The 117,399-nt window shown below is 39.5% G+C and overlaps 2 protein-coding genes across 3 annotated transcripts; both read left to right on the top strand.

The window, feature by feature from the left end:
* Positions 1-2,324: 2,324 nt before the first annotated feature.
* On the top strand, positions 2,325-59,119 carry VWA3B (von Willebrand factor A domain containing 3B; the record flags this gene model as incomplete). Its single annotated transcript, XM_084200993.1, is given in 28 exon segments — positions 2,325-2,364; positions 3,997-4,215; positions 5,784-5,878; positions 8,203-8,453; positions 10,699-10,858; positions 16,475-16,644; positions 18,494-18,618; positions 25,216-25,332; positions 27,073-27,269; positions 27,892-28,046; positions 29,774-29,912; positions 31,455-31,586; positions 34,622-34,720; positions 35,727-35,909; positions 37,277-37,404; positions 38,403-38,455; positions 38,458-38,604; positions 39,270-39,453; positions 40,398-40,554; positions 44,766-44,884; positions 47,675-47,725; positions 48,922-49,141; positions 51,980-52,069; positions 52,841-52,961; positions 53,724-53,848; positions 55,032-55,169; positions 55,710-55,807; positions 58,930-59,119. Coding segments are annotated over 28 exon segments (3,903 nt in total).
* A 29,927-nt stretch (positions 59,120-89,046) lies between these two features.
* Positions 89,047-107,704, top strand: CNGA3 (cyclic nucleotide gated channel subunit alpha 3; the record flags this gene model as incomplete). 2 transcript variants are annotated; one of them, XM_084225348.1, is made up of 8 exons in its annotated part: positions 89,047-89,147; positions 92,751-92,867; positions 94,318-94,497; positions 96,076-96,129; positions 99,814-99,933; positions 102,010-102,117; positions 102,994-103,100; positions 106,302-107,704. In XM_084225348.1, the coding sequence occupies 8 exons, from the start codon at positions 89,047-89,049 to the stop codon at positions 107,702-107,704; spliced, it is 2,190 nt and encodes a 729-aa protein (XP_084081474.1). The 2 variants fall into 2 exon arrangements, with proteins under 2 accessions (XP_084081474.1, XP_084081475.1); XM_084225349.1 differs by lacking the exons at positions 96,076-96,129; positions 99,814-99,933.
* Positions 107,705-117,399: the final 9,695 nt, after the last annotated feature.

Genomic DNA, 117,399 nt, shown 5'->3' on the forward strand with positions numbered 1-117,399 from the left:
GCTGGCTCAGGGCTGGCGCCGAGCCGCGGTCCTTCACCCCGGAGGCCCCGGCTTCCCTTCCCCGTTGCCATGCGGCGTATACAGGGACGCGGCCGGTGGCCTCAGGTGGCCTCTGCGAGGCTGCAGCGCCGGTGAGCGAAGTGGCCGGGGCTCACCTTGGCCCTTGTCTCGCTCTTCCCCTCTTCCTCAGGCCCCGCTGTGGTTTGGCTATGACACCTCTGCCCTGTTTGAAAAGGGACCCCATCAGTGTATAAATATCTAAAGGGAGGGGGCGGGCGGGGGGATGTGTGCCAAGAGGAGGGAGCCGGGCTCTTCTCAGTGGCGCCAGCCACTAGGACAGGAGGCAAAGGGCAGAAACTGATGCATGAGAAGTTACACCTGAATAAGAGGAAGAACTTCACTGTGGGGGGTGTCTGAGCACGGAACAAATTGTCCGGAAAGGTTGTGGAGTCTCCTTCCCTGGAGATATTCAAGAACATCTTGGACACAATCCTGTGCCATGTGTTCTGGCAGAAAGCTCATCCTGCTTGAGCAAAAATTGGACCAGATGACCCTCTGTGGTCCCTTCTGACCTGACCCATTTGTGATTCCATGGTTCCATTTCCTCAGTGGGCAGCCACCAGCCTCAGCTGCCTGCACTCCCTTTATCTGGGTTTTGGCACTTCAAGAGGTGTGGAGCAGCTTCTTGGGCTGTAAGGTGTGTGGGCTTTCCCAAGGCATTCCCACCTGTCCGGGGCAGCCCAGTGGAATGGCCTCAGCAAACATTGCCACCCGCACAGGCTACGTGCTCCGAGCCAGTGGTGGGTTACGGCTTTAGCTGTTTGTTTGCGCTGGCCAGAGCGGAAAGGGTAGAGGTGCCCAGATGAACTCTGGTTCACCTTTTGAAAATAACCTCTTTGGATTCAGATCTTGGGCTGAAGGTTATCCCAGCTACCATTGGTTTTGAGCTCACTGTTTCCAAGACTTCAGGTAAAACTCAGTGTTTCCATTGGAAGTTGCTTCATCTGTTTTCAAATGCTTCTTTTCATTCAGAGCTAACATTTCATGTCCACATGTTGTTCACAAGCAACTGGGAGTGGTGCTGGAGGCAAAAGGGGAAAATCTGTTACATACCTCTGGGCATCTGGAAAATGAGATAGCACCTGGGATTCATTCTTGGATGCAGGCTAGAATGTGTCTTAGCTATTACCATGAGAGTACTATGATACTTTTTCTGTAGAGAGAAAAATGGCACAAGCCTTGTAGCTTGCTGTGGCCTTTCACTATAGGCATTGTATGCCACAGCTCCCCTGTGGCAAGGGCTTCCTTTTAATGCCCTGATGCCAAGGCGACTCAAGGGTTGTGCTGCACAGCACCTGGGGTGTTAGGGTGCAGAGTTCTGCTTTTTTTAAGTCCTCCCTGCCCTTCACACTGTTCATCTCTTTCTTCATGAGCAGGACAAAGACTGGAATGGGTTATTTGTTTCCATGTGGGTATTTAAACCCATATAAAAGGAATAAATAGCATGTTCCATTCTGCAATGAAGAAAGAGGGAGAAGGCTAAGTCTTTGGGTTAAATATTTATCCTGTTTTTGCTTTACTGTGGGAAAAACTGCTTGATGACAATGGCTAACAGCTGGCCTGCTAGTGATTCATAAATATCTCTCATTCATTCATCTTACTTACTAAAGAAAAACCAAAGCATTGATGTCTCAAAGCAATGCATTCAGCTATTGTATGCTACCTTGCTTTGCCTAGCATTTTGTCTCCTGTTCCTCTGCTGTGTCTTATTCACACTTGGGCCTTATACCAAGTTCACACACATAATTTTTTTTCTTTGTGACTCATCTTGTAGTCTTATATGTAAAGTTATTAATCTCTGCACAAAACTGCATCTCAGGTACTCCCAGATTTAGTGATAGATTGGATCATAGCAAAGTTAAGGCGTACTGCAAAGCAGTAATAGAATATTGTACACTGGCTGACAGCATGCCTAAGCATCATAATCATTTTTCTAGCATATTGGCTCTTTTTAATGATGATTTGGGGTGAAGGAAGGAAAACAATATTATCAATTTCCTGATTTCCCGCTTTTGAGCTTGTGGATCCCTGTCAGATCTGACTTCAGCCTTTCTTGAGATGGGGAATAACTATCATTTTTCTGTTATTTTTTTGCTTGTGGAAAACCCTGATCTCATCCTTCTGTGGTTTATTATTGGCTGGGCATGTGGAACTGGTCTCCCGTTCATATTGACCTGTGCATGGCAATATTTTAATTTTTTAAAACAGTGATTCTCAAGGTTTCAGAATAAAGCAAAGAGGAGCTGCTAGTCAAGAGATCTATCATGACTGCTAATCCATCTAAGAGACTTGCCTGGAGTGACTGTGAGTATTTCATTACTATTTTTGCATAGATTCCTTGTTCTCCTAGATAACTTCCAGTTTCCTTTGGAGCACTGTGGTGTGCATGCTGGCTGTATACAAGCCATTCTGAAGCTGTGCCACACTTACCTGGGCTGTGTATGACCTTTATGTATTTTTGGGGAAGGAAACTGGGAATGACTGTTCAAGTCACTATAAACAATGCTTGACTGTATTCAAAGCTCGAGCAGCTGCAAACCTACACCTGCCTCTCTCTAGAGTTAACATCTGTCACTGCTGCTTCTGCACAGAGCTAAGGAGGGCTGGTAAAATGCCAGCCTCTACAGGCATGCCAGCCCAGCATCCTGCTCATAGGACTGATGGCTGTGAAAGAACTCATGCTGGTCTAAACTTTATAGAAGCTCTCTGTCGCTGAAAGATGATGTTTGAAGATAGGAGTCTCATTTCCTTTACGTAGTGTTGGAAATGTGGAGCTGTCTATCTAATGAACCTTTGGAACCAGGTTGGTTGTTATAATACTTGAATTTAGCAGGAGTTCTGATCATATTCCATACTAGGCTGCAGGTTATTTTGGAGGCATTAGAGACAGAAGTGACCTTTCTTTGTTTTTAGGCCGGTTCCATATATGCAGTACATTTACAGGCATTTTAAGGTATATGGGCAATGGAGGACTGGGACACACCAGATGATGTTGGTACTGGGGAAAATGTACAGAAATTTCCAAAGTCCACAGAAAGTAAACTTAGATACAGCAAGGGCATTTAATCAACTAGAGACAGCTTAGCTCATGCAGAGTATTTTGGGAATGAACAGGAAATACCGAAGTCCTCCTAGAACCTCTGTGCTGAAGAACAGAGGCATTATTGTTTGTCATTGCTCCCATTTCTGCCTCAGCACTCTGGGGTCTGAGCTGCTGCTGCTGCCAAATGCAAGTAGAGCTAGCCTAGCAAACCATACTGTCCTGCTCAGGTGTGTTCCATGTCCTGTAGAAGTTAAAAGGAAGCTGGACCTTCATATCCATGATTTCTTGTGCATGCACGTGATCCATCATAGCCCAGAGCAGAAACTGACAGAACCATCATTTAAACTTGAGGCAAGTGATTTGACTGGGGGGCATTTCACCAGCCTTGCAATAAAATCAGGTTCTTCTGGGGACAATGCTACTGCTTATGGGAGGAGTTCAACATAAAATTTTTAGGAAATACTTGTTTATTTCATAATGCTTCTAATGTGTATGTAGTGATGGTCTGACAATCTTTGAATGCCTATTATGTGTTCTGATTTCCAAGACTTAAAAGAGATGTCTTAGGAGTTGGAAGAAGTGCCATTTGGCAAACTGGACTTATATTTCAGGGCTTGAATTTCAACATACAAGAGACATTTACTTTAATAAATTGAAAGTGAATGTATATGGATGAATAGAAAGATGTAACGGCAAGTGGATGTGTAGGACTGAGAGCAGCTTTACAGATAAAGGACATTATCAGTATAAAAAAAAGAAAACAAGAGGTAAGCTATACATATATACAGTACCATGGAATACAGGTAAAGAAAGGAGAAATTAATCTCATTAGGTTTTGAAATTGTTTGGTTAAAATATAAATGTAATATTTCCCTCATTTCTCTTTACAGCAGTTGCCTTTGATTCAAAGCACAGACAAGATCCTGAAGATTCCCACGAAGTCCACAAGAAGAAATCAAAAGAGAAGAAAAGGAGACTGGCAGTTGGTCAGTGGAGAACAGATGTACAGTCCCTTGTTTCTTCTTCTAAATGGCTTCAGCGTTATGGTCTCAAAAGAAACAAATTGTCCCTGTCCCAGATTTTGTCCCAGATTGGATTCCAGCACAGGAAAGGTATAAGACAAATCAATAATAGGATAATAACTCCCCCAACTTTGAACAGTCTAGAGAGTCACACTCATTCTGCACCCCAATGTATGCAGTGGAGATTTGCACATTGTCTCTTATGATAATGGCAGAAATGGAAGTTGTATCCACATTGCTGACATTGCCAGTTCAAAGAACTGAGAAGCTCCTTCTCATTTTAATATGAGAAGGACTTAGGATCTGAGAATGTCTTTCCTTACCCAGCTGTACTGTTTCTTTACCCTAGGCTGCAGTTTACATCCTCACCAATATAGCTGTCACTCAGAAATAGCTGGTGCTGCTGAGACTGTTAATCTTTTTCTTGCAAGTAACACACAATAAGATCTCTATCTCCTTTCAGATTGCAAACATAATATATGCCATGCCATAATCTGTGATCTACTATTGATCATCAGGGTTAGTAAACGTGCTTGGGAATAGGATATTATTTCTGGGTATCCAGCTTTAAGGAAAAAGTTAAATTTAATTAGAATTCAGTCTGCTTTTCATGCAAAGTCAGACTATAGAAAAATGTTCCTTTGCAGTTGTCTGACAGCTGGAGGGGAAGAGTTTGCTAATAATTATTAACCACTGCCATAATGGTGCTTTGCAGAGCATGGTAATATATTCTTTTCTTTGAACAGCTTGCTGCCTGAGAAGTAGGAATCTATTGCCATAGTTCAAGTTTGCATAATTTAAGGTTTTGGCTGGCTTGTGTCCATGGGGCATTCAAAGATCACCTGTGCAATTCCTGATATCTTGTATACTGCAGATGAAGAAGAAGCTGTTAAGCAGGGTTAAAGTTGTTACAGTGTTAGGAGCAGAATGTACTAGCTTGGCAGGGCAGCATGGTGTACAGATAACTGCTTTATGACGTTAACTATTCCCACCCCTAATGTTTTCCTATCAGTGGAGATCCTGGAGAAGATTTCTAGCTACTGAAAGTGCAGAGTGCACCCTTTTCCTTAGATGCACTCACTTCTGCACCCATTAAATTGTGTAAGAGAACAGCATTATCTGTACCAGATTTTGTATTTGGTTTGACAGACAAATATTTGCAAATCCTGTTGTGAGATTGCCCAAACCTCACAACAATTAAAGTCCTGTGTAGCTTTTTGGCCTATAAGTAATTAGAGGTGGGTTTTTTCCTCATTTCTGACTAAACTGGAAGGAAGCAGCAAAAGCAGGGCTGCTCTATGGGAGCAAGATGAACCAGGAGTCAAAAGGGACTGCAGCCCAGGCAGTGCCCTCCTTGAACAGGATACAGTCCAGCAGCTGGGCGAGGTAATTAACCAAGTCTAGGGTCCAGCCAGGGAATGCAGCCAAGGACAGCAGAAGATGCAGCCAGAGGTTGAAAGCCTCAGGGCCCCATCACAGATATAATCAGAAAATAAAACAAAAACAGAATTAGAATTTCTCCCAAGTTTCTTAACGTCAAGAGCTCAATACTGATGCAAGTGTCTCACAGATGGATGACATACACATCAGCCTGAAAAATACCTGTTTGAAGTAGTCCTGAAGATTAGCAACTTGATATTTTGTAAATTTTACTGTAGATTATGTGACCACCTTGGGGAAACCTGTGGCTTCTCGATATGCAGATGGTCTGTTTCCTCAGTACAAGAGAGCACAAGACGGCAGCGTGTATAATGTAAGTGTGGCTGACTTGTGGTACCTTCCCTATGCACTTAGAAGTTATCACTGTAGCAGACTGATGAGACTAAAATGTTTTCCTATGACAAAAAAAAAAACTTTTATTCCTTGTGAGATCTTTATCTTTTGATAATTTTTTCTTCTGTTTTGTCAAACTGTTAGTGATAACTATCAGTGGTAGAAAATATACCTTTTTTCCTTTCTAAGTCTTAGTCTCTTGCCTTGGTGCAGCATTGCAGTAAATCTTCTCCAGACATGATTGCAGTTTCTAAGCAACATCTACCCTGTCTTGACAGAGGGAACCCTTAAAGAGAAGATGTCAGAACCAGTTAAAAAAAAAAAAAATTGTAATCAATAAAACAAATGGGGACCCTGAAATAAGAAGACATAATGCACTATCATTGCCAATGCAAAGCAGTGCTTTGCTTAGTGCCAGCAGGTCACAAAAGGCTCAGCCTTTTCTACAGAGACAGCTAGCTGGATCTCTGCCCAGGCTCATGTTCTAAGGAATGTCTTAGCAACAGCTGCTGGCAACCCCATTGTTAAGAGGATGGATTCTGATTGAAGAGATGTGCCTGTGAGTGTGGAAGGGAGAGAGTTAATTTATAAAAGATTTTACAAAAGCAAATGGCTTGTCGTTTTTTCTGATGACTAGAGTAACTTCTGATGTCACAATGCTTAAAAATGGGTAAAGAACCATTTCAGGGATCCTTTCCCCCTCATTTTTTTCCCATTAATTCAGTATGAAATATCTACATAATGTCTTTTAATCTTAGGACATGTTGTGAGCAGCAGAAAAGGCATTTTGCTACTATATAATATCCTAAGGATCTCCTTTAGGATATTGAGTACGATACTGTATACAGTTACTACAAGCTTAGAGGAAGCCATTCAAAACAGAGTAGGTTCTGAGAAGAGCTGGTAGGATGAACTGCAGTGGAGTGATGATCTTATAAGAGGACTTGGTTGGTGCTGAAATGTAAGCCTGAAAAAAGACAGAGGAAGGGTGGTATTATTGCCCTTGAATGCTACAGAAAGGCAAATTACAGGGATAGGGAGAAGCTGTAGTTTTCTCTGCTAAAAGGCATGCTAGTCCAAAAATAAATGGGTATGAACTGAATGAATAAAATTAGGCTGGACAGTCAGAAGTTTCCTGGCCCTCAGAGAAATGGAAATCTGCACTTGCTTACTACACGTGAGGCAGTATTCTAAAAAAACTGCTTTATTTTAAGATGGAGTTTGGTCGGTGTAGTGCAATAAACTTCTTTGTATGAATCTGACTGTCATAGGAGGAAACTGGATTTCTAAGTGCTCCTTCCCAGGCTGACATTCCTTTGGCAGTCTGCCTGAGACTCTGTATCTGGGGGGCACATTACAGGGCCTGAACTGATATTAAAGAACACAGAAAAATACAAATGAGAGGGAGAAGAGTGCAGACTGACACACAAAGTATCTTCTCCCTGAGAAATGTTCTTGTTTAAAAACATTTGCATTTCCAAGGTTTTGTACTTAGTCCTGGAAAGGAAGTTAGAAGGCAACAAGTAAATCAGCTCACATGGGCCAGAGATATTGGGGAAATCTGTGGTGCCTTTTTAGACTCACAGGCTATGGTGAATGTGTATACACTTGATCATAGGGAGGATGTGCTGGTTTTAATATTAATACTGAATCTAGACTTGACTTTACTGAAAAGATATGGGAAGTTTTAGTTGTTGATTGCAGTTAGTTGAACTAAATTTGCCTGAGCACCTACCCACAAATAGTTAATCTGTAATTCTGGGCATTGTTAGTTGAATAATAGTACAAATAAGAAACATTTTACATTTTCCTTTCAAATGCTAAAGACAAGGTGGAGATTGAAGTGCCCTAGAACCAAACCGTATGCTGCCTTGTATTGCTGTAAATTTTTTTTAAAAGCCAGTCAAAGTTCTAGTCTGAGAAGGTACAAAGTTTCTGTGTTCTTGTTTGTTCACCCATCTGCTCTGCAGCCCTTTCTACATCCTAGCCTGTGTTCAGCTTATTCTAATTGCTCCAGTTTTGAGACAGACAAGACAGACAACCCACTGGCACTGTCCCATGCTCACATAAAAAGATTATGAAAAGCAATTAGGACAAAATGCAGTGCCTTTTCTTTATAGCTTAGATGCATTTGTCAAGTATTTACTCTTGAAACAGTGGAGGGAAAATGGGTTGTTTTCACTGCTACCTTAGCTGGCATATCTGACACTTACAAACTAGCTATGCAGCTGTGCTAAGCTTGGGGCTGCATTTGTATTATTTGTTTTGATGTTCAATTTCCTTCTCTCCCTTATTTGAATAAAGCTGACAGCCAAAAAAGAACTGATTCTTCATTTTGTGGATTGTCTAATGGGAGCTATTGAGCTATATAAGCAGCGAATGGAATGGTTAACCAGTGAGAGCCGGCAGATATTTGGAGTGATTCAAGAACAGTGCATTGTCATTGTGTTGGATTTTGGCACTGCAGCTCCAACTGAATTTGATCTATGTCGGGATGCACTTTCTATGGTGCTTGTGGAACAGGTGATACAAATTTCCAGATTCAACCTCATTCGGTAAGCAGAAAGAATCAGAAGCAAGAATGGTTTGGGTTGGAAGGCAATTTTAAAGGTCATCTCATCCAACGCCCCTGCAAATGGGCAGGGACACCTTCCACTACACCAAATTGCTCAAAGCCACATCCAACCTGACCTTGAATGTTTCCGAGGATAAGGCATCTCCCACCTCTCTGGGCAACCTGCTCATGTGTTTGAGTACCCTCATTGTAAAAACATTCTTCATTTTGTCTAGTCTGAATATAGGTTCTTTTAGTTTAAAAACATCACCCCTTGTCATATTGCTACAGGCCCTACTAAATAGACTCTCCCCATTTTTCTCCTGAGTCCCTTCAAGTACTGAAAGGTCAAAATCAGATCTCCCCAGGCTGGACAAAAAGTCCATATCGGCCCATTGTTGGAGAGTAAAAAGGAGTTGCATGTTATATATGTTTGGATAAGGTACTTTCTGTACTGGAAATTGTTGTGGTTCATGCCATGCTAATATCTGTAGATTTCCCACCAATTTTCACCCATAGCCATGCTGAACTTGCCACTTCTGCGTAACAGAAGGCTGCTGTTACCCTGAAGAACATAGAAAGTGCAACAGAACACAAATACTGATGCATCTACAAAATCAGAAGGATTTGCAACAGCAGTAATGCCCTTCACATGTGGCAGTATTAGTGAAACAGTGAGGTTCTGTCTGACCACCTATTGCATTCTTGTGTCTTTAGACATTACAGGTTTCTGCCTTGCAGCTAAATGTGTACTCCCCGAAGTGCCATAGGCACAGGCATAGCCATTTGTATTTCTGTAGATTTCCATGGTCACAGAAATCAGTAGCAGCACTAGGAAACAATAGTAGATTTCCATAACAAAAGATTTCCAAGCGCTTGTTCCCTAAGAGGAATAAATTAATTTGCATTTAGTTAGAAGAATAGAAGCAGCAATTCAAATTTTACCTAGCTGCAAAAATTCTCATACATGCATGAGAGTTTGAATGTGTAAGCTTGGGTTTGGATAGATGAGTGGAAAAAATGATGCACGAATTAGGTAATATAATTTTAAAATTGGCTCCACAATGTTAACTTGCAATTATATGGTGATTCTTAATGTTATTTTACCCAGGCATTGTCCTACAGGTTTGATTCAGGTGCCCTATCTTAATTCTCTAGATTGTGAACTACAGAGACTTGGAAAGAAGAATAATAAAATCACAGAAAGGTTTGGGTTGGAAGGGACATTATAGACCATCTAGTTCCAAGACCCCTGCCATTGGCAGGGACATCTTCCACTAGACCAGGTTGCTCAAAGCCCCATCCAGCCTGGCTTTGAACACTTCCAGGGATGGGGAATTCACAGCTTCTCAGGGCAACCTGTTGAAAAAGTAGCTATTTTCTAAAAAATATATTTTCCAAAGCAGATAGCTTCCATAGTTTTTGAGAACAGAGAACTTTTTTTTAAAAATGAACTGCAAAGCCAAGTCAAAATTGAAGCAATAATTATGTTCATCAATTTGTTTGTTTTTGCAGGAGGGAAACAAAAGACAATATAGCATATAAATTACTACTTTAAAAGAATCTTGGGTAGTATATTTGTCTTTTAGATTTGCAGAAAACCCTTCAAAATAGTTCTTGATGGAATGTCTGGAACCAGTTGGTTTTATAGTTCCTTTCTGCCTTTTTATGTACAAGTGCACAGGCAAAAGTGCTGATTGGCTCTGTACTTCTGTTCTTCCATTAAGACTACAGTGTTTTTGTCAATTAAAATACCAAAAAGCCTATTTTAAAATACCAAAATTTTATTTTTGGTGGCTAGATAAAGGTCAGCTGTACTACCAAAAAAAGTGTCAGTTAAACTGCTCTGAAAACTGCTCTGACACCAATATCATGGAGCAAGTTGTGGAACAAGACCTGTGGAATACACTTGTCTTTTTCATGCCCATATTTTAAAAACCTGATTGAGGTTTTTATGATAAGAAGAGTTATGAATCAGGAACTCTTTTAAAAAATACTTTATCTCCTGTGATCCTACTTTGGAAACAGTTGGGGCAAAAAAAAACCTCTTGTAAAATTACGGTGTTTTTCTAATGGTTTCATTTTTTTCTCTGCTTCCTTTATTGCAAGTCTCGATTTAGTATCTGTGGTATACTGGAATTCTTATTTCAGAATATAAAAGAATTGTAACAATAGCAGAACTCCACTCTCTTTTTCTGCCAGCGTAATTCTCACTGTTTCTGATTTATAGTTAATCTCATTTTCAGGGCTGCTCAGGATCTTATGAAGTGGCAGCAGAAATGCACTCCTGTGTCTGAGCGTACTGTAAAGTCTGCAGTTAGATGGCTCTGGAAGCTGGAGCATATGACAGCTGTCAGCCACACCAGCTCTGCTGAAGCTCTGCTGGAAGCCATGGCTGATGAAGCGGTAAGCTCATGCATCTTTTCAGAAGCCCAAGTAAATCCAAGAGTGTTCAGTGCTAGGCTGAGGGCTGTGATTCGCCCTGATCAATGCTGCAAAGATAAATATTCATGACAGCATTTGGAAAGGATTTTTTTTCCCCTCAAGTGTAGCTCCATATATGCTTAATGATTGTCTCTTTATGTAAATATACTGTATTTTGAATGCAGAAACTTGTTTCTGTATTTTGAATGCAGAAACTTGTTTATTTTCTTTTCGAGAGTACACAGAATAAATAACATTCAGTCATTAGGGGAAAGAGAAAACATCTTCACTTCCACTTTTTTTGCCATATAAGTTTTTCATGGCTTCAGGTTTATGAGAAAATTTCTAGTATCAACATTACTGAAGGCAGGGAAACCATTTTTATTTTGTTGTGTATCCAACTTGCTCATGAAAAGTTATATTTAAAATTCAAAATAGTGAGTACAGAGATTTATGGAAGTATTAGCTTATGATAGGGCTACACAAATCCTTTTTCATCAGCCATGTGATAGCTAGACTTTCTCCCAGGACACAGACAAAGTATGCACAGTTAGTCCGGCAATTAAATGCTGTTCATTTTTAAAAGTACCCTATTACTTTATTTATTAAAATAGTCTCAAGAAATGAAACATATATGCCATCATTTGTGTTTTAAAGAGATATTTTATGACTTTTCCTTAAAATACATATTATTTCAGTTCTCTAACACCTGAATTTAATGGAAAATTTGGCCTACCGTCTGTGGGGTAGAGTCTTTGGTTTTCACTGCTATTAACATCCATCCCTGTGCACAGATCCAATCCTACCTCATGTAAATCTCTTTCTGGAACATTGTTTGAGGGAGAAGGTAAATTTTGCTTCAGTTACCTTCTGGTTCCCTCTGCTGCTGGATTCTCATCCAGATAAGCATTGATGTTTGGAAACTAGTATTAAAAAGGAACTGAGTAAGGAACAAATTGTTCACCAGTGAGATTTTTTTTAATGAATGCTTTTTAAAATGCTTCCTTCATAAATTTTATTAGCATTTTCAATTTGCAGTATTAATACTGAATTTCTCGATGAGTAACTAAAAAATTGTACTTAGATTTCAGCATTGTCTGGATGAAAAAAGTCTTGTTGGACCTGGTGGGTCTCTGTTTGAATAAACAGAAATTAAAATCTGTCAGGCAATAAAGCATGTATTATTATTTTTCCAGATATTGGTGGGCCAGTAGACAATCTGAGGGAGTCAGTTGTGGCAGGTGCTCAACACAAAACAAATTTAATTACTCCTAAACAGAGTAATTGTCATTCATAACTGACAGTTCACTTAAGATCAATGTTCACTGTAGTGCAGATGGGGGATACTCCATTCAGTCCTAGAGGAAACTTGTCTCCTTACTGAGCAGTCATGAGTAACTCTTTCCTAAGAACTGGCTTTATCCACAGAAAAGTTGCTCTGAAACAACAGGTTTTTTTGTTTTGTTTTGTTTTGTTTTGTTTTGTTTTTTTGGTGGTTTTTTTTTTTTTGTGGTTTTTTTTGGTGGGGTTTTTTTTTTTTAATTTTTTTTGGGTTTTTTTTTTGGGGGGGGGGTTTTTTGGGTTTTTTTGGTTTTTTGTTTGTTTGTTTTTTCCCTAGACATGGCTCTTCTTGTCATTCCTTCAGCTGGTCTTTTCTTTCCATATGTGATGATTCCTTAGATTTCCTTTCCTTATGACCTGTAAATCCCAAGCTCAAGATCAGTCTGCTGTAATGTTGCAGTCCTTTGAGCTCTACCTGCCACAACTGCCTCCAGTTCTGTGCAGGTGCCACTGCATGAAGTGTGGATAACTCATCTAAAACACCTCCCTACCAAGATCAAGACTGCAAAGAACTGTTCATGTTTTTCTCCTTTCTGTTCTTACATGAAGTTTGCTTGCTTGTTTAAATGTATAAATTACAACTTTCAAAATATGAAGGACTCACTTGAAAGACTTTAACCTTTCCCCACTATGAGGAATATTTTCTTTGTGGCATGTTGTTGCTGGGTTTGTAGTTAAGTAGAGTGAATTATCTGTGGTTCATAATTTTAAAAAATTTTCTTGTGGGGGGTTGATTCTTTTTCAGCTATACCCAATAAATGTCATCATTTTGAAAGTTGCAGAGGCAGGCAGTGAATCCCTTGAAGAAAGTGAGAAAATTTCTATTCTTGTTGAATATCAAGTTTATGAATTAATGGCAGTCTTAGAGGGGAGGGAGAGAAGATGTGAATCTGAAGGAACACAGGGAAAAATGGTTGTGCAAATATGCATGCATACCTCTGGGCCAGGAGCCTCTTCAACAAAAACAGTAGGAACATGGTGTTGTCTAAGGACTGAGCCTCATCTGGGAGACCTGTGTAAAACTGAACTAAAACACAGATAGGTGCAAGACTTCATTCTTTTTCTAAAGCTAATAAGTATTTTGTTAATCTTGTATTTTAATAAAATACATTCATTGTCTCTTTATCTTTAGTATTTGTCTAGAATTATCAGTGATGCTAGGACACCTGGTCCTGCTTGCTCCCAAATAAGTGGAATTTGTAACTATGGCTCCTGCCTTCTGCATGGAGCGTCTGGCTCCTCTGCAAGATCCAAGAGAAGTTCAAGATGGTCCTGCTTCATTAATTTGCCTGATCCAGCCTGAAATCAGGTTGCTGTTTGGGAGAGACATCTTCCAGTGTTGAGGAAGGTGCCAAAAGGTCCATGAGGGAGGACACTTGAAATGCAGAAATTATTCAGGGACCTGGAATACAAATCAATATCCAAGGCAATAGTGGAAATGTATGAGCACACTTGTAGGTGATATTAAATTTGCATACTACATTGCTTTACTACATAAAATTATGTGAATGCAGATATATTTCCTCACTGCCATCCCAGTTTTTTGTGGTGCACATCCTAGGATTCATATTTACAGAATATAGAATATTCATATTCATAGAATCATAGAGTCACAGAATGGTTTGGGTTAGAAGGGACCTTAAACACTGTTTAGTTCCAACACCCCTGCCATGGGCGTGGACACCTTTCACTAGACCAGGCAGCTGAAAGCCCCATTTAATCTGGCCTTGAACATTTCCTGGGATGGGGCACTCCTAACTTCTCTGGACAATTGTTCCCAGTGCCTTACAGCCTCATAGTGAAGAACTTCTCCCTTGCATCTAATCTAAATCTACCGTCCTTCAGTTTAAGGCCATTCTTCCTTGTCCTTGTGAAAAGTCCCTCTCCAACTTTCATGGAGGCCCCTTTAGGTCCTGGAAGGTGCTATAAGGTCTCCCCAGAGCCTTCTTTTCTTTGGCTGAACAGCCCAAACTCTCTCAGTCTGTCTTCATAGGAAAGGTACTCCAGTCTTGTGATCATCTTTGTGGCTCTCCTCTGGACTTGCTCCAGCAAATCCCTGCCATCTTATGCTGGGGGTCCGAGAGCTGGACACAGTGCTCCAGGAAATGCTTCATGGGTGTAGAGTAGAGGGACAGACACTGCTCCCTTGCCTTGCTGGCCATACTGATTTTGATGCAGCCTTGGGTACAGTTAGATTTCTGGGATGCAAGAGCACATTGCTGGGTCATATTGAAATTCTCAGCAACCAATACCCCCAGGTCCTTCTCTGTACAGCTGCTCTCAATCCATTCTCCACCCAACCTGTGCTTGAACTTGGGATTGCCCTTACCCAGGAGCACAACCTTGCACTTGGCCTTGTACTTCATGAGGTTCCCTTGGTTCCATGTCTCAAGGCTGTCCAGGTCCCTTTGGATGGCATCTCTTCTCTCCAGGGTATCAGACACCACACAGCTTGATGGTGTTGGCAAACTTGCTGAAGGTACAGTCAGTCCCACTGCCCTTGTCACCAAGAGAGATGTTAAAAAGTGCCAGTCCCCATGGTGACCCCTCAGAGCACCATGGACATTCCACTTGGACGTCAAGCTGTTCGCCCCGACTCTTGGAGTGCAACGTCCAGTCAGTTCCTTATCCTCAGAGTAGTCCATCCACCAAATCCACATTTCTTCAATTTAGAGACAAGGGTCTTGTGCAGAGCAGCGTAAAAAGCTTGAAAGAAGTCCAGGTAGATGAGATCAGTAGCCCCATTGTAGAAGGTTACCAAATTGTCAGGCATGGTTTGCCTGTAGTGAAGCCATGTTGGCTTCTTATTGTCCCTGTGCCTTAGCATAGTTTCAAGGATGATCTGGTCCATACTGGGCTCAGAGGTGAGTGTATTCAAATGTATTTTTTCAGTTAAACAATGATTTATCAGGTATTTATCAGCTGGTAGGTACCATGATATATATGTGATATACTGCACAATATTGTCTTGAAAGTCATCATGGGATAGCTGTTTGTTACATTGATTTTTAATGATAGTAAAAATTCAAGAAGCATACTCACCATGAGGATCATTACATGGGTAAGGTGCAGCAACATGAAATCCCTCATAATGTAATATTCAAGCAATAACTAAAGGACATTTTTTCAGCTTCTCTCACTTCTTGTAATAACATTTTCAGAATATAAGTGTGTGTGGTTATAGTAAACCTGCCAAGTTCTTTCTGCCTTGGGAAGTATAAAAAATACAAATCATCTGTAAATACCAGCAATACCATTCAAATAAACGCAGAATCACAGAATATGTTAGGTTGGAAAGCACCCACAGGATCATTGAACCCAACTCCTGGCCCTGCACAGGACCGTTCCCAAGAATCATACCATGTGCTGAGAGTGCTGTCCAAATGCTTCTTGAACTCTGTCAGGCTTGGTGCTGTGACCACTGTTCCAATGCCCAACCACCATCTGTGTAAAAAATTGTTCTAATATCCAACCTAAACCTTCCCTCAAACAGCTTTATGCCATTCTCTCACTGGTCACCATGGAGAAGGAATCAATGCCTACCCCTCCTCTTCCCCTCATAAGGAAGTTGTAGATTGCCATGAGGTCTCCCCTCAGTCTCCTCTTCTCCAGGATAAATACACCAGGTGACCTCAGACACTCCTCATACAGCTTTCTGTGGAGACCCATCTTTTTTGCTCTCTCTTGGATGCTTTCCAACAGTTTAGTGTCTTTCTTATATTGTGGTGACCAAAACTGCACACAATATTCAAGATGAGGTTGCACTAGTGCAGAGGAGAATGGGAAAATCACCTCCCTTGATTGCCATCTTTTCTAACCTCAGAATACATGCTGTCAGTAAAACTATGGTATAAAGTTCCTACTTTTCAGCTCTGGCAAGGCACCAACATAGCATGTCTCTTGATAAAAGTGGCATATGGCACAGAGCCTTTTTCTGACTAATGATGCAGTTGTCCTTCCTTACTCTTCTCTTTGGCTTCAGTTAATGTCTGTGGAAAGAGGCTTGCATTGGGCAGAATCAGAGCCAGGGACTGTGGGATAGGTACTTGTCTCACTTGAGGAAATTTTGTGTGGCCTTCCTTTGAATTACTAGCATAAATGAGAGGAAGAACCAAAAGTCTGAAAATCTTATAGCCCAAGTAATGCATCAGTTTTGCCAAATTTTCCTCCTAAGGATGGGACAGTGCTTAAATAAGTATCAGACATTTATGTAAAACAATGTCTTCCAATTACCTTTTTTTTTCTGTTTAATGACAGGTTGAAGCTGTTTATTACTTTGCTGTGGGGGATATTCCAGTGGACACAAAGCAGCTACTCCTCAAGAAAGTTTCAGATGTCTCCTGTCCAGTCAACATGGTGTCTTTCAATGCTAGGGAAGATGAAACTATTATTTTTCTGAAGGAGTTGAGCCACTTGGCCTCTGGCAGGTATGACAAAGAAGGACAGTAAAGATGACAGTATTCACGAAGTTCTTTGCTGTTAGAAATTATATTGGGGCATACCTGAGTATAATTCATGAAGAAAATGAGACAAAGCCATTTAGTAAGTGATCTGGGGATATGGAAGTAGTCTTAAGATATATGACTAGAATGCAGGCCCTACTTAAAAAGTCCAGCTTTTTTTCTGCATGTGTTCTCACTGGCTTGCAGAAAGGCTATTCCCTTTTTATGCCCAAAATCATCTGCCATCTGCCTCTCTCTTGACGTCTGAAAAAACTGTTTAGGGGAAATGGTCATAACATAAACTGAAATAAGTTTTTGTTGTGTTGCTTTGTACATTAATACAAAGCATTATGTTACTATCCACAAGCACCAGAAAAAGATCTAGAGTTTTGTTAGGTCAAATACTTGTCCTAAATGAGCAGCTCATGGAATAACAGAAAAATGATGGGGTGTTATTCTTCAAGCCTGGTTGTGTGGAAAAGCAATTCTGTAACATGCTCTCTAGCATCCTTTTGGTATGGTTGCTGGAAATTAATATATTCCACATGGCTTTTTGTCTGCTTTATCCTGGGAATCAGCCATGTGGTGAGAATCAGCCTTTAGTAGAAATGGATAAGACGACTTAAATCTTGATTCTGTTATCAAAATAAGGAAAACAAATGAACAAATACAAAACCCACAAGACCAAACTCATGCTCAACAGCAAGAAGGCAGTAGGAGTCAGTAGGTGTTTCTCTGCTTAACAGAAGTCACCATACAGTTTCAGACTTGTGAAATTGCTGCTAGCTTTTTCTGTTTCACTGTTGTTTGTGCAAGAGTGGGAAGCCCTCCAACAGTAGAAATCTCCCAAATGACAGCAGAGCAATTGGTAAGATGGCAGCTGCTTAGCTCTTTTATAGCCATCTGTGTTTAGAAATAGCTTTTAGGAGATGGGAGTGTCTGCCAAAAACAAGACTGGGAAAGTGTTATGTTTGCTCTGGTCTGATGTGTGTTTAAAATTATTGTGGTCATTTAGAAACATGGTTCCTCTATGGTGTCAGGTACATTGCCAGTCACTATCTCTCATTTTCTTTTGGCAGTGTTTATACCTTCATTATTAAAGGAACGTGAGGGTTTCTTGTATGGTATAGACAGAGGCAAAAAGGATTGTGGCAGGGAGCTGAGAGGAATTTTTTTGTTTTATACTATTCTCACTGTGGTTTTTTTGCATGAATCTAGCTTTTGTGCAAAGACTTACAGGGCCTGTTAATAACTTGCTGGTGGATAGTTGCCCAACAACTCTATATGGGTTTAAGTCAGCTTTCCCACAGGAACAGTCAAGTTCATGGGATTTTCATGCCTTGAACCTGTTTCTAGTGTACTTCTGTTTTAGAAATGCATCTTTTTCCTGCTTCTCTGTTATGACAATGAGAATAAATGAAGTCTGCTTGTCATCCTGATTTGTATGTCCATAATGAAATAAATGTTCCTGCTAGGCTTTCAACTGGGAGGATAATCTGATAAAAAGGTGTTAGTGTCATCTCAGACATCTCAAATTACATGCCTGCTCAGCCTCTTAAAAGCATTAATTAAAAATAGATTTCCAGGAAATTGAAGAGTAAGGTGCTTTGCAGTTAGTAATATCAAAAAGAAAGAACATTCTACATGAGAAGACTTCAGAAAGTACGTAAATATATAAAAAAAGCTTGAAAATATTTTTCTGAATTAATATAATGTTATGGTAGTTGAAACCTCAGAAATAATTCTGTAGTTGTGTGTGTGAAAAACATCTCTTAAAAATTAGAGAAATATTTATGCATTTTGTGTACTGGTTGAAACTCATTTTGTATTACAGATTCCATGCTTTTGCTGAGAAGCATAACTGTAGAGATGCTACTGGACCTGCACTAAAATATGAAGAGGATGGAAAAGGATTAATTGCCCCGAAGTCTGGAAAACTGAAAGGGAGAATGCCACTAGGTAGACAATATAAACCCCAAGATTACATTGATTTTATCAGCAAGATGTCAGAATAGAAATGTAGTTTAGGAACTTGATGAGTGTAAAATCAAAAGAAACCTGTAGGTGTGGGTGGGGTGAGGACAGGACTGCTCTGGAAATGGAAATTCTCTGTGTGGGAAGGAGAGGGCAAGGAAAAGAGAAAAATGAAGAGGGTAGAGGATGTACATGAGAGAATGAAAGAAAAGAAGAAAAGTGAAAAAAAAGGGAGAAGATAATTTATTTAGGAATATGAAGAATGGTACTTGTGTGCTTATGCCAGTGACCTTGTGGAAATGTATGGAGAAATGGTTAAAAGGAAGAGGAAGAGTGTGGCAGACCATATGATACAAAAGCCAACATCAATATAGGCCTAGTTCAGCAGTAATATAAGGGAATTAAATCAACATGAGGTTGACTTGCTTGTCCCAAGAATTTGTCACAAAGACAGGCAAAAAGCACGGTAAAGTGACCGTAGGAAGGCAGTGCAAAGTGGTGATGGGAGGACTGATAGAAAAAAATTCCAGGAGGAAACAACTAAAATAAACAGTTTCACTGGTGGGTGGAGCTGGGCAGAAAGCTCAATGTGTTTCACATTAGTCACAGTGCTACTTCCTCTGGGTAAGTGTTCAGTGGGGGACTGGGCTGTTGTTTCAGCCAGGGTGGGAGGAGAGGGGCTTGTGATGTGAAGTGAGACTTTGTGTGTCAAATCTGATGAAGACAGGAGAGTAAAAAAAAAAATATTTCTTTTAGGCATCAGGAATCATAAGATGTCTAGTCTAGTGGCTCAACACACCTACCACCTACTCTCCCTTTGTGCTGGGGGCATTAGTGTTGCCCCAAAGGTAGAACAATGTTATCCTCTTCTCACTGTTAGGGAATGTATGGCATAAAGTGGATTTGATGTCTCATGTTAGGCTGTTTGTCAGTCTTGCACTGACTGGCCATATTTGGGTTGTAATCAAGTTTCTTGCATACTAACCTATCCTTCACTAGGACCATGATTATAACAGCACAAGAGAAAGAACCATTGTGGGGGCCAGAAATAAAGGAGTGAGGTATCACCTGCTTTTTTGAGTTGTGAAAGGACACTCATGGCTCACCCATGCAGAGTTTAGAAATCAACAGCAGAGTCTGCTTCAAAATGCTGTTGTTTCATAGTAATGCAGAGCACTATAATGATTGCCTTCAGGCCGCTGTGAGTGCTTTCTTGCTGTACCACATTTGGGGGTGTGCATGGGGGGAGCTGCCTCCCTCTTCCCCTGGGGCAGTCAGCCTGTTTCAATAGATGAGCCCAGAGCTCCTATATGACTGAAATTACTTCCTCACCACTGTTTCTAAAGCTGAAAGCTGAATAGCTTTAATCGCTCAAAAGGGCAGTAATCCCCTTGAAGTGCATTGTCAGTTGTGTCTTATTGCTATTATGGAGTAGAATTTACACATTAAAAAGGAACACAATTAGCTTTCTGCATTTACTGGGTATTACAAGCGCAGCCGTGACATCACTGGCAGCCAATTGGAGTGTTTCAGTCATATGCAGAATCTTAAGTCCTTTCAGAAAAGAAAACACATTGAAGACATTATTCTGGTCTGTGTCGGATTTCTCTTGTTTCAGAGACTCCTTCAAGGGTGTAGTAATAAGGCAATAAAAATAAAAGTGTTGATTACCCACTAATGGGCTCTGAAACTGGTTCTTGGATATGCGGCATAAACTATGCAAGGAAATAAATAGAGAATGAACCAGAGATTTAATCCTCCAAATGCGGTGTTTCTAAAAACTAAAAGGAGGCACAGGAATATTTTGATTATGTTCCTTTTTGCACCACAAATGCAACAGCTGGAGGGTGAAACTCATAACCATGTTATATGGACTGGAAAAGCTGTTTTAACGACATCTGATCGTTTCTGGCTATCCACTGAATATCAGCATTATGCACATACTGGATATCTTTATGTTGATTCCTTTTCATCTGCTTAACAAAACAAGTCAGAACTATTTAAAATTTTAAATAAGAGCTCAATTCTACCCTCTTTTGCGTCTTGAGTAGACATTTAGAAAGCAAGTGTGATAAACTGACAATTTTTGACACTCATTTTGAGTGGGTGCTCAAGATCAAAACAGGTGTAACTCATTAAAGAATTAGGGTCCTTTTACTGGCAGCCTCAGATTTACTTCTGGCAGAAAAATGCTTTAACATAAAGCCTTATTTCACCAATGTGATTATATCTCCTCATCCAGCACTAATTTTCCTGTTATCACTTCTGCCTACATTCTTTGTGCAGTTTATTCCTCTGCAAAAAGCTGTAGAATTAAGCAATCTTGTTATGTAGTTAAAATTATAAGTGGAAAGGAGGTGACATTTAAGTTGGAAGTTAAAGACATAGAGGGTAAGGAATAGTGGAAGCTGTGGAGAAAAGAGGTCTTTCTGAAAAAGGGCACATTTGTGTCATCTGCTTGGAGTAACATGGTGGTAAGTGCTACATAGTGCTTGAAAAGCAACAGTGCTTTGAACTAGATCCTAAAATGAATAGAGGGTGCTTGGTGGCTGACATTGAAACAGTAAATTTCTGTGTAGTGGTTTCTGTGTGGTGGAATAGATGAGCTGGCAAGTGTAGAGAAAATGCAAATGGACTGAAATCAGGATTTTACTGATGTGATAAATCCAAAGTGTCTGACCTTCTTGTGAACAATATAAGGCTCTGTTCTTAGGTGCGCTTGATTTTTCACATTTAGGGAAATTTGATAGGGAATATATCAGGTTGTTGTGTGTAAAAAAGGAAAGCGTAAGAGCGTCATTTGTCTGTATGACATTGAAGTCAATGAACTCTGCACTGTTTATGTACACTGACATGGGAAAGATTGAACCCTCCCTTTGGAGAGCCAGAGTAATAACTGAAGAGTAGCTTCTTTTCCTAGAAGCTGTAGCAAAGATCATTGCCTCTGCTTTTTTCTTGCATGTGCTTTGTCTAGTTTTAGCAGCTTAACCTTGGCCTGGCAAATCTCTTTGCTAATGTGTAGAGAATGATGCAGATAGCTGTTCTGTAATACCACATGGGATACAAAGTTCATTTGCTTTGTCCATTTGCCCAGTGGAAAAGGGGCAGGATTGGGCTGCAGTGAGTTTCAGTGTTGTTTGACCTGGCAGGTATGCAGGTAAAAGCTGTGGACTACCCTTTTACGCTTCTTTGTGCCTTCATTCATCCCCCCTCTAAGTGGAGATTTTAAAAATCAATGCATAAAGGTATATTGCTGTGTTCTGCTGCCACGTGGAGGCTGAGAAAGGGACTGGCAGTGAAGAAAATCAATTTCCCTATCTTCCTTTGCCAGCAAATTAATTTTCAGATAGATCTTATTTCATTATATTTGCATTTATTTGCTTCCACAGTTTAAGTCAGCTATTCAGACAAGTAAGAAATGCTTCTGTTTTCCATTATTTGCTTTTGTATTGCTTCCTGTTTCAAAGATATTGTAGGTATTTTGGATATTTTGTAGGTTTTTTGGGGGGGGGTTGTTTGTTTGGTTTGGTTTTTTTGGGGTTTTTTTTTTTTTGATTTGTTTTTAAAGCAGGATTTTTTCATTAGCAATATGGAAATCAGATCGGTTACAGTGACTTGTAAAACCAGGTGAGTTTGTTTGTGGGGAGGTATGAGTGGAAAAGCTGCTTCTTTTGCGATTGTCTGCCAGCTAAATAACTGGGAAATGGAAATGAGGGCAGTTATGAGTTTCCGTGTACACGTGAAAGTGTGGTTGTGTTTTTGCTTAGGTCTAACATCTTGCTTCTCAGTTCGTGGGTGTCAGCAAATGCTTCTGCCCCTTGCCACAGGCTCTCCCCACAACCTTCCTCATCCTCTTCCTCTTTCCTAGGCCCTCCCTTCTCCAGAGCAGAAACGCCTTTACCTGCAGGCAGTGCACTCCTGGAACATTACCCAGGGTGAAGTGCTCTGCAGGGTCAGGATGGCTTTGTGGAGAGCCAAGGGAAGCTGACCGCACTTGGCCCAGGCTGGACATGTGCAGCAGGGTGTTCAGGCCAGTCCCCTCGTGTGTGACAGGTGGCTACCCTCCTGCCATTGCAGTGGGGTGGGTTTTGAATGACCTCCGGGGGAGTCCCAGACGTCTGGCTCTTACACTGCCACCCAGAGCAGCTGGGAAAGTGCTTCATGGCAGGGGGAACCAGGAGGGGCCCTTTATCTCCCTGGATAAAGTAATTTTTTAAGACAAGATTATTCCTGGGACATGGGTGCCTGAAAGTGTACAAGAGACAGTGCCTTGGAGTGGTTGTGAACTGCACCCTCCAGAGGGGTGACTTTCTTTGGTTGATGGTCCCCAAAAAAATGGCACATCTGAGGTGTGAGCAGAGGGAATTTAAACAAAGTGAAGTTCATGCTTTCTTGGCCATTTACCAGATATGTGCTTTCAGGGATGGGCCACAGTTGAGACCCACATACAGAAGCTGCTGTGCCTTGCGCATAGGTTTTGATTTTGGAGTTCCATTTTGAAAGACACAGGCCACTCCTTAGCTCTAGGGAAAAAGAGGCAGAGGTGCAGTTGAGCTTCCTGTGTAGAGAGAGAAAGCTGCTGGGGATATCACTGCTTGCAAGCTTCTCTCCCATTTGAATCCAGGAAAAATGTTGTTGGAAAAAAGGTTTTAAGCAGCTGGAATTTTACAATGTGCAGTTCTTGGTGCCTGCATTTGTCCTGTGTAGCAAATGACATCAAGCACACTTGCTTTGAAAGGCATGCTGTGCTACAAGCATAAATGAGGAAAAAATATCTTCTCATGTAATACCAGTCCAATTCACCTATCTTAATGGGGACAGTAACAATAATCCTGTAAAACCTAAGCATCAGCTTAAGGGGAAATGAAGCAACACAATGATACAATTGTTATTGATTTAGAGGTAGTTAAGTTTCTTTAAATATTTCTTTAAATATTTTCAAATTATTAAAAGCATTTAAAAATGTTAACATATTCATAAAATTAAATCTGGATGACAGTAATTGACAGCTTGTGGAGGATATCCAGATTTATTTGGAGACAGCACCACTGGATTTGCATTCTTAATAGCCTGAAACTTAGAACTACATTCATGGGTGGTGTGAATGCATGTGTTTGCATTTCTGGGGAGAGATTGCTTATAAAATAAAAGTTGAATTCTTTCTGAAATATTTGAAGTAACTGTTTTTTCTTAAGTTTATCAGGTAATGATTACAGACTGAGGGGTTTTTTCTCCCTTTTTTGTTTTATGTTGTGGAATGATCTGCCTTACTGAAGCTTTTTGTGATTTAGGAAATGTTGATCTTTGTCCTAATGGCTGCAACAGATGTTTTGAAATGCAGGAAGGTCCCAGGAGATGGCAGTGTACAATAGCACAATTCAAAATATTTGTTGGAAAATGAAAGCATTTCACAATTAAAATTGAGTTATTATTTGTATAACTTTTATTATTTTTAGTATTAGTATTAGTATTATTTCTTTCAGAAAGTTTATCAAAGAACTGGCAGCCTGCTTTAGTAGATCAATTTTCATATCTTATCTTTCATACAGTGAACCATCACTGAATATTAGCTGAACCACTGGATGGTAAGATATAGTTTGCCTTGTTCAGCATTTTTATGTGCAATTCATTACTAGGTTGTGATCTGCAATAGTTTGTAGCCTGTATTTGTGGTTAGGATAGCTGATGATTCAGTTTCTTTTAGATTTTTACTGTAACACTGCACACTGTTTCCCTGCATTGTCCAATATTGCTGTTTAAACTCTGAGAGTAACTTAATTTTTTAATTAAGTAACTTAATTTTTTAATTTTTTAATTTTTAATTAAGTAACTTAATTTTTTAATTTTTTAATTTTTAAGTAACATTTTTAATAGCAATCCTACTGCTTAGGTATACAAGGTGTCTCAATTTTAGTAGTTTATTTTATGAAATAAATATTTTATTATTTTCATCAAGAAAGACATATCTCTTGAAATTGAGAGAACCTTGTCTCAATTCCAGCTTTGGATCTTTCTAATTCTTTTTGGAAATATAGCCTGGTAGTAATTTTTTCTTTTTTGTAACATTTGTTTATGACTGTTGTTGGGAGGAAAATAAATTTATCTTTAATAAAATTTCATTAGATAGTCATCAGGGAAAGAAGATATAAATAAAATTAGTTATGTACTTTAGGATATGGAAAGAGTCAAAATTGTCTTCTTTTTAAAATGTCAAAAATGGGTTTACACTTTGGAACCAAGTTTTGCAATGAAGTCCAGGGGGCAACAAATGAATTTCATTGTGGATTTTCCTTATTATTTTCCAAGAGTGTTAAAATGTATTTGCTTCCACTGTGGGAACAATCTGTGACCAACTTTGGAGGTTAGCTTCAATATATGAAACACCTCTCATATCCTGGAGCCAGGTTTGAGCCCTTTTTTTGAAATCTGGCAGGGAGCTGCATTTGTTCTTGCAACAGGACCTCAAGAAAACAAGGTTATATGGCAAGATCTGGGTATACCAATGACTTTGTTGGGATTGAGGAGTTACAAAGAGCTGAAATGGTATAAAATGTGAAGTTCTATTTATTATTTCTCTTGCAGTAGCTGGTGTCTGTGAAGATGTGTTTTTGATCTGGAAGGAGCTGGAGGAAGCCAAGAGTACAGTGAGACAAGTTCAGGAAATGTTATCAGAATCTGATCAGTCTTCTTCTCAAGATGGTATCACTTATGTTTCTTTCAAGACAGCTACCATTGTATTAATGATCAACATATTTTTGTGAACAGTTTTGATTGCACATCAATTTGGGGATGATTTTCTCCAAAATGTCTGTATACAGGATAGAGCACCTATATGTCTATATAGCACTATAATAGTTATCTAAACTTAGGATTAAAATATTAAAAACTTAAAAATTTCCAATACAAATCTTTGTTTACTATGGCTTAAACTTTAGCAGCTCAGGCTGAAACACACCATTTTTAGTTTACCAGTGACTAGGTTTAGAAGTTACTTGGATTTTAGGATATGGAAATTATTTGGGGTTTTTTTTGTGATCTCTTCCTGTCTGCCTGAACCAGTAAATCTTCCATTTTTTCTACACAGTGCTGGGGAGATACCTTATCCCTCTCCTATCACAGTCTTCTTGGGATAGCCTCCAACCTGGTAGCTAGTTCATTCCACATAAAGGGAAGAAGCAGAGGGGTTGCATTTTTGTCAAGGGCAAAGATCTGAAAACAATTCAGAATAAGCACTCTGACAACTCCTGTCTTAAGAAAAAGAGTGGAACACCTACATTTGTTCATTCAACCCATAGTTTCTGGCATTATGTCTGGCCTAGAACATGACTCATTTGTTGTTCTGTGCATATTAATTGTATTGAGCCCTGTTGGAGACAGAAGCGTAGCTGGTTTCTGAAGTTCTGTTCTGGAAGGCTTTGACAGGGGACAGTGAGAAGCTACTCAGTCCTGCAAAAATGGAGATGCTCTATGTAAAGCACGTGGAAGAAAGAAATCAACAGTTTTCTTTTCAAAACTGTGTGAGCATGTTTGTGACACTTGTTGTTCTAAGGACCACAAGCAATCATAAAGCAAAGTGTTCCACGTGAACAGGCTCTGATTGTGCACCTGCCCTGATGTTGGCTGATCTCTGTGTATGTAATGGCAGTAGATGCCTTCAGAAGTTTAGTTACAGGATCAGGATCTCACTAGTGTGGTCACTGTAGCTGCATCTAAACTGAGTAGACAGTTATACCACCTTGGTCCACCAAAATTAAAGTGTAATAAAATAAATTCACCCTGCTATGGGACCCACTGCCTTGTTATTTGGTCTAGGTGTGCTTTATTGGGATAGTGATGAGTCAGTGGAGAATCCTGTATCCTATTATTTCCTATTATCTGTCTTATCTGTATAATACACTGGTGTTCAGAGTTGTGCAGTGCCCTGCCTTAAGACAGTCCTTAGAAAATTTGTGAAACAATATGACGTTGTAGTTTGCCTTTTACTTTAAATAGCCATCTCTAAACAGATTAATGTTATGGTCTTGACTGTATTTTCAATTATACCTTCTGTTGTTTCATTTTCTCAAATGAATCTCCTTGAAGTTAGACATCTTATTCAGGGTTACTTTCTGGCCATTTTGTAATTCAGCTACTAAGAAAATTTGTTTTATATGTTGATCCTCTCACTATTTATTGTTTTTGCTCTCTGTCTTCTGGTGTTGTTTTTTTTTCCAATTTCAAAGAAATTTGTTGCAGCAAATTTTCTGATACGAAAAAACCCTACAGCCAAAGTATAGACTATTAAAAATCACTCAGAAATATCTGTTTGCTCCAATGCTGTCCGAACAAGTAGAACAAGTTTGAAAAGTTTGATTCCAGTGTCAGTCTGTTTTTGAAAATAGCTTATCCAAAATGAACCATGTTGTATAAGAGATTTTGTTTGTTTATTTTCTTTATTAGCAGACAAAGGTGATCATCCATTATCAAAACATATAACTGGCGAATATTTGACTTCTGAGAAGTGGTTGCAGAAGTATGGCCTGAAAGCTCAGAAGCTTACACTGTATGATGCACTTGCTGATAGTGTTTTTCACCATGTGGATGGGCCTGTTGACATAAACACTAAACCAGAGGATGAATGTTTACAAACTGATGCTGTGAGTATTGTTCATTTTCCCTCATGTCCTATGAGTTGTTTGTTTTTTCTTTTAAAGCTTGAAAACTTGGTTGATGGATAAATTGATAATATAGTGTATGGCATTGTTGTTTTGTATTTTTTGTTAAAATCAGATTATTAATTATTGAGCAGAATAACAATGTCTCAAAGAGCTTTTTGAGAATGACTGCTTTAAGGACTTCTTGCTGGTTCACATACATTCTAAAAGGAAGAATCAGGACTGGCTTAATCAATGCCTTGGTTTTCTTTGTATTTCTGTGGGGTGGGGCAATTTCTTGTTATCTTTGGAGGATGTGTTAGTCTCAGATGCTGCAGTGTCCTCTAGTTCCTTAAGAAAATTTGGATTGATTTGTCTTCTATTTGTTTTTCTCAAGCTTTACTATTGACTGTTTGGTAAGCTTCTGTTTTTTGCTAGCTGCAAGAATAAAACCACTTTCTATAGAATCTTTTTAAGAGCAAATTATGTGAAGATCATAGCCCATGTTTATTTCTACTCCTGTTCATGTGCAGCAAGCATGTATCTTTGAAGTTTGTTCCCCAAATATTAAAGGCAGTGCAAAATAATATGTTTTCCACGTGAAATGTGTTTTTCGTTTTTGTAGGAGACAAAGAGGAAGATAATTCATGCAAGATACTGTGACAAGTTTGTACATACCCTCTGGAAAGATGGATCTGTAGTTCATGTATATGTTACTACAGAAAAGTATAAGCAGTACGAAGAGAAGATGAGGAAAGCTCTCAGACAAGTGGAAGGGAGGTTTGTGTTCTTTCACATAAAATCAGTTTGATCACTTTACATGAGTGTTGAAAAGTTTGACATTTACTGTCATAATAAGTTGAAGTGGTTGGTAAACTGACAGCAGCAGTACTAAGCCAGAAGTCTATTTAAATCAGAATCTTGTATGTTGGGTTTCTTAGTAGCTATAGAAGAAAACTGGTGAAGATTTTGAACTTTTGTTCTCCTTCTGAAACACAGGTGTGAAAGTCACTCTGCACATTTTTGAAGTACTGCTAAAAGTGCCAAAGAAGTATTGGGACTATAAGACGGCAGACAGCTTCAAAAATCATTGATAAAACTTACTGAACATTCATCCTGTGTACCTAAGATCCCTTGTGACACCAAGAAGCACAGCTTGGTTTGTGCCTGTACTGATAATGGTTATCTGCCCTTTTGTAATTTGGTGTTGAAGACAAGTTTGAACAGTCTAGATCAGAGTCAGTAATGCACATGATCACAAGTTCACTGCTCAAATTAGCAGTGTAATTTACATTTCTGCAGCCATATGGACACTCAGGTTTTGTATGACATCTACAAAATAATAGGTAGTCTAAGGAAAACCTGTTGTAGAACAGAAAAAAAAAATGTTGCCCTCTGGTTTGCATATTAGGACAACAAGATGCCTCACTGAAAAAAGAAGGATGTGAAGCTTTATTTTATTGGTGAATTTTTCATTTTATTTCTCCTTCCCTACCAAAACTATAACAATCTGATTATATCTAGCAAGGTCAAACAGAGTTGTGTTACTCCTTCTAGTTTATCTTCATCTTACTGTATTTAGGATAACATTTACATACTATCAAAGGACAATTTGAGATAAGCAGTTTTGGTGAGTATGAATTTTTGAAATCCAAGTCAAGATTGCTGTTTTGAATGTTTCATCTAAATGTAAAAAGTCTTGGTAGACCTCATCAAACACTTTGGGTGAAATAACTAATGACAAAATATATATCAGTAGCTACTGTAGCAGTATCCTTGTATTTCCATGTTATAATTTTTCTGAAACCCTCTGTGGAGATGAATATTTTTCCCAGGGCCATGATGTTCCATGTGTTAAATGTCTCTGTTTCAGAGTAGATAAGTATTTTATGACTCTCAAGGGAAATCAGGTTTGGACTTCCTGCATCCATTACTGAGAAAATGTCCTTGTGCAGAGCAGTATGTATGCATGTATTTTAACTGGCTGGCACATCCCAGTCCTGTTTAAAATGTAAATCAAACTCTGTATTTAAGGCTCAAGGTCCACAAACCATTGAAGCATCTGTGTTATATTAAGGCTCTTTGAAGTGCTTAAGTTCCTTGGAGAAGAGGTTCTCAAGTGGTTTCCTGAGAAGGGAGCCATAGTAATATAGCCTTAAATGATTTACTGAGATGAGTCTGGAAAACAGATACAGGCACCATAGTTATACCACTTGTTACATGTTGCTTCCACGTTGCATTTCCCAGCCCAAACTACCTGATAATTGACTTTAGAAAGGTGCTGTATTGTTTTCTATTGAAATAAAAAACTAATAAAAAACTAAAAATATCTTGTGATGTAGGGACAGAGGACTGATTCATCAAGTGCTTCTGACAGTGACTACTAACAGGTCCTTTGGGAAATAGAATAAGCACAGCAGTGACAAAAAGATCCTACCTTTCAGATTCTGATACATAGAGCTCCAAAGATGTTACAGAACAGGTTTTGATTTTTTTTCCTCCCCCAGGATTAAGTGGCTTCAACAAGGAAGCAGAGGGCTTTTTGGGAATGTGTTTGAAGATGATTTCTATATTCTTATTGATACATCCCAGTCTATGAAGAACAAGCTGCCACTAGTGAAGGAAAAAATATTTCAGCTAATGCAGGTATGATAAAGGGATGACTCTGAAGGCTGAGGAACATTTTAGAGTAAACTGATCTTTTCTGGATAGTTGTTACTCTACTTGTTGTTTAATTTTAAAAAGTTTTTTGAAAACAGCAGCTTTCTAAAAATATTTAGATTTTTATTCGTGTGCTCATTTTTTAGTTAAGAATTTATATTTTCCTCTCATTTATACAACTAATTGAAAAAAACAAGAGAAAACATTAAAAATGCTTAAGTCATTCTTTCCCTCAAGCCACCTCACTTCTAAAAAAAAGAAAAACAAGCAAACTAAAAAACAAACAACAACAAAAAAAGCCAAACCGAAAACAAGCTATGCAATGAAACGCCTTTTGGCATTTTCATTTTCACATTTAAACAGTGTCATCCAATTCTATTGGCTTGTTGTGATTTGTAATGTGTGTTCTAGATTCACTTTCATGCTTCTGCAATAGAGGGTGTAGAATGTTTTGGATTTCTTGCATCTTACAGTGACTCAGAACTTTGCACAGGGACTGGCAAAGTGCAGGAGTACCTGAAAAACTGTGAGTACTGGAAGATACACCTAAGAAAGGATTGTCTTGTCTAGGGTTAGAGGTCTACAATGATGTCACCTAAGCTTACATTAATATTTCAGAGACATGATTAATTTTAAATTTCTTTAGTCCTAAGAGAAGTAACTGAGATGAAAATTCAGTCTGGCGTTGATAGCAGTAATTGGTAGGACTAAAAAAATTGAAAAACTATGACAGAGAGGTTTTTGAGCTAAGTGCTCAAGACATAGGACATAGTATCTTGTGGTCCTCTAAGCAGATCAGCACTGGAAATATGTTATATACTGTATCAGAAAGTTTCACAGGTAGCTGCACAAAAATTATGATGAAAGGGAAGCAAAGACTATTGCTTCCCTTTCATCATAATTTTTCAGGCTCTGAAACTTTGTACTTGCTTGCACAAATCTTCCCTAACTTATAGCTTCGGTCGAAAATTAGCTTCAGCAAATTCTTTATTTTCTCCTGCTGTCCTAGTTCTCCTTGCCAGCGCTCTTTATATGATTCTTGTTCCCCTCCTCTAAATGATATCTTACTTTCTTTCTGATTTCAATTTCCTCTGGTGAGCAGTGATAATCTCTTTCTTACACCACTGATCATATCTGGTTTCATCTCTCTCTTTCATGCCCTCCTACACATTTGCTGTTTAAATTGTTTGAGAAATATGAGTATATGGAGACTTACTTTGGGAATTTCAAGCAACCTTAATAGTTGCAAGCAATAAATGTCTCTGGCTTTGTATGTCTCTCTGGACACAATATCTTTTAATATTATTACAAGAATCATATTAAAAATATGAACATAATTTAAGCACAATTTAATATAGTTATAATAATCATAATAAAATAGAAACATATTTTAATGTGTTATAATAATTTAATGCAATAATATAATTAATTATATAATAATTAAAATAATTGCTGTTACTCAGTATTTCAGGAAACAAGTATTCTTTCTTTTAATAGTAGGTAAAATTCAGATGTTGTCTCTTACAGGAGCAACTGAGACACAAGAAGAGATTTAACTTTGTGAAATTTAGTGCCCAAGCAGTGGCATGGCAAGAGAAACTTGTTGAAGTTAATGAGGAAAATTTGCAAGATGCTTGGCTTTGGATAAAAGGGCTTGAGGTAATACGGCAGCTAACTATTACAAAGAGTGTTTGTTTAAAGCTGTGTGTGTTTCTCCACTTTCTGTATGGCTGGGGTGATTTTGCATAGACTGTCTTTGACTTGAGTAAGCTGACAATATAGATGATGGATAAAATTAAGTAGATCTGAATACAATGTGTTTGTCAGGTATAATAATCCTTTAACAATGGGCCTGTTTAGGAAATCATATTAATTCAACTTGCAGCCTGCTATGTTTAGCAGCCAAAATGTGAGCATTGGGCAATTTGAATTCCGTAGGAATCCTGTAATCTCTCAGACCCTGTGTTTAAATTTGTCATTCTTGCTGCAGGGCTGCTGCATGGATGAGAGGTGTTGCTGGCTAACTTACTGCTCAGAGGTGGTACAGGAGACCAAAGCCAGCAAACTGGAGAATCATTTCTAGTCCCTTTTGATGGATAGACAGCTAACTTTAGGTGCCATAGAAACATGAGAACAAACATACTCAAACCAAACATCTTTCTAGCCGGTATTCTCTCTGTGACAGTGGCCAAAGTCTGAGTGTTTTTCAAAACAGCAAAACTGCTTGTAGTCAGTCACAGTCATCCACCAGATTGTAACTATCAGCAGCTTTAGGACCATTAAATGTGGACAGCAATGTTATGAACACAGGACTAAAAATCAGTCATGCAAAGGTATAGATACATCCCACATTATGTTTTCTAGCACAAACCCCCGTGTTCATGCAATAAAACTCCTCAGCATTATGACAGCTCTTCTTCAGCCTTAATATGAAATTCCTGGGGATGAGGGAATTGGGTAAGCAACATAATACCTCTGAGACTACACAGCAAGATCAATAACTTGGTATTCTCAGAAAACACTAACAGACCAACACACAGAGAAAAGGAAGCATTAGTGTGGCCTCCCTGAGCAGCTGAACACTTGTAACTGAGCTCATTTTGCCTTATTTTGCTGCCCTCCTTGAGGCTAGAAAACTTTTCTGTTTAACTCATGTATGTTGTATAGCATCATGAAAGTTCAATAATACTTTGAACTACCATATTTTGATACCATCTTGTATATGCATTAGTGAATGGCCTTTTCCATCATTATTCATAAAAGTATGAATTTTTTATTATAAATTTCATTCTAAGTTTAGATCTAGATATTGAAATGGAATAGGAAATGGCACAAGAACAGGCTACTTTCTTTCAGGGATGACATGTGCTGCTGACCTTTTAACTTCTTTTAAGCATTGCAGGCATAAGTCTGAGATCAAAGAGCTGTCTTTACAGTGAAGTGAAATGAACAGAGGGTTGCTCTGGAATATTATTCAGAGTAGATCCTTTGATCCCATTTTATGCTCTTTGGTCCCAAGATTATGAATAAGGAAGCTGAGCAGCAAACAGTAACTAACTGCTCCTTAAAAATCCTTTAGGTGTAATAACATCTAAAATTTTAGTGGTAGTACTGTCATATAGTTGAAATGTGTCATTGCTGTTTAAACACTGATAAAACTGGTGTATATTTGTAACAGTAGAAATTGACAAATCTAAAATGAACCATAAGGTACAGTTATTTTTTTTAAACCTTTACCATAAGGTAGAGGATTATTTTCTGCACATCATCAGCATCCACCCTATGTTCCCATGATGTAAAAAGAAGTGAAGAAAGCTGTCTTGTTTTAAATCTGTTTGGCCAATTTATGCATGATAATGAACAACGTGTCAAAAACTTTATAATTACTAAAACATCAGGAGTATTAGATAAATTTAACAGCTTTGGCTGGTTATTTCTTATGAGTGGGTACTGATAAGAATTGCTTGTGAGTCAGAAGATAATTAAGTAGATGAGCTATCACATTGCCTGGCCCATACACTCTTATATAGCCATACAGACTAACTGTCAAAATGTACCTTCTATTCCATTTCACCTGATTTCCTTTGCCCTGGTGGGAAGGACTGGAAGAAATTTTAACACACTTAATAGGAGTGAAGAAATAATGATATCTCTTAGCATATATTTGCATGTATGGGTCAATGTTAGATATTTACATTTATCTTCTGTAATGCATTATATACGTGGATGCTGAATCTCTTCTTACACCACTACAATCCTCACTGCCCTCCAGAACAGTACTCAGGTGTTATACACGCATAAAACAGACTCTCATCTTTTTAGAGGTTTTGCTTTGGTTCCATTAAAAGACTGAGACTTGATGAAATAGTTTTTCATACTGGTAAACCTGACACATACCTTTAGTTTAGAAGGTTTTGTACACAATGTTTGAAGGGTGGACAGTTGAAGATGTAAAATGTAGGGCTTAGGTTCCTGAGCCATGAAATGTGTTTCATTGAATTTAGAGTAAAAAGAGGAAAGGCAGATCATGATCACTAAGCATGTGAATGACATAGGAAAAGTGCTAGTATTACTCCAGTGGAAATTTTTAGTGAGCACAGCATTAGTTAGTTGTAGCAACAAAACATGCCCAGCAAACTTTTTTGTGGTAAAATATAAATGATACTTCCATTAATGTGTGAAAGGGGTAGATGGGAGAGAGTTTGGAAAAATATATTTGGGAAACCAAGAACACCTTTAGCAATTTTGGCAAAATAAAATGGTGCAACTCTTTTGAGCAACTTTTAACTGTTTGATTAAGTAAAATATGTGTTTCAAGGGAGTGTGATGAGTTGGCAAGCAGGAGCATCAGTGGTAAAAATGAAGGGAATGTATCTTTTTTCTTACATCTTCCTATCTGTTTGTAGTCTTTTAGTGATTGCTTTTGCTTGTACAGCTCAGATTGCTGCTGCCAGCATTTTGCTTCTATGTGTTTGCATAAGCACTGAATACCAATCTGGTATCAATTTATTTTCATTGGCACTTGCTTAGCTTTTGTTAGCTACATGACATAAATGTTTTCACCATTTTATTAGTCATTTTGGTTCTGTATTGTCCCTTGAATCAGTACACTGTCATTATGAATTTAAGAACAGAGGCAAAGAATTGTTTGTATTTATAGCTGTTTCTTGGTCTTTTTCTCCTTGGTTTCTTAGGTTGGAAGTTCCACAAATACACTCAAAGCTCTCCAGATTGCTCTTGCTGATACTGACAGTCAGGCTATTTATCTCTTGACTGATGGGAGACCTGACCAGGTATTTCAATATGAGAAAACAGAAAATGCAGAAAAGAGGTATCAGCAGTTGGAATTATGAGATGAATGTCATGCCTGCAGTGCTGAGTCTTGTGGAGTCTCTTGGTTGTCTATTGGCATTGTTTCACAGTTTTTCTAGCTAAAAGCATAAATTAATATTTTACCAAAGAATAATTTGGCTTCATGTACAATTAATATTTTTATTTTAAAGATTTTTATTAAAAATCTTAAAATTTCTTTTTTATCTTTTTAATTTCTTTTTTACCTTGTTAATTTCTTTTTTTACCTTGTTAATAATGTCTTTTATACCTTTTTGACAGTTAAACAAAGGAAATGGCTGATATTGCTTTTAAGTATTAAAACTCAACCAACACAAGTATTATATTGCAAACATTGCTTAATTTGTCAAGATTTTTTAGTATTTTGAACAACTGAAATGTTATCAGAATTTAGAGAACTGAGTCAATAGTTTTTTCTACCAGATCATTCAGCATTTTTGGAGATGGTAAATCTACTTTTTTACCTAATTTTTATTTCTTTATGGGAGGAGGAAACTAGCTTTCCTATTTTCTCAGCCTCTACTTTGTTCCTGGTATTGAATCAACTTTCCTTTGAACTAATTTGGTTTCTTAAAAAGATACACACTCATACACTTCCAAAAATATTTTTATATATATTCAGTGATACTAAACACTAATGTAGTACTTTAATTTCCTAAACATTAGTACTTTTTTTTAAAACTTCAGAAACAAAGAGTACTGATTATATTAATAATTTATATAATGTGCCTTAATGCACTTATCAGTCTTTCAAACTCAGTTTTAAGTTAGCTCATTTAGCTAATTTCTGATTGAAATAGCAATCTGTATAGAGTGGATGTTTTTAACTGATCTCTATCTGTCTCTGAGCAACAGAACGACTGATTAAATTCTAACAAATTGTCCATGCTTTGATGAATATGTTTCTAGATGCCACATTTTTAACATAAAGGTTTTTTTGATTTTCAGCCCCCCCAGATAATTTTGGATGAAGTCCAACTTCACTGTAAAATTCCCATCCATACTGTATCCTTCAACTGTGATGATATGGAAGCCAATGAATTTTTGTATGAACTATCTACTAAAACAGAAGGACGGTTTCATTATTACAACATTTATTTGAGTGATCCTAATACTACAGAGTTTATTTTTGTGAGTATCTACAATCAATGTATTTGCTGCTTCATGCTATTTTTAAGAGCCACATTACTTGCACTATTGTGATTTCATATTACAATAGATTACTAAAAAAGAGAGGGTTAATCCTAGTCAGATTTGACGTGATATGAAAGCAATAATGTGATTGGTTTGCTTGTAAAATTTTTCTAGACAACAACAAAAAAAGGCAAAATATAATGCAAATTACATTTGTAGTGCTATTGTTGCAAACACATTCTCCCTCTCCTAATGCTCCCTCTTGAAAACTAAAACCTAAAGGTACATGTAGACCAAATCAGCTCTGGAAGAAACACGTGATCTCTGCTGTTTCAGAAATAAGTTACTGTTTAAAATGAAAGTATCGTTTGTATCCTGTTAATCAATAAGAGAATGCAGAGCTGAATTTGAATTATAATGATTCTATGGATTTTTGTTACAAGTCTGTTCCAGTGTAGCTGCTTGGGAGAGATCTATAAGAAGTAAGATGGCTAGAATAGCAATCATTTATCAAGTGTGACTAAGCAGCTCAACAAAATCCCCAACAGGAAATTTCTGAATAAACTAACAGAAACACCCATTTGAAATGTATTCTCGCTTTTAATTAAAATTAATACTCAGTGAATTGATTGCATAGATTTCAGAAATGGTGGTAGTTGAACCATGAGAACAAGGCAGTACTGGGAAATTTGAACTTTACAGACACCAATTGGAATGAAGATGTGAAAATAATCTAGCTCTTGAAAAATGTCAGTGTATTGGGCAATTTCAGTGATTCTGCTGGTGTGACATTGCTCACGTTGGAAAAATGAGGTCCAGAGTCTGTGTTGTACATCTCCAGACTTGGACATGGGAGCCTGTGGTCCTGTAGGAGCTGTACAGGGATCATTGTTGGAATTTCCTTCCTGTTTCCTCCTCTAGCCTAAATGATTCCTACTCAGTTCCAGTGTTCACTTAAAGAGTATGTTTTTTGCTTCCCTGGGCCTGGGACAGTATGTGATACAGCTGAGATCTGTACAATAACAGGCAATGTACCTTGTATTGTATTTTATTTATTTGCTTATTTTCTTGTTTGCTTGAAATGAGTAGAGCTAGTGACCTCTCTACCTTATTCAGAAATACAGCTGTTCATATCTCAAGGGGAGCTGGCTAGTTAGGGAATACTTGCCATTTTCCTGGAAAGGAAGAATAATTTGAAAGGCTATAATGCCAAGCACAAGAGCCTACCTGAAAAAGTATACAAAATCTGGAAGCTGTCCTGAATGATTATTCGGAATTATTATCAGAACTTGAATCATTTCAGTTCAGAAATGAAACATATTTTGGAGTAATTGTACTAAAACATTTGATTTTCTTTTTTTTAGAATAAAGACATATATCTTTTGAAAAAAGAAATTGATCAAGGAGAGAAAGATCTAGAGAAAGTGAAGACCTTTCATGAGAAAAGTCTGATGATGAATTCTTATAGTGAAGAAAATTATCCAGAGAAAAAGTATGTCCTTGTTGTGTAATTGTGTTAATGATAGGTGTGAACCATCTCTTACATTTTTCCTTTTTAAAAGATGGTTGTTGCTTTCTTACTCTCAGGGGTTTTTTTAACAACCAAGGTAATGGAAAAGAAAACTCTGGAAAAATTAACTAATACTGTGATGCCTGAAACAAAATTATCTCAAATATACCAATAGTCTCAACATATTACGAATAATTAAAGCAAAGAGGGGAAATTATTTTTTTCTCTCCAACATGTGGTAAAATTGATCCCTCTGACCTACAGAATTCATGAAAAATTATTGTCATCTAAGTTGAGCTGGCTTGATACCTCATGACTAAATGACTGCTCATTGGAATATGCTGATTGTAACATGAATTATGTACAAATATACTTGTGTATTTATTTGTGCAGTGATACTAAAAATATTTAAAAATGCATTAAAAGAAATCAAATTTCTAAGACAGAAATCTGTTTAAAACAGTAAAAGAATGAAAATTAAGTAAAAATTATTACAAGTGGACAGTGATGTGTTATGATTTCATGTGTGAAAGAGCAGGTAGGATTTCCAGTATGAAAATGTTTTTAACTGCTTTTTTTAGAATCTGCATATTTTATGTTTTATTAATTCTAGGACACAGATATATATGTGTGTGTATATATATATATGTGCATATGTATGTATGTGGCAGATATTCTCATTGCTGATGGTAGTTACTTAGCCCTGGGATTCAAAGTAACTATTAGAGAGCATTCTGTTCTTATTCCAAATACATGAGTGTTATCTTAAAACTAATGAACATATTTTAAATAAACTAAGAAATTACATTAAAAAAATTTTAAAAACCTAAGAATATTTTAACCTGCTTTGAACTCTCCTTTGAAATGCATATTAGTATAACAGAAAATATTTTGCACAGTTCAAAGCATTTGAAATCAGTGTTTAAATTGCCAGAAAACTTCAGCTGAGTGGTTTTTAAAGTGGTGTCATATATTTGCAGTAATTTCTTTTTGTTACTTACAAACTGTAATCACAAGCAGACACATACTGTGTCCCTGTTTCTAAACACATTGAAGATCTGAGTACTTCTCTTAGGAGTAGGCCGAGCTGTGCTTCAGAAGGACCATCAGTGCCATCACATCAGCAAGCCAGGCCAAGCACTGCTGCCAGTCCAGCCCAAAGAAAGAGAGCATTATATGCAGGTGAGACTCATATGAGCTGTAATTCTCAGCAGAATTCATTCACTAACTTGAAAAGATTCTGTTACAAATAGCAAAAATCATCCCTCGTTTTGGGAACAAATGAATAATTTGCTGACTTAAGTAATCATCATTTTGAAAATCTAAACTTCTCTTCATCTCTACTTTTCAGCCATCCTACTTATTTGGTGCAAAGAGACAAATGTCTGCTCATTTGTGCTTTGTTACAGGCCCTGCCATGAAAAAGTAGCTATTTAAGCAGAATGTTTTGAAAACTCTATAAACAGTTTTTTAACAGTAGGTATTAAGCCCTAATCTCTTTTTATTCTAAGTACATAATTGGCAAGAATAAAGAGGTGATCTATATTGTACCATTTACAGCATTACTTACACTAATGTGTCCTCTTACTATATCCATGATACTACATTTCTCCTGGAAGTGTGCTTTGTATGCAGTCTGAAACTAAATTTCCCCATCTGAAATAAAATAAACCCTCATCTTTGGGAAAAATACAAAGTACAATTTAGCGTTGAAGTAGAGTTCTGCTTGATGTATTGTGTAGAAAGTCACTTAAAAACTGAATACCAAAGAGGAACACAAAAATCTCAGGCATGTATTTGAGCAGTAAGTCAGCTCTCTTCCTTTCTTTCCCTTTCAAAAACTATAGATCAAACAAAGTCAAGTCTGCTGCAATTCCTGAGCCGTGGTGTAAAATTTAGGGAAGAAAGCCCAGAGGAAGGAGTGTCTCCAGAGGAAAAGAGTTTTTCTGTCAAAAAGGCTGTGAATTGTACAACCATTTTCAAAGGCAAGTGGGCAGAACAAGAAGCTCTGACTAGGGAAGATGGTAAGGTGTCTCCCATTACATTTGGTACTAATGGTACCTCATTTGGGGCAAAGCTGTGCAGATCTGCAGTACAAAGGACTGAAACTCAACAGAGATACAGAGCTGGACATGAAGTTGGGTATTGTGACAGTGTCCTTACAGCTGTGTCCAGACTCCTGCCAGTTCCCAAACTAGCCTTTTACAACTGGGTTTTCAATGGGGCTCAGAAATACATCCAGATAGTATTAATTTCTTTCAGTAATTAGTCCAACTCTGAACTTTATGATACGTCTTCTAAGTAATTCTAAAACCTTACCTATGACATTTGAAGATGTTTGACTTCTTTACATTTCAGCATCTTATGTTTCGTTTTTTATATATCTTCTTTAGAGATTTTCATTGTGGTGTACCTTAAATTAGCTACTCTTGGCCATCTCATTAGTGGTGGTACTTGGTGTCACATCTTGACTTGGGAAATAGGCTGGTTAATGTTTGGTCTTGGTCAGAAATAAATAAACTGAAAAAAAATTCAGTTTAAAAAACAAATTGCCTTCCTATTTTATAAATTTCTTCTCTGGCTGATTAGGGCTCATGAGGCATATAGTAGCACTGTTACTATTGATCATGCACCAGGAAGGTGAGGAAAACTAATTTTCACTGATTAATTTAGCAACTGAAATGCTGTACAGTTGTTGTGCATAATGCAGCTTGTAGGCTCAAATAAAAAAAATGATGCTGTTATATGGTAACTAATTTAGGCATACTTTTGTGCGCACGAAACCTCTGAGATAACAAAATGCAAATGTTTTCTCTTAGATCTGAAAATGCAGAGTGTGAAAGGGGCATCTGAAAGGTATGTGTGTGCAGATATAAATGCATAACAAAACTTACAGTTTACATACTTTCTTCAGTAATTTCAAAACTTTCAAATGTATTCCTACCTTAAGCTACATCTCAGTCTTTCTTTTCTAGCTCTCTAGATGTCTCTTCAGCTCTTTGGTTAAAGACCCACGGCTTGGCTGCTAGGCGACTCACCATCATGGATGCCTTAGCTCCTACAACTGTCCTTCACAGTACAAAATACATCCCAGTTCTGGACAAGCATGTAGTTTCTAAAGTATTTGATAAGGTAAAACTCCTATACTGTTTGAAAGCTAGAACAAAACTTGACAGTGTTTTCAAAAGGTTTTTTAAAATTAATTTCTATGAATGTCATAACAACATTTTCTGGTATTGTAGATTGTTGATGTGCACTAAATGTGTCATGCATGTCTGAATGTTCATTCATGCATCAATAAGAAGATAAAACTAATGGTTAATAGTATGTCTTGCATACTTTACCCTTAAGTTCTTTCACAGTTACCAGCTGATGTCAGTGTGCAGCCATTGGGTGTTTGGCAATTTCTTGAGCACTGCATCCTCCACTGATACTGATTCACTGGAGGATGTCTGTTATTCCATAAAGTCATCTGGAAAAGGGTGCTGGTGCACATTTTGTGGATTTGTGCATTCTCAACTTTTACGTGGGACTGCTAAGACATTTTGAAAAGTATTGTCATTCAGGAATTAAAATTAAATTTTGAGAGCTGTAAGACAGTTGTAAGAGTGTATAAAATTGTGGAGGAATTCTGTATCATAAAGTTTAAATTGCTATTCCACTTATAGGAAATCCATTTCATGGCAAATTCCTCTAATTTTTCTTGTGTGATGTATCCTGCCAAAGTTCTATGAATATGCTGCAGCTCATTTCAATTAATAAAAACTATTTCTTTAAACAATGCTCAAAGAAAAAGCTAACCTTTTTTAAAAATAATAAAGAAAGAAAAAGGGATTTTTAATAGAATGTGGTATAGAACTAAGTAAAAGATTTATAGCAAATGTACACAATTTTACATTTTAAAGTATTCATACTTGTTTTTTAAATTTAGGAAGGGGAATTTTTGCTAAAACATGCAGACTGTAGAAGAAAAACCAGTTCCTCTCTTTTGGTAAAACCAAGTCAAAATCAAGATCTGTAAGGATTTTTTTTTAAAGTGTTAATTCTATTTTTAAAAATAAAATTAAAATATGTCTTTTTATATGAGAACATTTTTAAAGGTATACATTTTAACATTTCAGATGTAAAATAGCCATTTTTCAAAAGAATTCAAAGAATTCAGACATTCAATGGTTATAAAACTGTGCAAAACAATCTACCATAAATTTAAAACAAAATACATTGGGAATTTCACAAAACTCTTACATCTCCTTTGTGAGCAGTCACTTCTTTTTCCATCTTCTTCTGAATATATCTGAAAGGTCCTCTTTTTTCCATGTTTTTCAATGAAAAGCCCTTGGAGTCCTTTACAGACAACCCTTGCAAAAATAAAGCAGTCTGTCTTCGAAAGTAGTCTAAATTATGATTCAGCAAGTACTGTGTACAAGTAGTTTTTAATAGCAATTCATAGGAACTCCTGGTAGTGTAGTTCAGGACTGAATTAAGTTCAGTCTTATTTGAATTGACAGGTGCTGTACAGAATCCAAACAGTGATCCATGGGCTTTCTTTAGATTCAGGGATGTAAAGGCAAAATAATAATTTTTGTAATTTCTTCATACCTACTAATCTCCATTAGTTGTAATAAGACACTCAGTTTCACAGGCAGTGGAGAATTATTGTTCTGTGTATAAAGGAATGGATTTTTCTGGATCTGAAGGTGAGTATGGAAAAGAAAAAGAAAGTTGAGGGTTGCACACAAGGTGAAAGCAGTAGAATTTTTGAGCTACAGAACCCATTTGACCTCAAGCTTCAAGCCAGCATATCAAGAAAATAGGGTGAGACTAGGCAGTGAGCTTGAATGGGAGACTTTCAGGATCTTGATTATTCCAGTACTTCAGAAGATTCCATTGAAGATAATAAATGTACAGATAATTTTGCATTCTTCCTTCTGAGATCTTAGATTTCTTGGGGTGGAATGCAGACATCCTTGCCTGCTTTTCAGGAGACAGTATAATTTTTATTTTTGGCCTTTGCTGGCAGTGATGATGGAATAAGTATGAACAGTTTTCTTGGAGATGCAGCAAGAAAAAGGTTTCCATGACAACTGTTCATTAACAAAAGCCTGACCTGTTGTTTTCAGTTCTGTGCTGTCAGTTTCACCTGAGTTATTTCAAAGAGGTTAATTTATTAAACTACCCATCCAGGTTCATATTCAGAAAAAAATATAATGGCTTGGGAGCTTGTCTAAATTATGCTATGTTAATTCTGGGAGAAACCTTCCCTGTAGAATAGTGTAAATATATGTTACAGCCTGTGGCATCTAAGTACAGGTTTGCAAGTCATGAAGTTTTGACTCAGTGCTTTGCTGAAAAGAATTAGATTCAGCCAACAAAACCATCTTTCTTTGGTCTAAAATAGGAAAATTTTTATAGGGTTATTGTGCTTTGGTTTTGTCTTTAAGATTTTGAAATTTGAGGTTTGAAATAAAAGCCATTTTTAAACAAATGAATTCTTTTAGTGTGAAAGCTCAAGTATTTAATTTAGAAAATGGAAAAATATTATGGCAATAAAAAAATTTCTCTGTGATTTCTATCGGCTGAATCAAAATTTCACTTGACTTCGTGAACAGTTTCTATCAGCTGAATCAAATTTCACTTTGTGAGCAGCTTTCATTGTTCTCAAATTATGCATAGTATTTCAAGTTTAGTATTTGCTAAGAACACATTCCATTCTGGTTTTTGTCTTCAAAAGTATAATTATGTGTTTATGCTTGTCCTTCTATTCTACACAAAGTATTTTACAAACTGTACAAAATATTCTTGTTGCAAATGATGCTGTTTGTACTTGAAATTCCTCTCAGAATTTGTAAGACTATGTAGATGTGGGCTGCTACATGGTGAGGCCCTGCTGAACTTCTGTTACCTTGGTGTGGGTAACATCATAGACAACAATCAGAACTTGAAGAGGGGTCATCACTCCCTGCCTGTCAGCTTTCAAACTTCACCTGGAAATGACAAGTAGCCAGATATCTCTGCTTAGAATTATGGCAGAGATTTACCTCATCTGTCTCCAGCAAGATACTTTCACTGACATGTTCCCATTGTCTTCAGCTTTTAAGTGATTTTAAGATTAATTTCATATTAGGAGCTTCAATGTGGTCTGGCACTGATGTGACACAGATTTATTAATCAGAGAGACACTGTCCTTGGCAAGAGAGGGTGATATAAAGCCACACTGCTGCTCCTGAAAAATTATTTTTGTTGCAATTTGAAATCCAGCTATGCTGAGATGATTCAAACACAAGTAAAGCATTACTGAAAAATGTTCTCAGTTAAACAATTCTCTTTATTGTTCTATTTTCTAATCGTTTGTCTTATTCCCCCAACAGGGGTTTTAGTTTAATGTAAATTGAACCTCTTCCATGTTTTTCTCATCTATATCCTGATCTCAAACAGGCACTTGGGGAAGATTCCCACTCACTCATATGCATTGAAGACAGGGGGAGAGTAACATTCTCTTTCCTCTGCAGTTTCTTCCTTGAATTTTTTTTCTTTGTTTATATTCAGCATCAAGACATTGATATGTAAAACAGCTTTTTGTTTACTAACTACTGAATAATTTAGGAGGCTGAAAGATGGTGGGACTTTGGACTGAGAGTTTGGAAGGCATCTTTCCTCCTCTTTAGTCATCCATTTCTAACCTTTTCTCTGCCTTTTGAAGATCTACTTGCAGTTGTATTCATTTTTATTTTATACTGAAGTTGACTTATGTAGGTATTGTATTGGGAGATTTGAAAAATATTGAAGTTCCTGATTCTGATGAACCTGATTAGGTTCCTAAATAGTCAAGACAAGTTTTGGTGACCAGTGTCCACCTTGTTCTCTCTTTGGTGATCAGTGTGATGGTGAGAAATATCTCTCTACAGCTTTACTACTTTAATTCTTTGTGAAATGAAGTCCTCCAGAAAAAGAACATTAAATACATTTAAATATTTACTCTCACACCTGTATGCTACAATTAGATGCTAGAAAGTATGAGAGTGTTTTAAGGCAGTAAAACCTGGAATATGGTCATACACTAGACATACTTGTTTCCTTCTAACTTAGATGATTAGACTGAGTTGTTTTACAGTACTGATTTAGTTAGAATTAGTAGTTAGGAATCTTAATTTGCAACTTCTTCATAATGAGATGGTTTAATTTTAGAAGAACTGGCTGAAAACTGTCCTAATTCTGACATTTGTGGTGCTTAGATTTTTCTTTCTGCAACTTTCAGTGTTCCTTCTGGCTGTTCTGAGCCTCGGCATTCAGTCATTCATAAATTTGTATGATAAATGATATCTGTGTCTTTTATTGTATGATAGATGTTGCCATTGGCCCATGTTAGCAGTGGCAAGAAGGGGATTGCACTAATTAATCCTTGGGCAGTGAATCTTGATGCCTATAAAAAGAAGCTGGAACAAGCAATTATATCCTATGAGAGGCAAGTCTACTCATCAGAAATTTATTATGGTTGCAGTCATGTTTCAGTTTTTTTCTCAGGTACTCAGTATTTCCTCACACATGCTTTGATCAATACTGATAATTCTGCATGTTGACACACTTTAGTCCACCATCAACATGTAGGTGAAATTTTATTTTCTTCCAAAAAACCCAAAAAAACAGCAGAATGTAAAAAACAGATAATAGGCAAGGAGATAAATAACAACATGTTGCTAATATCATGTTTTTTAAGTGACAAAAGCAAAATTATTTTACTTTTTGGGAGCAAACCTGAAACCAGTCATCCCTCAGGAGGAATTTGGCCATAAACAAAACATACAATGCTAGCCAGACTTGTAACTTAAAACTAAGCTCCTATATCAACAGGCTGGCACTTAATTTAAGGTCCTGCTTTTTGCTGCCAGCTCTCTATCATCCAACTATGGTTGGGTGCATGCAAAAATATAACTGAGGCACCAATTAGAAACTGACAATTTAAATTTGCTGATTTTTTTTTTTTTTGAGAGGCATATGTATTGTACTTTTAAATTAAATGTTAGTAAAAGCACAACAGAAGTAAAGAGGAAAAAGGCATTAGATCTCTAAACTACTTCTTTCCATGATCCAACTTTGTGCAATTTTTTTTAAATAATGCAGTTGACTACGGTGTAATTCAATAATCATATGAAAGCTTTGACTAGAATTGTTTTAATAAATATTTTTAGGCTGTATTCTAATAACATTTACAAATTTAATTATTTTATATGACCAAAACCCCCTTGATGACAAGTGTTTAGTCCTTGTTTTTTGATTAATTTCACAGGGAATATTTAAGGTTTGAGATTATTTTCCTTGTTAGCTATATGATCATACCAGTTCTTTCTAAGGCATGTTATATAGCTTTCTTTTCCAATCCTATTATCCTACATGGATCTTTTGTGATAAAATCATGACATTTGATTTGAAAATGGTCTTGATATGTCTAGTATTAATGGAGTTCAGTGAATAACAGTCTCCTGTTTTCTTTTTTCTGTCACTGAGACAACACTGTTGTTATCAGGCTGATGAAGAATTAATACAAATTGATTTGTCACTCATTTGAATAGAAGGTTCAAGTGGTTTATTTGTGATGGTGAATTCTGAAAAAAATTCAAGTTTTTCATTGCTGTGCCATACCACTGAATATTTTATATTTGCTGACTTTGATTTTAAGGAAAAGAAAATTGTTTTCTGGTTAAACTCTGATAGCATTGCCACAGTCTTCCTAAGACTTTGGTGATAAGAATTACTGTTTACTTCTGTTTACCAACAGAAATCAATGAGTCAATGTATTTACAATAGGAGGACTGAGTTCCTACTTCATGAAGAGGTATAGAAGACAAATCTACCTGAAGATCCTTATAACTGGCAATGCAAAAAAAGAGATCTTTTTGCTTTTTCTCTACATGTGAAACAGCAAACCAGTCAATTTTTTTTTAATCTAAATGTCACAGCCCTTTTCTAGTAACAGAACTTCCAAAAGCTGCAGTTCAGCTTTGTAAATAGTGATTGGTCACAAATTTATTCTGACACATGTAGATGAAACAATACATCAGGGCATCCAGGTTTCAAGCACGGAAGCAAACATGCCAGTATTTTCCCCATATGCAGATTGTATTTAGCACCAGAGAGGGAGAAAAGTGGCAAGGACAGAATTTTTGTGGTCTGACAAAGAGAATATACAGCATTAAAGGAGGAAAACACTGAAAGCTTCATAATGTGTTTGATTTTGTATAGCCAGAAGCTTTTAAAACCAACTCAGTTATGGGTGTGTAGATTTAGAAGGATGAAATAGGCATTGGAGCATGCTGAGACTGTATATTGGGAATGAACTAAGTAGTTCGTATTCTAAAAATGCTGGGATATAGTTTCTGGTAGATAAAATGAATAATCAAGAGTTTCGTATTCAGAATCTATTGTTAATGTGCTTTTTTTGTGCATGCACCAGTAAATCTGACAAGACTACTTGTAGTCAGTCAGGTTACAATCTGAATTTTTCCTAGCAATGAATTTGTTCTAGTATCCAAAGGAAATTTGGAAATTTTTTGTAGAATTACAGTAATTGGAATGATCAGTAAAGGTTTATTTCTATAGCTGAAATGAAGTAATTGAGTGATGGCTTGTTTGGGATGTTAAGCTAGATGATCTTATAAGAGTTCAAAATTTCTGTCTTAAAAAGCAAAAGCAGAAAGTTTAATGGTGCTTTAAAAAAATCTCAGAACTGCATTGCTTTGGGATAATCACTTCTGTTTTCCTGTCAGTAGTTTTTCTTCATAGCCAGAGTTTAATGAATTAGAAACCCAAATGGCACAACTGAGGGGTAATCTTAGCAGGGAAAAAAATTAGAAATTAGCATTGCTACATGCAGACTACATTTTCTGAAAATGTTTAATTGGAGGAACTGTGCAGCTTAACTGGCATTTAATCAGTTCTGTTATTTGATTTAACTTGCTGGTGCTGAAGACAGCCATCCATAGAAAATCCTGGCAGGATGCAGCAGTGATTGCCATTAAACCTTCTATGACCCTGGAATTGTCATGCTGTTATTTGATGGAAGATACTGCTTTCCCATCTTCTTTTGCAGTTGATAATTTCATAGCTGAATGATAAGGATACAATTTGATGATACAGTGTGCTTGGAATACAAATCAGTGCAGATATCTTAAGAAACGGTGTTTATTTGCTAGTTTTGAGATGATCAGCTGCACAAGGAACTGCGTTCCTTCAAAAACTGCTTTCCTTTCTTTAACAGGCGCCTGAACCTAGTTATTTGGAGAGCACTATCTCAGGAGGAAAGAGACAAGTAAGCTATCACTTTTGGTTTTCTAATGTACCTCTGAAGGTCATAAATATTTGGTAGGTTGTTATTTCTATATTTCTATAACCAACTTAATTTTCAACTATTTCATAAATATATCTTGTTTTCAAAAATGTATATATGATACGGAGTAATATGAAATTCTGGACCTCCCTTTTGTGGTGCTGATTATTTTAAAAGGAAAGGATGTGCATTCCATTTGAATGTTGCTTCTCTATCCTTTATCAGTGTCAAATGCAGGGCCTTGGGAGGGCAGCATGTCATTGCCTTTGACATCAGAGTAAATCTCTCATCCTGTAAAGAGCTCTCTAGTGGCTGGTTTGTTAAGGTGTAATAAGCAGCTTAAAAGCATGTGCTGGCACTGTACATCACTCTGGAAGTTTGTACTACACTAACTAGCCTATTTTTTTCTATTGATTTAGAAAAGTAATTGCTGTATAAACATCAGTGAAGTTAGCATCTGTTAGTGCCAGAGAATAAAGCGAAGATCAATTAATGAAAACTGAATGTGCCTGAAATAGTTCTCAGAAAAATGGGAATGAAAACTAGAATGCTTTTAAGAAGACATAAGCTAATGAGTAAAAAACCTACAGTTCTATAAGAAATAGCTATAGAAATATTATAGAAATAATATTATTTCTATAAGGAGAACTAAAACCTCATTCTGGTGCAGAGAGGAAATGAAGACTGCTAAACAAAACAGCATGTAATGAAAAAAAAGGAAATAGTTGTCTCTTGATAGACAATGAGTTGCAAAATATAGAAATTTGATAGGGTGTCATCCAAAATGTTTAATTATTGATAACATATGGACAGTTATACATGTAATGAAAAAGTAATAGCAATTGCACAGTTTATTGCTAGAGGAGCATATAAATTATTAGTATTGTGCATAGATATTCAAATATTTGATTTGTTTTACAGAAATTATGGCTCAGCCACTTGAATTTCTCTGTAGCTGTGTTTTTATAAGATATAGTTATACCAGGCATGATTGTTCAACCAAACACAGCAGTATCTGGATGAAATGCAAGACATTGTAGCATACAGAAGATAAATTGGGCAAATCTGATTCTTTATTCTGCCTTCACAATTTGTGACTCTATCTGTAGAGGACTGATGTTATTGGAATTTTTCCTACTTGTGACTATTAATTTCTTTAAAAATATTTTTTTTTTAAGATTTGAAGAGGATGGGCCAGTCCAATATATACAGCATAAAGAAACTTTGCTGGAGGCTTTAGAAAATTTGGGATGGCCAGTTTCCTATGAAGATGTAAAATTGTTAGAAGATGAGATATTGACAGCATTAACATATATACAACAAGCTTCTGATCTTCAGGAAGCTGTTAAAAAGGAAATTGAGAAAAGCTCAGAATCACAAATAAGCAACAATAAAAAGGTAATACATGGGAAGGGATTTTTTCCCCTTAGATATTCTTCTTCACTATGTACCTCTGGAATATTTTTTTCCATGATCATAGATGATAAAGTAGAATTGTAGCATGATGCTAAATAAAATAGATAGAGGAAAGAAGGTTGTAAAGAAGAGAGCAAGCTTTCAATTACTTTTTTAAATATTGGGGAAGTAGAAGTTCAGAAGCTTCAGACACAGCCACAGAAATTGAGCCTGTTAGAAATAAATCACAGCAAAGGATCTTCATCTCTGCTGTAATGATAGCAGGAAAGAGAAATAAAAGATATATTAAAGGCAATTTGATACAAGATTTGTGATTGGGTTAATATCTGATAAACAGGACTAAAAGATATTCTAATATTGGAGTAATTCACTGTAATCTTACATGGTACATTTTGTGTAAAAGAAAATATAGAGAGAAGAGGTGGGATTCAGCTTCATTTTTGTACACTAAAATTTGACTGTCTCTAAATGTGGGTATATGTAAACTGGTGGGCAATATCACAGCATTGTGAACTGAGTCAGTGGCATCTGGAGCTCATTCTGAAGTGGACACCCCCTTTTGGCTAGGCAGAGAGGCTTATTTTCTCTCTCCATTTCATTAATACATTAGTCTGGCTACTCTGAAACAACGATTGCAGTTAGTGGTTTTGTATATATGTATATGTGTGTGTTTTCTGTAGCTTTTGAGTTTTTTGATTCCATTAAGACTGCACATTTGAAAACATTTTAAAGTCTTCATAAAACAGACGATCTTGATTCATTTTACTTTAGTTTGAAAATATTGCATTGCTGCTAGAGCTATTTTGATTATTGATTTACCTATGCCTTATAATATCCCCATACAAGAGCAGCAGAAACATGTTTATGTTGCATTTGTTGAGTGTAATTTTACTGTTGCCTTGGAACAACCAGTGTGTGCTCTCAGACATGATGTGATTAACATTGTGCAATCACTTATCCTGAGTCAACCTGCTTTAGGAGTCTAATCAGAGCAGCATCTTCAGTAATTGCTAATCTGCAACTGAAAGGCTTCAAGAGTGAGAGGCAGAAATGCAGATGTAATTAGAATTCTGTTTATGTAGCAGAAAAACAATGGGGGAAAAGAGAAGAAAAATTGGAAGGCTTTAAAAAGTTTTGTTGAAGGTTTCGCCAACTGTGAGGTCTGCCCGCAAAATGGGTCTAGAGAAATAAACTGCCAACTGAAATACATTATAGCTAGGAAATAGCTGGTGTGGCACTGAATGAAAATTGGAATTGTGATGTGATAGAAAAAATCACAATTATCCTGAAACTACTCCACAAAGCAGACTTTTAAATTTCCTGATGATTTTTAAACTAAATTTAAATAAAACACCTTAGTTTTCAGGTCTTTCTTTTTTGGCTCTTTCATAAAAATGGGTTAGGTCAATTCAGAATGGGCTTGTTCCCAGTGGCACCCAGGGAAGAGTGGTGGTTGCTTGACTCTGGAGGTGTCAGGATTAGGAGAAGCCAAAGTTTGGGCCAAGATACATGGAGATCTGTGGGTATTCTTCATGTCTATTTTCACTTACAGTACAAAAGTCTTATTGCAGGGTTCCATACTGTTGTCTGCAAAAGTTTCACACCTTCTTGGTATTTCTTGTGGGCAGCTCCTCAGAGCACTGACTCTTTCTTCTTCACAAAGTAGCCAACTGACTGGAGTTTCCGTCTCAACCAGCCAACCCACTCTTTTATAGCACTCTTCTTCTCATTGGTTACAGCTGTGCCCTGTCAAAGTCAGGCCTGTTCCGAATCTTAAATAATTAGCCCAGCTGCAACTCCTTAGGGGTAAGATTACTTTCTACACTATCTTTATTTTCTTATTCTGTCCCCCTACAGGAAAGTGCAAAGACTATTCTTTTTGAAAGGGAATTAAAAAATGTAGCAGCTACTGGAAGAAGTAAACTAAGTCTCCTTCACCCATTGTGGTTTAAGGCATTGCCTTCAACAGAAGCAGAGTAAAACATGATAAAAATCCCTGAGGATCAGATAGGGCTCTTTTGTAATAAAAATACTGAATGCCAGAAATGGCCACTCCAACCGTGTCTGGATCAGTCCTGCTGAACACCTAAAAGCTGTGTGAAAGAAAAGAAAGATGGATTTGAATTCAGACAGTGTTTCTGAGCCACCTGAATTCTGCGTGACTCGGAATCCTCATTGTGGATGCTTGTGTCGTCTTTAGTATTTGGATTAATGTGGAGTGCTGGAAGTTGCCCAAGTTATTAGTCAAGCAATACAAATTAGTTGATAATAAATATTCAGCAGCAGCTGTCCTTTTGGAGCCTGAGGAATTAAGTAAATGCTTTACCCAAATACTTTTTTGTGCCTGTGGAACTGTAGGTCTGCTCTCAGATCACCCTTTGTTGAGTTATACTTCGAGCAGTCTGTGAAGAGCCTCTGGTTTAGTCTGAGTTTGGAAACCCAGACTGTTGATATCATTAATATTCTGTAAGGGTAAAGAATAAGCTAGAAAAACCCCACGTATCTCTAATTTAAAATATCTTCTTGCCTCTTTTGTGTGTTTTTAGGACTTTTTTCCTGGGGTTGTTTGTGATTTTTGAGGGGGAGTTTGAAAAAAAGATACTGTAATAATTATAGTGAAACTGAGAACAAACAATTCAGTCAAAGTTATTAATATCTTTTCCATCATTATTGACTATTAGGGAAAATCAAGTATCAAACTAAATACATTGTTTCAGAAAAAAATGTCACCAGAAAAAGAAGCAAGTAATACACATCCTAGTGAGCAGGGGTTTTATTAAGAGTCTGTGAGTTAGAGTAATTTTTCAGAACATTGTGTAGATCTGTGGAAAAGTTCGAGATTTCAAGTTGCACGTTGTTATGATTCAGAAAAACTGTGTAAGGTATGGATGCCTGCAAATTGTTCACGAGGCAGGCTAATAAATATTTTAAAAACTAATGGTGAAACTGATTTATTTAATGGTGAAAATAGATGCCACTATTTTCATTTAGTGGTGAAACTGATTTATTATAAGCAAGTTTTGCATTTGCTTGTAATTTATATTTAGGAACATTACTGGGTGCAGAATGGCAAAAATAATTAGTGCGTGAAGAACCCCAACTACTGGGGCAGAATAATGGGCAGTGGCAGGTCTGGAAGATGGGGTATAATATTTTGCTAAACTGGAATGTTTTAAAATGGTTGAAAATGTCAATTGAATTTTGAATTTATAATAAATAAACTTTTTTCCCCCAGACATTTAAAGGTTTGTTTGAACATTTTTTAATGATTCATCCCATACAGTGAGGTACTTCTAATGCAAATCAGATTACTGTGAAAACTCTCTTGTCTGGACAAAAGAAATGTGTAGAGAAAATTTTCTTATTCTGAAAAAAGAGCTGATTTTTCCTTACCTCATCCTTTAATATGAATTGTGCAACTTAGTGACATTCTTTGTAGAAAAATGGTAGCCAGAACACATGAAAATACAGGTATTGTTATGACCATACAGAACAGGATTTTATAGGGAAAACACTTATAGTACTTCAAACTATTCTGAAAGTTTAAAGTATTTCCAGTTTGCTGTGAATTCTGTACAGATCTTGTAGCATTACACTGCCACAGTTTGTAAATAATTTCAAAGAATTGATTAAGGCTGACTGCATTAGCTGTTGTAGAGAAATGATTGTGTCAAATTACAGGGATTTGAAGAAGAAAGTGGGAAGCTGAAGTCTAAGACAAGACAAAAACATCAAATATTTGTAACTCACAAAAGCCAAAAGGTAATTGCAAGATCAGACATCACAGGATTTTATTATCCAGGTATACATTTTTGTTCACATTTTCAATATTATTTAGTGTTCCTTTACACTGATAAAACATAAGTTATAGTCATAATTAACTACTTCTTTCTTAATGACATTTACTATTACATGTGCATATTGATGAAAAGGAATATATATTTTGTATGTGGACATATACATACTTTTATGAGAAGACATTCATTTTGTAAAGTTGAGAGCAATGATGTTTGTCGATGAAAAGTATGGAAGGAAATCATGAGCCAAGCTTTTGCATGTGTCCAAAAAGATAACTAAATGCTGCTGCTTTTTTGTTGAATTTTAAGCCAGAGTGGTTAGTAGGTAAAACTCAGTTCTGTTACTTCACACAGAGAATATTAAATATTCTCTGTGTGTATACATTTATCCTTGTGTTACCTTTACTTGTTTGGTTGGGATTTTTTTCAATCATATGTTTTTAACTGTGGTAGCAGTTTTATTATGTTAACTGTCAGTTTTATTATGTTAACCTAATCAGCTTAAAAATTTCAGACCTGTGCTTGAAAGAGACTTCATTTTCTGTTTATAGCACTGTTCAGACTGGTTAGTAAGGCAGGGTTTTTTAGGTACAAATGTCTCCATTGCCCTAGCACAGCTTACAGTAGCTAAATGAAAATGAAGAATGTATAGTATAGACATGGTTGACCTCAGTGATGTGTGACAGCCTATAGGATTTTTTTACAAAATAATTACCACAAGGGGTGAAAGAAAAATAATTTGAACATTTTATTCTGTTGTTTTTCAGGAACTGTGATAAAGAATATCAGTTCTACCTGTGCACTTGTTGACTTCAGCAATGGGGAGAGCTATGATGTCCTTGTCAAGTTCACTATACCTGTGGGAGGTGCTATGCCATGCCCACATCTGCAGGTGAAAACTGTATTTTTTCATGATTGCAAATATGCATTTGATATTTAAAAATATGGAATTCATTTTCTATTTAGGTAATAAATTATAGATTTTTAAAGTCTTTTAAATACCTTTCTTTATTTTAAAGAAGAGTTTTTCATTATAGTAATATCACACTACTTTCAACATGAAGTTTTTCATTTGTTTGAAGCTTGTTTTCATTGTAATTCTATTCCTTTGTTTATTAAAATTATGTGTTCTAAATTAATCTATATTGTTTCCTTTATAAAACATGAATATTTCCCCAGCCATAGAAGAAAGGTGAACTATTTATTAGTACAGTTATTGTTTCATAGCACATAGATTATAAATGTAAGAGAGCCTTTTTTACTTAGTGTGATTTACAGCAGGTTTTAACCATTTGGTTTTCACAGCATGTTTTAAATACAGCAAATAACCATATAGTAAGGCAAATAACAGTAATAAAAAAATTATAATCCCTGTTAATTTCTGGTGTTCTTTAAAATTTATCAGCTGCCTATCTCTAATCACAGCTGGGTTTTTTTGGTGATTCTTATTTTACACACCAGAATGGTGATGGTTGCATAGAGGATACAGCATGGATCCATCTGTTTTGAATAAAAGAAACATGTTTATTATTGCATTGCTACATGTAAAACTAGAGACATACCCTTTTTTTCAGTTTGAGATAAAGACAAATCCTGATATAGTAGCTCCTGGTAACTGTAAGTTCTGTATCCAACTCTAGAGACCTGCAGAATTTGATATAAAATTGTGACTTCCGTGTTAGTTTTAAAAACAATTTTGGATAAATCATTTACATCTGGAATTATCTAAAATTCCCAAGATTGGTTTAAAAGCTTGTTGAAAGCCTTAAAATTTGCATAGAATCCGAGGGAATGCACAGTTTGTAAGTCTTCTCATTCCGTTCAGCTTGCTAGCTAAGCCCAGGTACATTTAATAGACCTCAGTCCTTTATTTCTGTTTTGTGTTCTCTCCCCAGTTCAGTGGAAATTGCATGATCAGAACATGCAAAGACCAAGTTCTTCTTTTCTTTCAATGGTCCATATTAAATCATGGGAACATGATAGAATGATGATTTGTGTAAAAATCCCTTAGTAGTTTTGTCTTGTAAAGCTCACAAGTTATGTGGTTCTTGCACTGATGCTTTCCTGGTGCACAGGTTGGAGACTACGTGTTTGCCAGAACTGGGACACGGGCAGAAAATGAATGCTATGTACCTGCCATTGTCATAGCAACACCACAGAGGGTGGAGACAGGTGACAAATTCTACACAGTGCTGCTGTTCAACAACAGGGAGGTAAGTAAACCTAGAGGATGATGATACCAGTCTGGCTGGTTTTGAAGAGGCAAATAGAATTTTCCAGGCTAACGAGCTCCCTGTCCCAATCTGAGTCTCCAGCTAACCAGAGTAAATCAGATTTCAGAGTGCAATGTACAGCTCATGTAATAAACCCGAACGAAGAAATTCTGTTGGATAATTGATTCTTAAATCATACTCTGTTCTTTCTTCTTTGATACATTTGGTGGCTTTCACAAGTTCCCTGCTTCTAAAATAAGAAACACAGGGAGTTTTAACACAGTCATTATAGTCTGAAATTAATTCCATTATGTTTGTTTGGTTTGTTTTTTGTTTGTAAGCCATTATGATAATTTTACTGCATTTTTCACTGTGTGCATTAAATAAAATTTACTTTGTACTTGAAACTTTTATATTAATTATCTTTATTAGAGGCTGATTACAGTTACATTTAAACAGTTGATTTTTTTATGCATATGTATCTGCATTGCTTTTGAGATTTGAGTTTTAATTAGATGAATATTGAATGTGTTATTGCAGGAACACTGTATAAGAAGCGAGCTCATTAAAATCAGCCAAACCAAGTATGCCGATTCCTGTCAGTACATAAGAACGGTGCAGACGGTGGGTTATGAGATGTGAGTATGTTTGAATCTAAAAATACCAAATTTTAAAAATTTGAATCCTAAATGTTGCACTTTGAGTTCAGCTATGCTGTCAGGTTTCCTTACGTAGTACTCTAACTACAGCTACTGTGAACTGGCTTACTCTACACATGCAACTAAGTTTATGTGAGAATTTACTGCCTTATTTTCATTCTAGAGATATTGGTGGGATGTGACTGTTTGAAGCTTAGTCCCAGAAAGTTGTTAAGGGGATTGTTGAAAGGTGACATGGAGTTTCTATTTGTTGTAGACCTTATTTTCCTTTTAAAATACTTATTGTTATGTAAAGCTGCACATAAAATTGCAATTTTTTTTCTAAGATGCTTGTTCATCTTCTGAGCTTAAATCTGGAGAATGATGGAGAGAGAGTGTGTAAGATGAGTATGAGCCCCTACTTAGGTTCTGCAGAATTAATGGGCAGCAAGATATGAAGTGTGCACTGAAAATGGAAGTGTTCCAAGTGTTTATGGATTACATTTTCCTCTTGTGTTAAGTTCTAGTTTCATCCAGTTGAAATTGTGACAGCCTTCAGAGCACTAACAACCTCAGACAACGCTAGGATGGACAATAGATCAGAACAATCATCTAGAGATATTTCTCCAGAATATATTCCCAACCTACAATTATTTGGAATTTTAAAACTCTCTGAAGCAGAATTGCAGAATTGGAGTCTCTGTATTAAACAGCCTTGATGGAATTTCCTTCCATGAATTTGTGCAGTTACTTTTTTTGAAACCATGTAAAACTTCATCATCCATAGCTTCTTTCCCTGGGGAAGAACAGTTTCACATTTTGTGTGAGTAAACATAATTTGGTTTTGAGTCCTTCATTTGCCTTGACATCTACAGGACGAAAGATTTCCTCTTCCATGTGGTATGAACACTGCTGCAAAAGAGTCATATAATCTCCATCATGGGAAGTTTATTTCCAAGAAGAAACATGAACAGGGAAAATCACAGAATCACAGAATTAGCTTGGTTAGGAAAGACCTTTGAGATTGAGTCCAACCTACCACCCAACACCACCTTGTCAACTAGAGCATGGCACTGAGTGCCACATCCAGTCTTTTCTTAAACACCTCCAGGGACGGCGACTCCATGACCTCCCTGAGCAGCCATTCCAATGCCAAATCACTCTCTCTGAGAAGAACTTCTTCCTAATAGCCTGCCTAAACCTTCTCCTGGTGCAGCTGTCACTGGTTACCTGGGGGAAGAGACCCCACCTGGCTGCACCTTCCTTTCTGGTAGTTGTAAAGAGAAATAAATTCCACCATTAAAGGAAATTTTAGATCACAGAATCATGGGATGGGGTCAGATTGGAAGGGGCCACAGTGGGATGTCTGGTCCAACCTCCCTGCTCAAACAGGGTCATCCCAGAGCACATGGCACAGAATTGCATCCAAATGGTTGAGTACTTCCAGTGAGGAGACTGAACTGGAAGTACTCTCTGGGAAACCTGCTCCAGTGCTTGCTCACCCACAGATGTTCTTAATTTTCATTGAAATGTTCTAATATGATCATAATTAAAATTTTAATCTAAAAATTATGGGTGAGGGTACCAGTTGTGGGCTTGATCTATGGGTTCACTGAGAATGACAGAGTGAAAAGCAACTGAGATTCAAGTCCTCTGATTCCCACATATCTTCTAGTAGTGATCCCAGTACAGTTTGAAACTCAACCTTCCACCAGCTTGCAGCTACAGCACACAAAAAAATGAATTCCCTCTCATTACTGAGCAGAATTCCAAATCTAGGAATACAAAAAGGCATTGGCCTTTTCCCAGGCCACATCATTGATATGATAGTAGCCTCTTCTCACCAAAAAGCAAACCTGAAGATCATGGTTTCCTTCTCAATGCAAACAACCAGTTGAAAAGAGGCAGGTAAATAACTGGTCTGAGTTCCAGCAAAATCAGCAGAAGTGTACTGAAAATCAGCTTCTACTGAGTTGGAGTGTATTTTGAGGTACCATAGTAAGAAAAGATGTGATTAAATGCAGGAGCAATAAGAATAATGTCCATTCTACATGCTTTGTTTCATGAATGAGTGCTTTGGTACAAACATTCACTCTCCAAAGAGAATTTATTATCAAGCTGACTTGCCATTTTTTATGTACAAATGAGGACAAAATTGAATTTTGCATTGGCAAACGGAGGAATTCATTGGAGAATTGACTGAAATGAAAGCACTAAATGGAGTTTCCATTAGAACTCCTACTTTTTACAAGGACATGGAACTGTGCTTTCCAGTGAAACTTGTTATTTATTATATTTCAAAAATAAATCCCTTCCTCCTATGTCCTTCTTAGAGGGGGACACTGCAGTATATTGCTCATGGATATGCACAGATCTAATGAGAAAGTGCTGACATTGTTGATAGGAAAAATGCAAAAGCATAATTTAATTGGAAAGGAATCAAAAAGTTTGAATGCAGTATTATATTAGAACCTCAAAAAGAGACAAACCATTTGTGCTAAGTGCTGGAGTAGTAAGGGAAAAAAATTTAAAAAGCATGTCCCAGGTTCTCATGCTGACAAGAAGTCCTCAGTGCCCATAGATGTTATTCAATGGCTTGGCTAACTCCAGCTCTGAGTTCTTTGGGATTGTCTTTTAATGTTTTTGTGCTGTGTATTAGGGATTATGCTTAACTAACTAATCTTTAGAGGTACTAATATAGCTCTTATGATTTTAGTAGGAGACATTAGCACCTGTTTGGGGCTTTTTCCTGCCATCACTGTGGAAAGAAATAATTATGGCAGAATAAGCACTCTGCAAATGTAGCTGTGCAAAGTACAACACTGTGATGTTGACCCACACAGCAAAAGGGTCTTTTTTGCCCACATCCTTTCTGGAGTCATAAGAGGCAGATAAGATTAAGGGCCAGAGCCCTGTTTTAGGCTATCCTTCACTTATTCTATAAGTAAAAGGGAGACTGAATTGTAGGACATTTATAGCCCTGTCAAATGGTCAAGAGTCTAATAAGTCCTTCTCTTGTCAGTACTGTGAGATGTGGAAATAGATTAAATCCACACCTTGTAAAAGAGGCTTTATGAGATATGTGCTTTTAGCTTAGCGGATTTCCTTTTCTGGTTTTCCAGCCTGGATGGTAAGACTACAAAGCCCTGCCTTCACCCACCTGTGGAAGATGAAGGAGGAGAACAAGCAAAGAAAAGTATAGTGAAAGAAAAGAGGGGAAAAAAGAAAAAGAAGAGGACAACAGTAGACAAAAGGCATCCCAGGGAGATGATGTCAAACTTGGATAACCTTTTATCTCCAGAAGTGAAGTAAACCAGAGAGGAAGAAAGTCACTGTCTAGCAATAAGGAAGAACTTAGAGGTAAAGATGTAGCTCTGAAAAAGTGTAAGGAATTAAGCATTTGTGATGGGCCTTTAGCTATTCCCCACACAAGGAACAGATTTCTGTGTTTCTGGGTGTTAGCAAAGTTAGCTTTCCCGTGTCCTGTATGATGAAATTCTTTCACCTCCTTTAAAAATGGTTCTTGACACTTTCTCAGTGTGTGTTTTCACAGCAGTGGCAAGAAATGAATAAAGCACGTTCCAGCATATGCCACCTTAATTTCCCTAAGAGTTGTAGTAGCAGTGAGGATGCAGTAACACCAAACCTTAATACCTGCTTGTAAGCAGAGTATTTATTCCAGTCCCTCTATTGTTTGTTCTTTGTTAGATTAAAGTTATGTCTGTATTGTGGGTATTAGGTTCCTGCCCCTGTAACTCAATGCTTCAAAGGTTAAATTGCTTTTGGTGTATGACGGTTAAGGCTGACAGCAGTACCTATACTCCCTGTCACTCTGGAGCAGAGACTGGACTAGTGTAGGCCTGACATTACATTACTGTCAGCTCTTCATTTTCAACATCCTACTGTCAGTGGAAAGATAACAGGATTTTTATCCATACTTGCTAGGTGTACCTTCCTGTACCATTTAAAATATGTTTTCAATGCCCTCGTTTATTTACTTTCAGAAGTGATGGGTTATAAATTCACTCAATCATCATGTTTTCAATCAACTTGATTTGAATTCAGCTTATCTGAATGTTCCTTCTGTGTTCTCTCTCATCCTTTAAAGATTGCCTGCAAATTCCACATACATTGCTTATAGTGAGTATTATGGTGCCCATTATATAATGGGCATTTTAAGGGTGGTCTGATCAAAATTATATGAGAGCAGAGGTGTTGGGCTTGTCTAGTGAAAAACCATGGTTTCCAAAGGTGGGGCTACGTTGTTGGAAATGCTCAGTTATCCCAGACACCTTCCTCTTGGATATTTTGAGATGCAGATGCTGAGGAAATGTGAAATAATCCTAATGTCATCAGTAAGTCCTGTAACTGATTCCCTGCAGCTTGCAGGAAAGATTACACCAGAGCAGTGGTTATCTATGCATTTTAATCCTCCCTAGATTTAGCAAATAATCTCATAGTATTCTAACAAGGCTTTGATGTCATATACAGGTTGAACATGCTGAAGAAGGTACCTTGTCCTCTTCTTGTGACACCATAAATTTTGAATATGGTTTTTTATTTCTAAAATTTATTTTTATTTACATATCCATCTGTGTTTTATCAGAAAGGGAAAGGTCAGAGCTGATAAAGATGTTAAGTTACACTATATGGTCATCCTCACATGGTTTCATTAGATACCTCTTTATCCAATCTCTCTACATGACTGTGTATTTATCCTCTTTGGGTGTAGATAGTTGCCCCATTTTCATACCATGCAAATGTTTCACAGCACTCTGTGTAAGTTATATAATTTTGTAAGATATATCAAATGTGCAGCCTGATCCCTGATATACATATCTTTTTGAACTGCATTAATGCTGGATTTCATTTTAAAGATGAAGAGAAGAAAACAAATTTGCCTAGCATTTTTTTTCCCTTCTGCTCAACTTCCAATCAAGTATGAACTATTAGTTTACACATACTGCTTGGCAGTTCAATACGTGTTGAGCACCAGTGAGATTCCCCTAAGCAGGTTAACACTTTTCCTTAGAAGTTGTCATATTTGATTACATTGATGTGGGTAGGTGTTAAATAACATGGATGGGGAGTTGGAAAGCCCTGACATTCTAATGAATTATTTATTTAGTCTCTGTGGACCAGGTATTAAAAATATCAGGTATCTAGCAATGGACTTTGCCTTCATGAAGTTTTTGTAGTGCTGAAATAAGGCTGGATATTCAAGTCACTAGCCTAAACTGCACAAGTGAGGTAAACACCCTGTTTTCCTCTTCAGATCCCTGTATCACTCTGAAGTCTCAAATATTGCCTTTCACATGCTGGACACACCAATGTTCATCAGAGTGATTCCTATCCAGGTTTTCCTAGTAGTTACCTTCATTACTTCATTATTTCTGGACTGTTTATATCAAAGGCAGATTTCTTCAAAGTCAGAATCTCAGAGAAATGTTTTGAATAGCTGTGATAATGACAATTTTTGTAGTTAAATATCTTTTACAGGAACAAGGTTATGGTTTGGGTTTTTTTTAGATTTCTAAAAGCAGTCTGTTAAACTGTTTTTTTCTGAAAGATGTATATTCCTCCCGTGTATTCTTTACCTTGTAATATCAAATACCTAAATAATTTTGATATCTTTTAACTTCTGAAAAAGGTCAATAGTCTTGATCTGTTGGACTGAAGTAAAGGCATTTTCTTCATATTTGTATAAATGTTTTTGCTATATATGTGTCTAATGCATTAAAAGCATTTATGTTATCAGTGTTTCTTGCATTTCCTTTACAAAGGTTTGTCTTGTCACTTTTTATGTCCAGATACACACACACCCACACACCCACCCACACATATATATATATTTAGTAATCTGGCTGGGCTATGTTTTGTAACTATTTGATGTGTTAATCAACACTTCTGTCTATGTTTCTGCTGCCTTCGTGTGTACATTCATCTGTTACATAAGGAAGTAAGTTCTCCTAAATTTGAATGAGCATTCCCAGATACCAAGATGGATTTTTGTGCTCCCCAAGTTAATGTAGATTCAGGTACATGGCTCTTATATAGGTGGTTGATGAAACCTTGTGTTCCCATATATTTCCACAGACCTCTGGGCCCTATATGAATTAAAAGAATTTGGACTGTTTGTGGTTTGGTTTATGCTCAGCTAAAATATTTCTGATTGTTAAGAGGAATGAACAGACCTGTTGGTCTCACTTGCAGAAACAGCATAAACAGAAGTGAATAAAGATTAAGTAATTGTGTTAGTTATTTAGCATATATTAGCTTCATTATTGTGTTGAAGTGAATTCTGCCTTATTTCTTCCAGAACCACTATGTTTGAAACATTATTATTTTGATGTGTATGCTTGCCACTCTTACAGTGTTAGTTAGCTCTGTGTGTTTATAAGAGAGTGAATGAAAGCCTGGCAAATTTCTGCTAATGATTGACTTATGATTCTTTGCCTTGGTAACTCATATAATACTATTTGATGTTGCAAGACCATTGATACTTAACTCTGTCCTTGGTTATTGCAATAATTTTTTAATAGGTGCAATAAAATAATGCGTATCTTTCTGTAGAAAAATTCTTCTGTCTTTCTAATTTTCTCTGTTTTGTAATGCCTAAAATCAATGTTCATTCCACATAACTTCCTTGTCAATTTTCTAAAATGTCTATCTAGTAAAAAAACCAAAACCAGAAAAAAATTGGCGTGAAGTACAGGTATGATACAGTACTACACTGCACTGCCTGATGCATCAGCAAATAATAGCTATCAGAGCCAAAATCTCCTTTTTCATTTATAATGAGATGTGACTGGAAGCAATTATGCTGATAATTGCTGTAACTGCCAATATGGGGTAGTTGGGAGACCTTTGAAAATGAACATTATCATTTTCGGTGGCAAACGTAGTTTGTCTGAATTGGGTTCAAGAGTGGAGCAGCTGTGGCACCTGGCATTCTAGTGGATTGGCTGGATTTCCTGCAGTAGGATTTCCCATTTTTAGCACCCACTCGTTTTCCAGTCTCATTTTCCATCTAGTCCATTCAGCATTTGGAGAAGGCTATAATAATAAAGCAGTGTTCCCATCTGTTGGTCATGGCTTGTTTAATGAGCAGTTGATGTCAATTCAGCCATGCCTGCATCTGTTCCTTACTGCAGCTGTGTGTGGCTGAGGGCTCCCCAGCAGCAGCCAGATTTAGCTTTTGTCTCTTCATACCATGTTACAGCTTGGCCAGAAACATTCTGTCTTCTCTCATGGCTGTCTGCTCATGGAAAGAGGAAAGTGTGCTAAACTCTCTGTCTCATTCCCTATAAAGAATGAAACAGGCAAGGGGGGAAAAGTGCAGTTCCATTGATTAGGGCCCATATTTGGGGGTATCTAAGGGCAGAGACGGAGGACAGTTCAGTCAAGATCCTAAGAGCAAGACTGGAATGGGTTCTTTCAGCATCTTAGGAAGAAACATAGAGAGCCTGTGCACTGGCTGAAGACAACAGATTGTGTCTGACAGGGAATACTCATTTAATAGTGCAGCTTTCACTTTACTCCGGGAAGCAGCATGGCCACAATACCTTTCAGTATTTCAGTCTGAAAATGCTTTTGTACTGTAGACAGAGAGGACTCAGTCAAGAAATTTCCTGACCCTTATATATGTGAACTCTAGATTTCTGTCTGTTGGGTGCTGAAGAAGAATCAGAATGTTTCTTTTGTATATGTAAGTGCTGATGGTGCACGTTTACTAGGCAACTTTCAAAGGCACACTTTTGATTTTTAAACTGCAGCTTCAGAGTTTCAGTGGTAGCTGTGGATGACAATCACTCCTAAAACTAATCATACTCAAATCTCATACTCTGTACGTATTCAGTCTGTGCTGTTTCTCCCCTGACCTGTACATCATATACTTATCCTTCTTTATTCTTCTGATTCCTTCCACAGTTTTGTTTTCTACAACACAAGTGGTTTTTATATGACCATTGAAAACCAAAGACTGAAGCAAAATAGAGTATATGCTTTTTTTTCTTTGTTTCTTCCTATTTTATTCTCTTTTGTTTTTCCTCCAGCTTCTGGTCTTTTGTCATTCATTATGATTGTCATCATTGTGCCAGGAGGATACCTAGTAGTTGGTGGTCTCATTTGATATGACTAAAGAGTGACTTTTCAGTGACCCTTCAAAGAAGAGTCAGACAAAGGTCCATGTAGCCTATTCCCTATCCCTAGCATTTCCTGGAAGAGGATTCTTGAGTAAGAGTAAGATCAAAGATTGGCATGTAAACACAACACCTACAAGCTACAGACTGAGAAAATGAGAATACTTAAAAATTCCTGAAAAACAGACTGGTTTGAACTTGTGAGGAAGAAAGCAAAAAACCTGTATGCAGAACTACTGCTCTGTTAATATAGTCATTGAGTTATTTGTTTCATGATAAATTTCAGGGGGTGTTTGAACTGTGACATCCAAGCTCATGGTTGGTCAGTGTGTTCTTTCACTAAAGAGTCCTGGTTCTCTCCTAGCATCTTCCCTCTCCATCATCCTGGTGTTCATTTAGGTGTCAAACTCTGCAGTTGTTGAGAGCTTCACCCTCCACCCCACTGAAGTCTCCCTGATGCTTGCACAGTCCAGCTGTAGGAAATTCTCCAGAGGCAGGTAAAAGCAGCATCCCCAGGGTTGTTGGAGTCAGCATGGACAGCGAGGATTGGCAGGACAGCCTCGGCACATGCACAGAGCAAAGGAAGCCACAGGAAGGGTGCAGGAGGAAAGAGCATGGGAGGAATGGATGGAGCTGCAGATAAGAAAGGTTTTGACACCTGAAAAGGTGAAATTTTAGTTCTCTAAGAAAACATAAGCTTATGAATGAATATTAAATTGTGTATGAGTTTGCTGACTTACTTTGGAGGTATGAAAGAGAAGCAGCAGCAGAGGGTCAGCTGTGCTGTTAAAGAGTATCAATATCAGAAGAGAAGTGAATGGACATTAAAAAAATTCTCAAGCTTGACTCTGCAATTTCCAGGTAGATGTGTGTATTTATCTTTACATCTGAAGTAAAATGGTGTTGAAAGATACATTTAACCAAACAGAAATAGGTGGGACATTTGAGTGTACACATGTATACATTGTAACCCAGTGGTACATTTATATTGGGTGAATTCCAGCTTTTGTGGTAGCCAATTTGATCACAGATCTTTTTTGTGTTCCAGATGCATGATGCATTTATAACTGGGTCTGACTACTAGGATATTGCTCTGCTTTGATGTAGCAATAATATCTCAGGTCTTCTATTATCCTTTATTACTTCCTCAATATTTTGATTCTTCTATTTTAAATGCCTTTACCAGATGAAGAATATTCTTAGATTAATATTACATTCTACAGTACATTCTGAGCAAATTAGCAAATATTAAATATTGCTACATGATTAAACAAAGAGTAATAGAGACAAAAATGAGAATAGCTTTGTGCCATCACTTAAGAGACAGTATGTTAAAAAAAAAATGTCTATAGTCAATGGAGGCAGAGTCTTTGAGGATGTATTTACATATCTCTTGAGTGCTTCATCTAGGCATCTTTCAATTGCCTGCTCTAGGTAGTTAGTTCAGGTGTACACTTGGCCAGGAAAATCCTGCCCAGTGGCTGTGCAGATATTTCCCAGGAGCACTCTGGATTCAGTGCAGATCAGTTTTGGGAAAACCTTGAGGGTTTGATACCTGTTTTTATCACAGTGTGGAGAGGGAAAAAAAAAAAAAAAGAGAGACATTTTTATTTAGTAAAGGAGAAATATAAAGTTTGTGCAGCCAAAATAACCATGAAGCCAGGATAGTTCACTGGGTATGTGAGTGAGAGTGTGGAAATTTTTGCCTGGCCTGATTTAGGAAAGACTCAAACCCAGGAGAAGATGAAATAGTCTATCCTGGAGGTTGCAGTTTGCATAGCTCATATGCAAACTGCATATGAGCTGTTCTTTCCTTCATCATGTCCTAGAGTTTTCTCTTGGAGAATGGAGCTGGCACTCTCATGGAGCCCCTGGTTACAGGCAGTCACTGAGGGTCTTTTCTGTACAGGGAAGAGATATCACTATAGCATGGCATTCATGAAATTTTAGGACAGGGCATCTGGAAAGAAATACTGCAGATATGAACATTTCATTTGTGAAGGAAATGGCACCACCAATGGATGGAAAAGCCCCATACCTGATGGTAGAGAAGATATCTAAATGAAAAGTTTAGATATCTGTTTTGTCCCCAAGAATGGCTTTCAGTCACACAGACTTTGGAATCTACTTACTCACATTTTTTGAGGACGATGTGTCTGAATCAAATTAATCATTGACATGATCATCTCACTTGTGTCTCTTGTGATTACTGTGTGTTTGAGGCTGAGCAGGTGCAATTCCAATGAGATGAAGAAAATGGAGTGTGGGCCAATTTTGTATGTAGATACTGTTAAGTATGTGCAGATGGATTATGTGCCATCTCACATGACAAAGACTTGGATCCCGTTTCAAAAAATGGCTGAAGAGACTTAGTATTACACTGGGTGCAATACAGACTTGTGAGAAATACAAACAGGAATGTTAACCAAGCACAGGACCAAAACTGTGAGCACATATAGTCTGAATGGCTAATTCTTCTGCAAAAAGGGTGGCCATCAATCACTGTTGGTTATTTAAACAGGTTACCCTTAAAATCTGATGTATTATAGAAATATGGGAGGTGATGGATGAGTTTCCTTTTCACTTGTTATTAAGGATCCATTGCACTGTTCCATTATGGATGTGCAGTCTGACCTCAAGAAGCCCCTGTCATGGGATAACATTTATTAATTTTCCCTACTCCTACTGTGGCCACAAGACTTTTTCCTGCCTGAGTTTGGTTAAATGTTTTGTTGTATTGCTTTGCAGTAAGGTTGAGAATTGTTAGGATGATTTATTCTTTTCATTCAAACATTCCTGTTGGTGCATTTGCACAGAGTGAGCTCTCTCCTGAGTTCCACACCCTGGTGCAGCTGTGTGGGAGGTTATGCTTTCATATGCTTGTGTCTGTCCTCCATCTCTTTTAAAAAGAGAAGTAGTATTATGATGGTTTGCCAACAAGATGAATTTTCCAGATTTTTTGGACTTATCAGATAGCTGAGCCTGACCAGGAAAGCCTAATTTCAGATTCTGTCAAGGGAGCATAAGCAGACCATCAGAAACAGGTTGCTGCTTCATGACACTGCCTCACACAAAGTTGGCAGAGGTGGGGTTTGGGTTGCCAAGACTATGCTCAGACTACTTCTTTCTGATTCTTTCCCAGCTGCTAAGATGGCACTTCTCCTACTTGCTAAAGAAACATAGCCTACACAGAAAAAACAATTAAACCAAAGCCCCCAAACAAACAAATAGAAAAGAATATTCATCTGCATATGTATTCATCATTCTGGATGAAGCCTTGGACCCAGGGGTTGGGACTCAGCCCCTGGCATACAGCTTTGCATGAAAGGCGTAAGAGAGAACACCTGTTAGCTGTCCTGTTGGTACCAGCTGTTAGAACAGCAGGAAGCTGAAAAGTGTTTGAGCCTGAATTCCTTTACAAAGTCATCAGTAACCTCCTTCTCTGTTGTGAAAATGGGAAATCAGATCAATGTCCTATCTTCTGAGAAAAAGGGAAGCTTCATGGAAGTTTGTATAACAAACTTTGACTCAATTTGCACTGGTATGCAATGGACCATTTCTTCCAGGGCTGTTTCCTTGCTTGCCTGGGGCTTGGCTGCTGCATAAATACAGCAACAATGCAGCTGTGAGAGAGCATATAGCTCCTCTTAATTACACATCCCCATGGTCCTGAGTGCTCCAGGGCCAACTGTAACCCTCTCCTGTTGATACAATGAGAATGTTGGCATCAAAGCTGATGTTTTCCTCCAGCTGGGAGGTGCTCCTCCTGGGAAAGGGGAGTGCTCAGCAGAAAAGGATGCAGGTTTGTGCTGAGTGCCCTTGAAAACCAAGCTGTTAGTGATCCCAGACTTCCCCACAGTGGCTCTGGAGCCAGGCCAATAGCATTAAGCAAGTGCTGTCCCTGCCCAAGCTATGAGAGGAGGTTTGCTGATGCAGCCTTGCTGCTTCTGCACAGACACACCTCAGGTTCCAATTTAACAGCAAACATCCTGAGGGCAAAACTGTGTGAGGGATGATTTCAACACATTGTAAGCTCAGTCTTCTAATTACAGGGCTGTAAGAAAAGGCCAGAAGCAAACAAATACAAACATATCTGTGGCCTAAACTGAACACCAGCTCTTTTTGCCCGTTCTTCCACTCCAAAAGCTATTAAGGTTGGGGTCTCAGCACTGGCAGTGTCATCCCATCCTGTGAAAGTTGCCCCATGTCTCAGTCCTTAGCAAGTTTAGAAGAGGTAATTGTCCAGCTCCAGTGGCATTCCCTGCTCCAGACAGTTTCCCTGACAGAGAGCTGAGCATTACAGCATCCAAGCAGCTGCCTCTCTGCCTTCTTTCCACATGATCTTTAGTTGCTTGTGGGTTTTGGGGAGAGGATGTTGGGAAATTTGTGATACAGGCTTTGACATGTAGTGACAGCTACCTGTATGCACTGATCTAGAGATTTGTGACTGCAAGCTCAGTTTTTGCTACATCAGACAGTGATGAGGAGAATGAGGATCCCTGCACACCTCACCTTTGTTTTATATGGTATGTATGCAGATTTTTTTCTGCAAACAGCTCTGTCAGTCCCCTGAATCAACCAGAAGCCACCTGACAGTGGCTGTTGCAGCACTGATGCTGCATTGATCAGCCCAGACAAGAAGCAGCCTGCACTAGTTCTACAATACTGGTGCTACACAGTCGCTCATAGGCTCAGAGTTAATGTAGAGCTTGGGTGCTTGTGCTTGAAAACAGAATCCGGGACAGCACTAAGTAATAAATATTTGGGGATGATGACTTTTCAAGCCCACCATTCTCCTCAGACAGATCACTGGCATGCCACCCTCCTTGGAGTGTGCTGCTAGCCTCAGCCTGATGGCACAGCCGGTGCCACTGCCCCGCAGCACTCCGGGCGCTGCTGCAGCTGCTGCAGTCCCTGGCTCTTCAGGCCTTGGAGCACTGCTCTCCCTGCTGGCTGGGATGTGTGGGACTGTGCTGGGAACATGACTGGGGGTCCTGGGGGGAAATGGTCTCCTTACATGCCAGGAATTCACAGCATCACCATCTCCCCATGCTCTTTCAAATACAGCATGCTGTGAATCTACTCACTTTTCACAGACGAAACGGAAACCGAAGTCTTTACCCAAGAAATGTGTGAGGGGAGTAAATTCAGGCAATGCAGTGAGTACAGATGGCAAATATAGCTGAACTGGTTTTTATTTTCTTTCTACTATTATTTCAACCTTCTCTGCCTGTCTGCAGAGCCTGGTTTTGTTCTGAAAGTCTTTTCATGCATAGTGCATTCATTTACCACAGACGCTGCCTGTTTATTCTCTTCTGTTTTCATTGATCTAACATGAAAGTCACCTTGAACTGAAAGAGCTTTGCCCTTGCTAGGTGTGCAAAGTATTAAAAGGCATAAATACAAACATACAAATACAAGGACTAAGCAAGTTTTTGTAGGGGTTACTGTTACAGGAAGCCATGGGTACTGAATCCGAATTGTCCATAAAAAAGCAAGATGCTCTTGGATTTAATAGATAGCTCATAGAATGGTGGCAGACTAGACACCAAGGCAGGGTGTGCTTTACGTGTTATACCTTTCATTATTTATCTTGGCCCTTTTCCTCCTGAACAGAAGCATATTTTGGCATTTACTGACCTTTTTTTTTTTTACTTACATCTTAATGGGTGACATGGGGTAATTTGCCTGTGGATAAATTATAAGAGGTATAGCACCAGAGAAAATTTCTTTCACAAGAAAATTCATGCCAAGATTTACCATCAATCTTTATTTTATGCAGCTGCTTTACAGATGAAGGAAACTCAGAGCCTCCCTCAACAAACAGGAGGCAGCACTTCAGCCTAACAGCTTTGTATTGAGTGCCTAAATATCCTTTGCACGTGAATTTAACAATATGTTTCCAGACAATTACATTGTGAGTATGCCTGCAGGGCTGGCAGCTGAGTGTTGGCCTGTTTGTTCCCTTAATTAAATATATGGCTAAATGCATTCAGCCACGTTAGCTCTGGCTGGGATGAGCAATGCTGTGCTTGCTGATCCCTTCAGTTCTGCCAGCCCTTGTGGTCAGAGAGCAGCTACACTCTGTCACTGTGTTTTCAGCCTGAGCACAAAAGCTACACAGACTTCCTTTGTGTGCTAAGGACAAAAATCAATTTTCTCTCTCTCTTCTTTCTCATTATGGAATCTTTAGCTTAATTCTGGCTGTAAGAGCAGCAGGAGATTGCAAGTTTTAACTCCACAGAGAAATGGGTTACACTGGAAAGCTTCAGGGGATGTGCTTTTTAACTGGCACAAAACAGCAAAACCCCAACATTTTCCATGGCTGGTGGCAATTTTGGGAATTCTTTCTCTCATAAATGTGTAACATTTTGTGCAGGGTGTCTGATCCACCGAGAGGAGCTTTCCTAGTGACAAACTAGCAGCTGACTAATAGCTTGTGGTCCTTTTTTTCTGTTTTCCAAGCCTACCCACGTTGTGTTGCTTTAAGAGATCAATACAATCAAATGACCAGTCTGACCAGTTTTGACCATTACCCTTGCCACTGAGCTGCAGAAGCCTTGAAGTTCACAGCATGCCAAAGCACTGAACACAAAATTCCTCATCTCCTACCAGTGACCAAAACTCTTGTTCCTGTATGAATATGACCTCGTGTGTGTGGTTTGCAGGTGCTTTGCAGTGGAAACACTTTTTAATTTCAAAGAAGTCAGGGGGAAGCTGAGAGGACAAGGCCACTCTTGCACAGAAACCAGCAAAGACAGAGCTCAGAATATTTATGCAGTGGTTCTGGCAAAGTAGGTAATAATAAAGAAAGTTTTATTATACCTTGTATCTACATGCACATCTATTGCTGTTTGGCTTTTTTTTTTTTTTTAATTAGACTACAAACACTTCTACAAGAGCTTTGGACTTCTTACAAGCTGTGTGATGCTGAGCTCAGTGGCACTGCCCTTTTGATCCTCCCAGCAGAGGCCCCAGATAAGTGTGAGGGCTTCTTGTTACAGGAGCTCTGGACACAATGTGACTTCCCCATAATACTTACCTGATTATATATACAATAAAATAAAATACTTTAAAAATGTGTCTCATTTGTGATGTTCATGGGGTTTTATGAACTAAAATGTACATTGAAATGTACAAAAATAAATGTAGCCAAGTTTGTGGTAAGACCCACACTTGACAATTTTAATCTGAGAATTGAAATCTAAATGCAAGCCCATGGTGTGTGTCCAGGACACAGATTTAGCATCTAAGTGAATGGAAAGGGAGGAAAGTCCCATGATTCAGGATTTCACATGTGATGCTCATGAATGCTGTAGCCAAAAATATGTTTCCTGAGGACCTCTAAATAAATTGAGGAATTTTTAAAATCTCTCCATATATTCTTTCTCTTCAGACCCACAGAATTGAAACAAACAGGCTGAAGTCCAGCTGCCTAAGCATCAGTCCAGAGCTATCTGAGATGTTTAAGGGTGTCCAAGACATCTGGTTCAGGCTGGTATATATGACATAATACTTATTAAGGACTCATTTTTTCTGGCTGCTAGATGCTGGGGGAAATAATCCACAGCACCTAAAATAGCACTGACCCCTGTCAGTAAAGTCACTCCCTCTGGTGAGTACTGAATGAGAGGCTTAGGTTTGTCCATTTATATCCATTACCATTTATATCTGCCTAATTATGTGAAGAGTGGAAGAAATTGTTTTGACATTAGGAAACTGCAGAAGACAAAAGCAAATCTAGTGATAATGAGACATGCTATAAAAAAAAAAAAAGACTTGAAAACATCTTCTGAGCTGCTATCCAGAAAGTCATCAAAAGAATAATTATCCAATCTGCAAGCTACATTGAAAAATCATTCAAGTCTACTAATTAGTCATGAATGACATAAAAACAGAGGGGCAGTCTCTTCTGCCAGGTAACAAATGACAGAATGAGAGGAAATGGCCTCAAAATGTGCCAGGAGTGGTTCAGATTAGATATTGGGAAAAACTTCTTCACTGAAAGGATTGTCAAGCACTGGAACAGGGGGCCCAGGTAATGGTGAAGTCACCATCCCTGGAGGTATTTAAAAGATGTGCAGATGGGACACTTGGGGACATGGTTTAGTGGTGCCAGATTAATAGCTGGACTCAATGATCTTAGAAGTAATTTCCAATCTAAATAATTGTAAAATTCTATTATTTTAAAAGGAGTTTGCAATTCTCTTTTTATTCCCCTGTACTTTGCTCTTGAGGTGGGGTCATGGACAGGTTCCCTAGTGCCATTTACACCAAGACACAAGGTACTTTCCAGCACCTGATGTTTTCTTGTTGCAAATTATATTAAACAGGACATATTCCACACAGTTAACTCAAGTTTTCCTTTAAGCTAACACCCTCTACTGTTCACTCCTGCATATTATCCATAAACAAAACATAGCAATGATTAAAGTGACTACTGACTTTGGTGTGGTACAGCAATTTCCAAAGTATTGTCCTAATTTTAGTTTTGTCATTCTTTGAAAGGAGTGCAGCAGTGACTTAGTCACCGACCTCCCTACATCTTTCAGAAAAAAGAAACATGCTGCAATTTCCCTTTTCAATAGTTTTGATGTAGTATACATCTTTATGATTTATTTTTGAAAATAACTGTGAGTCCTGCAGTGCCAGGAACAGCCTGATCACAATTTGATGTTGTTGAATTCTGGGGCTTTACTTTAGCAACCAGAAGTTTCTGAAGTTGACTTCTCTCATTTTTATGCTGCATTTTTGACACAGTTATGAAAGTTGAATGGAATTTCCTTGTAAATGATGATTGCTCACATTTCAAGGTTTTGATTTTGGAGAAGACAGTCCTCTTCTGTCTTTAGAGTCCATGTGAATGAGTTATCTGACTCAGAATTGCCATGCAAACCAGACATGTGGCTTGCCTACCTCTGAATTACAGCCACATGCCAGTCACCAGCTGTTTCTATACTGATCAGTCCATGCTTTGAGGGTAAGGACAATGTAAATGAAATAGCCCCAGAATTAAATATTATTTATCACTCAAAGAAAGGTGCTAATGCCAAAAGGATTCAGCTCTTCTCTAGAAAAGACAGCTGCATGGCAATGGAAGGAGCAGAAGAAACTGCAGAGCTCTCTTTGCCAGTCTCTCAGTAGCATGACCCAAGTGTCTGAAGCTCAGTTTTAATCTCCTTTTTTCTGTATAAAACATCATGCTTTCTAACAAACCCCACCTCCCTCGGCAAGAAAAGGGTTTAAGGATAAACTTTAAGAATGCTGCTTGCTAAGCTCATGAAACTCGTCCTTCAGGCTATTCTTTATATGTAAGGCAATAAATGGGAAGCTAATCTTAATGAATCTATTCTGTGAAAACATTCCCTCCCCTCTAACCATCACCAGCATCAAATCAGCCCCTATTTGTTGTTCTGCACATGGGAAGGTGCAAGCATTGTTAAGTCTTATTAGCCACTCAGGATTTTAGCAGTGTTAATCTCATAAATTCTTCTGTCTTACTGCCAGCCCCTGAAGCTTTTCCCAAAAACTCTCTGGATCTGTCTCTAGCCCTCAGGAAAACTACTCAGAGTTTTCCCTGAGTTTCCTCTGTGCTGAAAAGAAGGCACCATTCTGGGAGATCCCTTTTCCCAATGGTAGCAGTGCTGCCATGTCTCATTTGACTTTCAAGTGACATCAGAAGATTAGTTGCAATCTCTTTGCAGGCTGCTAATCCAGAGTGCTGCATTACAGTGCCTTGATATCTCTCTGAACATGACATTGTTTAACAAAAAACAGAGTAGTATTCATAGGTGCTACAGAGATATTGGCAAAGACATCTTGATACCCCTGCCTTGAGTCCCATAAAAATAGCTGTAACACCCCCTAGGCAATTCCACAGGCCTGCTTGGGCAAAGAGGCACAACTTGAGACTGTTGAGGCTGTTTTGTCTTGTCCTGTCACTGGCTGCCTGGGAGAAGAGCCCAACCCTCACCTGGCTGCACCATCCTCTCAAGTGGTTGTAGACACCAATAAGGTGCCCCCTGAGCCTCCTCTTCTCCAGGCTAAACAAGCCCAGCTCCCCCAGCTCCTCCTCCAAAGTCCTCCTCATTCCTCATGCACAGGCAGCATCAACTTTGAAACTTAGGTTTTGCTGGTAGTTACTGTTTGGAAAGTCTTTGACCACTGGAACAGTGCTTTCAAGTGTGTATCAGTTTGCTGAAATAAAACTCCTGTTGGTATGGCACTGGTACAAGCTGGCTTGGAACCAAGATGATTTCACTGTCTGAGGGAATATCTGCATTCTGGTCAGCTCTGATGGGCTGTGTCAGGCCATGGTAACTATCATGCTGTAGCCATGTGTGTGTGTGTGTGTAAGCCAAAAGGGAATAGGGCACTCACTCTACAAGAGAAGGCATCTCCCCCAAAGAGAGACAAGAGTCATCCAACAGGAACCTGTCTCTCCTGCCAGGATTACAGTGAGAGCCAGTAACCTGCTCAGATCAGGTACATCAGCAAAGGAGCACAGCAGTCACTGACCCCAGCTCTCAGACAGCTTGTTTGTTTAAGCAAAGCCTGTATACACAATGTTCCCATTGGCAAAGATTTCCTGAGTCTTTGCCTTTGTTGTCTGTGGTTGTTTCCATTTCACAAGACAACAGTTTCCACCTGTCCCAGCCAATGATATTTGTTCTTCAAAAGCATTTCTTATTTCAGCATTTCGCCTTTGCCTTATCTAACTTGTATGAACTGGACTGCTCCTGCCCTGCTTTAATCTCTGGTCCACAGAAACCCTAGAGAGACATTTAATAGTGCCAGATAAATGGAGATTCAGCAGAACTCAGCACTCTACTGAAATATTGAACTCTCTGTCACATTTTCAAATGCTTGCTTTTTATGACTACTGTAACATGAGTACTAGTGAGACATATCTTACACCTTGAGCCTTGTATACAGCAGATGGAAATAAAGGGTGTTGCCTAAAAAACTCCAAGGCAAATCATAGAATGGCTTGGTTTGAAAGGGATGTTACAGATCATCTAGTTCCAGCCCCTAAAATGAAGTAGATAGGATTTTTTCTTCTCCTCCTTCTTCAGTTGTTGAGGTAAATCACTGCTATCTGCTAAGAGGCATTTGACTACTCAAGCTGCTGTTGAAATGAAGGTCAGAACAATGAGGGCCAGAACAAGGATACTTCAAGCTGTCAGCTCCTAGTAGCCCTCCTATACACATTTTTTAGTTCTTTGATTTTTGTAGTTCTAAGTTTACAACTTGACTCAGTACTTATAGAGATCAACCACTCTCTGACAGTGCAGTCAGAGATCTATCACTCATCATTTGTCTCCTGTATCTCAGAACAGTCCATCACAGAGCCTGTGCAGGCTGCTGTTAGAACCAAGTAAAGATATTTCTGAGTTCATGAAAGAGATGTCTTTAATCTGTGATTACCAACATTTGGCTGCAGACTTGTCAGGCAGCTTTCCTCAAACTCATTAGCGAGGCCCAGCAATGGCAGTGACTGCCATCACAGAGCACAATGGGAAAGGTTTTTAAGCCCTAATTTATATTTCACATAAGTGTCTCTCTTTCCTGCACTTGCTGCTAATGGACCGCCATTATGTGAAATGGAATTCACAAAAATGGAAATGTCAATTCATTCTGTTTGCAGGAGTGGGGCTGTCTCCCAGTCTGTGCCTCAGGCCTGACTAGCATTTTGCTGAAATTCCCCTAAGAGACAGCAGGATAGTTTTATTTTCATTAAGAGATAGGATTGTCCTGAGAACCATAATACCAAAATAGGTGCCATTGTGTATACTTATTATCTGCAGCTAGTCACCTGGGGAACACTAACAAGGCTGCATTTGCAAACGTGTTTGTTTAAATAAAGGAGCATGAAAATTCACAGGAGAATTCCACAGCTCCCTGCTCCTCTGTAGTGCTGGCTCACGGAGCTGGTGTCTTAAGGCAGCGTGACTCACACAGGATGGTAAGGGAGCTCACAGCTCCCCTTGCAGTCAGCAGGAATTTCCACACCTCTCCTAGGCCAGGAGCCAGTGTCCTTGCTGACTGGTGACCTTGTGCTCCCCATCCCCCGGGGCTCTCCTGTGACAGAGAACAGGGCTGGGGCACCTGTGAAACGCCGTGTGACAAAACTGCTGCTCCAGCTGAGCAGCGCTGGCTGGGACAGCAGGCGGGAAGGCTCCGCACCTGCCCGTGCCCTGCTCTGCTCCGGTGCAACGCCTCCGTGTGCTGCGGCAGGAACACCAAGCAAAGTTAGAGGGGTACCATTAATTCTTTGCAGAGTCCAGCCTGTAAGGGCTTGCACTGTGATTTTGCTTGGAAAAAATGACTGGTTTTAGGTGGACACTAATGCTTTTGTGTATGGAACTAGGACCCAACCCTGTTACACCAAAACCTGGGGATGCTTTTCATTGATTTCAAAGGGACACAGCAGCTACTTGCATTCAGCATTTATTTTCACTCAAGCCAGGTAAAAGCTCATTAATTTTGGTTAAAAAAGAATACCAGACTCTTATCTTGCCCCCTTACTGTACCTCACCCCAGTGGTGCAGAGTAAAGTAAAATAGAGCTTGTTCACTTATACTTAGGACAACATGGAGATTCCAGTGTAGAACACCACACACACCTGTGTGACCATTTCCTTTTATTCATCAGGACATCCTTGGCTCTGGTGGGGCTAGTTTATGAAAGCAGCTTGGCTATGTTCAGTTTTCTACAGTAGTTACTTCTTCACAGGATCAGGCTGTTCAAAAATTATGAAAATACTTATGATGTGGATTTCACATGCCTCATTTGGATGTTTCTATTCTTTGTTTCTATTTCTTCTGTGTTTTGAATCTTTTTGTCTTGCATTTGCATATGTTGACTTCACAGATTTGTTCAGTGGAGCTCCAATCCTGCAGGTCCTCTCTGAATTGTAATTCACATTGTTCAAATGAGAATGGCTTTCCAAGGCAGATCTAATCAGTGTTTCTCTTGGGAACAAAACCAAATGAGCTTTTCTAAGGTCGGAAATTCAGTCCAATTATTTCACAGATCTTTGTTCATTTAATTCCTCTGAAGTGAAACAATCAGAAGAAACAGGGCAGAACTACAATGCAAACAGGAAATTATGGTTTCTCAATTTGAAGAAAAATAGATTTTATAACACATTCCTCTATTTATTTATTTAGCCTTACTCTTTTGTCATGCATCCTGGCAGCACTTCACTGCAGATCAGTTTTGAGAGAATTATCAGAGTAATGCCAGAGCTCCTCAAAATGGAGCGGTGTAGACAAAGCCACAGGTACTGTAAATAAACTCAACTCCATTGATTACCTGGGACCTATATCAGTTTAGAGTAACTGAGAACTTGCAGTTTACTGTAGTGAAAGGATGCTTTTTTCACTCCTTTCTATCATTATATAGAATCATAAAATATCCTGAGCTGGAAGGGACCCACAAGGATTACTGAAATCCAACTGTCCTGGAACTTCAGATTTTCCTTTTCTTATTAATTATAATTTCCAGTCACAAACTATCATGGAGGCTTTGCTTAATTGCATACATCATTGTACAAAATTAATCTTTAGTTTGCATATAAAACTGAAAAATACTTTGTTGAAACTAAACATGGTAATTCATGGTTGTGTTTTAAAGAGGCGTCTATCTAAGACCAATAACTTTAGGCCACTGAGATAAATCATCAGTAGCGCCTTGATGAACATAATTTTGATGGATGATACCTTGCAGCTGTCAGCAGGTTGAACATCCTTGTTGATGGCTCTCAGGGGACTGGCTTAATGATTGTACAAATGAAGCAAGAACCAAACTTGGAAAAGAAATTTCATGGACATTATGAATATGTTGGAAAGAAGCAATATTTGCTCCCTGAATAAGCATGTTCTAATGTATATTCAACAATTCAGAAAATGGAAAAGGAAAACAGAATTTTTTATTCCCGTCATCTTTAATTCCTAGGCAACTGGTTCAGGGGTACTGTAAAGATGTATTACAACTTTAACACAGTCTTTTCTCCAGAATTCCTTGCAGCAGTATCACTGCTGACAAACTTTAGACAGCGATGCCATTCTGGATGTGAACACTCATTTTTGTTGATTCAGCCTGATCCCCTTACTGTCCGTATCTGGGACCTTCTGGAAGTCTCCACAGCTTTTTCCTGTGTTCCATTCACAAACTTCCTTCATGTACCAACCAGAACACAAGAGCAAGGTGTACAACCAGTCCTTGTCCAAGGAGGAAGCCAGGACCTGCAAGGGGCATGTATCTACATGGAACACCTGGGAAGTGGAACCAGTGCTTGAGCCTTTGGAGGGACAACAGCAGCCTGGCACTTGGTGCACACCTGGCTGGTTAGCTGTGGTCCCAGTGCTTCCAAAATGCTGCCTGGAGAACTCCTGAGGGGTCAGCCCAGCAGGAAAGGACATGAAAAAGGACGCTCTTCAAATGCTTTCTGCCTTCTGCTTTTCTGCCTAGGGTTTATATTCTAATCCTTAAAAACTCTCTTACTTTGAAGAGTGGTGTGACAGCTATAGGAGACAGACACCTCGAGATTCTGATGGGGTTTAAAGAATTTTAGCCATGGTCTTTTCCTCTCCTCAGTCCTCTTTGCGTGATGTGGTTCATCTTTCTTGACAAGCACGATAATAACCCGAGCACTCAGAATGCTTTTCTAATGTCCCGTTGCGTTCAGTGTAGCTCAATTGACATGCAGAAAAGTGCAGCAGCCTTTCAGTTAGGAATGACACGGCTTCTGCTGACATTTCCCAGCTGAAGAATCATTTTATGAATCATAAACACTCTTTGTTTCCAGCTCTCCCGAACCCTGTGAAAAGCAGAATCAGAACTGAACAGACGGAGTTCGGGGGAGTGTGAAAGCCTTGAGGGAGCTTCAGCACAGGAAAATGAGGGTCAGCACCCTCAAGCAGGTCAGGGAGCGAGGGCCAGAGGGCTGAAGAAGAAACCTGTTCATCGGTTCGGCGAGGAGAAGCGCCTCTCACCAAGGAGAGGGTGTCGGCCCCAGCACCACTCCTGGGAGCGGCTGTGGGGTTCCATCCGTCCCCTCGCAGCTCCCCTCGGGCAGGGACGGCGGAGACAGAGCCCCGGGAAATGCCCTCCCCGACGGCTGCTGAGAGGGAAGCGCTTCGTGCTGGCACCGGCACGTCCCCACCCGCCCTCCTGAGCATCCCCGCTGCCTCCGGCCCCTCCGCCGGCGGCAGATGAAGGAGCCGCGGGCGGTGTGTGCGAGGGGAGGGCGGCGGGGAGCCGGCTCTCCCTGCCGGCCCCGATCTCGCCTGCCGCGCCCGGCCGGGAGCGCCGCCGAGCCCCCCGCTCCGCAGGGGCCCTCCCGGCAGCACGGCCCGCGGCGGCTGAAGCGCAGCAGGAGGTGGATGGCGGCAGCCGGACCCTGCCCGGCCCAGGGGCGCTGGGGCCGCGGCCCCCGCCCCGGCGAGCAGGGGTGAGGGCCCGCCCGGCACGGCTCCGCCCCGCCCGGGGCACGGGTGCTGCCGCGGGCAGTGGGGCGTGTGGCCGCCCGCGGCCGCCCCTCACGGCCCCGCCGCTCCTCGCGTCGCCGCCCGGGGCTGCGGATCCTCGCTCCGCCGGCGGCCCCGGGCCGGCCCTGCCGTGCCCTGCTCTGCCCTGCCCGCGCCGGGCTCCCAACTTTCCTCGGCGTGGCACGAAATGTGCCGGGGCGCCGCCGAGCCCCTTTGACGTCTTGATCCTCTCCGAGAACTTAACAGGATCGCAAAGCCCTTCGAGCGGCTTTTCCCGGTGAGCCGGGCTTAGGCGCTCGGGCTGCGGCCGTAATCCGCCCGCGCCGCGCGGAGGGGCGGCTCGGCGGGCCCTGCCCTGCCCCGCCGCCCCCGCCGGGCCGGGCGGCTGCGCTGCCGGGGCTCCCGGCGCCGCCGGAGCGCGTCGGGGCCGGCCAGGGGCAGCGCTGCCCGCAGCGGCGCCAGGGAGAGCGCCCCGGCGCCCCGCATCCAGGCAAGCGGACCGACGGACGGAGCTGCAGAGTTCGGATGCTGCGGAGGAGAGCGTGGGCAGGTGAGTGTGAAGCAGGAGGCAGTAAGCCTTCGGTCACGGCTGTGAGAGCGGCGTCATGTGCTGCACCAGACTTCAATTCCAAGCCTCAGTTCAAAAGCTTGAAATGGAAACGTAAACTTTGTTAATTTATTTAATTTTAAAGAAAAGTGTTAATTTGGTTAATTGATGCAGAGATCTGTGTACTTAAAATTAAATTGGCTTCAGGGCACAAATCTGAATAGAAGTGGGGCTGAGGGGACTTATTACACTCCTGCTGACTGACAATTTTACTAGCTTGATCCATGAGTCTCTTCACTTCTCCAGTGTCCGGTGCATGTGGTGTAAGCCTGAGGCTATCAAACCCTGTATTAAAAACATGCTAGCAAATACTACAAGCAGTGAAAGTGAATAATTTTCCAGTGATTCCTGGCACTTCCCATAAATTGACCTTGGTTCTAGAAATACGACATCTTTTGCAAAAGTCCTGTACTGTAATCCAGGCCATAGTCTGCCTAAGAATGTAGAAGATACAGTAATAATCAGTGTCTTTCTGTAATGCAAGGTCCCCTCCCTTGCCAAGAGGAAAAGTCTAAAGAAGATACGGAAAAATGACATGAACAGTACTTTAGATCTCTGAAGAAATTATCTGAAGTGTAAAATGTTGGTACCTGTTGATCTACCTGTTTTAACTATATTTTGTTTTCCAGATTCATAGTTGCTGCATTCAAAGCAAATAGTTAAAGGATTGTTGTATTTAAAATCTGTAATTTTCATTTTTACAACCGAGTAAAACTACATCTGCAGTTTCAGATGTTACAGATTTTGAAATAGCATAACTGTGCGTCTTCAGTTCGCAGTGTTTGGTTTTTTCCCTCTGGTATTTTTCATGTTGTTTTCTTTGAGTATGCATGCTAAAACCACCTGATTAGAAAAATACATGTTGCAAATGAAAATGGGACTGTCGGGATGTTGAATCAGTAAGGGTAATCATTGTAAACAAGTAGTAAGTAATCACTGTAAACTTGAGGGAAGAACACATCAGCTTTTAAAAATTATACCTCATCCTTCCATATCAGCATGTGTCAGCTTTGCCTTCTGTGTATCCCAGCCTTTGTCATCCAATTTGCACCCAAGCTCAGTCATTTCGGTTCAGCACGTTGTCCAGCAGCCTTCTCCAATGTTGCCATCTGTTTTCATTAGCGTCTCTTAAATCCTCTTCGCTAGGATGCCTCCTTACGGCTTGTGAAACGTGACACGATTTACCCCTCGTGTTTCTCTTCCCCAGGCAAATGGGATGGCTCCGATGGTTTGCATAAAGTGGGCAGGGAGTGAATTTAAATGGGTAACATATGCACGTGCACACATGCAAACATACGTATTTATTTTATAGGCACACATTCAGGGCTGTAAACCTGCTGTGTTCATGCTGTACCCATGCCCCTGCCATGTTCACTTCTAAGAGTTACCTTGATCTATGAACGCACTGACAGGAGACATTGGTAAAACCAGTGAATTTTAGGCAGTGGCTAAAGAAGCCTTGCACAGAGCTTATTTGCTATATAGAAACGTGGACGCCTGTGCCGTGCTAACCCATGCTGGCAGCAGAAACAACATGATGGGACTTGCTTGTCCAGTCAGCTGTAATTTTTAATATTCTGTGTTTTAATTTACAATATTAAATTCAATATCCACAGCTAGTTTCTCCTGAAAATTTTCCAGTCTAAAAAAGAATTCATCTGCAGAAGACGGTCTGCAGAAAACTTTAGTAAATCTTAGAAAATTGAACTATATTGCTAATAGTTCATAGTTACAGAAGGAAAACTCCATACAAATAATTTGGTTTATTTGAATGATTATTTTGGTACTAAAAGGTGCCAGAGACTCAGCCATCAAATAGATCAAAAGTAATCATGTGCATTTCATTATTCAACTATAAATTATACATACATGAATAATGCAATGCTTTATGAAGTGCATGCACATCTAAGTTACCTGTGAAAGGTAGAGTATTTGACATCCTTGGTTGGTCCTGAGGCTCCTGGGCTGTGCATATAAATTATGTGCATTCTCAGGAGATGTCAGTGCTCATCACAGACTGTAGAAAATGTAATATGGTGTAGCAGAGAGTAATAAATTTTGAAAAGTGTGCTTTTAAAAGAGAAAGAGGCCCTAGAATTTAAGAATTGTTGATTTAAACTGTAATGAATTCATGAGGGTAAGTTGGTACTGCTGATTGTTTTTTTCAGCTCCCTGAGTTTGATCTAATAGCCTTCATACAGAGCTGATTTCCATATGAGTGTGCCAGAGTCCAATGTGCAGGTGAATTTGCAAACCTCCAAATCTTTGAAGAAAAGGTTGTGCCTTATCTTCAAATCATGTCGTTATTTAGAAGTTCCAGTGTCCAGTCTTTGATGTCCATTTGTTGCCATTAGTGGTTGCATCATTGGAGCTGCAGCCTGTCACACAGAACACACACAAGATACATAATGCACAGCTGAGCTACAACTATTAGCAAGTGATATAACAAGGATCATGTAGGTGGAGGTCAAATCCCAGAATAAATCCCAAAGACTTATCAGGGTTGAACCTGAGAGGCTGTGTGAGGATTTGGAACGTGTCTTAACTGAAATGATGTTAGTGATCCTATGCAGCTTATCACTGCTTCTACAGCAATAAAATGCTGAAAGCTTCAAGAACAACAGTGTTTTAAAAACTACATGAACACATAGGATGCATTATAAAATCATATGTAAAGTCATCTTTTACTTTGTGGTGGTGGTGATACATATTTCACCTTGAAAAGCTCTATTTTGAATTTTGCCATATTTTCTTTTGGTAGCCCTTTTACTCTAAACAAATAAGCATTAAGAAAACTGTGGTGGTATAAATAGCTCGATCTGTCATTATTACTTGATAAACAACTACATTTACTTTGTATCAGGTGTATTAATTCTTGGTGCATTAATAATTTTGGATTAGGTTAGGTTGGGTTGGCATGTTCTGCCCCAAAAGGGAACTGCTAGAGTAGCCCAAACATGAACTCTCAGTGCTCTTGAGAGGGAGACTACAGTGATTCAAAGATCCTTCACAGATATTTGACAATCTGCAGAGCTCACTTTGATGGCTTAGTGGATAGCTATCAACTTCCTAAATTTGTTATAATTTGTAATATTAAAGTGTGGGCCTGTGTGCTGGGTTTTTATTTCCTGCTGAGAGGGTGCAAAATTGTCTGAAACCCCAGCCACAAAGCTGCTCAGAGGCCTTGACTGTGTCCAGCTTGCAGTGGGTGCTCAAAACAGATACTGCTGCTGCCATAGGTGTTCTAGAGTGCTGAAAACCCATGAGAAAGCTATTTGGAGCCCATAAGCTACTGGCAGCAGGCTCTGGAAAAAGAAGGAAAATTGTTTTTTTCTTGCTTAATTTGAAGCAGGCTTGAAAAGGTTTCTCATTTTTGAGGTGCAGCTGCTCAGCACAGTGCAATTTGCTGCAAACAGGTGAATCGACTTGAGAAAGAGGGGAGCTATGGCTGTGAATTGGGTGCCACTCCTTTGGGCCTGCAGTTAGAAGTTCAGTTATTCTCCATATCCCAGTTTGGTTTCAGTCATTTCACATATGTAGCTTCCTTCTTAGTGCCATATTCCTGCTCACCTGCATTTCTGCATTCCTACTTCAGGAAATCCACTGGATGGCAGAGCTCCTAAAATTTAGATACTGCAGCCTTTGTAGCTCTACTTATAGGTCTTTAATGATGTAGCCCTAAAGAGACAAGTAGAACCTGATTTTAAAAATTAGGAAATACGTGAATCCAAAATTTTTCTATGTTACTTGAACTCATACTTGTTGTCAGACAACTGGCTGTCTTGTTAAAAATAGTTCTTGTATACCAGACAGTGCCTTTAAAATAGTTTGACACAAAACCTCAGTTGCTATTGAATCCTAAAGGGAGAGAATGAAAGAGCCTGACCATTTACATTTCGAGTAGGGAGTGCTATCATGTATGTAATAATTACATGTATGTAATCTGTTACATTTTTAGTAGGATAATACATCTGTCTCGTTTAGCTGTAGTTTCAGTCTCAGTGATTTAGGCGCTGAAAAGCAATATTCTTGAGTGTGGAATTATTAATCTCTTTCAGGTAAGTATATTGGGTAGCAAGGAAGAAAAGACTAGGAAAGAAAGCATGTTAAAACTCTCCTTAAGGCATTGGTAAAGATGCCAATCTTTCACAAACTAGGAGGGATTCAAGTTTTATTTTGCTGGGTGACTAGACTGAGGTTCAGAGGACAATGTGTCTGTCTATCTATTCTTTTGTTAAATGACTTGGGAGCTAAATACCTGTTCTAAGTGCCTAACATGGATTTACCAGACTTGTCGGCTTTTAGGTAATCAAGTTTTACCCTCAATGTAATTATTAGCATTAAATATTCAGAGCAGAGAATGTACCCAGGTAGGAGCTGTTATTTATGAAAGGCAGGTACCAGTGTGGTGTGGGTGCAGTGCCAGGGGCTGGCAGGAGCTGTGGGGCTGATGTGAGCGGCAGCCAGGGCTGCCTGTGCTGGATACAAATGGCTCCAGCCACCTCCAGCTCATCCCCTGTGGCCAAGAGGGTCGCACTTTAGGGAAAAACAAAGGCAGTGTGTGGGGACTGAGGGGAAAAGAAAGGGTGAAAACCATCTCTGCAGAAAGCAAGGTCAGAGAAGAAGGAGCAGAGGTGGTGTTATGGGCACTGAAGCAGGATTCCCCTGTAAGTCTTGGAGGGCTCCACGATGGAGCAGACGTTCACTGTGGAGGACCCTTTGGTGGAGCCATTCCTGAAGCAGACTGCAGCCGGTGAAGAGGAGCCTGTGCGGGAACAGGTTCTCCTGACAAGGACTGTGGTCCATGGAGGACCCACAGTGGAGCAGGTTTATCCTGCAGGACTGCAGCAAGGACCCACCCTGGGTCGGGGCACGGTGTGAGGAGGAAGGAGTGGCAAGGAGGAAACATTATGGACTGACTGCAGCCTCCCATTTCCCAGCCCCTGTGCTGCTGGGTAGGGTAGAGGAGCTGGGAATGTAGAGGTAAAGTTGAATCTGGGGAAAATCAGTGATAGAGTGTTTTGTTTCCCACCATCCAACTCCATTTTAATTTGCACTAAATTGAGTTTTCCCCAGATTGAGCCCATTTTGCCTGTAATGGTAATTGGTCTTCCAGTGTCCTTTTTCTTCCTGTGTTTCCCTCTTGATCCATGATGAGCTTTCTCAGCTTATTTTCTCCCACTGGGCTGCTGAGGAGGGGAGGTGCAATAGCAGCTGTGTGGGCATCTGGCAGCCAGCCAAGGCCTACCCACCACTCTACCTGGTTTTAAATATGAAACTGAGCTCTACTCACTTCTTAAAACTGCCTTGTTAGAATCAGTGTTTAGTGGCAGTTTTGGGATTGCAGGTCCCAGATGGTTGGAGCTGTCTCTCTGCGGCCCTGCAGAAGGTGTTTGTGGAGCCTCCTGATTCCTCAGGACTTTCCTGCTGGCTGACTCCTGTTAAGCTGCTCCTTAGTTAATTTCTTGCCATATTTTAGATCCAGTGTTGAAATGTCAATCTCTTCCCTAGACTATTAAAAACATTTATCATTAGGGTTCTTAGAGGCCTGTAAGAAACAAATATTTCTTCTTCATCAGATAGTTAGTAATTTGTCAGAACTTTATGGACTTTATTGCAGTGCCAAACCATGTTGCTTCAGGAGGTCTCAGCACCTGCACTGTAACCAAATTACCTCACTGTTTCTTTCTATCTGTCCTGCGTTCAGTCTCTCTCTACCACAGCTAGGCACATGTGACACACTTTCATCCACTCTTCCTACCTCCTTCCAAAAATATATTAATGTATTTTATTGCTTAATACTAGAGTTGTATTTCTGTGAAATTTTTCCCTCCTCCTTTCCTCCAGTGTAGTGCAGAATAAGAGTTCAGACCCCACTGTATATTGAACATGAATTTTACAGCTGAAATGATTGTAAGGGATCTGAAATGAGCTGAAATTTTACCTACATATTTTTATCTTATAACTTTTTAGTCTTCACCTTTTAGGGTGAGCAGGCCCCATTTTCCTCTCTCTCCCTTTTCCAGGTTTTTAATGATTCTTGCCATGCTGTTGTTCTGCTTTGCCTTTCTGATTAAGAGAAGGACTTGGAGTGTTCCAGATAAGTCTGCACTGTTGTTTCATGGAGCAGTTTTAGTGTTTTTTGTGTCATTAACATGTTCCATGTAACATTGTCAGTTGTTGTGTCAGCAAGGCGGCCCTGCAGTGAGCACACTGTTTCACCGAGCTGTACCTGTGTCCTAAGTTCATAAATTGGTTTGGATTGGAAAGGACCATAAGGACCATGTAGTTCCAACCCCTCTTCCACCAAACCAGTTTGCTGAAAGCCTCATCCAGCCTGGCCTTGGACACTTGCAGGGGTGGGGCATATACAGCTTCTCTGGGCAACATGTGTTTCAACACCATCATAGTGAAGAATTTCTTCCCAATATTTAATCCAAAACTATCCTTTCAGGTTCCCTTTCTGGGTGCATATGGTTCATTTGGAAGCATGTAGGGCAGTGGTTTGCCTGCTTTTCACCCGTATTCGTGGGTTCTATTTGCCTGTGTTGCACATCACTTATCAAATTGAGAAATTGCTGTAGTTGATGTTGGTCACCCTGAGGTTCTCTGCAGTCCTTTTGTTTCTCTTGCCTATACAATTTTTTGCCATCCTGAGATCTTACTGTATCACTGCTTCATCTTTCCATCAGCATCATTAACAGCAGGTTTTCCGCCAGAGCCCTGAGGAATACTGTTAATAAACTTCTGCAGTGGTGAAGGTGACTATTTAGTCCTAGTTTTCCTGTCTTCTTGGTTTTTTTTAATTCAATGTAGTGTTTGGCTTCATATGCTATTACTTTTTTTTCTTCTTTGGTGAAAGGTTGAATAAGGTTTCCTGTATTCAGTGCTCCACTGTCGTACTCAAGCCTTTCAGGAGGTTTGGAATATATAATTCCAATATCTATTAAAAGTGTTTAATTCCAGATTAGTAATATCCAATTTCAGCCATTTCAGTTTAAAGTGTAAAGAAATACTGTACTTCGTGTTTTTTAACCAAACTTCTGGGAACTGATGCACAAATGCATCTGGAAATCCGTGTGCCACACCTGCAGCATTTGAAACATAGAAAGGCATTGTTCACTCATCTCCAGTTTCAGAAGCAATGTGTCTTTTCAGTGAGAGAATCCATGGTGTTGGTAGCAAATTATCTACATCACCCCAAGACTTCAGAAGGGTTTCATTATCTCATGCTTTTATTGTTTTAACAGTTTTCTTTTTTTAACAGAGTTTCTTACTTTGTTGGAGGTTGTAAACCAGCAGGTTTATAAACCAGGTGACCCTTGTTTTTAAGAACTGCTGTAGGTAGACATCAATCTGGTTGTGAATCACCAGAACTGATAAGTGGAACTGTTAAGTGTCAGAACTAGTCAAGAGCTTCACTCAGTGCTAAATTTGCTCTGAAATTACAACTTTAGAAAAAAGGTTAATGCTTTGTTACTTATGAATAATTCTTCCCACAATCAAGCTTTTAAAACTCTAATTTATGTTTTTAACATAAATCATCTGCACTTTAGAAGTTAATTCTTCTGAGTGAACATTCCAATCTGAGAGTGGGTTGAAAGAATTGAATTTTTTCGTATCATGTGTAATGAAAATGCCCAATTTTTCCCCCAATTAGACTTCAGGTAATCAGCATGAGCAAGGCTCAGTTTAAGGTGAGACACAGACATTTACTGATTTAAATTGAGGCAAAATTAGTGATGGGGAGTACTAATAAAATTTTTGAATCTTAAGTGATGCCCAAGGCTGTTTCTAGAGTAATTTCATTATTTCTGGATTAAAAAAAAAAATCCACTTTAAAATATATTAAATAATTTTTTAAGTTGAGTATTATTTCCTTCAGTTGTCTGGGAATTGAATGGGGGTAAGTCAGGTATGTTGTTTTCAAGAAAGTGGGTGCATAATGTTCTAATAATGGATAGTGAGCTTTGCTTCACTTTTGCTTCAGGAATAAATCAGGTCACAGAGTTGGTTTCTGAAAAATCTGTATTTCATTTAGTGTTGAAGGTGGATCTTGTGTGGTCAGTGAGACAGAGAAATACAGGTGAAAAATGGACGTGACCTAGCGTGAGGGAGTTGATTGATCCTGAGAGAATTTCATTCTAGTCATATTTCAAACAAAAAAGGTTCCAGAATGGAGTTTCTAAACATTTCTTTTCTTTTTGAAAAATGCAAAGCTGTCACTGAAATTCTTTCAGTTCTTCATTTGTAAGACCCTTGTCTTGACTCTTAAAACTAATTTTGTAAGTAGTGGATGTGATATGAATTTGGAAAGGCATTGACGATCAAATCTGGAAAGCAATTCTGACAAATATTTTAAAACTTGAAGGAGCTGAGCTGCTAAATATCTTAACAGAGACTGTAATAAAACCCCCTAGTGTGGGTTTACTGCAGAGTTTTAATAATATAGAATTATAGCATGGCCTGCATTAAACTAAGGGGTAAATGTCATTAATTATCTGCTTGGTTAATATGCATGTTTGGAATAAATATCTTAATCATAAAATAGATAAAATTAGCACAGGGGAATCAATGTAAAGTGGAATAGGTTGTCCTAGTACATATATTACCTGGCCTTTTTTGGTTGACTTTCTCACGAACCTTCTTTTAATGAGATTTTTAAATGCAATTTCACTATGAATAATAGGTATGGTAGTGTAGGTAGTCCATAAAGTCCAGAGACTAAAATAATATGATGTCATGTTACCCTTTATCTTGATCATGATGAATCTTTACTAACACATTTTTTTCTGTCTACTGCAAATAAATCAAGAAACACATGTCATATGTGTGTGTAAATATTGCTGACCGTCCTTCAAATGGTTGAAATTGCTTTTTGCTGTACTACTGTTTTAATAAAGAACTCTTTTTGAGTACTGAGCACATTCCTTCTGAAGTCTTCACAATTTTTTTCCCCATTTCAGCTGTCATTTAGATGTTGATATGTAAAGCAAAATGGCAAAAATCAACACCCAGCACTCCTACCCTGGTGTACACAGCCTGTCTGTCAGAACTGCTGATGAAGATATCGAACGGATTGAAAATGGCTATATCAGGTAAAGTTTTCCTTTCCTCACAGTCAAGAGGATAGATTGCAGCATAGTTTGTGGGACTCCTGTAGCTCTGGGATGGAAGGTAGAAGTATGGGAATGTTGTGTCGTGGTATAGTTGGTCCAGTGCACTTTACAGACTTGACAACATCTATCCAAAGTATAGAAGAGACAGACAGAGGGAGGTTGTCATGGTTTGCAGTTTGGAACCAGGAGCTGTATTGCCTCAGGAAAAAAGCCCATTTTCACATCAGTGGGAATTGCACTGACTCATTAAAGAGAAACCTGTTTCTCAAGTCATCACACAGATAGCACACGGGGTCTGTGCTTTATGTAGGATTTGGTCAAGAAAAAGATCCTTTGAGCACCATGCAGTGAGAAGCCTTGGGAACGTTTGTTTTTCTTAAAGCAGCCTCTGCAAATTGCCTATTTCTGTGATAGGGAAAATCTGTAGTGTATAAAGAGTATCAGCATTTTTGTGCTGGATTTTCAGTGTCCCACTGTACAGAGGAAATGTAATAGTTTCTTTACATTCACCTTTCGCTAGTTTTGATAGTTTTAAAGTGGCTGTTTGAAACATGCCAGTGAGCTTGCACTTACCTATTGCACAGTAGCAGTCATTCCTCTAGACTGGGCAAAGCCTGCTGGGCCTGTGGAAAGATGCCTGATGATCCACAGCATCTCTAAAGGCTGGAAAAAGTTCTCTGCTTTTGGCTTGTTATGGCCAACCACCTCCTCTATTTATGTGGATCTTGTCAGGCTGTCTCTTGCTGTTCAAATGCACACCCAGACTAGAGCACTCAGAATCCTGATAGGTTGATGGGATTCCCTGCATTATAGTGATTTTTGGATTGCATGTCCCTAGCACCTGCAGTGAATACTCTGCTTGAATTGGTCCTTTTTTTCTTCTTGCTTTGCTTACATGATACCTGCTGTCATAGATGTACCTACAGTAGTGAAAATGGATCTGATTTGTTCTGCACAGTAAGGCTTGCTTGCTGTTGTTGCACTACCCCATGGTCTCCTTAGGGAGATTTAAGAGCCCTGTCCCTTTCTCTCCATTAGCAGTGATGTGTTAGAAAAAGTGAAAACACAGATTGAAATGAGCCTCTTCCTTTTTTTTGATGTCCTATTTTTAGTGGATGTCAGTGATTGGCAGCTCACAGAATGGAATTACTAGCTGGGATGTGAGAGTGGGGTTATAAAGGTTTAAATGTAGAATTAAATCCCTGTGGTCAGCTGCAATTTCAGAGGCAATGGCTTTGACAGATAGAGGGACTGAAATATGAATTGTCCTTTATCATCATGGTGATGGTCTTGAAGAGGCATTTTTTAAAGGAAAGTTTGATATTATCAGCATTAATTGCAGGACTTCATAGATGGGTAAGAAGATACAGTCTTGCTCTGTAAAAGAGATCTCATATTTAAGATTTTTTGATTTTTGAAATGAGTGCTGCTAAGTATATACAATATCTTTATAATACCATTAATTTTTTTAGTTCAGATTTGCTTTAGAATATGTCTGAACCAAAAGATAGAAACCATCCAGGATTTTAGGTTTTCTCTTTTTACATCAAAATACACAACTACAGATATTGGGAAAAAAGCACATTTGCTAGAGTAGCAGCATTTCTTTGCCTTTGCTTTCCTCCAGTTCCTGTTTGGTATAGTTCAACAGAGCAATAAAACACATTACTTAGTTCTTAATAAAGTCAGTGGGTGTTAAATTTATGCTTAATGCTAAGGATGTGCTTAAGCACTTTTCTGCTGTGAAATGAGGTGTCACCAAGAAAAGCATTCACTGCAGCAGTTTACAGAAAGTTTCCACTGATCTTTAAAATGCTGTGCTCGTTTATGCTGCAGTGATTCATGTACCCAGATTCTTACTCTGTTGTGTGTTATAAAGTCGGTTCATTTTGTTAAAACAAAAATAAAAAAACCCCCAAAAATAACAAATAATCTCCATTTTTAAAACCCAGCCTCTGTGTAGAAACAGCTCAAATAGGAGAGGCAGCACATCAGCTTATCGACACAGGTTGGCTGTCTAAAGTTGAAAGCAGGATTCAGCTGTGCCCTGTTGACATGTGGATTTCAGTGTCTTTATGTGAGCAGGTGCCTATATTCCTGCTGTCCTGAGCAGAGATGTAGTCAGTACTGATGGTCAGCAGCACCCAGGGAACTGCTCAGCTTACCCTCAAATTCAGAAACTCTTCAGGCTCCTTTGGCTCTCTTGATTATGAGAGGTATTTAGTTGCCTGAAATAGGCATCTAATGCTATTTGAGATACTTCAGGGTATTTGAAGCATTTAGCTGGCACTAGTGGATGTGAGGAGAGAGTTGTGTGCTCTGGAGAAGTCCAGTAAAGTATTCTGAGGTGTTACAAATTGTACCAGACTCTTATCTTGAAGCAGATGAATCAAGCCCTGAGATGGCCATTGGCTATAATGGGAACTTAGATATTTCTTAAGCACTGCCATTCCAATATTAGAGTTTATTGCTAAGATCACACAAAATGTATATTACTCGGTAAACGAAAATAAAATACTTAAAACCAGCCATGATAGTGCAGTCTAAAACACTAACTAGTCCAGTATCCTTTCTCCAGCAGGTCTGTAGGCAATTTCTCCAGGAAATACTAAAAAAGGTGGACAAACTCTACTATTCTCTCAGCATTCAGCTCAAGAGAGTTCTTGGGCTGAGTGTGGGCTATGTGAATCTGGTAATCTGTGATGAATGCCTGTTCCATGAGTTTGTTCATTGTCCCTTAGAAGGATGTTAACTTTGGCAACCACAATATTCTCAGCACTGGCAACATAAACTAGGTTGTAAAAGTTTTTCATTACTAAATAGTGTTTTGTTAATGGAGGAGAAGTAGAAAACAGTTAACAAGCTGAGAATCCTGGGACTGTCAGGATCTATTTCAGCGTTGTTCTTTGGGTAGAAATAATAAAGTTTTAAGTCTTTGTTTGTTAGTTTCTCAGCTGTGAGTGGACATAAAATTGAGCTGCTGATTATCCTTTTGTGGGCATTCATAATGCTGCTGCCAGCTCTATGAAGATACTGCAAGTATCATTTTTGTCAGTGTTTTTCTGGCAATAGAAATTAACAGACCCATGTGAGAATTCTTGTTTGCATTACAAAGGGGGAAGAAAGTGATTTTTAATGGACGTATAAAAGTCCTGTAAAAGTGAATACTAAAGACTGAAAAACATAGAGAAAACCAAGGAGTACTATATAAAAATCTGGAGTGAACCCTCATAAAGTCCATCTTCCAGTGAAGGCAATTTCAAAACTCTGTTTCTGAAAGATGAGGCTAAAATTTAATCTTTTTTCCCTCAAATGCTTATTTTTTAAGTGCTAATAAGTTGTCTTTAGTTTCTGAGCTTGCTGGAATGTATGGCAGAGCCTCCACTGACTTCATATTGGATGGCTCCAGAAGAATAGGGGCACAGGTTAGCAATATGGTTATCAAATATATGCTGTATTACTAGGGAGAGGACAACGTGTTGGACTGTTTCCTGAAGCAGTGGTGGAGAGAACCAGATGGGGGAAAGTCTGGTGAAGGCTGTGTGGTATTCCCTAAAAAAAAAAATAAATTTGTTTTTGCAGAACCCATTCACTGCGCGAGGATACATCTTCAGAACTGCAGGGAGTCATTTCTGTGGAGGGAGGACATGTACCTGAATCCCAGGCGAGCTCCTTCACTGGCACGGGAGCAATGGCAAGGTAACATAATAACTAATAGAATATAGAATTTCCAGTATTAAGTTAATTTGGTGGAAGAGACTGGTCACAATTTAGAGGTAAAGAAGAGCCATTGCTTTCCAAAGAAAATGGATGGAGTCCAGCTGAAGAATGTCTGTAAGAAGTAACAGAAGTTGCATTTGACCTTGATTCATCACTTACTTATTGCTAATAAAAGTCTTAGAATCTGAGAGAGGCTGAATAAGCCCAAAGAATTTTTTCAAATATAAAAGAATAAATTATTTTTACATAATTGTATCAGAAAATACATTGAATGCTGGGGAAATGCATTTATTTAAAATAAATGTGTGTTTGGTTCTGATAGCTGATGCAGTGTTTGTTTCCTATCAAATAAAACATAATGATTGTCTCCTTTTGGTAGATGGCTTTGGAAAGGGAGGAGACAGGGGGTCTTTGTGTTTTGTATGCAAGAATGTCTCTCAGTTTTTAGAATCCAGTTATGTTTATAATGGATTTGGAGCCCTTCAGCCAAATTCAAGCCGACCATTAGTTGTTTGTATTACTGGGACTTAAATATAAGCCTGAAGTGGAGCTTCAAAACTTTATTGTGTCTGCTTTGGTCTGAGACTGCAGAGCTCTGCCTTCAGATACCATTGTTCCACACAACAATTCCATTGTTCCACAGACCACAGTCACTTTAAGCACTGTGTATTTCAAAGAGCAAAGAAAAAAATTATTGTAAAACTAGGGTCATGTAAAGAGTACTGTTCACGTTTCATCATTTTGGATAATGGAGAATAAACTCGGATTTTCCTGCTTGGTTTTCAGCTAATGACACCCCCAGATGTAGATGACAGAGTCTGCAAGAATTTGAGTTTAGATGAGAAAAGATTATAGGTGTGTGTTTTGTGTAAACATAATGCACATGGATATATAAATTCATACTGAGAGCTTCCTTTTTAATCTTTGTTTATCCTTTTTCAGGATAGATTGAATTATATGTGTGGATAGCTACAGTTATGTATGCCCTGAATATATAGGGAAGTTTGTGATGTAATGTAAACATGAATGCCTAGCAATTTAAATATTAGGGTAACACAACAAGACTCTTGAATGGAAATTCTCAAGGATCTAAGACAACTGCATCTGATGGACTTCACTGACTATCTCACTTTGAGATGCAAAGTCCCCCATGCAGCAAGAATATTCTGTTACTCCTGCAGTGGGGATACAGTAGAATAAGAACTGATGTGTGAGGTATTTTCCTGATCCACTGCAGAAGGTGATCTACGAAATTGTGGCAAGTGACTGGGTTCATACAGTAACTGGGTTCATACTGTAACTCCATCAAGTTTAATTTAATCACAGGTGGAGATGTGGAGAAAAATCCTGGCTGGTGTTTGTGGGTATGTTTTTGGCCACCTGATGTTTCTGTCTGGTTCAGTCCGTTCTGTGTGTGTGTTCCACGCAGGCTGTCGCGGTTTGTCTTATCCGTAAGGTCATGGGCCACAAGGCACTCGCACCGTGAGGTCCAAAGGCCTGATTCATTCCTGGAGCGGATCCGGGGCCCAGAGCTCGTGGAGGTGTCCACCAGGCAGAGCAACATCCGCTCCTTCCTGGGTGCCCGTGAGCGGCCCGGGGGAGCAAACAGGTAAGGAGACATGTTTGTACTTGAAGATGACTGAGGTTATCATGTTTCCTTGGTAATTAGGATGTAAGTTGTATTTTAAGAAGAGAGTAAGGAGCTTAGCGTGGGAGATGAACAGAGTATCTAATGCTGCCCAGGAATCTTCACGTAACTAAAGTATTGCACTTTCAACAGATTTTCTTCCTGAAACACGCTGTGACCAAGATGTTGAAGTAAAGGATTTTGATCATGCTGCTTCAGGCAGAGTGATTTCTCAGAACTGGAATTTTATCATATGCAACTTGATGTTGCTAAACTGCTCTCTACTGAGGAGAATGCAATTTCTATTTCAAGAATCTTAAGATGTTTCTACTTTTGGCTTTTCAGGATCTTTATGTGCATTATCTACAAGTGTTGGGAAACTCTAAAGAAGCAGTTGTGCAAAATGTGTAATTGCTTTGTTATATCTACTCAGAAGTCCATGTGATAACGTTACAGAAAACTTCTGATGCAGAAATGACAAAATCATTTGGATGCTGACTTAACTTATTACCGCATATGTGGTCTTTGGTATGGAAGGCAGGTTCAGTCTTACTTTTTTCCCAGTAAAACGAAAGAGAAACCTTTATGTGTTTACAGTTCTTTGACTTGATAACTTATTATTACTCTATAAATGTATGCTACAGTGTTTTAAATTTAACTCTAGCTAAAATGGGAAAATGAAATCCCAAGACAAAAGCTGTCTTTCTGTTTGGCATTAGGCTTTGAAGCAGAGACTCCTATATTTTTTTTCATAATTAAAGACTGGTAGGTAAGCAAGTAATTAGTTTCAAAAATCTCTGCAAGTAATTCAGATTAAAGCAAAAACCTTTGAATATCTGTGCATTACACAGGTTACTTTGATTTATTGTAGTCCAGCACAGCCTTATTATCTTCACTTGATCTGCTTCTTAGAAATTCATCTCAAGAGCACATTTTATTGAATTAGCCAGACTGTTACCTGATTTCTCAGGTGTCTGGATCAGTAGCAACTGCAGATGGGAAATAATTAGGGAGAGCAACATTGATCTCCCTACAAGAGGCCAACAAACCTCTGCCTAAGGCTATTTGAAATTAGTTTGAGGGCACCCATCCTTGCCTTCTCAGTTTTATGCTGGTGGACACTAACTCTCAGTTGTTGGATCATGAAGGCTTAATTCTGTAGCAATGAGTAGGTATGCTCATTACTTATCCACAAGCCTTGACACTGCATCTGTGAAGAGGACTTGAAAGGATTGAAGAAAGTTTAAAATAGTAGCCCAGTGAGTACAGGGCTAAAAATAGTGAGATGCATCTTGCCATGCACTAATACGCCTAAGAACAGGCTTCAGACATCAGATGTGGTCACAAATGTGTATGCCAGGCACATGACAGAAAGGAACTGGTGCCTTGAAGCAGTTATGCAAAGGGGCTTATCGCAACAGTCAAAATTGACCTTGCTAATCTTATCAGTGCCTATGTGAGAAGCTCGTGAGTCCGTCTGTTGTGTCGGCAAACACGTGCGTGAAACACCAGCAGCCTTTACTGACACTCTTTAATGTGTTTTATTTAACTTGTTTGCAGTCACTGGCCCTTGGCCAGGTTCAATGTCAACTTCAGCAACAACACTAATGAAGAGTAAGTACTGTTAACTTCCAAAGACCTTTCTACTACCAGCACCTTCTCTTTTTCCCTGTCCAGCCTAGTAACATATGTAGTATAAACTCCTTAGTTCTAAGCCTTTCCTAAGAGTATAGTTTTATTATATAGAAAGGTCTAGTTTTCTTTGTATGAAAAGCATCCTTTGTGCTCCCTCTGAACTCCTTTTTGTCTGAAGTTACCCCTTCCTCTCAAGGAGTGAATTTGACTAAGCATTTAGTCCTTACCTTCTGTAGTTCAGCTGGCTGATTTTACTGCATTACCAATTGATGCATTCATTTTTCAGTTTTTAAATGAGATTCATGTGTAAATTTTCTAATAGCAGTTTTCCTCTTTTAACACACTGGTCCCTTTTTGCAAATCAAGTGCCCCAAAAATTTCAGGTTGTCAAATGAGAAGTGGACACTGATGAGGGCACCAAAACCCATTTATATGTCCATCTTTTAAAAGTGTGTGTTTCAGTTCAGCAGGTGCTGTTGTCTTAGAGAGAGTGATGGGAACCATAATAAGGCTGGTATTGCCACAGAGTGTCTGACAGAAGCTGTCCTTTTGAGTTTATTTCATCTGGTTGACAAGCTATTTCACAGTGTTACACCAAAGAGAAATTTATTAAACAATGTGAAGAACTCCAGTAATTTTAAATCATCCAACATCAGTATTTGTTGCTTGTCTTAGACCACAGCAATCTGAAGACATATCTGCTCTTTAGTATCCAGCAGCAGATCTGTTCTCATGCATAATAATAGTAGGTTTTTTTACTGCTTTCCAGATGAAGACAAAAAATTTAAAAGTAATCAGTACATCTTTTGATTATGTCAGAAATACTTCTAGAAAACTCTTGGGTTTTTTTTTTTTCTCCAAATAATTCTATCATAGGCAAGTTTAAACTGTACATTTTAAATGATGGTGCAAAACCTTTGTGCACATAGCTGAACAAGAGATCTTCCTGCTCCTAAAGCAACTTTTTGGTTTGGTTTGCCTAACTTTTATTCAAAAGAAAAATCTGTGTGCAGTGAACAGTGACAGAAATATGCAGGCTTTTATTCAGACTGATATAAAAGAAGTGCTATAAGCTTGGAGCTGAGCCTGCTAGATGGAGCCCAAAGGACTGGTTAGGACAGAAATACTTCTGCCTTACTCTGTTTCTGACAGTGACTCAGGTACCTTGGGCAAAGCTTTCATCCTTTCACTGTTTCATTATTTTTAAATGAAGACAAGATCTGTCTGTCTACCTGCCCGGCAGTCTGAAACATACTTGATTTGCAAAGTACTTGACAGATGAGAAATGCAAATATTTGAGTCATTCAAAGACTGTGACAATGTTTTTATAAGGGCTGATGAAGTAAATTTCTAAGTCTAAAACTGCACACAGTTAGGAACAGCATGGATTCTGCTGTGTTGAGGTCAAAGAGGACAGACACAAACTGTTTTATTAGTTACTGGATTTCAGTTTACTCACTGTTACTGGTAAAGAAAAATAAATGTGGACTTTTTGCTATGTTAAAGACCTAAGTGTGCCATGTCTTGGGGAACTGTACATGGTGCTTTCAAGTCTTTAATTATGGCCAACCTTTTCCTCTGAGTAATTTCCAATCAGACTGTAAGTAGATGTGAATATGATAAATTGGGAGTTACCACAACAGAAAAATAAATAGAGGCAACATGAATGGAAGAAACTTACCTACTAAAGGTACCTGTAGTTGACAGATGAGTTTGTAGAAGATCTTGGGCCAGGGAAAAATAAGTGTTGGCATTAGATGCTCTGTGAAATAAAGTTTTTTTCACTTTTTAAAAAATAAAACACAAACATAGGAGGGAGTTGGAATTGTCAAAATACTCCCTCCAGAGTTCACCACCACTGAGACTTTTTGGCTGATTCTCAATCTCAGCCTACTTTTCCCTGCATAACAAGATCCACAAATGTACAGGCAGCCCTACCCTTTGAAAATTCTGCTTACTGGTAGTTCTTCTTTCTGGTAAGAGTGCCAGGCATTTGAAGTATTGAGGGTCTACATAAATGCTAAGAACAGCAACTGAACATTTCCCTTTAGATGAGACACCATGCATGGCAATCTGAAGTGAAATCCTGACATGTTTTTTAAACAGGAAGGAGTTTTGGGAGAAGGTTGGAAAAGAGGTAAAGTTCTGGACAGTCAGTCCAGAGAAATAAATTCTTGAGAAACAGTTGCCACTGCTGTGTAGGAATCAGCTTTGGTAAATGAAAAACTCTTTCTTTGATTTGAGATGCAAGTAGAAATAGAAGATCAGTCAAGCCAAAGGTTCTTTTCTCCTGCAGTTCTGCTCCCTTGTACTGTGTAATTTTGAAGGTGTCAGTGCTGTTGGTCAGCTTGGTAGTATTTCCCTGGATGTGGCAGGGTGTGGGATCTCGTCGTCTTTTAGCAAACGAGTCTTCACTTTTCCAAAGTGCACTGTGGTGGTGCATCACTGTGGAAATGTCTAAGTGTAAGGAGTGGGACAGGTGCTTATTGCAAATTGGTGAAAGCTGCTACAATATTAAAATTGGTGGCTGTCGTCTCCTTTGGAGCACTTCTTTCTCCCTGTATCAAGCACTTCCCTAGATGTGACTGCCATTCACAGCACGGACCTTTCTGACTGAGCAATATGAGTAGTGTGCATGCAGAGCACAAGTCCTGTAAGCAGCAGTGTTACATACTCTGTCCTTGCTTTGGGGTGTTGTTGCCTTTAAACTCATTTGTCCTTTCTTGACACCAGTCAAAGGGAGACTCAGACACAGCCTTGGCAGTTCAGAGGAGAAGACAGAGCTCCCATGGGAGCAGGAATCCATGGCTTTCATTTAAATCAGACATTATGTGGGGGGAGTTTTTTAATCCACATATACTGTAGTGTGAGGAACAGTGTTAGGCTTTTCTGTCTACGGGGGACATTTTCTGCTTCAAGGACTAGAAGTGTTCAAATAAAAAAGCGGGAAATCTCAGATGATGGATTTTCTGCTTGTGCAAGTGAGCATCATTCTTCACAACACATTACATGATTCTTGACCAAGGCATGTAGCAAATCTGGCTTTGAGTATTGTCATTATCTCAAGAAAGATGTTAACTTCCTGTAGGCTTAAAAAGTATTTGTGGGCTTGTCTGCCTAAGTTAACATATTTTGAGACTCTTATGTTCAGACAAACCTAAGAATGGGACAATTCACATCCAGAGGCAATTAATTAATTAAATTTTTTTCTGGTTTTAAGGAACCATGAGAGGAGATTCATCCTGATTTTTTTTATAATTACTATGAAAGCTTCAGACAGTCACGTTGAGGCTTTAGCTATGCAAAGAATGCTGACTGTTAAGCCATTTCACATTCTGTCATCATTGGATAGGTTTCTTTTTAAGTGCCTGGGTTCTTAAGAGTCAATCAAACTGAAAGCATTTACTTAAAATCAGCCTGGTACACTGATGTCTGAAAAGTTCAAGAAGGTGTGGGTGACTAATGCAGAGAATCAGCCAGCTGGTTACATGATGTGACGGTGTGGTGATGTCAAGGTGAGAGGTCTCAGCCTGAGAACCCTTTTTTCCAGTTGGATCCCTGTCCTGTTCTGTCTGGAGTTTAGAATAGTTTCCCAAATCACCACTGTCTCCCTTAACTGCTCAGTATTGGTAATACTGCTAAGCCTTGCATTATGTTGTACAGCAAAAAGGAAGAAAAGAAAGAGGTTAAAGAGGAGAAAAAAGAGGAAAAGAAAGAGGAGAAAAAAGAGGAAAAGAAAGAGGAGAAAAAAGATGACAAAAAAGATGATAAAAAAAAGGAAGAGTAAGTATAAAGAATGAATGTGTGATTGTAACATGTCTCCTACACTACAAAACATGGTATAGCATTTCATGGTAATGTTTACAATTGTTCTGTAGACTGCAGATTCTTAGCCTGTCAAATCGTTAATACATTTTCCCCTTTGGGAAGGTTTCAACTGCTCAGCAAAGTTGTTGCATCTTGAAGATCTGTGTTTAGATCTTTTAGAAACAGCTGTCTACATCAGTAAAAGGGAACTGAGCTACCTCTAGTTACTTTGAGCTGAAGATCACTTTTCCATTATGACAACACTTTAGGACAGCAGCCTGCTTTGCAGAGCTGCAGACTTTTCATTGTTCAGAACTTCCATAATGATTCAGAGCAAATGAACCAAAAGTTTGGTTCATCTTACCATGTAGAAAATTAAAGGTTTGCTAATACGTTTACCTATTTCACTGACTAGTTATTTAATTACTTAATACAGTGCAGTTCATTGCTAGCAATCACTAAAATTTGCCTCTGTTGGTTAGGGGATGGTGTATTTCTGCAACAAAATTCCATAATTTGAATGCTTTTGACAGAAATGCATCCTGTTCTTGCTTTGTTTCCCTAAAGCTGGCCCAAATATACTGCAATTTACTTTAACCAGTGATAAAAAGTAACAATGATGGCAGATAAAAAAGAATGCATTTGAGTACATTTCACAGTTAAGGAGTATGTTACAGTAATATATTGTAAGTTTATATGTATGTACATGGTGGAACCTGCTATATAAACATGAGGGCATTCCAAATGGAATCTGATTGATCCTACGATCTTTATTAATCAAAGCTTTTAATTTTTTTTTTCCAATTACAAAGCCTTTATTCCAAACACTCTCTTTTGTCTTATGCAGTGAAAGCGTGAGCTTTGCAGTAGCCAAGAGTGTTTTAAAACATTTTCCCAAAGAAAATTAATGTTTTAATGTCTACAAGGTAGTATAATCTGATGTGTAACTACCATATTTCATGGTCGCCAGTTTTGAGGTGGTGATCAGTTTTCTAGAAGAAATGGTTTAAAACCAGTAGTGAAGGTAGTAAATACGTTTCAGATTAAAGTTGCTTCCTTTATTCACATTGCCTTGGTATTCAGCTGACAGCAATGGCAATGCCAGAAATACACACAGATTTAAAATAGATTATCATTATATTTTAATATATTTGCATTCTTGGAGATTAGGAAAAGTCCCACAAAAACATATTCAAGTATTGCCTTGCCACATATTCTGCACACTATTATATCGTCCACAGATCACAGTTTTACTGTTGAAATAATTTAGCAGCTGTGGACCTCAAATCCACTGGTGTATATTTCCCCTGATTACAAGCCTAATTGCTCTCTATTCTATATCAATCTTTCTCATGCTGGAGGTGAGCACTTGTGAGCATACCCTGTGCTATTAGCCATGCTGTTCTTCAAATCTTTACATTCCAGGCCTGTATGCTTCCTTTATCATCACTTCCTTGTTGTGAGGCCTAAGGAGCCAGGACTGTAAATGTTTGAATTTTGCCTTTGACAAAAACATCACACACACTGTATGTGCATATGGACACCGAGTTTCTTACTTGTACAGACATGTATATGGATACATACATGTTTTACTTGTTCAAATGCATGCTTATACAGTCATTTCCATAATGAAATGAAATTTCCAAATTCCATAGAATTTGCTAAAAATCAATAATTAGCCTGCAAAGGAAAGCTCTTTCTCTTGCCATGAAATATAACTTTCTAATCTGAGCAATAAAAAAAACTTTTAACAATTAAGGTTTTTTTTTCAGTGTGGGGCTTAACACAGAAGGCTGTGGGTTTCAGCCTGGGAGATATGAATGTCTGTGTTTTTCTTTCCACTCTTACTTACTTTTTCCAAAGCTGTGTCAAACAAAGAAGTATAGCTTGTCAGATGGGATGCCTGGTATCTCATCTGCACTGCCTGCATGGATACTTTCTCTTCTCGGGCAGCTCTGAGTTCATGGTGAAATGAGCAGCCTCAAGAAGATGGAAATCCAGCAGGTTGCTTGGTTACATTTCCAATGTAAATCTGCATGTTTTACTTTCCAGGCCGAAAAAGGAGGTCTTTGTGATAGATCCTTCAAGCAATCTGTACTACAACTGGCTGACTGTAATTGCGGCACCGGTGTTCTATAACTGGTGTATGCTAGTGTGCAGGTATGGATTTAAGTTAATAACAATTTTACATTTCAATCATTATGTTTCCTATGAAAATCACCCTCTTATCTCCCTGCAGTATCTTTTGAGTGACTTACCTAGAAGGTTTACAGTTCATACCCCCTTAGGGATGTATGATATGCCTACTGCTGGGAATAGATTGCCAGTGTTTCTTCTTTTTTTTCCTTTTTGTCTAAAAGCAGGTGGATGTAACTTGCAGTGAGTGTCCTCATGAGCTCTGGTGTGGCCTTTGTGTGCCACCTGCCGGCTGAGCTGTGTCCTGGCCACTGCATCCCAGGGCACTGCCAGGGATGAGGGCTTCCCACCACCCAGGAGAGAACAGAAAGGAGGGATGTGGGCCGTGGTGGGGCCTTTTAAATTCATATAATGCATCTTTTGGATGCTCGAAGGGCAGGAAGATATAACTCAAGTATTTATTTTCCATGGTAGAATGTAGAAATCAGTTTCAAAGTGATGGAGAGCTGTAGGTATGGTTTCCTTACACTGTGTAAGATGGCAGGGAGAGATGAGGATGGCTTGCCACTGAGAAACGAACCTTTTATTTGGGAATTATCTTCATGGAGATATGTATCCCGTGAAATCTTATGCACTTTTAATTGTAGGGATATGTGTTATCCTCCATAACTGGGGCATTTATGTGTTTGAGTTTTATTCCTGTCCAGAATACCTTTGAATTCTGAAAGATCCTGGTGTCTGTTTGGACATAGCTCTAGTGTGCAGAGGTCTGGACATAGAGATATGCTGTAGTATTTTGGGAACAGAAATGTGCACTTACATGCTACTAGGACATGTAATGCAAGTACTCTGCTTCTGCAGTTGGTCTAATTTATTTTTTTTTAATGTTTGTTTCTTTAGAGCCTGCTTTGATGAGCTACAAATGGACCATATTAAAATGTGGCTGTTCTTGGATTATCTCTCTGATATTATCTATGTCATTGACATGTTTGTCAGGTTCAGAACAGGTGAGCTTTTCTGGGATTTGTTTTCTAATATTTCTGCATGTATTTAAAGGCTGGAAACAAAAGTTCCCCTTTGGGGTATGACCGCTATAATGTCCTGTCAGAGTGCAACAGTGGAGGCTTTTGGAAGATGAAGTGTCTGATTGGATTTTTCCAACACTTCACTTGTCTCTAAATTCAGTTCTGTCAGTAATAGGAATGCCAAATGCCGAGTGCATAGCCACTATAACAGGCTGTGTGGGGAAGGGACAATAGGGCACTTGGGGCAGGAAACCAACTGTACCCCACAAGTGCAGTTTTCTTAACAAGCTGTGCAGCATCCTGGTCAGAAGTGGTTGTTGAGTTGTCAAGTGCAAGACCTGGTGCCTGTCTAACCCTTCAGTCTGTGGTCCTATGCCTGGAACCGGCAGTGTGGCCCCTCTGCCACCATCTGCCACCATCTGTCCTTCCTGCAGGCTCTACAAGGTCCTGGCAGGGTTTCCCACTGCCTGGTGATAGGATAGGGCTAACCCAGGAACCTCTGCTTAGGTCCTGCCTTGCTGGAGGAAGTGTGAACCCAGAGGATCTGTGCCACACTGTGTGTGAAGTGGTTCTCTTCAGCTTCTTGTCCCTGTTTCTGTAATCCTCCAGCAGGCTGAGATTCCAGCCCTAAAGTGTTACTTGTTTTAAACTGAGCAAGGTCATAATGTAGGCCTAAGCAATGATGTACAGTGATCCATGTCACCAAGTTTCTGAATAGCCCTTGATGCACTTTGGTGCTTGCGCTTTGGTCCATGCCACAGAGCACAGGACAGCTCAGAGGGGGGACAGCTAGAAGGACAGCAGAGGCTGGGTGCTGTTCATGGTGGGGAGGGGACTGGAAGAACTTACATGTTAATAGAAACTGTCATGGTAGCTGGTCTTGGGCCAGAAAACATCTCCTTTCTCATTCTCTTCCCTGGTACAGACACAGCTTCAAAATGTCCCTTGAAAGGCTCCAAAACAACACTGATCATTTAAAAATGAGAGTAATTTTAGAACTTTAATTTCAACATCTTATCCATTTTTATCTATTTATTTATTTAAAGTTGTGCTGACAGCTTGATGTTAATTATGGCCTGTGAGAAGTTGTAAACATAATTACAAGATGGGCTAAAAATGCTGTCATGTGGGAAGCACACAACCCATGGCAAGCCAAATTCTTAAACTTAGCAAGTACCTTGTTCAGCAGGAAAGTCGGTTTCAGGTACCAGACAAAGTCACAAGAGTGCTGTATTTGAAGCAGGATGGGGAGGGGTGTTCATCTTCTTTATGTAGTTAAAATGTCAACTGTGCCAACTAAATTTACCTTCTGCAGTTACATCTCTTAATGTAATGGGCAAGAAAAGAGCAGAAATTAGGCATGTCCAGGCAAAGCACGTTATAAATTTCCATGGGCTGTCCTGATAATGCTTATATGACTGTTAAAGCCTGACTGGAATTTGAATTTTCAGGCCTGGCTTGCAACTGCAGAATTGCTGGAGCTGTCTCCCAAGTGCTTCAGTGCAGGTGTCTGCTGAAGTTCCAGGCACTCCAAGAAGGAAGTTGCTTCTTTTAGGTGGCATAGTCTTTGTCAGCTCTCTTAACAGTTCCTCCTGGCTCTGCCTTTGCCTGCTGCCTTTTCATGTGAATCCACAAGGTCCATCTGCCCTGGGGATAGAGGTCTTGGAAGCCTCTGGGGAAGAGCGAGACTTTCTGCTGTCTGCCTTGGAACTGAGATCTAGGTAGTCCCACGACTACTCTGATCATCAGCTTCTCCATGGTGCATTTCTGTCTAGCTGCAGGGCCAGCTGGACTGCATTTCACCTATTTGGTGACTGTGCACTGTGAAACAGAAAAAATTCATGTCTCAGCAGCTGGTTGTGTTTAGCATACCCTGTGTTCTAATGCTTTCAAAAGATTTTACTGTAAGACTTTAGTTCCATAAGGGAACAAAAAGCCGAGAGATTTTATCTCCTTTCAGGAGGAAGGTGTTTTCAAAGTTATTTTTCATGACTGTGTATCAGAAATTGATCAGTCTGCCCAGCTTTTCTGTTTAATTGTACAACTAAAGGGCATATTTGACCAGCTTTTTCAGCAGTGTTCTGGGAGGCGGCACATGCATGGCACAGGAACTACTTCCATTTGTACTCGTCATCAGTTTGCAGATCCAAAGCCAGATACACACAAATAGATGTGGCATTTACAGATGAACCACACATTCCAGAAATACCATGCTGTGTAGGGTACAAAGAAATTCAGCTTGGTGTTCCTCAGCAGAGGCTTCCCTGAGAAAGCTATAGGTGCTTTGTATATTGCTAATGGGTTAGTGAGATGTGATAATCCAAAATACACAAGGAATGTTTTGTTTTTTCCTCAGTGGACATTTTCTTCTGAGTGGTCCAATGGGCTGACAGTTAAATATCTCCAATTGCAGCAAGTGTTTGATATCTATCAATTATATAGGCTGTTCCTTGTGGAACATTTTTAATGCCCTCAGAGGCACAAATGAGCACTGTGACTGTGCTGTCTGCAGTAAATGTCTCTCACTGCAGTTTATATCAGTTTGTAAATTTTTTAAATCTAATACTTTTCAAAGTCTTTGGGATGAAGAAATATTGATGTGTGAAAGTCTCCTTAGTAGCTCTCTCACTAGAAACACTAAGTTCAAACCAAGGAAGATCACGTCAGTTTTAACATCGGACACAAGAGGAAAAACATGACTTAGGGAGGGGGGTAACTGCATTTCTTTATCTCAAGGATATCTATATTGTTTGGAAAAAGTTTCCAACAATCTATTATACCTACTTATTCTTGGTATTTATTTTAAAGTATTCCACTCCTATTTTATACACAATTGCTTAACACTTGCTTAATTTTAGTTACGACTCATGCCAATTATTCATGAAAAATTAGACACTTGAATATCCCTTTTTTTCGCATAGATACTTAAAAGAAAAAGATACAGCTGTTGCAGGAAAGAGTGGAAAGCCTCAGGGAGCACTGTGGTGATAATAGAGTCATTGTCCTTAGTCATTATATATCAGCTTTGAAACTTGATTGAAATATTAAATATGCAATTAAATGACCTCAATATCCATAGGCATAACAGTACAAATTTTAACATTCTTAGGCCTGAAATGTTAAGTTACTCACTACTGTTGATGGTAGTTTTACTCTAACATAAAATCTTCTTATTCTCTGAAGGCTTCCTTGAACAAGGCTTGCTAGTTCAGGATGAGAAGAAGTTACGAGAACATTATACGAAAACTGTGCAGTTCAAACTGGACGTGCTGTCTCTTGTGCCAACAGACCTGGCATATTTCAAGCTTGGTTTGAACTACCCCGAGCTCCGATTTAACCGCTTGCTGAGGATCGCTCGGCTCTTTGAGTTTTTTGACCGTACGGAGACCAGGACAAATTATCCAAACATGTTCCGTATCGGCAATCTGGTGTTATACATTCTTATCATCATCCACTGGAACGCCTGCATATACTTTGCGATATCCAAGGTGATCGGGTTCGGAACCGACACCTGGGTGTATCCCAACGTGTCCGTTCCGGAGTACGCGCGCCTGTCCAGGAAGTACATTTACAGTCTGTACTGGTCGACGCTCACGCTGACGACCATCGGGGAGACGCCGCCCCCGGTGAAGGACGAGGAGTATCTCTTCGTGGTCATCGACTTCCTGGTGGGCGTGCTCATCTTTGCCACCATTGTCGGTAACGTCGGCTCCATGATTTCCAACATGAATGCTTCCAGGGCAGAGTTCCAGGCCAAAGTGGATTCCATTAAACAGTACATGCAATTCCGAAAGGTGACTAAGGATTTGGAAGCCAGGGTTATTAAGTGGTTTGATTACCTCTGGACCAACAAGAAAACTGTAGATGAGAAGGAAGTTCTCAAAAATCTACCTGACAAGTTGAAGGCTGAAATTGCCATCAACGTCCATTTGGACACGCTGAGGAAAGTGCGTATATTCCAGGATTGTGAAGCTGGACTTCTCATTGAGCTGGTGCTGAAACTGAAACCTACGGTCTTCAGTCCTGGTGACTACATTTGCAAAAAAGGAGATATTGGAAGAGAAATGTACATTATTAAAGAGGGAAAATTGGCTGTGGTGGCAGATGATGGTATAACCCAATTTGTAGTCCTAAGCGATGGCAGCTACTTTGGTGAAATCAGCATCCTAAACATCAAAGGTAGCAAATCTGGCAATAGGAGGACAGCCAACATTAGGAGTATTGGTTATTCTGATTTGTTCTGCTTGTCTAAGGATGATTTAATGGAAGCCCTCACAGAATATCCAGAAGCCAAAAAGGCTCTGGAAGAGAAAGGACGTCAAATTCTGATGAAAGACAATTTAATAGATGAGGAGGCAGCAAAAGCAGGAGCTGACCCAAAAGACTTGGAAGAAAAAATAGGACGACTTGAAGTAGCTCTGGATACGCTGCAGACTAGGTTTGCAAGGCTCATGGCAGAATACACTGCATCTCAACAAAAGGTGAAACAGAGACTTGCCAGAGTAGAAACCCGAGTGAAAAAATATGGTAGTGGCAGCTTATCAATTGCAGAAGAGGCTGAAAAACCTGAGGAGAAAAAGCAGTAATGGAGTATTTATATTTCCTCATTTATTGGAGAAAGTTGAAGGACTGAAAGCCATAAATGTATGTAAATATGTGTGTGCATACATAGACATAATTATTTTTATATGAACTCAAGAGAATGGTTTTTAGCATTTTTAACTGAAGCAGTATTTTCTTGTAAATAGAGCACTGTCACCTTCTTCTTCGGGGGAGATTTGGTCCAGAACTTGGTACTTTTTTGTACTGAGAGTGGGCTTCTTACAAGTCATGCTCAGAATGGCTGTTGTGTTTGGTACCTGTAGGTCTTGACACATTGTCTCTTCCTGTGCATGGTGCGTTAAGAAGGCATTGTACTTGAAGTAGAAGAGATTAAATATTTCCTTTTTAAGAGCTTAAAAAATGTTTATAGGGTACCCTGCTCTAACTTGCTACTTTAGTAGCTGATTAAATGCATGGATGGATGTCTGGTTTTCTCAAAATTTTTGTTCTTTCAGAGTCTGTGCAAACAGTTGGACAACAGCTAAGCAGTGTCAGGTACCTGGCCATTGCAGTGCACCCTGCACATGTCTGAAACAGCTGTGCGCTCGATGCTTTAGTGTGATTCTCTCTAATGAGCTGGGCTCTGCTCAAAGGACCATGCTGACAGAGTAGCAGTGCTCATTCATGTCCCTTCTGGCAGGGTCTGTGACAGCCTTTGCTGCTCTGCAGCTGCTTCACCAGGGGAGAGAGCGGGGGATACTCCCTTCTGTTTTTTTTTTTAGCCCAGTTCTATCAGCACTGGCAAAATCCTCACTTGGAAAGGAGTCACCCTAAAGCTCACTGGTGGAAGGGTAATTACGGCTTCACCAAACCTGGGAGGAGAAAAGAGGGCCCTGGTGTGTGCAGCTTCCCTATGTAGGGTGCTGAGTGAAGTCCCTGGCAAGTGGGCAGTCCTGAGGGAGGCTACTGAGAAATCCCGTGGGCTGGCAGGGCAGGCTGTCACTGCCTGCCAGGCAGCTTGCTCCCACAGCAGGTTTTCTGCAAGGCAGGGATAACAAGCCTTGTGTTGCAAAGTCATTCTGGTCACTTAGGCCTATGTTTTCTTCCTTTTTATTTCTTCTGAGGATGTCTACTCCATCTCCCTTTGCTGTTTACTGCCATCTTTTCTCCAAAGTAGTTGTCACACTACCTTGTTTTTATTAGTTAGGGAGAATGCAAAAGATACTAGCTTTTATTTTTTGTTCTACAGTATTTTGCTGTCATGCAACTTTCCCAATGTTACTTTCATCCTCCTGTATCTCATTGGCTTTTGGAAGGTATGGAATAGCAGAGGCTGTTCAGCATGTATGCATGGGATCCTCCAGTGGCATTAGCTATTACTATGGGCAGTGCTCTGACTTTAGTTGTACTCAGGCCTGAGTTACAACAGCATCTGGGATCAAGGGCCTGTTGGAAAATTGGTGTGGAGCCCGCTGAGAAGAGGTGGTTTAACTGGGTGATAGTGGAATGAAAAGAGAGAGTTTTGCTACACTGAGTACAACTGCTCAGAGTAAGTCTTCGTCACCAGGCAAGCAGCTGTTCCCTTCTACTGGCACTTCTGAGCCTGGTGAGGGGGGGGAGACAAATCTGTCAGTGATTAAGGAATGGAGCTTTGCCAGCAAAACTGGCAAAGGGACAACTGGGTAGTAATGTCCACACATGGGCCTTGTCTAAACTCCTATTAGTGTTAGCCTACAAGCCAGTTATGCTTACAGATCTTCCCTAGATTGGGTTTAACCTCTCTTATCAAAATAACCACTGATTGTAATAGGTAGTTTGGAAATATCTCTTTGTGGCCAGTGGCAGGAGTATTGGTCCATCAGCTGAATCTTGTCCTTATTTTCTTTAAGGGCTTGAGAGAAATAGGGGAGCTCCAAGAGGCTGGTTTTGGCAGAGGTGTAGTGCCCTTGGTCGCACCCAGAGGCAGGCAGGGCTGAGGTGGAGCTGGGCTCACTGCAGGGTGCCCCTGTGAGCACAGACAGTGCTGTCTCAGGCTGCTCAACTTGCAACTTCCACCTTGTGACAGGCCGGGTACCACACTCGCCTTGGCTGACATTCACTGGTGTGTGACTCAAACACACTGTATGTGGTAGGGGTTTCATGCATATTGACATGTTCTCCATCATTCTTGGTAAATACCTATCTACCCAACATAGCACAGCTGTTCCAGTCCACTAGGTATGTATGAGTAAAACAGTTTAAATTACCCAAATTTATGCCTGTTAAAAAACCCTAAAAAAACACAGTCTTTACCTGATGGATCAGAACAGCCTATCAGTTAAATACATGTTTGCTCTTCCCTTTCCGTGCCTCTTGATCTGGTTTTCATACACCAGAAAAAGAGCATTTTGATGTTATTGGCTTCAGTCATTTTGAAACATACAGCTTCTGGCATGATGAAATCACATCCTTTGGCATCTTTCATCTCTGTAAGATGTTTTTTCCTGTTCTTTAATGTGGCTACAGCATGTACATTAAAATATTTTGAGTAATGTTCAAGCAGCTCTGTGTTTTCCCTTACCCAAATCCCTCTAGATTTTAGTGTTTCAGAAGGACTTTGATCACGTCACCATTACATGGCCCGGAAAATTGCTGGCTGGACCAGAGATCTGAAGTGACAGAAAACTGTGTGGGAATGGTGTCTCCCCTCACTAGAGGGCAGCTGGCACACAGCTTTGATCCTGGGCCCAGTTTTGACACCATCCCTGTGTTGCAGGTACCACACAAGCACAAGAGCCTGACCATTATGCTACTGCCCATGGGCTTCCAGGTCCCATGGAGCACAGAGCCTGTCAGGCTGCTGCCACCCCTCTCCTGTCTTCCCTTCCCAGCTCCAGGCAGGGTGGCACAGCAGGGACAGTGGCTTGTGTAGCAGAAATAAGTGTGTGCAGCTTTCTGCTACTCAGATACAGGTCACCTGCCAAAAATTGCCTGTAACAGACTGGGCTGGGCTGGTTCCTCAACCCTGCCACGAGAGAAAGCAAGGCACAGGGCAGTGCTTACAGAGCATTTGAACATAGGCCTGAATCTAGAAATAGGTTTAATGGCCACAGTACTCACTTCACATGGGCCTTAGCAGGTAGCCATGGGCTGGCACTGCTGCTCCAAACTGCCTGTGCTGAGTGAGACACCAGATGGGCCAAGTCTGAGAGGTTTGAACATCTGCTCCACATGCAAAAGGAGAGGAGAGGTGGTGCAGAGGCACACCATGCTCCAGCTGCTGCTGGGAGTGAGCTTTTCCAGGGAAAGGGCCTCAAGCTGTGGACCCTGTACCCTGACAGCAAACTGTTTCAGCCTTGCTCTTCTCTGAAGTTCTCTCCTCTCCCCATCCTTTTACCCTCATCCCCTATTATTTTACATTACAGTTTTTACAGCAGAAAACTGCCCTGGCAAATTGAATGAACTGGACTTCAGAAGCAGCAGTAATAGCAAAACAGCTCATGTATTTGCACAGCCAAGGATTGGGGTTTTCTTTACAGTGCAGTTCTTTCTTCAGAAACAGCCCAGGGAAAGTACAATCGTGCTTTCAAAACTCTTTTTTCCAAGGCATTGACTTTAGAGTTTCATTCCTGCCAAATATTTACTAATGTACAATACAAGGGCTCTTCTTTACATTAGAAACCAAACTGCTCATTGTCCTTGCCCCCACAAAAGCATTGGTGCTTTCTCTGAGCTGGTCCATGTGTTGGTGCCTTTGGAAGACACATTTGTGTCTGTATCACTGCTGGCACCAAGGATGAGACATTCACAGACCAAACCTAGGCCAGGCTGTCCAGTGAGGTGACACAGGTGGACTAAAGGAGAGCTACTCTTCACCCTCAAGGTTTGCAAGATGACAGCATTTGCACTTGGCTTCAAGGTCCCCCAGCTCTTCTATTAATGTTTCCAACCTGGAACAAACAGAATGAATCAAACCCTTGTCTACATAATTCAGCATTTGCAAAAACATCTCACGTATCCCTGAGAGCAAAACGAATTATGCACTAAATGGATCTGGCAACTGTACAGGTAGTTAAAGCACAAGATTTCAGTTGTGGCAGCTTTCCTGAGGGAAGCCATCAATCTAGAACTCCCCTCTCCTCCCCAATCCCATTCACAGCCCAGAGCATCAGAAGGGTGCCTGAGAAGGGAAAACCACACAAGCTCTGAGGAGCAAGCACTAGGGCTTATGATGGTCAGGCCTTTTGTTTCTGAAATTCAGATTTTGCAATCATTTCCAGCTCACGAGGGCTGAGGCTTGCTGCTGCCAGCTGCTCTTGCAGCCTCACTGCGGCAAATACAGTTCTGCTGTTCTGTGTTGGCAATCCTCACCCTTCCACGCCCTAGGAGCAAAGGGAGGAGGAAAGGCTTGCACTCTTTAGGCAGTTATTTAAGGATGAACACAAACATTAGCTTTATTCCAGAAGCAGCAGCAGTTCTCACAGATTTTCTTCATCAGAAGCGGAGAGATCAACTGGGCTCCTGCAAGGAGAGTGCAGGTTGCAGTGCCAATGGCTCAGCTTCCATGGGCTGTCTTCCCAAGAGGGTGAGGACACTAGCCAGCTCTAACAGAGACCTCTCTTATACAGGTAAATCAGGGGTAGAGTACTAAAACCAGGAGCGCAGAAATATGGAAGGAATTTACTAATGGATGCTATTCCAATTTTCTTTCCTTAGCATTTGTGGTGCGTAGTACCAGCCTTTCTGTAAGAGGGCAACTGAAGAACACAAACATGGAAAATCAGGGAAAGCATGGCTGTATTCTGAAATGATGGGCATCTTGATAAAGAGCTATTAATTTCTCAGCTTTTAAAGATGTAATTTCTTTAGCTTTCTGACAAGGAAAAAGCCCCACACATTTCTGTTCTCATAGCCAACAGTAACATCCCCTCATTTCCCTGGAAGGGGAACCACCTCCAAGTGGTTACACTTGATTAGCCCCTTCAGGTGAGTAGCATGGGCACTACTTGCCTTTCCAGAGAAGGAGAGAAGCACAAAACCATTTTTTTGTGTAGCCTGCTGCCAGGTCTGATGACTCAATCCAACTGTGCTGTAAAGATCTACTCTTTTTAGGAGAACCAATTGCCAGTTCCTCATCAAAGTACAAATATCTCACTTGCAGAATAATGCAGATAATTAACCCAGCTTCCTGCAGTGGGATTCCCACTGTTTTCAGATTACTTGTAGATTTAGGCTGTTTTAAGCAAGTCCTCAGGGTGCTTGTTCACAGGTCCAATGCTTGGCACTCTCTTACAGCAGCAGCTTTGGGTACTATCAATGAAGGAAACGATCCAGAGGTGGGAATTTTAAGTTCTGACTACTGAAAACCCAATGCAGCATCTCCTAGCAATAAAAGCTGCCTCTGACCACACTTGCATCAAGGTCAGGAAAAAAGCTTATGTCTAGCAGCACTAAGCTGCAGAGCTTTTCTAGCAAAGCACCTCATGCCTTTCCAAACACATTGGTTGCCTCCACAGCTCATTTTGCCTGTCAGCCACAGCCAGGCTTCTTGGTGCATGGTTCAGCCTGAGCACTGACAGCACAGGGAAGGCTCATGGCTCAAGGCAGATTGACAAAGGAGCTGCCCCAAGCAGAAACACTTCAAGTTCAGGGCTTCAAGGCTGGCAGTTTCATTGCCATAACCTGACTGTACCAGCTGTGAGCACTGGCAGCCCAAGAAGGGCAAGTGTGGTGAGGAAGAAAAGAGCCATGCAGCACCTCTGGGAGCTGGTGGCAGTTCAAAACTGCAGCCACCCTGGACCAGGGGTGACAGATGTGCTGGGCAAGGGAGACACCCCAAGCTGCTCAGGTTCCTGTCACCAGGGAAGGAAGGCTGGTACAGAAGTGATGCTGCAATCTGGAGCCAGAGAGAGAAAGCAGACAGGGGAGCCCCTGTAGAGTTTTCTAAACTCATTTACATTTTGGTGGCCAGAAGGGGCCCAAGTCAGGCCAATGGGCAACAGGAATGACTTGAGAAGGGCATGTTCCCCCTCCCCAGCCACTGCCAGTGCTGTGGGCAAACCTGCTGTGCAGCACAGCAGTGCTGCCTGCTCCATATAGGGTTCAGTCCTACACAGCTTCACTCTCACTTGGGCAGGACAAAGGGAACATTTCAGAGCAAACTCAGGAGTTGCTGAGACCAATTGATGCTACCAGCTGCCACTAGGAGACCCCAGAGGCTGCAATCATCCTCAGGATCCAAGATTCCCAGAGGAAAGGTTAAAAATCAGCAGAGTATGGCTGCTGGAGGCTCCCACCTTGCAGACACCAGGAAGAAACTGCTGGAAGAGCCTGTTTTTACCACCCACAGCCCTGCAGCAGTGGCTTGGAGGCAGCAGGCAAATCATTGCCACCAACTGCCCCAAGGGTCACTGCTGGGCTACAGCAGGACATGGTGTCCAAAAGCGCTGGCTCCAGGCCAGCCCTTGTTCTGGAGAAGCCAAGAGCACAAAAGAGAAAGAAGGGACTAATCCATCCTCTGAAGGTGGCAACAGAGGGTGGGGGTGGTCCCAAACCCAGGAAACCTTTCCTAAGGCTTAAACACTGAGAAATCCTCTCCTCCAAAATCAAAGCTGGTTGGGATGACAAAACTTCTTGTCCAAACTACTGCAGGGCTGGAGCAAGATTGCTTCTGAAAGGCCTGAGGACGTTGTCTGGAACAACTCCTGGCACAGCAGCAATGCTCTCACCCAGGCTGGCTGCTGGCTACTACAGCTAGGGCAGAAATGGGAGGCTGGGCTCCAGCCCTTACACGACATGAGCCAGACAAGAATTTTGTTAGAAAGGATATCCTCTTGGGGATTTTAGTTTGGGAGTGAGAGACACTGTCCAGAGAGATTCAAGGTGTAAAAAAAAAACAGTGCAAGAGCAACCCTTATCAGATGCTCACAAAGAGCATCTGGGTTGTGCTTTTAAAGGAAAATACCCATATTGGAGACCCCAAAATGTCATTTGTTTTATTTCAGGTGCAGTGCTACAAAATTCATAGTATTCTCCATGCATAGATGACAAAAATCAAAAATCAGTGTGCATGGCACAAGGGAGATTTTTCTTTTGAAAACACCCTTTCATCTAGAAAACATTCTTATGCAGAGTTTCCAATTTTTATCAAAATCAGTTATATTAGGAAACAAAACCCCTTCAATAGTAACATATTGGCTTACCTGATCTTTATCCCTTGCTGCTCAAACACAGAGTGCTTGAAAAGGGAAATATTAAATCAAAGGCAGCAACACATGATGTATGGCAGCTCAGCCTGGGACAGGGAAGTTCAGCTAGTTGCCATTCCATGGCCACTTGCTCCTGAGCACTTTACTCCCTCTGCTGTCCTATACAGGTCTGCAAGCAGAAGGTTTCAGTGGGAAGACAGTTTTAAAGGATTTTCTCTGTACATGACCCCAGTGGCACAGCAGATACACCAGAGCCTTTGGTGATATAAAGAAAGGCTTCATGTCAGCTTTGCATGTAGCAGTTGAGCCACAAATCTCTGCAGTTTTTATCTTCACTTGACATTGGTCAGTCCAACCTGTGAGCCAAGGCTGCAGGAGCAGCAGGATCCCTGCACATGCAGTTGTTTGCAGTTGAGCTGTGCTGCCTGTCCTTCAAAGGGCAGAAGTCTAACTCCAGCAATTGGCTGTCTGACACTCACAGTCAGCTCTGGTCCCAATTTTTAGGTTTCAAAACTATGCACAAACCTACCCAGCAAAATAATGTAGGAGTTCCTAATGCAATCTTACTGTACTAAAATAGAATAATGATTCCCACCCTCCACTTCCATCTCCAATGTCTTTGTCTCTTAGACATTTCCACACACAAATCCCAACACAGGATCTACATAGAGCAAGACATCCATGAACACAAGCACACTAGGCAAACTTCAGCTATTTATCAGAATTGCTCTCTTGATGTATCCTACAAATACAGCAGAACAGAACAAAACTATACTTGCATATCTACAATTAAAATCACCTTCCCACACACTTTTTAATTGGGTTAATGAAGAAGAACAAAAGAACCAACAGCTGAAGACATCTTCAGATGAAGCACTAGAGAAAAATACTGACATTTCATTGGTTTTCCAAATGAATTCATCTGGGTAAGAAATAACCTAAAGACTAATGCCAGTATCAACTCTTATTTCCAAAGCAGCATCCCTTCCATGATTCAGTATAAATCTGAATTTTTAAAAATTAATTTTATTGAGTCTCCACTGGTCTTACGAATTTTATGACAATTTAATTAAACTTTCAGCTATGAACGAGAACTGTAACTTATCACAAACCCTTGTGACTCAGACTAAGCATAATAAACTCAGATCTTGTTAGGAAAAGCTTGGCTTTGAATAGCTAAACATGGAAGAAATTCCTGCCTCATCTTGCATGCAGAAATGATGGAGTTTTTCTGCATGATAAATAAAGCATAGCTCAAACATTCCACCCAATTCATATTTATCATAAAAAACTCTTGAGGCAACCAGGAAATTCTTAATCCTCATGTGAGAGTAAAAATTTACCTGGAGGTAACTGGCTACAACAGCACGATGGAAACACCTTAAAGCTGATGATGTGGGGATTGTCCTCTTCCAGAACATCAGCGTGGAAACCTTTGTCCTGGAAACATACAGCAGCATGGAAACCTGTGTCCAATTCCCTGCTTCACAGAGCAGAAGCCCAAGCAGGCATGTGGGTAGCTCACACTGCAGCTCCCTGGAGGCTGAGCCCACTAGGTCCATCACACCTGTATGGTGTCAGATGGGACAGGAAGCTCCTGCTTCAGCAGTAAAGCCACTGTTGGATGAGAGGCATGGACTCTTAACACGGAGTTCCTTGGAGCCCTGAGCCCATTTCAGCATCAGCTCTCCTCAGAATGCAGGACTGGAGGTGGTCCCCTTGGCTGCCACCATCCTGTCTCAGGCTGCTGCTTGCCAAATGGAAGACAAGCCCAGTGAGAAGTTCACAAAACACTATTCCTTAGTTAACTGAACTGTGCTCACTGCTGACAGCTGTTCCTGAAATCGTTTTAGCAAGAAGCAAAAGCTTTGATCTTTTAAAAGGTTTTATGCAGCATTATGTTATGTGCTAACATACCTCCAGAACTAAACAAAACCATTTCTTCACTCCTAATTAAATCTGAAACAGTGCCCCATTAAGATGATTCTTTTCAGGGCATTACTTCTCTTGCACTACTATAATTTTTGAAGCATGTGATGGTACAATACACAGAAGCCTGACGGCCCCTTTGCACTGAGGTTGGAAACCTCAGGCAGTCTGTTAGGGTGCAGAAGGAGATACTTGAAGAGGTATTTTTCATTTGTCAAAGAGGCAGTGCTGAGATGTCCGAAATATTTTCTTGTCAACACATTGAAGGCACCCTGTGGAGAGAACACCACCACATTGGCATCAGACTATTGCCTTGGAAGAGGAATCTTCTGTCTCACTGAAGAGAGGTATTTCCATGATACATAAGTACACTTAAATCTCCAAGTTTTGTAGACCTAAACTTTGCTAGACATTGTGAAAGACATTCCAGGTGTGCCAGGAGCCCAGGAAAAAAAAACCCAAATCAAGCCCAACTTAGGATGACATTTTCCCCTTCAAACAGAACACTGGCTGAAACTTCTGTAGGACAGGAATGCAGCCTTCAGCTATAAGACTTCAAGATTTATTTATTTTAAACCTTATCAGCTGGTGCTGCTGAACAACTAGTGCACTTACACCAGACC

This window comes from Fringilla coelebs, assembly GCF_963513975.1.
Source record: "Fringilla coelebs genome assembly, chromosome: 2".
Lineage (NCBI taxonomy): Eukaryota > Metazoa > Chordata > Aves > Passeriformes > Fringillidae > Fringilla > Fringilla coelebs.